Source organism: Gorilla gorilla, chromosome 14 (genome assembly GCF_029281585.2).
Source record: "Gorilla gorilla gorilla isolate KB3781 chromosome 14, NHGRI_mGorGor1-v2.1_pri, whole genome shotgun sequence".
NCBI classification, from domain to species: Eukaryota; Metazoa; Chordata; class Mammalia; order Primates; family Hominidae; genus Gorilla; species Gorilla gorilla.
Genome location: NC_073238.2, coordinates 90,208,030 through 90,322,049, shown reverse-complemented (window position 1 = coordinate 90,322,049; position 114,020 = coordinate 90,208,030). Strand labels below are relative to the sequence as shown.

The 114,020-nt window shown below is 37.9% G+C and overlaps 2 protein-coding genes and 1 long non-coding RNA gene across 7 annotated transcripts; 1 reads left to right on the top strand and 2 right to left on the bottom strand.

Annotated features, from left to right (window-relative positions):
* Positions 1–9,720: 9,720 nt before the first annotated feature.
* UCHL3 (ubiquitin C-terminal hydrolase L3) lies at positions 9,721–66,910 on the bottom strand. 4 transcript variants are annotated; one of them, XM_004054612.4, is made up of 9 exons: positions 66,577–66,696; positions 66,452–66,463; positions 55,575–55,703; positions 49,617–49,773; positions 49,156–49,241; positions 46,969–47,016; positions 21,422–21,497; positions 10,849–10,907; positions 9,721–9,936 (listed from the first exon to the last, which is right to left on the bottom strand). In XM_004054612.4, the coding sequence occupies exons 1-9, from the start codon at positions 66,616–66,618 to the stop codon at positions 9,853–9,855; spliced, it is 693 nt and encodes a 230-aa protein (XP_004054660.1). In that variant the 5' UTR covers positions 66,619–66,696; the 3' UTR covers positions 9,721–9,852. The 4 variants fall into 4 exon arrangements, with proteins under 4 accessions (XP_004054660.1, XP_055216511.1, XP_055216508.1 ...); XM_055360536.2 differs by lacking the exon at positions 66,452–66,463; XM_055360533.2 differs by lacking the exons at positions 9,721–9,936; positions 10,849–10,907; positions 21,422–21,497 and adding an exon at positions 26,097–26,468 and having other exon boundaries at positions 66,577–66,910.
* Positions 66,911–78,502: 11,592 nt separating this feature from the next.
* Positions 78,503–90,402, top strand: COMMD6 (COMM domain containing 6). 2 transcript variants are annotated; one of them, XM_019039928.2, is made up of 4 exons: positions 78,503–78,616; positions 78,705–78,716; positions 86,137–86,289; positions 89,744–90,402. In XM_019039928.2, exons 1-4 carry the CDS (start codon positions 78,575–78,577, stop codon positions 89,792–89,794), a joined length of 258 nt encoding a protein of 85 aa, XP_018895473.1. In that variant the 5' UTR covers positions 78,503–78,574; the 3' UTR covers positions 89,795–90,402. The 2 variants fall into 2 exon arrangements, with proteins under 2 accessions (XP_018895473.1, XP_055216468.2); XM_055360493.2 differs by lacking the exons at positions 78,503–78,616; positions 78,705–78,716 and adding an exon at positions 78,978–78,998.
* A 13,164-nt stretch (positions 90,403–103,566) lies between these two features.
* Positions 103,567–108,798, bottom strand: LOC134757078 (uncharacterized). Its single transcript, XR_010130682.1, has 2 exons — positions 108,705–108,798; positions 103,567–103,918 (listed from the first exon to the last, which is right to left on the bottom strand). It is a non-coding gene; the product is annotated as an uncharacterized lncRNA (long non-coding RNA).
* Positions 108,799–114,020: the final 5,222 nt, after the last annotated feature.

Sequence of the window (114,020 nt, the reverse complement as noted above, 5' to 3'; positions counted from 1 at the left end):
TAAAAAATAAGACCCAACAATCTGTTGCCTAAAAGAAACACACTTCACATATAAAGACACATATAGACTAAATATAAAGGGATGGAAAAAGATATTCCAGGCAAATAGAAACCAAGAAAGATCAGGAGTACCTATACTTATATCAGACAAAATAGCTTTCAAGACAGAAATGATAAAAAGAAACAAGGAGGTCATTATTTAACAGCAAAGGAGTCAATTTAGCAAGAGGATATAACAATTGTAAATATTTATGCATGCAACACTGGAGCACCCAGATTTACAAAGCAAATATTTAGACCCTAACACAACAATAGCCGGAGACCACAATACCCCTCTTTTAGCACTGAACAGATCATCCAGACAGAAAATCAACAAAGAAACATCAGATTTAATGGGCTCTGCAGACCAAATGAACTTAATAGATATTTACAGAATATTTCATCCAACAGCTATAGTATACACATTCTTCTCCTTAGCACATAGATCATTCTCAAGGATAGACCATATGTCTTAAAACATTTTAAAAAATGAAAAAATATCAAGTATCTTCTCTGACCACCATAAAATAAAACTAGAAATCAGTAACAAGAGGAATTTTGGAAATTATACAAACACATGGAAATTAAAGTGTGTTCTTGAATGACTAGTGGGTCAAAGAAGAAATTAAGAAGGAAACTGAAAAACTGAAACCAGTGATAATGGAAACACAACATACCAAAAGCAGTACTAAGAGGAAAGCTTATAGCTCTAAGTGCCTACATCAGAAAAGCAGAAGAACTTCAAATAAACAATCTAACAACTATTCTTAAAGAACTAGAAAAGCAAGGGCAAACTGAACCCAAAATTAGAAGAAATAATAAAGTTTGGAGCAGAAATAAATGTATCTGAAACAAATAAAAAAAGATGAATGATACACAAAATTGGTTTTTTGAAAAGATAAAATTGACAAACCTTTAGCCAGACTAGCATAAAAAAAAGAGAAGACTCAAATAAAGACAGATATGAAAAAGGAGATATTACAACCAATACCCCAGAAATTCAAAGGACCATTAAAGGTTACTATCAGCAACTATATGCCAATAAATTGGAAAACATAGAAGAAATTGGTAAATTCCTAGACACATACAACCTACTAAGATTGAACCATGAAGTAATCCAAAACCCAACCAGACCAATTACAAGTAATGAGATTAAATCTGTAATGAAATGTCTCCCACCAAAGAAATGCCCAGTACCTGGTGGCTTCATTGCTGAATTTTCCCAAATATTTAGAGAAAAACTAGTATCAATCCTATTCAAACTATTCCAACAATAAGAGGAGGTGGGAATACTTCCAAATTCTTTCTACCAGACCAGTAATACCCTGATACCAAAACCAGACAAAAAAAAAAAAAAAAGAAAGAAAGAAAACTACAGGCCAATATCCCCGATGAACATTCATGTAAAAATCTTGAACAAAATACTAGCAAATCACATTTGACAACACATTAAAAAGTTCTTTCATCATCACCAGGTGGGATTTATCCCAAAGATGCAAGGATGGTTCCACATATACAAATCAATCAATGTGATAAATCATATCAAAAGAATGAAGAAGAAAACATATGATTATTTCAATTGATGCTATAAAAGTATTTGATAAAATTCAACATCCTTTCATGATTAAAAAAATCTTTAAAAACTGAGTATAGAAGGAATGCACCTCAACATAATAAAAACCATATACAACAGGCCCACAGCTAGTATCATACTGGATGGAGAAAAACTGAAAGACTTTCCTCTAAGAACTGGAACATGACAAGGATGTCCACTTTCATCACTGTTATTCAATATAGTACTGAAAGTCCTAGCTACAGCAATCAGGTAAGATATAAATGGCATCCAAATTGGAAGGGAAGAAATCAAATTTTCCTTATTTGCAGATGATACAATCTTATATTTGGAAAAATCTAAAGATTCCACAACAATACTATTAGAACTGATAAATTCAGTAAAGTTGCAGGATACAAAATCAACACACAAAAATCAGTAGCATTTCTGTATGCCAACAGTGAACAATATAAAAAAGAAATAAAAAAGTAATCCCATTTACAATAGCTCCTAATAAAATTAAATACCTAGGAATTAACTTAAGCAAATAAAGATCTCTACAATGAAAATTAAATACTGATGAAAGGAATTGAAGAGGACACCAAACTATGGAAAAATATTCCATGTTCATGGATTGGATGAATCAATATTTTTAAAATGTTCATACTACCCAAGTCAGCCTGCAGGTTCAATGTAATCTCTATCAAGATAGGAATTACATTCTTCACAGAAATAGAAAAAAAAATACTAAAATGTATATGGAACCACAAAGGACCCAGAATAGCTATCCTGAGCAAAAAGAACAAAACTGGAGGAATCACAGTACCTGACTTCAAATTATACTACAGAGCTATAGAATCAAAATAGCAGAGTACTGTCATAAAAACAGATACATAGACCAATGGAACAGAATAGAGAACCCAGAAACAAATCCGCACATCTTCAGTGAACTCATTTTTGACAAAAGTGCCAAGAACATACATTGAGGAAAGGACAGTATCTTAAGTAAATGGTACTGGGAAAACTGGATATCCAAAGCAGAAGAATGAAACTAGACCCCTATCTCTCACTATATAGAAAATTCAAACAAAATGAATTAATGACTTAAATCTGGCTGGGTGTGGTGGCTCACATCTGTAATCCCAGCACCCTGGGAGGCCGAAGAGGGCAGATCACTCTAGGCCAGGAATTCAAGACCAGCCTGGCCAACATGGCAAAAAACCTGTCTCTACTAAACATACAAAAATTAGCCAGGCATGGCGGCGTGGACCTATAATCCCAGCTACTTGGGAGGCTGAGGTGGGAGGATCGCTTGAACCTGGGAGGCAGAGGTTTCAGTGAGCCAAGATAGCACCATTGCACTACAGCCTGGGCAGCAGATCAAGACTCTGTCTCAAAAAAAAAAAAAAGAGAGACAAATCTAAGACCCTAAACTATGAAACTACTACAAGAAAACACTGGGGAAACTCCAGGGCATTAGACTGGGCAAAGATTTATTGAGTAATAACCTCACAACTGCAGGCAACCAAAGCAAAAATGACCAAATGGAATCACATCAAGTTAAAAAGCTTCTGCATAGCAAAGGAACCAGCAACAAAGTGAAGAGACAACACATAGAATGGGGAAGTATCTGCAAACTGGCCATCTGACAAGGGATTAATCACCAGAATATATAAAGAGCTCAAACAATCAGAAAAAATATTTAACAATCTGATTTTAAATTGGGCAAAAGATCTAAACAGACATTTCTCAAAAGAAGACACACAAATGGCAAATATGAAAAGGTGTTCAACATCACTGATCATTAGAGAAATGGAGATCAAAACTACGAGGAGACATTATCTCACCCCAGTTAAAATGGCTTTTATCCAAAAGACAGGCAATAAAAATGAGGATGTAGAGAAAAAGGAACCCTCATACACTGCTGGTGGGAAAGTCAATTAGTACAAACACTATGGAGAAGAGTTTGGAGATTCATCAAAAAACTAAAAATAGGACTACCCTATAATTTAGCAATCCCATTGCTAAGTATACATACAAAAGAAAGAAAATCAGTATATTGAAGAGATTATCTGTACTCGCCTGTTTAGCGCAGCACTATCCATAACAGCCAAGATTTCAAAGCAACCTAAGTGTCCATCAATAGATGAATGGATAAAGAAAACATGGTACTGTACAGAAAGGAGTGTTATTCAGCCATAAAAAGAATGAGATCCTGTCATTTGCAACAACATGGATAGAACTGGCAGTCATTCTGTCAAGTGAAATAAGCCAGACACAAAGACAAAATTCTATGTTCCCACTTATTTGTGGGAGCTAAAAAATTAATTGAAACAATTAAACTCATGGAGATAGAGAACAGAATGGTGGTTACCTGAAGGTGGGAAGGGTAGTGAGGGAGTGGGGATGGTTAATGGGCACAAAAAAAAGTTAGAAAGTACGAATTAGTATTTGATACCACAACAGTGTGACTGTAGTCAATCATTTAATTGTACATAACTACGAGTATGTGTGGACTGTTGTAACACAAAGGATAAATGCTTCAGGTGACAGATACCCCATTTACCCTGATGTGATGATTCCAAATTGGATGCCTGTATCAAAATATCTCATGTACCCCATAAATATATACACCTACTATGTACCCGTAAAAACAAAAAGTTAAAGATTAAAAAAAAAAAGAAGTCACTTTCACTTGGCATTTCATGCACCATTTAAAAAAAAAAAAAAAAAACAGGAGATGCCTACTAGTCCTTCAAAAACTAAAAGCCTTCACTGGAATACTTGTAACAACTGACGTACATGCTTTGGTCTTCCAAAATGGGAAAAACGAGGTAAAAACTAAAACCATGAAGTAAATAGTTTGCTTTAAAGATTCTTCAAGTTTATATTGCCCATAAGCCATGTTTTCTAAAGTTCTTAAAATCAGTACTTTTGTGCTCTTATCTTGAATACTTCAATGTACCTGATTATAGTACCAGAATGTGGCTATAAGAACTAATGTCTCTATCATATTAATATAAAAAATATTTAAGGTATTTGCATTTTGTTTTAAAGTCAACTCTTCAGAAGAATACATCTTTTAAGTTATACCCTGACCATGAAATATCATGTTTTGGTCTTGATGGCAAAAAATATGCACAGAGAACATTCCCTGTCATACATTCCCTGCACACTAGGATAAAATGTATATTATTTCTGTAGTGGTGGAAGATGGGAGGAACTTCTGGTTTCAAATACTTAGTATTCAGAGAGAATAAAGAAAATAACCCTGTGGAAAAGTACTTTCTTGGCTTAGCCACACAGGAAAATTCAGATGCAATTTTTTTTTTTTTTGTCATCTTCTCCCACAGGTGAACTCTCAGTAAGCAATGCAACTTTTCATCAGACAGGTTTTACTACATTTTTTAAAGAACAGTCTAATTTACAACCTTTGCATGTGCTTCAAGTTTTTCATGTTTAAGATACAAATATAACCTCAAGCAATTTGTTTTCATCTTGTAGTCATAAAACATGTGCAGGACACAGAGATCCTTTAGCTCTTAAAGGTCACACTATTAAACATAACTTATTTATCTGAATATCAACTATGTTTACATGTTGATAAAGAGTATAGTTCTGAACCAAATAATTAAATTGTGCCATTCATATCACTTAGCTGATTCTTATTTTAAATAATTCAAGTTATATTCATATCTACCTTGTAGATTATAAGAGCTACATTATATATTTCTAAGCAATTTTAAATTAATTTTGCAAAGTAGTTTTCAGTATAGGTCATATACATTTAGTGTCCCTAAACCAGGGGTTTCCTGATCAATTAGACAATAAGGAATTGCTCGTAATATCCAGCCTTTGTCTTTATAACCTCCTATATAATATCTAGTTGTGGCCTCTGGAAAAATGTTGTACTGAGGACCCTCACCTATCAAGTAGGTAGAAGCAACAGACAGGTTCAGAACCACTACCCTAAACAAAGAAGTCAAGAGAAAGATTTAGAATAACTTTTATTCAGAAGGAAAACAAGTGAGAATATGCATGAAACTGAGGCATGTTAGGTTGGTCTGATCAACTGGCACCAGTGGCACAAGAAAATTAATGCCCTTCATCATGTGGAATCTTCTACAACACAATAGTTTATGTACTTTAAGGAGGTAAACTTTTGAAAATCAACAGAAGCAAAGGAAATGACAAAACATTTGCTGCTATCTGAAGAGTATATTCCACACTTGGTTTTTAGTAGCAATGTTGTTGAGAACACAAGGAAGCTCATTTTAAGATCTTACCAGGGAATCTGGTAACATTAACTAGTAAACTTTATGTATATATAAATCCCTCTAAATTAGTTCTAAAAACCTTATATAATGATTACAGTTTTTGTTTTGTTTTGTTTTGTTTTTTGAGACAGGGTCTTACTGTCACTGGGGCTGAAGTGCAATGGTGTGATCTTGGATCACTGCAGCCTCCACCTCCCAGACTCAAGCAATCAATCCTTCCACCTCAACCTCCCAAGTAGCTGGGACCACAGATGCACACCACCACACCCAGCTAATTTTTGTATTTTTAGTAGAGATGAGGTCTCACCATGTTGCCCAGACTGGTCTTGAACTCCTGGGCTCAAGCAATCCGCCCACCTCTGCCTCTCAAAGTGCTGGGACTACAGGTGTGCTGGGACTACAGGCATGAGCCACCATGCCCAGCTGATTACACACTTTTCAAAGTGGTTTTACTTAACTTCAGTCATGGATTTAAATAAGATAGAGGATTTAAACGAAGGTTATTTGCCTTTTCAAGGTATGCATATGTGAATGTGTGTACATATATATACATACACACATATATATACATATATATACCTACATAAGATTTACCTAAAAGAAATAAATTTCTATGAATAGGAAAGTTCTAAAAAAGTGATGGAAATATGCCTCTTTGCAATTCTTACCAGCACCAACGGAGGAATCATAAGCCCTATAATGCTTCTTTTGAAAGATACAGTAGTAGACAAACATTAATGTCTAAAAATACCTTTTAAGCTCTACTATTTTCATTAAATAAGCAGGTTGTATGTTATACACAGCCCAGTGATAAAGCTTACCAAATAAGGCTTGCACACAAATCAAAGATGGAATAAAATAAATTTAAATCAGATTCGTTCAAATATTTTTTATAAGGAATCAAAGATAGTTTTCATTTAAGATAGCTTAAACTTCGACTTGCCATAGAATACAGGTAACTTCTGCTTTACTCACAAATGAACATTGAAAATATTCAGGTTAAGTATTATGGGGCTCATAAAAGCTCATCTGTTTCAGTAATTTAAAGCAAACCATTATACCCAGTGAAAGATGATGTTCTCAAAAGTCCACCAAGCAAAAATATTTAGTTCTAGTTCTCATTTTAGTTCTATTTTCCCCGCTATCACGGTCATTAACAGCAGTATACAGAAATAACCCACAACTTATCAACCTTAGTGTCTCCACGAGTTTTCACACAAAGTAAACTATTAATCTTTTCTACAAGTGCCAAGTTTTAAGCAAGTGACTAAACAAAGTATTGTAGGGAATAGAGTTGAGAACTAAAAGTTTACACATAAACCTAAGAGAGAAGCAAGAAAAGTTTTCAAGCTGTCTGTTCCACAAGGGACTACCACCTTAAACTGTGTGCCAAAGAAGGCTAGCTCTAAGTGCTGCTCCCTAAAATGTTTAGAAAATGTTGTTCATAATACATGGAATATTTTTTGAAAAAACTGAGGCATTCTATAATTGCCCCCCTCCAAATATACCTGTAACTTTCAAAAAAATTGTTTAACCCAGTATTTTCAAGATACTTGACTTCAAACCTTTCTTACCCATTAAGAGTTCTGCAAAGTTAGTGTTTCTCACAGCATATTTTGAGAAACTATGTAAATTCTAGGTAATGTGCCATTGATTTAGGATCTATTAAGAAATCATATAATTAAGAGAAATCCAGCAAGGCAACAGGCAGAAAACTGCTTAGGAATGTTTAAAATATTTAAGATAACACACAAAAGATAATGTAACAAGAATAGAATATGTGGGTCATTATTATTGGTATGGTAAGCATCATCTGCATATACAGTCTATCAAATTGTTTCAGATTATTTTTTCATCCCTATTGCCAACATTTCACCCATGCCCTATTCACTGTAGAATGGTAAGCTTAAATATCTTCCGAAGTTATTTTCCTCGTTATAGTCTATTTTTCTAATCTAGTGCTTCCCAAACTTAATTTATTGCTTATGAATAAGAAGGGATCTTGTTAAAAATGCTTAACTAATCTAATCTAGTGCTTCCAGCTTAATTTATTGCTTATGAATAAGCAGGGATCTTGTTAAAAGGTTTTGGGGGTGGGGTCTGAAATTTCCCATTTCTAAGAAGCTCCCAGGTACTATGATGCAACCACACTTGAGTAACAAAGATCTAATTCATTCTAAAAGCCACGCCTTACTACTCTTAACTCAGTGAATTGTGCGTAAACATCTATATTCAATTACTGGTCAAAAACTTCACTCTAGACCAATCTGGTTTCTCTCCTAACTATTATACTCATTTCAACCCAACCCTGGTTTTTTTTTTTTTTAAGATAAAATGTATGTAAAGTACAGATTTTAAATGTACAATTCAGAGTTATGATAAATGCATATTCCAAGTAACCAACTACTACCTCCCCCTACTTTAGGTAAAATGCATATACAGTGAAGTACAGATTTTTAATGTACAAGTCAATGAGTTTTTATAAATGTATATACCCAAGTAATGGCTATTCCTCTCCCAAAAAGATATAGAACACTGTCATCACATCAACTCTGTGTTTTGGCCCAACTCTATAAATGCCCTTTCACTTTTCTACTGCCTTTCCACATATCCTTAAAGACTCAATTGAAACCCTTCCTTCTTCAAAGCACAACCAAAATTCACTCATGTACCACCATCTAAATTTATTTATTATTTTTGAGACAGGGTCTCCCTCCATCACCCAGTCTAGAGAGCAGTGATACAATCATGGCTCACTGCAGCCTCAAACTCCTGGGCTCAAGCAATCCTTCCCGCCTCAGCCTCCTGAGTAGCTAGGACTACAGGCATATGCCACCGTGTCCGGCTTTTTTTTTTTTTTCCTTGTAGAGATGGGGTCTCGCTTTGTTACCCAGGTTGGTCTCAAATTCCTGGCTGCATGCCTCAACATGTTGGCATTACAGGCATGAGCCGCTGCACCTGGCCTCTATCTAATCTACCATTTTTAAGGCCCAGCCATCATCATCCCACTGAACGACTACAGTGGGCACCTCACAGGTTTTTCTACCTCTATTCTTGCTCCCTTCCTCAATATATTATCCATAGAGTTGTCAGAGTGACCTTTTAAAATTATAAATCAAAGCAAGTTCCTGTCCTGCTTAAAATTCTCCAATGGCTTACCATCACATTTGCAATGAATCCAAATGCCTTTTCCTGTATCAAAAAGCCCCTACTTTTCTGACCTCATCTCTTGCTACTTTCCCTATTACTTTCTATGTTCTGGCCACTTGAACCTCCTTCCTGGTCCTACAATACAGCAAGATGTTCCTACTTTAGGGACTCCACATTCATTACTTCTTCTGCTCTTCCCCACCACCTTTATGACAGGCTTAGTCATTCAGATCTCAACTTTAAAGTCACCTCCTCACAGAAGCCTCCCTGACAACAAACTCTAAAGTAGCTGCTCGGTCATTCCCTAACACAAATCCTATTTTAATTCTCCACACAGCATCTATCATTGGTATTTATCTTGATGTGTTTGTTATTTATCTCTTCTCACAATAACATAAGCTCCATGACTATCACATTTTTCAACAGCGTTCTATGCTTTAACTTCTGAACCCAGAATGGCATCCATCTCGTTACATGTAGACGCTTCACAAATGTTTTCTAAATAAACATGTTAACATAGATAATATATATTCATGTTATGCAGATGGAAATTGTGCCTAGTATCCCAATACAAAATTTCCTGTAAAATCTAAAAAGAATAAGAAAGCTATTGCTAGTTTTCAAACAAGATAAATCCTTCACAAGAAAAGAGGAGGAAGGCATTGCACCTTTAACCTGGAGCAAAAATAACATAAAACACAGGTTAAGGCAAAGTTTAACTCACATAAAGTTTAATCATCAAGTTAATGAAAATATCAAAATTTTTGAGTTAGTGTATGGCAGAGAAAATTTAGTTGCAAATAATACAGTTTTTGGTGTTTCCATTATTGACAAGCTATGCTGCAGAAAGAGCAATCGCATTAAATCTTAGTTCATCAGGGTCACGCTCCATAAACTTCTTGCAAACTTCTATGGCATCCTATGGAGGAAAAAAAAAAAGTATGATTTTTCAGTGTAAAAGTGTTTTACTTACAAATGATAAACATTTCATATTTTTCTAATTCATACTAATTTTACACTGCAAACTTCCTTTTCCAAATGAGAAATAAAGAACACCAGAAAAGTGAACATGGGTGCCCTAATTTGCTTTGTACAAAAGTATAAGATACAGTAAGTTTTTGTTTGTTTGTTTGTTTGTTTGTTTGTTTTTTGAGACAGAGTCTTGCTCTGTCACCCAGGCTGGAGTGCAGTGGTGCAATCTCGGCCCACTGCAACCTCTGCCTTCCGGGTTCAAGCAATTCTCCTATCTCAGCCTCCCTAGTAGCTGGGACTACAGTCACATACCACCACGCCCAGCTAATTTCTATATTTTTAGTAGAGATGGGGTTTCACCATATTGGTCAGGCTGGTCTCGAACTCCTGACCTCAGGTGATCCACCCGCCTCGGCCTCCCAAAGTGATGGGATTATAGCTGTGAGCCACTACGCCTGGCCGTAAGTGTTCTTAAAATGCTATTAAGAAACTTTTCACCTAAAAATCACGTTTCATCGATTCTAAGCCACACAATTTATTCATGTTTTAAAATCTCTAAAATCAGGATCAAGATACAATTAATGGTATCCTGGATTTGATGAAATCTGGGATATAATGAGCAAGTCTTTCAATACTATTCTTGCCTTTTCAAATTTTACATTTGTTCATAGAGCTGTGAAAACCTCTTTATTTGTTGTAGATTTTTAGCACTAATATAAATTTTCTTTTTGGATTTTCTAGAGAGAACAAGGATAAAGAAGTATCCAAATACAAAGAAAATGTTATGCAAGTGACCTTTAGAGATGTTTTAAAGATGACAAAATATTGATGAAGATGGGCCAACAAGTGTTACTGTTACCTCTAATAAAGTTTCATCACTAGTTTCACCATGGTTAATTGGAAATGGTTTCCGCCCATCTGTGGAAAACAGACAAACAATTGAATGCTTAGCTGTTTTTACAGGATAATGTACTTTCACTTTCCATTTTCCTCTTCCCCCAGTGAGGCAAGAAAAGTTAAAAGCCATTTTAAATAATATATCCTAAAACAAATGTTTTAATGTGCTACCATGAATATTTTTTATTAAAGGTTATTAGTTAGAACTTTGCTTCCATATTTGAAAGCCTAAATTATCTTCATGAACAGAATTTATTACAACGCTGGCTTTCGTTTCCTGAAAATAATACGCAAAATTATTGTCAGTTTTTTAAAAATTATCACCCCAGCTTTTATCCCTGGAAATTAAAAAAATTTCTTTTTTCACTTTAAATAGGAAGATCTCAAGTAAGACAGACATGTTTAAAACAATGAAAGGGAGCCACACTGTCATGGCTTATACAATACTACTATTAACTGTGTACTACCAATGCAGTAATATAGAGGAATAATCCAAATAACCCAGGGTTATTTTACTGACCACCAAAATAACCAAATTCACAATCAACTTAAATAAACTTTTTTAAGTTTTTTAAGAAGTCCAGAATTATTTAAACTCATGCTAACCCAAAGTCAACTGACAATTATATATCCAAATCCATAATCTCAGATGTCTTGTAAGTGGCTCTTCATTAAGTTCAATCCATAAAACACAGCCCCTTCTACGATTCCATGGTTTCTAACTATAACAAAAATTTCTGAATATGCATCTAGTAATAGACTTGGTTGTTAGATTTTTTTAAAAAATAAATGAAAATCAACACATAAATTCATCTCCATAAAAAGTAATATTAATTTCTATAAATTATATCATCAGAATTTGTGATTCCTATTTTTGGACTAACATTGAGATAAATATTCAAAATCCTAAAGAAACTTATCCCTAAATTACAATGCCTGGGACATAATTCCTAAAGTTTCTAAGAACTTTTAGGAAACATTTTCCTGTAACTATATTACACATGAACACTTAATTATCCATATTTCTATGAACTTATACTATCTTTCTAAATTGTAATGTATATTTCTCAATAATATATCATAAAATGTCTTCTTAAAATATCCTTTTGTGGCAAATGCTTATTCTTCAATAGACTATTCTATGTTTATATGACTATCACATTCATTATGTGCCACCCCATTTTGTATTATTTTTTAATGTTTACATAAAGGCAAAAGTATAAGTAAACAATGTAGGCTGTTCCCTCCCTAACCAAATTATAAATTAATATATATTTTTTCCTTTTGTATTTTTCTTTCTTCTACTTAATTTAGAGACAGGGCCTCACTTATATTCCCCAGGCTGAACTTGACCTCCTGCGTTCAAGCAATCCTCCTGCTTCAGCTTCCCAAGTAGCTGGGACTGCAGGCACATGCAACAGCACCTGGCTTAATATATGAATTTCCTGGTTTCCATCACTTCTATGTGTGTGTCATTCATGAGACTAAAGAGCTAATAAACTCAGTTATGGCTGGGTGTGGTGGCTCACGCCTGTAATTTAAGAAGATTGCTTGAGGCCAGGAGTTCAACACCAGCCTGGGCAATACAGTGAGACCCCACCTTTACAAAGAATTAATAAATTAGCCAGGTATAGTGGCACAAGTCTGTAGTCCCAGCTGTTTGGGAGGCTGAGGCAGGAGGATCACTTGAGCCCAGGAGTTCAAGGATGCGGCAAGCTATGATCGTGCCACTGCACTCCAGCCTGGGTGACAAAGTGAGATTCTGTCTCTAAAAAAAAAAATAATAACATAATAAAATAAAAACAAAAAATGGCAGTGAGCAATCTTCCTTCGAATGCAGCTGTTTAAAGTAACATATAATTAATTTCAATTATTATAGACTAAGATTGTTAAACAACTGATCCTGAAATGTCAAAACTGTACAGTCTATTTTTATAATAGCAGTATAGAACAAAGATTAATTATGATTTTTACTGTTATTCTAATCCATGGGCCAAATCCAGCCCTCAGTGTATTTTTAATGCCTCCTTTAAGCTAAGACTGGTTTTTATGTTTTTAAAAGACAGTATGTAGCCCACAAAACCTAAAATATTTACTACTTGGTCCTTCACAGAAAAATTTTGCCAAAACAATAAAATGTAAAATTTGCTGTTGTTCCAAACACCACTACCACAAAACTGTCACTTGCCAACAACTTTGGGTGTAATTTCAGTAAATGCATACGCTGCAGAAGAATCCACGAGGCTCACAGACTGTCACACTTACAGGCCCCTTCTAAAAGAGGCAGGAAAAAGCTGCACCTTGTACATGGGTCACGTAACCTAAAAACCTCAGTCCAAATGGGCTGTGCCACTTCCAGGCTGGATGGGGAAGACAATAGTGGCCTGACTTTTTGGTAGTAACTAACCAATTCATTCAACTTGTTTTTCGCATAGTGTGATCACAAGCCCCCAGAGAAAGGTGACAACAGAGTTGTACAAGAGACAAGCGACATGACAAACATCACACAAGATGCTTTTTGGTGCAGGTAACTGAGTATCAGCTACTGTCAAATACCCAACAATGGCCAACGACATGAATGATGGAGCTTAAAAAACAGAGACTATACAGAAATAAAAACTGTTTTACTGGTTTTTGTTTTGTTTTTGTTTTTGTTTTTTTTTTGAGACAGAGTCTCGCTCTGTCGCCCAGGCTGGAGTACAGTGGCGCGATCTCAGCTCGCTGCAAGCTCTGCCTCCCGGGTTCACGCCATTCTCCTGCCTCAGCCTCCCGAGTAGCTGGGACTACAGGCACCCACCACCACACCCAGCTAATTTTTTGTATTTTTACTAGAGATGGGGTTTCACCATGTTAGCCAGGATGGTCTCGATCTCCTGACCTTGTGATCCACCCACCTCGGCCTCCCAAAGTGCTGGGATTACAGGCATGAGCTACCACACCCAGCCACAGAAATAAAAACTTTTTAAAAATGTACAGGCTTAAAAAAGAGAGACCATACAGAAATTAAAACTTCTAAAAAATGTACAGGCATGCCTGAGAGATACTGTGGGTTAGCTTCCAGAATACCACAATGAAGCAAGTATCACAATAAAATGAGTCACAAACTTTTTTGTTTGCTAGTGCATATAAAAGTTATGTTTATATTACTCTGTAGTCTATTAGGTATACATTAGCATTATGTCTAAGAAAACAATGTACATACCTTAATTAAAAAATACTTTATTCCTAAAAATGCTAATGATCATCTCAGCCTTCAGCAAGTTGCCATCTTTTTGCTGATGGAGGGGCTTGCTTTGATGTTGATATCTCCTGACTGATCAGGACGGCGGTTGCTGAAGGTTGGGGTGGCTGTGGAAATTTCCTAAAATAAGACAATAATGAAGTTTGCCACATTTGACTCTTTCTTTTATGAAAGATTTCTCTGTAGCATGTGATGCTGTTTGACAGCATTTTACCCACAGGAGAACTTCTTCCAAAAATGTTGTCAATCCTCTCAAATTCTGCTGCTGCTTTATCAACTACATTTATGTAATCTTCTAAATCCTTTATGGTCTGTGGTCATTTTAACACTGTTCATGACTTCTTTATTAGGAGTAGATTCCATCTCAAGAAATCAGTTTATTTGCTCATCTTTAAGAAGCAACTCCTTACTTGTTCAAGTTTTATCATGAGATTGCAGCAGTTCAGTCACATCTTCAGGCTCCCCTTCTAATTCTAGTTTTCTTGCTATTTTTACAATATCTGCAGTTACTTCCTCCAATGAAGTCTTAAACCCCTCAAAGTCATCCATGAGGATTGGAACCAACTTATTCCAAACTCCTGTTAATGTTGATATTTTGAGCTCTTCCCATAAATCATGAATGTTCTTAAGGGCATCTAGAATGGTGAATCCTTTCCAGGAAGTTTTCAATTTACTATTCTCAGATCCATCAAAGGAATCACTGTGGCAGCTATAGTCTCGCAAACTGTATTTCTTAAATAACAAGAAATGAAAGTCTAAATGATTCCTTGATCCATGGGCTGCAGAATGGATGCTGTGTTAGCAGAAATGAAAATATTAATCTCTTTGTAAATATATCTATATCGGACTTCTTGGATTACCAGGTGCATTGTCAATTAGCAGTAATATTTTCAAAGGAATCTTTTTCTGAGCAGTACGTCTCAACAGAGGGCTTAAGATATTCAGTAATCCAGGCTATAAATAGATATACTACCATCCCGGCTCTGTTGTTCCATTTATAGAGCATAGGCAGAGAAGATTTAGCATCATTCTTAAGGACCCTAAAATTTTCTGAATATCAAATGATCATTGGCTTCAACTGAAAGTCACCATCTGCATTAACAAGACAATCAGCCTGTCCTTTGAAGCTTTGAAGGCAGGTGTTGACATCTCTCTAGCTACAGAAGTCCTAGATGGCATCTTCTTCCCAAGAGAAGGCTAGTCATCTACGTGGAAAATCTGTTGTTTACGTAGCCACCTTCACGGAAGATCTGAGCTTGATCTTCTGGATAACTTGCAGCTTCTCCATCAGCACATGCTGCTTCACCATGCACTTTTATGTTATGGAGATGACTTCTTTCCTTAAACCTCATGAACCGACTGCTAGCTTCAGACTTTTCTTCTGTAGCTTCCTCACCTCTCTCAGCCTTAACAGAACTGAAAAGAGGTATGGCCTTGCTCCAGATTAGGCTTAAGAAAATGTTGTAGCTAGTTTGATCTTCTATCCAGACCACTCAAACTTTCTCCATATCAGCAATAATGCTGTTTTGCTTTCTCGTCATTCATGTGTTCACTGGAGTAGCACTTTCAATTTCCTTCAAGAACTTTTCCTTTGCATTCACAACTTGGCTTATTGTTTTGTACAAGAGGCCTAGCTATCAGACCATCCTGGCTTTCAATATGCCTTCCTCACCAAGCTTAATCATTTCTAGTTTTTGACTTAAAGTGAGAGATGTGTAACTTGAATGCTTAGAGGCCTTTGTAGGGTTATTATCTGGCCTCATTTCAATATTATTGTGTCTCAGGGAATAGAGAAGTTCAAAGAGAGGAAAACAGATGGGGAAATGGCTGGTTAATGGAGCAGTCGAACACATACATGAAATCAATTAAGTTTGCCAGCGTATATGGGTATAGTTTGTGGCATCCCAAAACAATTATGGTAGTAATATCAAAGATCACTGATCACAGATAACATAACAGATATAATAATAAAACGTTTTAAATGTTGGGAGAATTACCAAAGCGTGACACAGAAACACAAAGTGAGCATATGCTGTTGGAAAAAATGGTGCCAATAAGCTTGCTCAAAGCAAGATTGCCATAAACCTTCAATTTGTAAAAAATGAAATATATGTAAAGTACAGTCAAATGAGGTATTCCTGTATTATTACTATCCTTAAAATGAGGAAATTCTACATACATGAAAGAACAGAATGCCATATTTTCAAATGCTATGCAAACTCAGAGAACAGAAGAACTCTTAAAAATTAAAACTATGTTCTTGCGATAGTTTACTGAGAATGATGATTTCCAATTTCATCCATATCCCTACAAAGGACATGAATTCATCATTTTTTATGGCTGCATAGTATTCCATGGTGTATATGTGCCACATTTTCTTAATCCAGTCTATCATTGTTGGACATTTGGGTTGGTTCCAAGTCTTTGCTATTGTGAATAATGCCGCAATAAACATGTATGTGCATGTGTCTTTATAGCAGCATGATTTATAGTCCTTTGGGTATATACCCAGTAATGGGATGGCTGGGTCAAATGGTATTTCTAATTCTAGATCCCTGAGGAATCGCCACACTGACTTCCACAATGGTTGAACTAGTTTACAGTCCCACCAACAGTGTAAAAGTGTTCCTATTTCTCCACATCCTCTCCAGCACCTGTTGTTTCCTGACTTTTTAATGATTGCCATTCTAACTGGTGTGAGATGGTATCTCATTGTGGTTTTGATTTGCATTTCTCTGATGGCCAGTGATGATGAGCATTTTTTCATGTGTTTTTTGGCCAAACACCGCATATTCTCACTCATAGGTGGGAATTGAACAATGAGATCACATGGACACAGGAAGGGGAATATCACACTCTGGGGACTGTGGTGGGGTGGGAGGATGGGGGAGGGATAGCATTGGGAGATATACCTAATGCTAGATGACGAGTTAGTGGGTGCAGCGCACCAGCATGGCACATGTATACATATGTAACTAACCGGCACAATGTGCACATGTACCCTAAAACTTAAAGTATAATTAAAAAAAAAAATTAAGACTATGGCCTGTGTGCAGTGCCTCATGCCTGTAATCCCAGCACTTTGGAAGGCTAAAGCAGGAGGATCACTTGAGCCCAGGAGTTCAAGACCAGCCTGGGCAACATAGCTAGACCCCAATTTACAAGAAAAAAAAATAGCCAGGCATGGTGGCACAGGCCTACAGTCCCAGCTACTCAGGAGGCTGTGGCAAGGGGATTGCTTGAACCCAGGACATCAAGGCTGCAGTTTGAAGGGGTTCCTTTCAAAGGCCAAGTCTGCAGTAATTTGAGCATAAAAATACATGATATCATGGATTATAATCATTTAAGTAAAGTAGGAATCCATGAGTCCATTCTGATTATAAATGAATAAATGAGAGAAAAAGGAAAGCTTCTAATGTTGGGGGAATTTTTTTTTAATTGCCATTTGGCAATAGTCATAATGATAATCCAGTCAAGAATAATCAATGGATGCAAAATCTGGAGGATAAAAGCTTGATGAGCAACTGCATGACATACTTCTTAACTTTATTGTGAAGAAACTACCTAAAAGTCACTAAACATCACCAGTAATGGGGCAAATTGACATCATGTGCCTCTCGATATGATGCACTAAGAATAACGCAGCATTATTTCTGTAGTTATTCCTGCCAAAAATGCATAAATCATGAGGATAAATCAGACAGCCTAAATTGGAGGATAATCTCAAAGTAACTGCCCTATACTCTTAAAATAAATGTTACAGTCATGAAAGACAAGAAAGCATTCTGAGGTACTGTTCCAGATTAAAGGAGACAAAGAAACATGACAAATTCAACACATAATTCTGGATTGGCTCCTGAATAGAGGACATTATTGTGATAATCAGGAAAACTGTAATGGGGTCTGTGGATCAGATAATACTGGATCAATGTTATAATAATTTCCTGATTTTGATATTCATACTATAGTTATGTAGGAGAGTATCCACTTGTTTTGAGAAAATACACACAGAAGTTTTAAAGATAATGGGGCATCATGTCTTCAACTTATTTTCAAATGGTTCAGAAATACGAATTGAATCTGGGTAATCTGTGGGAGGATGTATGGGAGCTCTGTATACTATTTCTGTAACTTCTACAAACAAGTTATTTCAAAATAAAATTTCTAAAACTGTTTCAAAGTATTCCTGTTACTTCAGGTAGACAATAATTTATTAGTTAATGGTTTTTTAATCTGATTGTTCAGTCAGTTCCAAATCCACCTCTAAATCCCAATGCTCTACTCTGTATCCACAAGGAGTCGTTTTATCTATTTTAAAATATGTACTTCTTCCCCTTTACATATGCCAGAAACTATATGAGGCCCCAAGGAAAAGGGAGGGGTGATAACAAAAGAGAAATAACTCAGTCCTTTTCATTGGTTAACCTTACAATTTATTAGAGTAGGGAATTAATACATTAAAGACTACCACCATTCTCTGTTAAATATAGATATCCTATAGAAATTAACTTGCACAATGTCTACAGTCATACAGCCTTATTTTTAAAAACAAAGTTACAGTCATCTCTCCATATCTGTGGAGGACTGGTTCCAGGACACCAGCCCCATTTCATACCAAAATTTTGAGATGTTCAAGCCCCTTGACATACTCTACCTAAATGGTATAGTATTTGCATATAACCTACACAATTCCAAATACTTTAAATCATCTCTAGATTACTTATCATACATAATACAATATAAATGCTACGTAAATAGTTATGTTGTTTTCAAAATTTGTTTTTTATTGTTGTATTGGTATTTATTTTCTAATATTTTCAATCCACAGTTGGTTGAATCTACCAACGCAAGAACCCACAGAGAGCAAATTATACTTTGAAATGACTTCTTTCTTAAAAGTTATATAGTGTCTTCTTTTCTTTTTTTTTTTTTAAGAGATGATGTCTTGCCATGTCACCCAGGCAGAAGTGTAGTGGCTGTTCACAGGTGCAATCACAGCACACTGTAGCCTCAAACTCCTGGGCGCAGGCAATCGTGCTTCAGCTTCCCACTACAGAAAGTGGGACTACAGGAACACACCACTGTGCCCAGTGCTAATCTCTTAATCACTGTTTTCTACTCACTAACTCAATACTCTTCTTGCTCAACATTCCTTTTGAATTTATTAGATCTGCATCAGAGTTACTGCCAGTTTCCTTTGCAATGAATCAGCAACTGCCCATCTTTGTACTGTACCTATTATTGCTCTGACATCTCAAAGATTATGGCTATTCTTTACCACTCTGAAATTATTTAAACTCATTTAAAAAATCTAGTTTCCAATAGGCTTCTAATTTTCCCTCAGATCATTCTTCTTGATAAAGAATATCTAAACCAAACAAGACCTCAGTAGTTCTGCCTTTGTTTTATGAAGTTCTTACTTCAAACCAATTTTAAAATCCTTTTGTGTTGATTTTGGCATGCTCCAAAAGAGCATCATTCTTCATATATAGCTTACCCTTGATATATGTCCTTCCTTCTAACTGCCCTTTTAGCCTCTGAGCCAAGACAGCTATCTAACCAGTAAAACCGAGTTTTTTTTAAGACAACTCTTTCCTTCCCATTGAGATCATTAGAGAGGTTTTCTTTTAGTTTAAATATATTTTAGATGTTTTGTTTGCTCTGTAAGTCTCTCATTCTGAAAGTCACAATCAGATTTATAGTCTCTGGTTATGAATCCTACATATGTTTGCTCTGGCCAAATCTACTTTCTTGAAGTTAACAGAATGTGTTAAGTCCCAGCACTCTTTATTTCCTCTTCCACTAGTTATTAATTACTATTCACAATTCAGAGTAGAAAATCTGCTTCCAGCAACCACCCAGACATCTGAAGTCCCCAATCACTGTTATACTTTATCTCTGCAGATTTTGTAGACTGAATTAGCAAGGCACATCTTCCAAACTGTCCTGGAGGTCCATTATATACTACCAAAATAATGACTTCTTCTCATTTAAGTTTTATTACTCCTCAAATCACTCTAGTATTGTAGACAACGCTCAGGGTTGCACATTTTTATAAATACTATGTTCTTTCTTTTCCTTGTCCCCTTTGATAGGGCCATTTCTTTTTAATAAAGTATGCGATCTGTTGCTAATATTCCAAACACAAAATCCACCTAAATTTTATGGATCACATTTACAGTCACAATCTGTGTTCTTTCAAAATCTTCTATCTTTATACAACTTAAAATTAATGTGACAAGGTAATATATAGACAGCAAATGAGAGGTAATAGAACCAAAACTCACGGTATCTAGAATTACTGAAAAGAACTTCTCTTTTTTGTTGTTTATTTGGCTTTTTTAAAACTCGAGAAGGTCTTATGGAAAAGAATAAGAAGAAGTCATAATAAGTATTGTATACCAATTATGAAAAAATTACAAGAAGTTTATTCTGTCTGAGTAAATTATGTGATCTCCTCCAACATGCCATGAAATAGTCCACTGAAAGGTAAACTTAAAAAAAAAAAGTACAGGTATAAGCCAAAATACCAAGTAACTAATCATGGGTACTCTGACATATGCCTGAAGAAAACAAAGGCTCCTGTAAAGTCCTTAAAAAATCACAGGAACACTACAAAACCCTGAAAACTAGTGACACTCAGCCTAATCATTACAACTATTACGCTCTTTTTTTTTTTTTTTTTTTGAGATGGAGTTTCACTCTTGTTTCCCCGGCTGGAGTACAATGGCACAATCTCGGCTCACTGAAACCTCCACCTCCTGTGTTCAAGCGATTCTCCTGCCTCAGCCTCCCAAGTAGCTGGGATTACAGGCATGTGCCACCACGCTGGGCTAATTTTGCATTTTTAGTAGAGATAGGGTTTCTCCCTGTTGGTCAGGCTGATCTTGAACTCCTGAGCTCAGGTTATCCGCCTGCCTCAGCCTCCCAAATATTACACTATCTTTTAAAACTAAAGGTTGTACAGCCAGATATTGATGATAACCCACTCAATACTTTTGTAATGATTGCCAGAGAGATTTGAAGCAGTTCCCTGTAATGGTTTTTACTTTCTTGCTTTGCTAAAATGCGAAGATGGTATGCAAACATTTTTGAATTATAAGTTGCTTAAACATAAAATAACATTTTTCTAGTAAACTGTCTTAAAAGGAAAACTGTCACTATGTCAAATCAATTTTATAGGCAATCAGTTAATTTAAGTAAACACAATAAATATCATTAGTCCTGTTTATCATAAGTAGAGACTTTCCCATTTACCATTTCTCTCCCCAGGACAAATTAAAATAGTTCTTACCTAATTCATAGAGATGCCCATCTACATGAACTAATGCAATAAAATGAAGATCTACTTTCTCATCTATACTTGGTGCCTGGAATAGGAGGGAAAAATAGGTATTATATACATTAGTAGTCAAACAAATCAGTCATGTATACATAAACACATACAAATAACATCAAATTATATAAGAGAACATTTATCCAATATAATTCAAGGCTTAATGTTTGGTATAATGGACAAAGAGTGACCATGCCTGTGTTTGTGACAATGTGCTCAGTTATCGGCAAAGAAAACAGTGACTAAAAGCACAACTTTCTTAATCTCAACTATCTAAAGACCAAAAATTGTGTTCACCTTAGAAGCCTCAGCACTTAGCACAATGCCTGGTATACAGTATACGCACAATGCATACTTACTGAATGAAATAAATACATGAACTGATATGTATTGAGTTTTTAAAATTTGAAATAAGAAAGTTAAAATATTTTTACACCTAACAGCTTAAAGAAACTCTTTTCGAGTTAAATTTTAAGATGTCAAAAGAGATGTTCCCTTAAAGACTTGAACTTGATAATCTGATGTTTTAACAGTGCAGTGTAAACAGTCTTTGAGTAAAATAAGCATTTTAACCCACTCTGGATTTTAAAAGTTTAAAAATGAATACATGCAGGAAAATAGCCCAGGCGATTAAAAGGAAGGGAAAAAAGATAAGAACAAATTAAAGTACAATTCACAGTAGCCTATGATTTTTCTCTTGCTTTGATGCTTAACAAACAATTTGAAATTAAGACTAGATCTACATTTCTTTAGCTTACCAATCAATTTGCATGAGCAATATCTACATTTCTAAGGCATTCAAATAACATATGCAAGTTGATACATTGATTAACTGGCACTTTCTATGATATGTAGTAACTATACAGCTAATATTAATATGAGTTAGCTATACATCAAATCTAAATGGTTTGAAATGAAATACAATCACTGTTAAAAATGCAAATAGAGCATACATTTTAAAGGAAAAGTTTTCAAATGGCATAAATCAAATTATATCTCAGATTACTTAATATCCTTTCAGTAACACATAGTATCTTAAATAAAAAATTATATTCTTTTCATCAAGTAACTATATATTTTCAAGTAGTTGTAATATGAAGTTTTCTGATGCAGATATTGAAAGGTACAGAATAAACATTACTATCTTGGATATACAGAATGTTTCTAAAACATTTATATATAGTGTTTCACCTAATCTCACATTATTCTTCAGAGGTTATTTCCCTCAAATTATGAACGGAAGAAATTCAACATAAACTGATGTGGCAAGCCAGTTCTTCTAGCTTCACTCTAGAACTACAGAATTCCACAGGTGTTAGCAATCAGAGTTATCTAGTTTTATTGTTGCTCCAGTACTGCACTTCTCCATCCTGTGGTAGCCCCTCTAATGCCAGAGGCTCCTCCGCTAGGTTTTGAGGCAGTCCATTCCACTGTTAGACAGTTTTGTTAGAATTTTCCCTCATACTGAGGCTAAATATGTCTCCTTGTATTTTCCATCATCTTAGGAAAAAGTCTAATCCCTCCCGAACATATTTCTTTAAATATGTGAAGACAGTGATAATGAGTTCCCTTACTTTCCTGGTCAGAGAATCAAAAAATATTACTGGCCACTCAGTCTAATATCTCCATTTATCAATAATCAGAAGAGAATCCAATTTTTTAAGGCTAAACCTAGGCAATTATATAAACTGTAACTTTAATTCTACAATAAAAAAGGCTATAATGAATTATTCATTCACCTAGGAAAGAGTCTTGCTTTTACTCATTTTAAGACAATTTTCCAACAGGATATGAAATACTCTAAATCTTTTAAACTTTATGCTTTCATAAATTATTAGTTACCTTAACACCATCTCTTCTTAAGAATTACACATCTTATAGCTTCTATTTTTCATATTGTGCCAGTAAATACAACCATGCTAGAGGTAAAAGTAGTACAACTGGAGTCAGAGAACTGAATATGGACCCAATCCCTGTAAGCCTTGGGTTTCTTATCCACCTCGAGGTTTAAATGAGCTGCATGAAAGTACTTTGTAAACTGTTAAGTGTTATATAAACCTTATGTATTACTCCAATAACAATATTACATTATCGCAAATGTAAGCAATTACCAAATGTAGTGACTCAAAATTGTGCATCATTGCACCTTTAATCTAAAAGTGCATACTAAAAATACAAAATTCTAAAAAGGGTATGAAAAGCCTTCAAACTATTATAAAAGATAAGCAAAGCTCAAAACTTCTAAGCCTTCCACAAAACCTCAGAACCTGTGATAAGCCTTTTCCTTCAGTCAGCTTCAATTAGTCTCAGAGTCTAAAAATCTGTAATTATTTAATTGCTTAAAAGTTATTCCACTAAAAACAAGAAAAATAAACAAAAAGCAAATTTCAGCAAGTCTTGTTTCAAAAAATGACCAAGAAATAACTACGCAAAGGGCAAAAAAAAAAAAAAAAAGGCTATAGATGGGATCTTTTTTTCCTTCATATATATATATATATATATATATATATATATATATATATATATACGAAGGAAAAATTAAAATTCCACTTTACATCCAACCACCATTTTGGCTTTGAAGTTGCTGCCTGATATTGACACTTCATAGATATAGTATGACTATTCTTGTATGTCTCTATCTACTGACAAGGATCCTACTCTTTTAGTATAAATAGTACCATTGACTTCCAATCAATTAGTTTTGATATATATACCCCTAATTTAGAATGCAACACTTCTTAGTTAACTCAAAGAATTAAAAAGTGATAACAAACCAATTAGATATAAATTAAATACTAAATATAAATGTCACATTAAAATATACACTAAATTTAATGTATAATTGTATAGCACTTAATATATACCACCAGGCACTGTTCTAAATGTTTTATATGTATCAAATAATTAATCATCATACTGGTTGAGCATCCCAAATCCAAAAATCTGAAATCTGAAATGCTCCAAAACCTCCAACTTTTTTGAGCACCAACAGGATGTTCAAAGGAAATGCTAATTGCAGCATTGTGGATTTTAAATGTTCTGGCTTGAGATACTCAACCAGGTAAGTCTAATATAAATAATCCAACCAAAATCCAAAACACTTCTTATCCCAAGCATTTTGGATAAGAGATACTCAACCTGTATAAACCCAATAAGGTACGTAATATAATTATACCCATCTTACTCTTGAGAAAACTGAGGCACAAAAGCATTAAGTAACATGCTGTAGGTCATATAGCTAGTAAGTGGTAGAATCTGGATTCAAACCCAAGCAGTGTGCTTCTAGAATCCATGTTCTTTACTACTATGCTACAAAAATATTTAAAGCTATAAGGCAATGGAACTAATATGGAGCCAAGATCAACATTATATAAAAGCATATAAAACAGGAAATGCCAAATTTTATATGTTCATTTATATTTGGAACATTTTTAAGTAGAAAAGAAATAATTCACATTAGAACTGGATCAATTGTGCTCATGTCAGAATTTACACCTTTAGGATTCTACCCTGGTCATTTAATTCACCTTGTATCTCTCACTGTGTCAAATGGCATATGGCACAGTAGAGAAGCAACAAATATCAAATGGATGAACGAATAAAAATGAAGAATGTCGTGACCCAATGAGGATAATGAAATAGAAAGATATGTGAGTTTGTTGATACTCAGCAGAAATGGAAAAGTATTTGATGACCATACTGATATTTGGTGGAAGCAAATATTTAAGGAAAGATACCACTTCACAGTTTGAGTATAACACTAGAAGGGTAAATAAGGGGAAGGAAAGAATGCTTGCCATTGACTTTTAATTGTCCTTAAGCATTAAATGTACATGTAATCAGACTTCCTCCTCTGGCTTCAAAAGCCATCATGATTTATAGAAATGTCAAATTTCTTATAAATGTATGGCACACACCAAAGCTTTAAGATACTCCATTTCTAGGGAGGCTCTGCCAAACCACAGTCATTGCCTTTAATAGTCCAAAACATCAGAAAGACAAGAGCTGTAGTTGCTTAATTCTGTAGTGTATCTCAATTATGATAATTACTAGAATTGCATCATCAGTCTCAATATTTAAGATAATTAGCAAGATTATAAGAAAAATGTATTTTTAATAGTTTGCAGATATCATTAGCATATAAAAGAGAAATCATAAATTTGTGGGAAGCCTACATCAATACACAAGGAGAAAATCTTCATTTCCTACTTGGAAAAGATCTTTAGAAACTGAATAGGCAGGAAAGATCAGATCAAGATTAAACCAAGTACCTGAGCCACCTCAGGGAATAAAATAATAGCTTAGATGAAACACCCTACACCACGAAGGATTTAGATTGAGAATAGAGTAAGTAAAGTAACCCCAGAGCATGGCAAGAGACTAAAGTCATGCTCAGAAACATAAAAAATAATAATAATAAAGTAATAGATGGCAAAGAACTCAGAAGGTACACAGCATTTGTTGACCTGAGTCAACTAAATGAATTCAGAAAGCTGAAGGGTAACAGAACACATATTCACTTTAACAATTAACCAGACTTAAACATTATCATGAATGTGGATCAGTGCTCATCAAAAGGCAGGTGCCGTTATGCTGGCAGGATATGGAGTGGAAAGATGGATGTTCTGAGGCACTGGCAAAAGTCAAGCTAGAATGCAAAGCATAGAGATATGCTTGCAATCTTATTGGGGGAGAAAAAGCTAATGGTTGAGTGAACCAAGAGAAAAGCACTCTGAAGACTGAAGTTAAGAAAAAAAAAAAAAAAGACAGCCCTTGTCACTGGAAGAAGAGACGGAAGATTGACTAAACTTACAACAGAATGGAGACCCAAAGATGGTAGACGTAAGAAGGGTCGCCAGCGACGAAGACGGAGAGATGGACTGGTAGCCTTTGCAGGGCCTACATGGTTACGTTTGACCCAGGGCAGGGATGCATGGTGACACAATGATGAGGCCTTCGTTCTGCAGTGGCTAGAATGAGGCTGTGATGAGGATGGCGAGGAGGACTACATAATTAAAAAAGAGAATATTTTACTTAGACCACGTTACTGGGTGATCATTTATTCTTAAAAGCAACGTATGGTCATGCTTGTAATTCATATGGTCTACTATTTTTAATAACCATAATCTATCTAGCAAAGGATCATGTATGAATATTGGTTAAAAGCAGGTAAAGTGGAAATATATAACCAAATATCAGGTTATATGCCATAGTTCTATATGTGTACATTGAAAATATTCACATATCCTCATTTGCATAGCACAGACTCATGGAAATTAATGCGTAAAAGCCACTAAAATTATTACATCAAAATGTTTTTAAAAAGTAACACACACAAAAATCATGTAATGCATATAAAATGCACAAAGAATAACGGGTAGAAGAAAACTGTGTGGTGATAGGCATTGGTAAAAAAGAATTCCTTAAAAGGAATAAGCTCCAAGAAGAAAAAAAAAGCCAACTTTAAAATATAAACAAGAGTGAAATTAATTCCTCCAAAGCTGACGATCTGAATAAACTATCCTCCTACTTAGGCTGACAGGTTACATGGAAAATATCATGGCCTCTTAGCTATCTTTTAGGAAACAGTATCATTAAATAAAATACGCATGTTTTTTTATGCCAGGTGCTTTTTAAGGACTTGACATATATAGGTTCATTTAACCTTCCAGTAACCCACAGGCACAACTATTCCTGTTATGCAAATGAGGAATCAGAGCACAAATGGGTTAAGTAACATAACCAAGGTCACATTGCCAGTAGGTAACAGAACTGGGATTCAGACCCAGGAAATCAAGTTCTAGAGTCCAATGATCTTAATCACTGTGGTGTAAACCCAAAGTGACCAAGAAAAATATGTTAATGCTAACATGGGACACATACTGTTAAGGAGAGAAATAATTCTGACAAGGTTAGGTATTTTGGGAACACCTTTTCCAACACTATTGTACCACAAAAGGCAAATTTAGCCAAAAGTTTTCTACAAAGTATACAAGGGTATGATAACATAATAGTAGTAATCCAAATGACTTCATAATTGTCACATTGGATTAAGAACACCAGTATATAAAATAAAAAATTTGAGGCAGTATGACAAAATTACAATCACTACAATCATAGTGAGAAGAAATAAAAAGAATGGTAATATAAATCCTTGCTTGGTGATAATAGATTTTGCTAACCGTAACAACCATAATAGATTTCTCTTAAGGAAAATGAGTTTTACTTTCTGAATGATTTTTAAAACTCTTGTCAACTGTGAAAATTCTCTAATCCTACTTAGTACCTTCAATCTAAATATACAATATACTAACCTTTAAAAAAAGCTATCATTTTGATGCGGGGTTAAAAGATATGTTTGAACATTTTAGCTGCTCATAATAAGAATCAGTCAATCAAAAATACATAAATGAATCCTATACTTGATTCTATATGGGAACAAAAGTGTATATGATAATGTCTTCTCTCACAGATATAGTTTAATAAGAAATTTGTCACATTCAATCTGGTTATGTTCAAATAACAGGAAAGAGAAGGAAAGAATAGGGGAAGAAGAAAGAGGCAATGAATAAAAGGGGGAAAGAAATGATGTAAAGGAAGAGATAGAAGGAGAGGTGACTAATAAATAGTGGATAAAAAAATTTCTAAGAATCTAGAGAGGGAAATATTACTAAACCAGCATTGTATACTGAAAGAATACATAAAGTTGGGATGGGTGAAATGGGAAAATATTCTTGGCAAAGAATTCAGTGTGAGAAAAGAACAGAAATAGAAACAAGGAAGACATGTTTAGAAGAGTAATCTGTCAGATCTGAAATTTGAGTTTATTCTTTCAATTTAATAAGTTAGCCTCTTACTTTTTCATGGGTATTGGCAAAAGGCATGAGACGCCTGGGTCAGAGAAAAAAAAAATTATTACCTTTTGCACAGCAAGGAGCATGATCATCAATACATTTGTGCTAATTCACATGAGAGCAACAGACAGAGCTAGGGTGGATGGTTGCAAAAGAATAAGCTGTGTTACAAGAGAGGAACACTGAGCTGGGGGAAACCACTGGTTTACAGCAAGCAGTAAGCAAACAGGCTCTTTGTTCCAGAGGCAAAGACATTACCTCATCCCTTAAGGTTGCTTACTCCAAACACACCTGTGAGAAATGTGATTTCCAACTTCAGGTATGATGGCCCTCTTCTTTTGTCATTTTTGAAGAACCTTTTTGAAAACTTGTTTTTAAAAAAATAATTTCAAATTTACAGAGTTACAAAAACAAGCATAATACAGGAAACACCCAGATTTGACTATGACATTTTACCTCCATTTGCTTTATCATCTGCACTTATACTCTTTTCCTTTTTCTACATAACTTTTTTTCCTGAATCATTTGAAGATAAGTTACATACATCATGGCCCTTTAATCCTAAATTCTTCAGTATTTCCTAGGACTAAGGGAATTATCTTACATTAATATCAGTGCAGTTATCACCCTCAAAATTTTATATTGATATAATACTTTCTCCTAATCTCCCATATTTTAATTTTGCCAGTTATCTAGTTGTGTAATTTATAGCATTTCCCCCAGGATCTAATCTAAGCACAGATATTAAATTTATTCATCATGTCTCCTTAGTATCTTTTAACCTGGAACATTTCTAACAGTCTTTATCTTTTATATTTTAAACATCAAGCCCTTCTCCATTTTTTGATAAATCATTTTCTATTTAAAAAGTCATGCTCTCTGTGATTACAGACTGCTTTACTTCTTCCTTTTTAAACAATATTCCCTTTATTTCCTTTACTTGCCCTACTATATTGGCTAGGACCTCTACTACAGTAATGAATTTCATTGACTTCTGCTTTTACCTTTGTTATTTCTACCTTTTATGCATTTTGGATTTAATTTGCTCTTTTTTTTTTTTTTCGCTACCTTAAGGTAAAAACTTAGATCTCTGACTTGAAGCCATTTCCCTTTTCTACTATAAGCATGTAATACTATAGTTTCCCTCTAACCTCTGTTTGTTTTTTTCTACTATAAGCATTTAATGCTATAGATTTCTCTCCAACCCCTGCATTAGCTGTATCCTGTCAATTTTGGTATATTTCTTTTCAATCAATTCAAAATATTTTCTAATTTCTCTTGTGATTCCTCTTTGATCCATGAGTTATTTAGAAGTGTACTATTTAATATCTAAATATTTGGGGGATTTTCCAGATATTTTTCTATTGTTGATTTGTAGTTTAACTCCACTATGAATAGAAAACATTCTTTGTATAAATTAAATTTTTTAAAAAAATTTAAGGTTGATTTTTTAATCCAGAATATGGTCTATCCTGGTAACTATCCCATGTGCACTTGAGAAGACTGTATATTCAACTGTTGTATTCCAAATTTCTGAAGTGTTCCACAAATATCAAAAGGGTCAAGTTGTTTGACAATGTTGTTCAAATCTTCAATTTTTTAGTAACGTTCTGTATCTATTTGTTTTATTGATTCTGAGTGTTGACATCTCCAACTATAATTGTGAATTTGTCTATTTCTCTTTTCAGTTCTAACAGTGTTTGCCTCATACATTTAGAGGCTCTAATTGTTAGCTGCATACACATACTTTCTGTTACGTGTATGCTATGTCTTCTTGGTGAGATAACCTCTTTATCCTTATGTAATGTCCTTCTTCATCACTGGGAATATTCCTTGCTCTGAAGTCTACTTAACTTCATGTCAATATAACTACTCCAGCTTTCTTTTAATTAGTGTTTGTATAGTTCATCTTTTCCCATCCTTTTGATTGTTATCTTCTTACGTTTTTTAAAATGACTTTCTTGTAAACAGCATATAATTGTCTCTTGCTTTTTTACTAAACTGATCTTTCTTTCAGTTTGAGGGTTTATAGACATTTGAATCTTTATACTGACATTTCATTAACTTCATGTGATGTTTTATATGGCTGGATTTAAATCTACATTGTCAGTTCTTTATTTTTTCCAACTGCTCTGTTACTTTTCTGCTTTTTGCATTATTTTTATTATTCTATTTTATCTGTACTGTGGGCTTCTTGTTTATACTTTTTAAGCTTTTCAGTAATTGCCCGAGGATTTACAAGATATATCTTTAGTTACGGAGTACCTTCAAACAGTATTACACCACTACATATGTAGTATAAGAACCTCACAACAGTATTATCCCAATTTCTCCCTCCCTCCCTTTGTGCTATTGTCTTATTTTATTTTTATATGTGCTATAAATTTATAGTACATAGTTGCTATCTTTGATTTAGTAATCCTAATCATCTTTTACTGAAATGTAAAACAAGAATAAAATTTATTTTATATTTACCTTCATTTGTTCCATTTTCAATGCTTCCTAAATCTTTGTATAGCTCCAAGTTTCTGTCTGGCATTGTACTGTTTCAGCATAATGAAATTCCTTTACATTTCTTGTAGTGTAAGTAAGCTGGTATGAGCTCTCTCAGTTTTTGTCTGTCTCAAAGTTTTTATTTTTAAAAGATAATTTGTTCCACTGAACTCTTAGCTTTCTAAAAATATCATTCTATGTGTTCTGGCTTACATAACCTCTAGTAAGGAGTCTGCTGTAATTCTTATGAATTCTTAGTATCTACTCTGTCTTTTTCATGTGGCTGCCTTGAACATTTTCCATTTATCTTTGTTCTTCAGCAACATTTTCCATTTATCTTTGAATTTTAATGTATCTCAGTAGGTATATATGTGTGTGATTGTTTTTTGGAGGATAAGGGTATTCATCCTACCTAGTGTCTCTGAGATTCCTGAAGCTGTGGTTTGATGTCTGTAATTATTTTTGGAAAATAGTTGGCCATTACCCTTCAAATACTTTTTGTCTCAAGACCCCACCCCTCACTCACTCCCACCCCCATCATATCTTTCCATCTCTCTTCTCCTTCTGGGATTCCATTTTCACATATTACATCACTTGAAATTGTCCCACAGCTGTTGGATGCACTGTTTGTTTTGTGTGGTTTTTTCCCCCTCTTTTCCACTACTTTTTTCCCCTTTGTGGGTAAGTTTGGGTAATTTCCAGTGATTTATCTTCACATTCACCAATTCTTTTCTCAACTTTGTTGAGTCTACTGGTGAATCTGTTAATGGCATTCTTCATCTCTAGTACTGTATTTTTCATTACTGGCATTTCCATTTGATTCTTTCTTATGTTAATAGTTTCCAATTCTGCTGATATTACCCATGTGATAGAACATGTTTTCCATCTTTTCCACTTGAGCCTTTAATTATTTTAAATTCCCTGTCCGATAGTTTGACATCTAGATCATATATGAGTCTAGCTCTGCTGAATGCTTTTGGTTAAAAGCCAGACACCTTCTCTAGGAGTATAGAGACTGTGATAAATAATATGTATGCCTAAAAACGGGCGTGTCTCATCTTCTGCTACAACTTAGTGTATGGGGATAAGCCAACCTAGTCAAGAGTTTACTGTTTGGGCTTTATTGTTGCTATGATTACCTTGAGAATACCATTGGTTTAAAATTTATCTGGCATAACCTCGTGCTTAGAGTGGAAGTTGGGTTGTAGGATGTTTTCTTTTTCAATGCTCTTGTTCCACTCTCAGCTTTAGGCTTTTGCTCAGAGGCTATGCCTCAGAGAAGGTCTCTCTCCATATTATTGACCCATCCCCACACATTTGAGACCTGTTTCTTGGTGCTTGCTAGTCTAATGGTGGGCTTGTGGAGGCATTCTTTGTTGTTGTAGATCAGCCTCTGTCCCTGGATATCAAGGACAAGACTTTCTCAGGGGTCTTTTCCTCCAGTGGTAGAAGAACCTGCCCCTCCCGCAAAAGGGGTGGTTTTATCTCTTCCCTTCCCCAGGAAAGGTTTTCTGTCTCAAGGTCTTTAGGCTTTGTTCTACAGGAGAGAAGAATCCAGGCTTCATGCCTTTCCCACAGCAGCAACTGCTCTCCTCCCCTAGGCCTGCACTTAAAGATTCTCTCCCATCTTGTCCCCACTTAATCTCATGAGCACCCATTGAGGTCTGCAGAGAGTGGATACGAGCTCTCCCTTCACGGCTGTTTACAGGGATTTTATAGTCTTATGGTAGCCTACTTGTGACCTTAAGCAATTTGTTAAAATTTTTAGCTATTTTGTTTCATTACCCATAAATTTTGGGCTTCTATTCATCTCAGTAAGTATATCTCTACATCATTTTTCATGGCAACATATTATTCCTTAAATAGACATACCATAAATGTAATACTGCACCTTTAGTTTGTTTCTGGTTTTCTACAATTACGCTTTAGTGAAAATGTAAACACAAGTATCTATATACGCATCAGTCAACAGTAATAATATTGGTATCCAAAATGATGTTATAAAACAACAACCATAATAGCTAATATCAAGTGCTTACTATCTTTTACCAGATGTTCTAAACTATAGATGCTACAGATCTTCACAATAATCCTATAAGGTACATATTATGATTATTTCTATTTTAAAGACAAAGAATAATTTTCCCCAAATGTTATCACACTAGTAATTTTAGCCTTCTTTTTGAGCATCATGTTTTCTAATAAAAACTTATATAACAGAGGAAGGAATAAGAAAAGGATAATGAGTCTAAAAGTACACTCTGTTAAATGAGTCCCATACGTCAAAGCTTGTGGGTGTGTGTGTTTGTATGTGACTAATGTTTCACAACATTCAAAATAGGATAGCATATCAATATATTCTAAGTGTTTATTTTTAAACTACTTTGTAAGGCCTGGGGGCAGGCAAAGCTTTTGTCTACTACCTTACTGCTCCTATGATAGCATACTAAAGATTGTTTCTAACAAGTATGTCAAAATGTTAAAACATTAGAATCAATAATTCTAAATTTTTACTCTAGTCATACTTATTTTTACCTCCTCATGCTAAATGAACACACTATACAAATATCTCCAACTGCATAATTTCCAGAGATAATTCATAATATAAACATAACAGTGTACATCATATATATTTTCAATTTCAAAGAGTTGATCTAATTCAGAAAAAGACTTTCAAGCAATAACATTTCAAGAGATGGAAGGACTTTGAAATAAAGTGTGCTATTATGGAAACGTAAAATTCACAGGCTTTCCTCTTAGAATTACAAAGATTAAAGATACATACACCAACTTTTAAATCCTTATAATATTAACTGTTAATGCAATTGTTAAAGCAACCTAATTTTTAGCTCTGCTTTCAAATATGAAAATTTAAACTGTGAGCTGAATCTTGAGCTAGATGGCTAATTTTTCACATTGTCTTCCATACTAATTGGAAAAGATTAAATGTCTACAGTTTATTTTTGAATCTTTCATAAAAGTCTTAAAGAGAGTTCACTTTTTAGATAGTCTGAGTAAAGAACTCACTTCCTCAGTTTTTTCATTCTGGTGAAGAGTCCAAAATCACTAACAATTATTTATTTCATCAAAACTATTAACGACACCAATGTTTGCCAGGACATTAACAGTGAACCTGTGCCCTCACTGCTGACTGTGTGGGCACTGCAACAGTATAATGTGACTGTAGATACACCACTTTACATGAAATATAAACTCATCTCTTCATTATAGTTCAAAAAAACCTAGACTAGGCTTTTCAGAAACCTGAGGAATTTTAAAATGCAGATTAAATGTTTTACTCTTCAGGAAGAACGCTAAGATATTTAATAAGTAATTGTTGCATGAGATTTTTAAGCATTAATTCTGATTTAAACCCTCTGAGTTTAAACACACACACACACACACATTCACTTACACTGTACTGTGTGTACAGAGAAAGTGAGCTATGAGAATACAGACCATAAGCACGACAGTTTTGGTTTTTTCAGAAGCACAAGGACCTACTTGACTTGCCCAAAGCCACATAACTAGTGAGTGTGAAAGCCAGAGGCAGACTCATGACTCCCAGCTCCAATTTCAGTGTTTTCCATTGCAAGGTCACTCGCCCATCAACTGTCAACTAATTTGACTGATTCATAAGGGCACATCTATTACTATTTCTATCTGAATTCCTGAATATAATCCAAATCTACCTTCTGGTTGTCAAACTTAAAACCAGTTCAAAAAACAACAACAATCACCACCTACGTCCTCAAAGGCCAAATTACTTTTCCTTCACAGTTAGTGTGCATGCACTTTTTTATACGGCAAAAAATGAATAAATTACTCTTTAAACTTTTAAATAAAATAACCAACGTATTCAAAATGCTGTAAAGGCTAAAAAGAAATGATCCAGACTTAAAAAAAAAAAAAAAAATCTAACAAAGCAGAGGGTCTGCCTAAGAAGAAGTCAAGTGTTTTGTTAGTGGCTCACACCTGTAATCCCAATACTTTGGGAGGCCAGGGCAGAAAGATCACTTGAGCCCAGGAGTTCAAGACCAGCCTGGGTAACATAGGGAGACCCCATCCCTACTAAAAAAAAAAAAAAAAAAAATTAGCCAGGTGTGATGGTACATGCCCGTGGTCTCAGCTACTTGGGAGGCTGAGGTGGAAGGATGGTTTGAGCCCAGGAGATCAAGGCTGCAGGGAGCCAAGATCGACCCACTGCACTGCAGCCTGAGCAACAGAATGGGACCCTGTCTCAAAGAAAAAAAAAAAAAAGAAATCAAGTGTTTAGTTTGGTGGGTACTCCAAGTGCTTAAATCTAAATTATGTTAAAATTCTAAAATAAAGTAAGTGGGTTTTGGTTTACAGCCAAAGCATTTTCTCATTTAAATGGACATACTATTATTATGAAAAATATCCTTATAACCATGTAATTTCTTGAACATGAAGGGATCATTAGTGGGTAGATAGTTAAAATAATTACTGTTTTCTAAAATATACCTAACATGATTACCAAAAGACTGTGGCTGGTTTATGGGTAAGATTTCCGGTTAACAGGAAAAAAAAAATCTAGTGTACTGAATAAGAACTGACTTAGATGTTAACGGCAAAAAAGAACAAAGTATTCGGCACAACTCTGAATGACTATTTGTAACTTATTACATATTTGCCTTAAATTACTAGCTGTGAATAGCCTTGCTTTTAAGGCAAAAACAAAAATTCAAATTTTAAAAACCTCATTTTATTTAGTTTCAGCAATTTGAATTACCTACACGTTTTGTTGCCTTAAGAGCACAGGAGTACCCACTAGCTGTGTGACCTTGAATATATTAGCAGCTTCTTAGGTTTCCCATCTGCAAAATGGGGTAACAGCTATCTTACGGAGTTGAGAGGATCAAACTAGGGTAGATACAGCACTTAGTTAGCCTGCCCCATAACATGAATTCAGAAAATGGTAACCAACATTATAATAATATGGCAGACATACTTTCAAAAGGAGTAAGAATTAAGAAGGTGAGAATACTTGAAAGCTGGTGAGCACCTCGAACAATTTTGAGGAGAGGGAGAGGGAGAGGACAAGACCGCTGAGTCTAAAATATGGCACATGGAAAAGAAAATAATTGGGAACATCTCTAGAGCTGCCAAATGCTTTGAAAATTAGATTATAAATGTGTGTACACATATGTGTAAGGATATGTGTGTGCGCATGCATGAGAACACATACATGTATAACTTTATGAGTTTAAAATCAAAATTATAAATTAATTCTAAACGGATTTCTGTAGATTTTTTAGTAAATTTCAGTGTAATACATTGGATTACAGTAAATTTAAGGTCCAAATTTTAAAAAGGAAATTAAAGCCAGATCCATACAAAAAATGCAAAGTTTCCTACAGAGTATCCATGTTCGGTTGGCAAAGAAGTCACAAGTTAAATATGGGATAGATATCAAAATACACAAAATACCATTACATATTCCATGGAAAATCTGGATAATGGTAAGTTTCTTCATTTTGCTCACCTAATAAATCAAGATGCCCACAGACATCAAGATATTCTAAAAAGGCTTTTTTCCCCAACTGGTTTAACAATTATGTTTTCTCTCCCTTCAGTTTATAATTCTCCATGTTAGAAATATCTATTAATATAATACCTGTACATCTAAATGTTACATTAAACCTAAGCTTACCATTGTTAAACTTTTCAAACTAATTCCCAGAAATTATTTTCTTTACAGTTTGAGAGTAGCCCCAAATAAAGTTCTCCTTTATTACAAATCAAAAAAAATCTTATATCCTAACATTACCCTCTACTCTGAAAAGTTGTGATATAAAACAAAACTGACAGAAAACTTTCACCATCACCAAACACAATATCAATTCTATTTTTATTGCTGAAAGCATTCTTAGACGAGTTTCATCTAGTCAGATCTGGAAGTGTGAACTGGTAAGTTCGGTCTAAGAATTTTCCTTTAAAATAAGTAATAATTTAATATCTCCATTTCTAAAATTCTGAGATCAGCAAAGAAGAAAGAAGGGGGGAGGAAAGGAGAGAAATGGAGAGGAAAAAAAGAAGGGAAGACAGAGGGAGAGAGAGAAAAGGGGAAAGGGAAGGCCTCTATTCAAGGAATGTTCAGAAGAAACAAAAAAAGATAGAAGAGAGACAGAGGCAAGCTAGGGAGTCCCAGAGCATTTTTGGTTTTAAAAATAAAATAAAATAAAATCGCCTCCAAAAGATTAAGTCATGTTGAAATAAAGAAAATGAGGTATGAAAAGTAAAGAAAAACAAAGATCAGAAAGTTGCAGTTTCAGACTTTTGACAAAACTGGACTCTACATCTTGAACCGCATGATACATGTATTGTTTCCACCTGATTCTTACAAGATAATCAGCAACTTAAATTTTATATTATTTAAGAACTAAGCTTCTTCCTAATATCCTGAGATTCTTTCAAAGTGAAGGAAGAGGAAATAAATTCCAAAAGGAGGGAAATAAATATGTGAGCACCTCAATTTGTGTGTAAATCATTTTTGGCTTATTGGAATGATTTCTGTTATCTCTTTGTAATCCCAAAATAATAAAAATAACTAAAAACTATACTTCAGAGTAAAATGAAGCCATGCAACTATACATATACATCTAATGAAGATGAAAGTTTATACTATTTACTGCCACTGACAGTCTGTACTGGCTGGGCCAAAAAAGCCAAGTAGATTCTAAACAGAGGATTTTCTTAAATTAAAAATATACACACCCACACATACACACACATGTATCTTTAATTATGTATATATATTTATGATGACGTACTTGAAATCAGAAATTATGCACTGTTTACCCCAGTGGTCAAATAATCCCTCTTTTATAGGTCAACACTAACCAAAATAGATTACATATTAATATTTCATTGTAAATTAATTACATATTTTATGATTTAAATTAACTTCAAAAACTTTTACTAAAGATCTTTTAAGTATCATTAGCAATCAAACATGTTATTTCCCCCTATTAAACAAGCAAAAATTTAGAAATGGAATTCAATACTGGCAAGCGATTTTCAAAGCTGCAGTCACCACTGAAGTAAAAGATCTTTGAAGACACAAATTATGTCTCACTTATCTTTGTATGTACAATTATAAGCACAGTGCCTAGTACAGTAGGTGCTCAAACAGGTTATCTGATTGAACAAATGAAAGAAAGACAACTTCACATTATTTAACAAGAATCATAAAAATATTTATCCCTTTGAATCAGTAATCCCACCTACAAGAAACTACCTTAAAGAAAGAACCCAAAAGAATACTTAGATAACAGGGATATTCAATTAAGTTATATTTTTAACTTGAAAAACTAAAAATAATCTAAACATCAAAAGTTAAGGAAATGAAAAATTGTGGTTTACTCACATGATAGTATACAGTAGCAAAGGTTTTTTTAATGAGGAAATTTTGATGAAACAAAAAAATGTTCATGGTAATATGTTAAGAAAAAAGTCAAATAAAATTGCTTGATCTCAACTGTTCTTAAAATGTACTAAAAAAAGAATGATAGCAAATATACATAGATGCAAAAAGTGTCTTTTGCTATTTTTTCCATACTGGTATGTTTATTTAAAAACAGAAAACAATACTGCTGTTATTTTTCATTATTACTATTAATTTACATGGGGGGGGTTCTGGGCAGTACGACAAACTTAAAAAGTTAAACAATAAATCATAAGGTGATCTCTACCCATATCTGGGCTGGCTCCTCAATTAATATGGACAAATCACAAATTTTAGGAATTACTTTTTAGTTAAGTGTCAATGAAGTAAAAGTAGGGTCTGAAGGCAAATAAAATACCCTTTTGGATTTTTCTTTCTTGCCTTCACATTTGACTTGCAGACTGTTTCCACTATTACATCACTGATATTTCTTCACAATTTTAAAAACACTTATTAGAATCTTTTGTGACTAGAAAAGCCTTAAAATAAGGTGATCTTCTAATCTACTAGACACTTTAGTGGAAGCCCAAACCATATGAAATTGGAACTTCCTGCCAATCTTAATATTCTACAGTTATTCTGAAAGGTCTCAGTTGGAGTGAATACACAGTCATCCCTCGATATCCATGGACTATTGGTTTCAGGACCCCCCGAAGACACCAAAATCCACAGATGCTCACAAGCCTTATATAAAATAGTGTAGTATTTGCATATAACCTATGTACCTCCTCCTGTATACTTTAAATCATTTCTAGATTACTTGTAATACCTAATACAATGTAAATGCTATATAAATTGTTGTTATACTATATTGTTTAGATAATAATGACAAGAAAAAAGTCTGTATATATTCAGTACAGACACAACCATCTTTTTTTTCCAAATATTTTTTCTCTTTTTTGTCTGAGACAAGGTGTCTGTCACCCAGGCTGGAGTGCAGCAGCATGATCACAGCTCACTGCAGTCTTGACCTCCTGAGCTGAAGCCATCCTCCCATCTCAGCCTCCCATCTCAGCCTCCCAACTACAGAGTAGCTGGAACTACAGGTGCATGCCACCACATCTGGCTAATTTTTTTGTACATACAGGGTCTCACTATGTTGCCCAGGCTGGTCTCAAACTCCTGGCCTCAAGCAATCCTCCCTTCTTGGCCTCCCAAAGTGCTGGCATTACTGGCATGAGCTACCATGCCCAGCCTCAAATATTTTCATTAAGTGGTTGGTTGAATCCACAAGTAAGGAACCCACCATTACAGCGGGCCAACTGTATACATTCATTTTTAAATTTCTTAACTGGGCATGCATATATCAGGTTATATTAATTTTAAAATCAGTAACTATTTTTCTAGTAGAACATTCAACCGTATTTCGTTTAGGGCTACACATTACCATAACACACACAACCAACACATTAGTCAATTGAAAGCTTAGCTTTATATGTCTAGTATTAATTTTTGTAACACAGTGCTTCAAAACTCAATCATGAACCCACTTTAAAGAAATAAAATTCAGGGCCAAGAGCGGTGGCTCATGACTGTAATCCCAACACTTTGGGAGGCTGAGGCGGGTGGATCACGAGGTCAGGAGATCGAGACCATCCTTGCTAACACTGTGAAACCCTGTCTCTACTAAAAATACAAAAAATTAGCCGGGTGTGGTGGCACGCGCCTGTAGTCCCAGCTACTTGGGAGGCTGAGGCATGAGGTCAGGCGATTGAGACCATCCTGGCTAACACTGTGAAACCCCATCTCTACTAAAAATACAAAAAATTAGCCAGGTGTGGTGGCATGTGCCTGTAGTCCCAGCTACTTGAGAGGCTGAGGCAGGAGAATTGCTTGAACCTGGGAGGCAGAGGTTGCAGTGAGCAGAGATTGCGCCACTGCACTCCAGCCTGGGAGACAGAGCGAGACTTCGCATCAGAAAAATAATAGTAATAATAAAAAAGAAAAAAGAAATAAAATTCAGGAGTAACTGAAAAGCTATCAATTTACTATTTCTCACACAATCTGTTTCCTATCCCAAGCTAGGATATAAATAGTCACATTAAGCCTAATATAAAACACTGGTCTTAACAGAACTGCTACAAAATTAGCTGTCAAACTTTTATTGAAAGTGTTTGGCTGGGGCGGTGGCTCACACCTGTAATGCCAGCACTTTGGGAGGCCGAGGTAGTCAGATCACCTGAAGCCAGGAACTCAAGATCAGCCTAGCCAACATGGCAAAACCCCATCTCCACTAAAAATATAAAAATTAGCTGGGTGTGGTGGCACACACCTGTAGTCCCAGCTACTTGGGAGGCTGAGGCAGGGGAATCGCTTGAACCGGGGAGGCAGAGGTTGCAGTGAGCCGAGATCATGCCACTGCACTCCAGCCTGGGTGACAGAGCAAGACTACATCTCAAAAAACAAAAAAGAAAGAAAGTGTTTGTTTGAAGGTGGGGGTGACAGGAGGAGGACAGAGGAACTAGGACTAGATTCTGCAGCCAGACGGTTTCAGCTCAAATTCCAGCTCTACCACTTAGCAGATATGTGACCTTGGGGCAAGTAACTAAAACCTTCTGTGCCTCAATTGCCTCATCTATAGAAGGGGGATGAGGACAATGGTAATACCTCATAGGGCTGGTACTGGAATTAAATGACACATATCAAACTTCTGTAGCAACTCTAATAACACTATTTTATTCTATCTAGAATAAAGTACAAAATGGTGGTTGTAGCAAGTGGAAAATCAATGCAAAAAAAGAAAACACTCTCTGCCACTAATAATTTAATTTCCTCATTGTTTCCTCATATCCCATTCTTCTTTTATGTTTTTAATCTTAAGTGAAAGATGAAAGCAATACCTTTCAGTGTAAGTTAATGAAGCATAAGTGAGGTGGGGCTACTGTTCAGATTTCTGTATCAGCTGATCTACCAGACAATCACGGTGGGATGGAGAAAAGTAGGTAAACAATTACTCTAGAGCAGTATGCTATGGCCAATCTTCTGAAAAAGACTACTGTATTTTGGTGACTCAACTTACAGATTTTTCATTTAGTCTACAAATCTCAGCATGCAATAAGGCTCCTGCCTCCTCCATTCCCAAGAAAACGTTCTGATAGAGAGTACCAGTGATGCCAGTGATGATGCTACTTGTTATTACACCATATTATTATTGGCTCCTCTTCCTCTACCCACTCTTTCAACACCTACATGCCCCAAGGATTTATTGTTGGTCTACCACTATTCTCCCTCTGTAGAATTCTCAGGGTTCTAACTACTACCCAAATACCAAAGACTCCAGATATCTCGCCTGAGCTCTAGACTCCTACACATATGACCCAAAAAAACTCACCTTAAACTCAATAGGCTGAAAAGTAAATGTACCATCTTTGGTGGTTCTCCATCTATAAAATCCAAGCCCCCCAGATATGGCTTCACCCTATTACTTCAGCGTCATCTTCTGCCATTCAGATTTATTTTACTGGATGCCTAGTAAAATAAAATTACCGCCTAATATTTATTGAATGCCCATTAAATGCCAGGTACTATTCTAAGCAGTTTATATAATTAACTCATTAATCTTCACAACAATCCCATAAGGTAAAAGCCATTATTTCTATTTTGTGCTGAAGAAAGTATCCTGCCTAACCTAATAAGCAGTGGAGTCAGTATACAAACCTATATCCTGTGCTCTTACCTTCAAACTATGTAATTCTTATACATGCCTATATATGTCCAGTTTGTCTTGGAGATTCAAAGCGAACAAGACAAACAAGGCCTATTTCCTCATGGGACCTACATTCTAGTTAGCAGAATAAACAAATATACACAAGGAAGAAAAAACTTATTATTGACTATTTTAAAGTGCCAGGAAGAAAATAAACAGGATTTTATCATAAAAAAAATAATACAGAAGGACCTACTAAACAGTGATGAAAGAAGGCTTCTCTGAAAAGTGACTTTTTTTTTTTTTTGAGATGGAGTCTCGCTCTGTTGCCCAGGCTGGAGTACAGTGGCACAATCTCGGCTCACTGCAAGCTCCACCTCCCGGGTTCACGCCATTCTCCTGCCTCAGCCTCCCGAGTAGCTGGGACTACAGGCACCCGCCACCACACCCGGCTAGTTTTTTTGTATTTTTAGTAGATACGGGGTTTCACTGTGTTAGCCAGGATGGTCTCGATCTCTTGACCTTGTGATCTGCCCGCCTCGGCCTCCCAAAGTACTGGGATTACAGGCGTGAGCCACCGCGCCCAGCCTGAAAAGTGACTTTTAAGGTGAGACCTGAAAGATGAGAAGTCTCCAACTCTGCAAAGAGAAGCGGTATACCCGGAAGTGTACTGGGTTGTTAGAAAGCACAAAGATGGTGTTATGGACTGAATTGTGTCCCCCCTGCCAAATTCATACGTTGAAGCCCTAACCTTCAACGTGACTATATTTGAAAACAGGGCATTGAAGGAAGTAGTTAATGTTAACTAAGGTTATAAGAATGGGGCACTAATCCAATAGGACTGGTATCCTTGTAAGAACAGGAAGAGACATCAGATCAATTGATCTCTCTCTCCCCCTCTCTCTCCACATCCCCTCCATATGAATACATAGGACAGGCCAGGTAAGGCTACAGTGAGAAGGTGGTAGTCTACAAGCCAGGAAGGGACATCTCAGTAGAAGCCAACCCTGCTGACACTTTGCTGTTGGATTTCCAGCCCCAAGAACTGTGTGATAATAAATTTCCGTTGTTAAAGGCACCTGGTAATAATTTGTGATGAATGCCCAAGCAAACTAATACAGACAGCAAAGACCTACGTATTTTGTAGGAACTGACAAAAAAATCAGTAGGCTGGAATACAAACAGCAATGGAGATAATAATACGCCGAACACTCTTAAGCCCATAGATGAGAGATGAATCTTTTTTTTTTTTTTTCTGAGACAGAGTCTCGCTCTTGTTGCCCAGCCTGAAGTGCAGTGGTGGGATATCGGCTCACTGCAACCTCCGCCTCCTGAGTTCAAGCGATTCTCCTGTCTCAGCCTCCCAAATAGCTGGGATTACAGGCACATGCCACCACACCCAGCTGATTTTTGTATTTTTAGTAGAGACGGGGTTCACCATGTTGGCCAGGCTAGTCTTGAGCTCCTGAACTCAGGTGATCCACCTGCCTTGGCCTCCCAAAGTGCTGGGATTACAGGCATGAGCCCCCACGCCCGGCAGGGAGATGAATCTTAAATGAGATGATCAGAAAAATATTAAAAGTCCCTGACGCAGGGGTTTAAAGCCAGATGACAACTGGATTTTGAAACATACAGGTTTTTGTTCTCTCAGCGACTGGGAGACACTAACATATGGCAACTAGAGGTCAGTATATTCCACCCTGGAGTGCACAAAACAGTCCCGCACAAAAAAGAATTGAACCCTTTCCAAAATGTTAATGCTGTCCTATTTGGAAACAATGGCTAATGGATATGTTTTGTTTACTCAGGGGACTACAGAAAACTAAGATTTGCCACCCCTAACCCCCCACTTTTTTTTATTTCTTACACTACCAAGGATAGTTCTGAGCTAATTCTGGTTAATTAATACACATGTGTTGTACTTGTGTGTAAGGAACAGTATTGGATAATTTGGAACATGCACAAATGAATCAGATGCCAATGCTAGGCCTAAGAGCCACAGAAAGGGAGATAAGATACCATAGTTCATCACACTAAGGCGCCATTGGTTCCATGACACACCATTTTGTGAACCACTAAGATGGGAATAACGCCAAGTAAACTATGACATCAACTGTAAGATACATCCTAATTTTAGAGTTTTTAAAATGTGAAAAAAAAGTACATCTTAAAAAATGAAAGAGAATATGAAATAGCTAAAATGCAAATAGTTGGAGTAGTCATATAAAGAGTTCATATAAAGGATAAAATATAACCAGTTCTGATAATCAGGAACTGCTTCATGCTGAAGATCGTACTAAGCTGAGTCTTGAAGAATGGATAGAAGAAGCGCAAGAGATTGAGGGAAAGAATATTTTCAGAAAGAGAGTACTGCAAGAAGAATAGAAATAATAAAATAAGGAAATAAGGGATGGCTAAAAAGAAATAATTAAAGTTAGAAAGACAATTTAAAAAAAGGAAGGAAAGAAAGAAAGGAAGGAAGGAAGGAAGGAAGGAAGGAAGGAAGGAAGGAAGGAAGGAAGGAAAAGTAAAGACGGACGGGACGGGACGGGACGGGACGGGACGGGACAGGACAGGGTTAGGAAAACCTTGAATGCAGCTGGGTTAAAGAGCCTGAAACTGACTGCACAGGCTTGAGGAATTATTCTCAAACATCTTTTTTTTCACTCCAACACATTTTAGGGTTATAATATACATAAAAAATATTGCTCACTCCAGTAGTGTTTCTAAACTGTGGGAGATGGGAAAGGAGCAGAAAAGATTAATTCTTATGGGAGTACACAGCAGTGTAAAAAAGCCCTCCAGAAAATCCTAACTTCTATCTGCACTCCACATTGAGAATCACTGCTCTATGCACTAGGAAACCCCTAGAAAAATTTTAGCAGCCAACTGATTCAGGTACATTTCAGGAAAGGGAATCCAGCAGAAGTGTGTGCAAATGAATGAGAACTGGAATAAAAACTGAGAATCTGCATAAAAAGCAGATCTTCTAAACCAGAAGTTAACGAATTTGTACTAGATAGTTACAGTGGGAAAAAGTATGGTGGAACTATTGTAAGAAACAGAAACAATAAACGGAAGAAAAAGTTTAAGACATAGATAATAAGCTCAAACAAATAAAAAGGCATTCTAAAATACAGTGAGGTCATTCAGATGATGTCTAACAGGCATCCAAGACTGGAAAGAATGAAAGCGGTTAGGTCTGAAAAAAGAGACATGAAGATCATTTAAAAAGAAGTTTAAATGTAAATCCATAATTTGGATGAAACTCCAAAAACGGGGCAAGAGAAGTATGGCAAAAATAAATATTTTTTGTAGTGAATATGTATTAAAGCATTTAATTGCTTTATTACAAGTAACTGTCTTCATATCTTAACAATAAACTTACGCTGATCCTCATCATCACCAATTTTAACACTATAAATTTGCAAACAAAAAATCAAAGCATAGTGAAGATTATGAATATGTTCAGGATCATACAAAGCAATACAAAACAGCATTTCATTAATTTCCAATCTGGTGTTAAAAACATTTAGACGGGCCTCTTATGTGTCTGTGTATGGATAAACTTAGTCAAAAACAATAATCCACACCTTTGAAAGCAGCGCCTAGAGCAACCAATATATATATATATTTTATAGAGACAGGGTCTTGCTCTGTCCCCAATGCTGGAGTGTAATGGTGCAATCATAGGTCACTATAACCTCAAAGTCCTGAGCTCAAGTAATCCTCCCGCCTCAGCCTCCCTAGTAGCTAGTGCTACAGGTGCATGCACCACCACACCTGGCTAATTTTTATTACTTTTTGTAGAGACAGAGTCTTGCTATGTTGCCCAGGCTGGTCTCAAACTCCTGGCCTCAAGCGATCCTTCTGCTTTAACTTTCCAAAGCACTGGGACTGCACAGGTGTGAGTCAGCATGCTCAGCCAAAATCAATGATTTTTAAATCAAGTATTTTTTTCAAGTTTTTTTTAAGTATAAAGGCAATGTCATCTTTTACATGAAAAAGTGTGGTTTCGGCTAGGCAAGGTGGCTCACGCCTGTAATCCCAGCACTATGGGAGGCTGAGACAGGCGGATCACGAGGTCAGGAGATTGAGACCATCCTGGCTAACACAGGGAAACCCCGTCTCTACTAAAAATACAAAAAAATTAGCCAGGCATGGTGGCGGGCGCCTGTAGTTCCAGCTACTCGGGAGGCTGAGGCAGGAGAACGGAGTTACCTGGGAGGCGGAGCTTGCAGTAAGCCAAGATCAGCCACTGCACTCCAGCCCGGGCAACTGAGCAAGACTCTGTCTCAAAAAAAACAAAAAAAAGTGTGGTTTCAAGTCACATATGGGATAAGAAAGAAGAAAACCTCTAATTCTCTGGTATTAACCCTTAAATGTGCTATAAACATACCAAACAGCTTTAGTTAAATTCTTTTTGACTAAAATACCTTCTGACAAACTTCCTCTTAGAGTGATACAGTCAGGGCTGGGGGGAAGGAAAGAAAGAAAGAAAAGATGGAAGGAAAAATGAAAGAAACCAAAAAATGAAAAAAGAGGCAAGAGAAGGAAAGGAAACGCAACCCAGCTGAACTAGCTAACAGGGTAAAGATGGTAGAGATCATTACATTACCCTGAAACAAATTTATTGAGCAAAGAAAATGATGTGGTTTTCTGCTGGAAGCAGGACACAATAAAGACACAGGCTATTTAACTGTACAACAGTGCAGGTATTTTTCTCAAAATAGTTGGACCTCACAGGAATCTGATAGGGAAGACACAGGCCACCGAGCCGCACAAACAGCACACAATCTGCATTATCTCTAAATGATTAGATGAACTGAAACAGCAGACAGCAGCATCTTAACAGCTTGTCAAAACGTCCTTTTGCTACTTTATGACTGCTTTTGCTTAAGCAAATTCTCTCAAAGGAAAAAACAAAAAGCCAAGTAACTTTCTAAAAGTGTATGTCCTACAATAATACTATGGTTAAATTTACAGCAAGAAATTTATATGGTTAAATTTATAGCAAGAAAAATTTAGAAAAAATGTGAAATACCTCAGTCTGACCTTCATGGGCACTGGTCTCATGAGTAACTCGGATGGCCTGTAATAAGAATAAAGGTATTCATTGGAAAAAATGCCTATACTCAACTTTTTAAATGAAGACAACAAAGCTAAATTTTAACACCTAAAGTCTTCTAAAGAAACAACAAATTGAAGGAAATTTAAGAAAAGCTTAGTACTAGATATTTAAGAATGATGTCTGGGTAATCAAATGAATTGCTGTACTGTGTAACCCGTAAATCTCTGAAAACTTAGGAAATTGAATATCTGATTATTTGTAATTTCCAGGCTCTAAGTAGGGGCCATTTAACTTATTCAGTTGTTAGAACTAACACTTAACACTTTATTCAATTGAGACTAGAATAAAGTAAGCATTTCACAGATAGAGACTAAAGAAGCTTATCTCATCTGTTTCTCCAGGTTCCATGCTCCTCTGCAGCTCTGGCTGTATTTATGCTTAATCATGCAGTTTCAGTCAGCAATTGAGAAATGTGGAGCACAACTCATGCATTTATCAGAAGCTACAGAATTTAGTTTCCTGAACTAAAAAAAAAACCACTCTTACAGTACCCACTATTTGCAAACATCCAGAGAAATGGGTACAATAGTAAATTACAGGTGAAAGTACAATCTTTATAAATAGCAATTTGGCAATAAATAAATATCCAAGCCTTAAAAACATGCAAACTATTTTATCCAGCAATTTCTCTTCTAGGAGTTTATATATTTACATATAATTGTACATAATTATATATAATTAAGGATATTTACAAAGATTTAGCTACAATGATGTACCTTGCAGTATTTATTAAAATAGTGAAAAAGAAGGAAAACTATTAAATTTCTAACAATAATTTATTGGTGAAATACAATACTACATAATGGAAAGCTATGCAGCCATTAAATAATATCAAATATATACTTACTGGTATGTAATACGTTTGTGATAAGTGAAAAAAGCAAGTTATAAAACAGTATTACAGTATGATCAAATTCTTGTTTAAAAAATTGTGTATATATATACACTCCCTAAAAAATATTAATGTTTATCTACCTCTCATTAGTAAGAATACTGATTTTCATGTTTATTTTTATGTATAATAAAGATGTTTTATGAAGTCTCCAGTTTTTTTTAAAGAAAAAAACAATTTAAAATTCTCAAAGTATATTGGAATGCATAACAACATAATCAAACCAATTAATTTATCAGGCACAAATTCTACATAAGGCATTGTTCTAACCAAATAATTTGTAGATTATACGCCTAATTTCAAAGAACTTACAATCTATTTAATAATGTTATTAAAAGGTCAAAAGATTTCAAAAGAAAAATTGATTCCAAAAGTAATAAATTTTAAAAACCATTTCAGAACAGTTACATGAAGTGGTAAAATCACTATCATCTGAATTAAATATATATATATATAGCCTAGTTTATGTGGCCTTTATTACACTGATGAAATAGCTACAGTATGGTCTAATGTCTACCTTTAAACCTTTGCTTTATCCTTTCATCTTCAGCCGTGTTCCAAATTCCCAATAAAAGATACACAGGGTACTGGCAGGTATATATTTATTTTAGGGAGGGAATAGTAAGGAATAGTCAATCATAAGATATTTTATTAATTTGTAAATCAGGGCCAGGCACGGTGGCTCATGTCTGTAATCCCAGCACTTTGGGAGGCCGAGGTGGAGGGACTGCTTGAGGCCAGGAGTTCGAGACCAGCCTGACCAACATGGCAAAACCCTGTCTCTACTAAAAATACAAAAATTAGCCAGGTGTGGTGCCATGCACCTGAAATCCTAGCTGCTCGGGAGGCTGAGGCACAAGAATTGCTTGAACCCAGGAGGCAGAGGTTGCAGTGAGCAGAGATGGCATCACTGCACTCCAGCCTGGGCGGCAGAGCAAGACTCCATATCAAAAAAAAAAAAAAACAAAATTTGTAAATCAAACTGATTTTATCCATTCAGTCGGCTCTGAACATAGAAAAGAAATGGCAACTTATCAGCATTTGTGGATATTTCAAAGTTATCTGAAAAGTACAAAAGGCTTTTCTTAATGGATACAATAAAATCCATAATTGCTCAAAACTATGGTTTCAAGACAAAACCCCCAAACACATCTACAATCCCACAAAATTTTGCCCACATGAGATCAAAACGGAAAGAAGGTACCGACATCATAGTTCTCCAGGTATCTGGCTCGTTCTTCAGGGCTCATTGACACAGATTCCTCCAGGAATTTTTTCAAGGTTGATCCAGATTCTGAGAATATGAAAGAAGATAAAATTAAAAAGGCTTGATACAGCAGAGAGACCAATATATGAAAAATACTAGAAGTATGCTACTATTTTTCAGGTTAAATTCTTTCATTGGTAGGTTAGAAATGTAAGGATCATGTTATAAATGATAAGCCTTACATTATTAATATTTGTCCATTTGTTTAACCCCATTAGTCAACAATATAAAAGAATGAGAAGGATTAATATTTCTTCTAACAGTATATACATTCCCATCATCAAAGAAGCAGGGAATGCTTTATTTTATAGTTTGAAGAAAGAATTAGAGCACCACCTACTGCTCAATGAAATTAACTTGTATCTTAAGGGGGAAAAAATGCAGTAATGAAAAATCATTTACCAAAGTGCATCTTGTCTTTATTGTTTGCAATAGCATGAATCAGTCCAATTGTTCCACAGGCATTGCTGATTGTTTGCTTCATGAAATATACTGATGATGTAACATCTTGTCCCTGAGATTTTATTTTTTCTTCCTCTTCTGTTCTGAATACTTCATACTATTAAAAAAAAAAGTCAACAGTGTATTTGTGGAAAATAACATATTAAAAAACTCAGTCTGTAAAAGAAAAAATGCAAATGATAAAAGATATTTTTATGAAAGAAAGGGTTTTAAATAAAAGAATTAATTTATCACCTACCAGACTGACAAAAGATTGAAAAATGAATAGCAGTAGCCAGTGAAGGTGAAGGTATGGGGAAAAAGGCATTCTCCTATGCTGTTATTAAAAGTATGTATTTGTACGATCATGTTACAGGGCATATGGCAATATGTATTAACATTTTAAATTCTCATACACTCCAGTAAGCAATTTCCTTTGTAGGAGATTGGTCTAAGACATCAATGGAGATTTGGTTAACATATATTATGGCATATCATAATAGAATACTATAAAGCATAATAGATTTACATATTCTGATTTAGAACTTTGTCCACAACTAAGTGTGGTTACAGGTCAGTATATATTAATAACAATTCCCATTTATGTTTTTAAAATATGTATATACACATTGGAAAGTCTGAAAGGGTATGCAAAAACTTAATAGAGGTTATCTTTGGGCCAAGAGATTACTGGAGAACTTTTACTTGTTAATTGTTACATTTCTATATTGTTTATAATTGGCAAAAATATTTTTCCTTTTGGAAAATCATAGCATATTTATAAAATTCACATTATATAATCCGTAACTGACACTAACCATTATCTATAATAACTGGTTGTAAAAGCAATAGGGTATAATAATAAGCAACAAAAATGTGGGCTCTACAGCTGACTGCCTGGGCCCACATCCTGGCTCAGCTGTTATTAGCTGTGTGACTTTAGCAAATTATTTAATGTCTCTGTATCTCAGTTTCCTAATAGTAAGAAAGAGTAAAAAATAGCAAAAAGGTTAAAAAATCGGTGAGGTGGGGAAGAGAAAGATGATTTTATTGTTTTGTTTATAGTTTTTCCATAACTTTCTGCTTCCAATAGAGCGGGGTCAGCAAATGACAGCCTACAGGCCAAATCTGGCCCACTGCCTCTTTTCATAAGTAAAATTTCATTATGTATTGTCTATGGCTGTTTACAAGGCAAAGTCAAATAGTTGCAACAGAGACTTAAAGGCCTGCAAAGCTGAAAATATTTACTATCTAGTCCTTTACAGAAACATTTTCCTGATCCCCTGCAATAAAAGAAACAAACGATGTCTATAGAAAACCTACAAGTAGTTAAGAAACTGCTTCTTTTATCTCTTGCCTATGGGAGAAAAAAATAACAGACTGCTTCTAACAACAAATGTATCTGTGCTCAAAATATGAATTTTATTATTGTGCTTCTAAATTACATTTTAAGTAACACTATCAGAATAAATGGACATTATTCATGTAAGTGCGATTGATAAAAAACTGGAAAGGTTCAGTATGTTAAGGTCTTATGCTGAAAAGTTTACAGTTCTACAGCTTAGTCTGTTGTTAATGTTCCTGATGACAAAGCAAAATAAGATAATTTCAAGATGTAATGTGCAGGAAAAATTCCTAAAATGATACAAAGCAACTAAAGGAAAAAAAGAAATTATGGTAGATCAAAAAATTAAAAAAAATAAGGCCAAGAGACATAAATATCAGAGAGAAATAAAATTTATAGCCTCTTTGCCTATGATTTACTGGCTGGACTGCACTATTACAAAGAACACATTCAAACACTATCACTGGCCGGGCGCAGTAGCTCACACCTATAATCCCAGCACTTTGGGAGGCTGAAGGGTGTGGATTATCTGAGGTCAGGAGTTCAAGACCAGCCAGGCTAACATGGTGAAACCCCGTCTCTACTAAAGATACAAAAATTAGCCAGGTGTGGTGGCACATGCCTGTAATCCCAGCTACTCCAGAGACTGAGCCATGAGAATCGCTTGAACCCAGGAGGCAAAGGGTGCAGTGAGCTGAGATGGCACCACTGCACTACAGCCTGGGCAACAGAGCAAGACTCTGTCTCAAAACAAACGATAACAACAAAACACTATCATTGATGGTAATTATCAAAAAGAGATAATAAATAATGGTGAGGGTGTGGAGAAAAGGGAACCCAAGTGCACTGTTGGTGGGAATGCAGATTGGTACAGCCATTATGAAAAACAGTATGGAGATTTCTAAAGAAATTAACAATAGACTACCATATGACCCAGCAATTCATATCCAAAGGAGACGAATCACCTTGTAAAGGAGATGAATCTCTACCTTGTAAAGATATCTGCACTTTAGGCCAGGCGTAGTGGCTCACGCCTGTAATCCCAGCACTTTGGGAGGCCGAGGCGGGTGGATCACAAGGTCAGGAGATCGAGACCATCCCAGCTAACATGGTGAAACCCCGTCTCTACTAAAAATACAAAAAATAAGCCGGGCGCGGTGGCAGGCACCTGTAGTCCCAGCTACTCAGGAGGCTGAGGTGGGAGAATGGTGTGAACCCAGGAGGCGGAACTTGCAGTGAGCCAAGATCGCACCACTGCACTCCAGCCTGGGCAACAGAGCGAGACTCCATCTCAAAAAAAAAAAAAAGATATCTGCACTTTCATGTTCACTGCAGCATTACTCAGGATAGCCAAGATATGGAAACAAACCAAATGTCCATAGATGGCTAAATGGATAAAAACATGGTATAGTCTATGACCATAGTACCCTGAATGTACCCAATCCCATCTGATCTCAGAAGTTAAGCAGGACTGGACCTTGTTAGTACTTGGTTGGGAGAAAAGGTGGCATAGATATAGACACACATACATACACACACACACACATATATATACACACACACACACATACACAGAAATATTATTCAGCTTTAAAAAAGGGAGATCCTAACATTTGCTACATGGATGAACCTGAAGGACATTATACTAAGTGAAATAAGCCAGACACAGAAAGAAAAATATTGTATAATACCACTGATACATGGAAAAGCTCAAATACACAGAGAATGAAACAGAGGTTAGCAGGGATGTGATGTGATGTAGGTCAAAGGACACAAAATAGCAGATGTATAGGAAAAACAAGTAGAAGACTAAAGTTAATAAAATCATATTGCATTAGAGATTTTTGTTAAATAAGATTTTAGCTGCTCTTGTAACAAAAAAAGTAACTATGTGATGATAGATATATTAATCTGCTTCACTATTGTAACTATTTTACTATGTATATGAATCCAATATCATGTTGTAAACTTCAAATATACACAATAAAATTTATTTTTAAAAACCCACCGTGATTGACTTTAAAGGGTAATGAGTCACACCTATAATCCCAGCACTCTGGGAGGCCAAAGTGGGCAGATCATTCAAAATCAGGAGTTCAAGACCAGCCTGACCAACATGGTGAAACCCCATCTCTACTAAAAATACAAAAAATTAGCCAGGTATGGTGGCACACGCCTGAAATCCCAGCTACTCCAGAGACTGAGGCAGAAGAATCACTTGTACCTGGGAGGCATGGGTTGCAATGAACTGAGATCGCACCACTGCACTCCAGATTGGGCGACAGAGTGAGATGCTATCTCAAAAAATAAGTAAATATAAACATATATACATACATACATACATACATACATACATACATACATACATAAAGGGTAATGAGGTACCCATGACAGTTCCTTTGCTATTAGTATGCTTAAGTCATTCACAACTACGTATTCACTTTCTAAATTGGAACTTCAAAGACACACACTTTGCAGCTCCTAAAGAATGCACTAGATATCCTCTTAATAACTTTGCAATATATCACCTATAAGCTGAAATAGGGATCTACAAAACTGTAAGACATCTAAAAGTAGTACATGCTATTTATATTCTCTACTTACGTGTTATTATAGTTATATAAGTAAAGTATTTATGCTTACTTATATATTTACTTACATCATTTTCTACTTATGTAAGTACAAATTTACTTACGCAAATACTTTAGAACTGTGTTCTTCCTTTCAACAGGGACAAGTTTTTTAGCTCTGATAATCTACTAAATTAAATCCTATTAATAAGGATAATATACCTTTTTAATACTGATGACTCACTAAATGAAAGAGATCAAATCTAATTTATTTTTTTACAAAAAAAGTCATAAAAAATCAATGGTTTGGAAATTTCCAATTCAGACAAAAAAACTCCTATTTGTATCACATCAGCTAAGAAACCCTAAGCTTTAGGCAACTGATTTTTTTTTCAATTATTTACTGTTCATTACAATTGGGGTCCTGGAATAGTTATCTGCTGGCTTATTTTTGTAATCAAAAAAGGTAAAAGTAACATTGTATTAAAAGAGAGTAAACTTAAGTTTTTGTCTCAACTCTTCTACAAATGTCAGTAATCATAACCTTACCATTGTGTAGGGGTTTGGTCTAATACTAGACAATCAGTAAGAAATTCCTAACTCCAAATTTCTCTATTATGAATAGCAAATGCAAAGAAATATCATTTCTCTTATTGAATAATTTGTTTTGTAGAACCCTTAAGTAGAAGAGAAAAAATTTTCAATGTTATTTAATTTATCTTGAATTGAGGCTAATTTGTTATAGCATAAAGAAAATGATCCAGGAATTTCCAGGACTAAGCAAAGTCTTAAATCCTGTGGGATTTGGCTCCATTTAGTCCTGAAGAATAGGATGACCTGAGCACAAATATGACAAATCATCAACATATTTCTCTCACATCTTCCCATTTACTTCTTCATTTTTCATAACTACTGCAATCATCCTACTGTTTCTAATTTTAAAAATAAAAATCAGAAGGATATAGCCTCAAAATCTATTATAAAATGCACTTAAAAGTTCTGGCTCCACTATACATATATATGTGCATGTGTGTGTATATATGTATACATATATACGTATGTATATGTATGTATATGTATACATATATACGTATGTATATGTATGTATATGTATACATATATACACACACACAGAAACATACACACGTATCATTCTAGAAAAAAAGACTAAAATATGTAGACTTGAATTTAAATACAGAGCTCAAAGGACAGCTATTTATAATCCCCAACACACCCTAAAGCTGCCAGTTAAAATATATTTAAGCTTAGTGATTCCCATTCAAGTTTATTTTGAAAATAATGTAACCCACATTATCAGTTTCCCCTACCAACTTAAAATAAGCAAAGGAGATTCCTTTTATATATATATTGAAAAAACTGTATTTAAGTTTATTCTAGTACTTAAAATTTCTAAAACAGATAAATCAAAATGTGACATCAAAACACAGCTGAGGCAAACTAACCAAATTTTTATAAAAGAAGAAAATTTACCAAAGCTTAAAGCACTAACCTAGGACTTTACTGTCATCAAAACATAAATATCATCTCTTTAATAAAAAGTTTTAAGATTTCTTTACTGCCTAGATTGCCTAATTTTATGCAAGAAGGGGATCATTTGTTCTTAAAGATGGTATTTATCAAAAACTTTGTAAATTAAAAAAAGAAGAAAAAGAAATTGGGCTGGGAACAGTGGCTCATGCCTATAAGCCCAGCCCTTTGGGAGACCGATGCGGGAGGATCACTTGAGCCCGAGTTGGAGACCAGACCAGGCAACATGGTGAGGCCCTGTCTCCACAAAAATAAAATACAAGCATCAGCTAGGTGTGGTGGAACATGTCTGTGGTCCCAGCTACTCGAAAGGCTAAGGTGGGAGGATCGCTTGAGCCTGGGAGGTTGAGACTGCAGTAAGCCATGGCAACAGAGCGAGATACTGCCTCAAAAAATAAGACAGAATAAAACAAAAATTGTATTTACCAGAAACTTTCTATTTTACTTAACAATTACCTTTTCTGTAATAGGAAAGAGAAGTAAGACTGCGCAGACTGGTCTTGGTACCATGCTAAGGAGTTCAGGATCCATTCCATATACATCAACGAATTGCCAGTTAGGATGTAGACCTAATTGTTTAAGAAACTGGTAAAAGAAAGAAAGAAAAAAAAAACAATGGAACATTAGTTGGTCAAAGAAAACTAGTATACTATACATAGTGTTAAAAGGGAAATGATCAACAAATATGTACTCTGTATATAATACATATAAAGGGATAAAATACAAATGTAACTGACATTCAGTAGGAATGCAGTAAAGCAGCACATATCAAAACGTCACAATGCACACTCTAAATATGTGCAATTTTTGTCAATTATACTTCAGTAAAACTAGGGGGGAAGAATGGTAGTAAAGCAGATTTTCTATGAATAGGGTGAAAAGAGATAGCAATTTATTTATAGCACATAACAAACATTTAACATTCATAACATGTGAAATAAAACCTCTTTTTTCAAACTCCATTTCTTTGGAATTGAATTTTATAAGCCTGGACTTCATCAAATACATACAAGTTGGCTTGGTTGATATGTTAAACTCATTTCCAGCACTTGGTTTTTAAGGAGAGGCATTTAAGTTATAGTAAATAAATATTTTATCAGAAAATCAACATAGTTTATCCTATTTACCAAAAACGATGTCTGAGGTTTAAAGATAGATTGATAGCCACGAATTGTATCAATGAGCAAAGAGTAATATAAGCCAAAAATGCATCTAATGCATTGTATGAACAACAGAAAATGCTTGATATAGGAAGTAAACTACTGGCTTCCTGACCTCTACCACACAATGAAACCTACTTAACTTCATTGCCTCTCTTATATCTGGCAAAATAACTGTAACAAAAAATTAGTGCTTTTTTACAATTCTTAAGATGTCACAGGAAAATAAAATGTCAGACCTTAATCTATCACATAGAGAAAAAATGAGAATGTCATTTTCACAATTAATAACTTTATATCGAAAGAAGCTGATAACTTTTTAAAGTACATCATTACAAAATAAGTTTTAGATGATAGAAAAAAGGAATAGAGGAAACAAAAATCATATTAAAAATGCATCACTATATCTTACCTCAAGAACACATTATAGTATTTGCTGGTCTAACATCTGAAATTTTGAAATTAAAAACAAACAAAAAAGGTGCCATAGGCATTTCTCCCTGAAGAATGATCACATGTACTTAGATCATCAAATGAGGTCTTGCAAAACCAGTGGAAGCCATGACACGTATATAAACAGTGCTATTCATCTCACATGCATTTGAGTTTTGTAAGACAAGACCTTCCTGTTTAAAGGGCAACTGTCCTTATCCCTTCATTTCTCTGCTTGTAGAAGATAATCTACTTGCTAATGATATCATTGGTCAAGAATAAGGTTCTAGGTAAGTTTAATAAGAAACGTACTGATTTATAAAAACTTTCTTAGAAGAATGTGTTCAGCAAAGATTAGGTTCATTCTTGCAACAAGTCACATGCCCTGTAAGAGTCCGGGGCTGAGGGCCGGGTGCGGTGGCTCACGCCTGTAATCCCAGCACTTTGGGAGGCCGAGGCGGGCGGATCAGGATGGTCAGGAAATCGAGACCATCCTAGCTAACATGGTGAAACCCCGTCTCTACTAAAAACACAAAAAAATTAGCTGGGCGTGGTGGCAGGCGCCTGTAGTCCCAGCTACTCGGGAGGCTGAGGCAGGAGAATGGCATGAACCCGGGAGGCGGAGCTTGCAGTGAGCAGAGATTGCGCCACTGCACTCCAGCCTGGGCGACAGAGCCAGACTCCGTCTCAAAAAAATAAAAAATAAAAAAAAAAATAAGAGTCCGGGGCTGAGATCAATGGGCTCCTCTACATTATATCCATTCTTACTTGATTCTATTTATAGTTCACTAAAGCACTTCAAACTACTTCCTGCTCCTTTCTCCACTTCCTGCAAACTTCCTAGTCTATGCTTTTTCAGTATTCAATTCTATCTAAAAACCAAAAAGGATAAAAATTAACTGCCAAGTCAAGGGAAAAAACTGTGTCTTATTCAACGTTTTTAATCTCATTGCCTAGCACTGTACATGGCTGAATCACAGACACCCAAGGTATATTTCTAGAACTGACTAAAGATTACATCTCTACTTTAGTAGATAACCTAGCCATCTGTATGTCTATATACATCAGTGAAGCCTCTGTATAATGAGGAAAAGAAGTAGAAAAGATACCTTTGGCTCCTAATCTAAAACCCTAGCATTCATTAATCAAATCTGAAGACTACCTAAATTGCTTTTGAAGGAAAAGTATCATGAACCCTGATAAGAGAATTTAAATTTATTTGTTAATTTTATGTACCCACAAAGTCATCCTGTTATAAAGTTATAAAACACGATGGTACATATAACAGAGCAATTTTACATCTGTGCTGCAAACTAAAAGTCACAGTTAGAATATTTTAGTGAAAGGTCCGGACAAAATCAGCAAGTACTGTAAATCAGTTCACTGCAAATCTGCTCCATGTCAGCCAAAGCTAACAAGTACAAAAAGTACTAGGAACCAAACGCAGCCACTGTAGTGATACCAATTAGTATCAAACTGAGGACATAATGAATGATCCAATAGTAGATAAAATCATAACTTGATTAAATTTTAACCAGAATCATGCTTTTTAACTTTTTACTCATATCAACAATTAAATGAGATAGATATAAAGAAATTCAATGCAACTAATATCTACTGAATATATTGTTAGATCCTGACTCCAGATTGCCATGAGTCAGGCTCACCAGAAGCTATCTGAATACAAAGAATAAAAGCAGCTATAAAGACTACCTCTGGGAAATGGAGAAAGGGTAGAGAAGAGGGTCAACTTTTACCACTCACTTCTTCAAAAAAAAAAAAAAAATCATTAAAATGTCCTACTTTTACAATTAAAAAAAAAACCCTGTGTTTGAAATGATCATATGCAAATACAGAAAGATAGGAAGGAAATTTTCTAAAATGTCAGCAGTTAGCTTGGGTGGTGTGAATCCACCTTTCTATTTTCTAGTATTTTATAAAAGCATTAGTTTTACATTATATGTAGCTGTAAGTTACAAATCTATAGAACTGATACACATATGTATTCTATTTAAATTTACAAAACTGGGAGAAAACACAAAATGATGGTCTTAAAACTATACCAAAAATATTTTTCCAGACTGCTCACAAAGATAATTATCTATACATGCAATTGCAAAGCCATCTCTACAGTTAATTAGAAGCATCCCATTTACATCAAGCAGGATAAAAGGTTTCATAACCTCTATCACCAGTCTTCTGGCTTTTCAAACTTAAATATTGAGTAATAAAATAACCAAAAAAACCTCTGACTAACTCAACAAATTTTCACAATGCCTCTAAAATTTTGGCCAATTGAGAAAAATAATTAATAAATTATAATATTTGGCTGTTAAAAAATCTTCAGTCAACTTATTCTTTTTATTCTATGGTCCAATGACAAATTTTTCACTAGATAAAGAATATTTAAAATTATTTGTAAATATGTTTTGAGACCCTTGTATGTGAGGAGCTAGGAGCAGTACCCACTTCACCTCTATTGCCATGGCAAGGCAGGTTTCATTTTATCTTCCTTTTTTTTTTTCAGACAGGGTCTTGCTCCACTGCCCAGGCTGGAGTGCAGTGACAACAATCACAGCTCACTGCAACCTCTAACTCCTGAGCTGAAGGAATCCTCCTGCCTCAGCCTCCCAAGTAGCTGAGACTACAGGCATACATCATCACAGCCAGCTAAATCTTTTTATTTTTTAGTAGAGACGTCTCACTATGTTGCCCAAGCTGGTCTGAAATCCTACACTCAAGCAATCCTCTGGCCTCGGCCTCCCAAAGTGCTCACTAGCTGTGAACCACTGCATTCAACCCAGTGTATCCTTTTACCAGCCAATAAGAAAACTATGTCTGGGAGGTTAAGTGCTTTTTCAAGGCCACCTGCCAGAACTCACATGCAAGGATCTGAACACTATGGCACCTATTTACTTTTCCAGCTTCATTTCTCTCTGCCCAGAGTATCCTTTTGGTACTTTATTCTCTAACTTGGCCACAATGAACTCCTGAGAGTTTTCAAACTGTCTATAACCATCTCTTCCCTCCAGGTTTTTGCATACAAACTAGACTGAAAAACCTAGACATACAAACTAGTCTTAAAAACCTGTTCATTCCTGTCCCTAAATTATAACAAATTCTTCCTCATTCTTTAGGTGACAGTCAAATAACAAAAACTCTGATTTTATAAATTAAAAAAAATAGATAAAATTCACTTTTCTTTCAAATTTGTTCTTAAAGCCACTTCCTCTGGTCTTTAATGGTCTGTTCAGGGCAGCCAGAGATTCTGCCTTGTTACTAATTTATTAATGATTTGAATTATGATGTAAAATTATACTTACCTAGCAATTACTTGATATTACTGCCAGTAAACTAGTATTAACTGCTAAATGTAGAAGTAGGAGAATAACTATTAGTTAAATGAGAAAATGGCAGTGTAGAAACTAGCAAAAATAAATTTTAATGAGAGAATAATTATTAAAGTACATAATGAGGAAACACTGAAAACACTTTATGTGTGGATTAAGAAAAAATGAAGTTTACTTCACTGCAGGCTCAATATGGACTAACTACAAAATTGCCAACAAAGGTGATACAATGTTAGTTTGCTTTAAAAGAAGGATCATTTAAGATAATGTAATAGCCCACTGTACTCGACATAGATTACTCAGCAGAAAATATGCCTATAGAAGGCATATGACCAAGAAAAGAAAGCCCAAAGGCAGGTGACCAGTATGATAAGGTTCTGGAAGACATCACAGCTAAAGTTTCTAAGCATGTTCAGAGAGGACTTAAATTACTATGATCCCTGTCCCTGGATATTTTTAGTAATATCATAAAATAGCAATTGGGAGCCAGGTACAGTGGCACATGCCTGTAGTCCCAGCTACTCAGGAGGCTGAGGTGGCAGAATTGTTTGACCCCAGGAGCTGGAGGCCAGCCTGGGCAACATAGTGTGACCTCCATCTCAAAAAGAAATAAATTTTTTTAATTTAAAGAGTTTTTTAAAGAGCAATTAGATTTACTCTATGGTTTCAATGAGAATGATAGACAACTGGAGAAAGTTACGGGAAAGCAGATTTTGTTTCAATAAAAAATATAATTCTTCTACTTATATATTATTATTATTATAATAAAAAAATTAAACCACTTTAAGAGATAGAATGCTGCTCATTGAAATAGGCATAGGATTCATGACCACATTAAAGATAATGTTGGGAGATCTTCTGGAGCAGGAAAGCAGCTTTATAAGATCTATTCATTCTTCCATCTGACAACTACATATTTGTTGATGGCCCTGTGAGCCTGGCACCGTTCTCATACTTCAGACGCATCCCTGCTCTCACAGAACTTATATTCTAGTGGTAAGATACACATGATAAACAAGTATACACATAAACAAGATAATTTCACAAAGTGGGAAGTACTATGAAGAAAATAAAACAAGTGAGGATGACAGTACAGATTTGGGGGGCTAATTTAGCTGTGTCCTCAAAGACTCACTGATGAGATGACTTGAACTTGAGCCACAGATGACAAGAACCTACCATGAAACAACCAGGAGTGGATGACTCAAGCAAAGGATGAGCAAGTGCAAAGACTCTGAAGCAGGAACAGACTCCACATTCGAAGACTGCAGCACAGCATGAGCAGGTCAGAGATGGGCAGTACCTCCTCATTCAGCCATGATAAAAGCTTGAAATGGAGCTGGATGCCATTATCCTTAGCAAACAAACGCAAGAACAGAAAACCAAATACCGCATGTTCTCACTTATAAGTGAGAGCTAAATGATGAGAACACATGGATACAAAGACAGGAACAGACATTGGAGCCTACCTGAAGGTGAAGGCTGAGGAGAGGATCAGAAACAATAACTATTAGGTACTAGGTTTAGTACCTGGGTGATGAAATAATCTGTACAACAAATCCCTGTGACATGAGTTTACCTATATAACAAATCTATACATGTACCCCTGAAGCTAAAAGTTTAAAAAAACAAAAAAGTTTTAAGTATATTCTAAGGACAAGCATTGGAAGACCAGTAGAGTATGATAAGCAGGAAGTCATAAGATGTGATTCTCATTTATTTAAGGCCACTTTGGGTGCATATGGAAATTAGATTTTAGGGAAGCAAAAGGAGAAGCAGAAGAACTAGTTAGGAGCCTACTATAGTTGTCCAAGCTAAGGATGGTGGCTTGCACTGTGGCAGCTGAAATGGAATAGCCATATTTGGAATAGCCGTATTTGGAATAGCCTTTGCAAGAAGAGTCCATAAGAGTTGCAGATCAATTAGATCTGAGGAATGAGAAATAGAATATTAAAAATAGCCGACATTCATGGAGAGCATGCTTTGTTCAAGACATTGTTCTACATATTTTATATGTAGTAATTTGTTTGATCCTTATAGTGATCTTACAAGATTAGAAGAGATTATAAGAAATGAAGGAACTAGTTGTTTGAGGCCAGGCATTTGAGACCAGCCTGGGAAACAGAGTAAAACCATCTTGTCTCTACAAAAAATATAAAAATTAGCCAGGTGTGATGGTGCAAGCCTGTATCCTACCTACTTGGAAGGCTGAGGTGGGAGGAGTGTTTGAGCCCAGGAATTCCGAGGTTACAGTGAGCTATGATTGTCCCACTGTAATCCAGCCTGCCTGGGAGATAGAACAAGACCCTGTCTTTAAAAAAGGAAAAAAGAAAGAAAGAAATTAAGGAACTAAGACACAAAGAGGTTAGATAACTGCCCATGGTCTCAGAGCTGGTAGATAGCAAAGCAGAGATTACAATCCAAGAATCAAATCAAGATACTACGGCCTCTCTGGAATGGCAATCTGAAAGAAGAATCAACGGCATCAACTCATCACCTCAAACACTGCATGGATGGCTACGCCCTTGGAAGATGGCGAAGACAAGGGTTTAGAGCAGAGATGGGAAGATGAAAACCCATATTTCTTTTTTGGCCATATTAACTTTAAGGTATCTATAAGACATCCAGATGGAGATACCAAAGAGTTAGCTGAATATACAGGTTTCCAATTTGGTGGCAATGTTAGGGTTTCAAGGAACATGGGGTCATCCATGTGACAACTGATGGTATTAGAACTATACAACAGAAAACATTACTAGGGCAAGAAAACACATAGAAAAGATGAGCAGTCTAGGATTAAGTGGCTGAGGCGCTCCTTAGAAGTTGGAAGGGAGATGATCTAGCAACAGAGACTCTTCGAAGCAATTAGGAAAATAGAGGACAATCAGAATTCTCATAGAAGCCAAGAAAAGATAATGTTTCAATAAAGATGGAGTGAGCTATTCTACCAAATGCTGCTGAAAGGCCAAGAAATATGGTGACAGAAAAGTGATCACTGGATCTGGCAAAGTGGCAATCATTAGTAAACTTGACAAAAAAAGTTACTACGAAATGGTACACACAGAAGCAAGCTACGTAGGAATGAATAAGGAAAAGAATGTGAGATGAGGTAGCAGTTGCAGCAGCTATGAACAATTCTTTGTGGAAAGTTTACAAAGAAGGAAACCAGGTAAGGCAACAGCTCAAGGAGGACAGGATAACAAAGATTTTTTCCTAAAATGGTATCTACTAATTAGAGAATTCTTATGAGAAGTTATATGATTTATTTATTGTGATTATTTAAGGCAATAAGCCAGCAGATGACCTCTAATTCTTTTTCTAACTCTAAGCATACAGGCTAAATAGAATAGTTATGCTCAAGTAAATTTATTTCCCTTTCGATAGTATGCTAGAAAATATTTTGCCTCCTCAATAAAATCACGAGTAGGAATAATAATCCTTGGGGTGGAGAGGGGTCCATATAAACAAAAATCATTAGTTCTAAAGCACAACAATATGTAAAATATACATAATGTGGTTGTACTGTACTCAAATCACAAAAAATAATCACAATGAAGATTTAGTATGGTCATAAATAATAATAATTGCCTATATCACATTCTATAAACGTTGTAATTCTTGATGTTTAATTATCTGTAACTTTCTATCAGCTGCAAGCTGCATTTACCCCTTTAAATGCATAGGTAAATAGAGTTTAAAATGTTTAAATAATTTTTTTGATCACTTAACTCATTTTATTCTGATTAAGTCCTACCTGTAGCATAACACAGTATCCTTAAAAGGGATGACAGCATACTAACCAACAAGAGAAATCACTGTCTACCACATCTGCTGAGACACATGGTTACTAGCTAATGTCTAAAAATTAATACTCATCTGCATATAGTAGACATGTGATGGCCATTCTTATACAACACTAGGCATCATCAGAGCCTAAAGCAGTATTTGCTCACATTGATTATAATAACAACACATGCAATTACCAGATGGTAACAGAGTGAGTTCAAGATCCTACCATTCCATTAGGTTGAGGAAATAAAAAAGAGTGGGATGGATATTGCTGTTAGGGTTTATTCATTCTCCAAATTCTAAGTCAGTTAACTAAATTTCTATCCATCTTCTATTCTTGGTTCTGCCACTAAAACATAGAGAATAAAGAAACAACCACAAAATTTTTAGTTATAACCGTTTCTTACATACTTGCCCATTCTCCCACTAAAAGCACATTATTTCTTTAAAAAATAAATTTAAAACAAACTAAATCATGCCAAAGCATGCCAGATATAGTGTACAATCATATACTAAATAACATTGTTTGTCTGTTTATATCATCTCAGAAAGGTCTCCTGTCACTATTCCATGTATTACATTTTCCCTGATGGTCTCTATCAAAGCACTATGTTCTTTTTCTTATTGTACTTATAATAAATGCTAATGACTTGTTTGCTTGTTTACTGTCTTTCAACTGGATTGAAAAGCAGAAAACCATGAATATTTTAATCACCAAAGAATCACCAGCTCCTGTTCAGATTACTGGTATTAAAAAAGGTGCCCCTAAAATATTAATGTGTTTGATAGTTTTTCAAGACACCCTAGAAACAAGGTCCACTAGCAGCTGAATCACAGGACGTAAGTTCCTACTTTCACAAACTTAGTTTGTTAAAACAATTAACATCATCTAAAAAGTTTTGTTTTTTAGTCTATTGATATGGCTAATTACATTGATTTTTGAATGGTGAATCAGCTTTGCAACACCAGGATAAACTGCTCTTGGTCATATGTTACTTTTTATATATTTATTGCTGCATTCTATTCGCTAATATTTTGTAGAGGATTTCTTACATCCATGTTCATGAGGGATACTGATTTGCAGTTTTCTTAATATGAATTGTCTAGTTTGGTGTCAGGATAATGCTAGCATAAAATGAGTTAGGAAGTGTCTTTTTTTTTTTGAGACAGAGTCTTGCTCTGTCATCCAGGCTGGAGTGCAGTGGCACAATCTCGGCTCAATGCAATCTCCGCCTCCCGGGTTCAAGCGATTCTCCTGCCTCAGCCTCCCAAGTACCCGGGATTACATGAGTGTATCACCACGCCTGTCTAATTTTTGTATTTTTAGCAGAGACGGGGTTTCACCAGCCAGACTGGTCTCGAACTCCTGACCTCAGGTGATCCGCCCACCTCAGCCTCCCAGAGCGCCACTGCTAGGATTACAGGCGTGAACCACCGCGCCTGGCCGTCTCCCCTCTTTTATGTTTATGTAGAATTGGTATTATTTCTTCCTTAAATGATCATCTCAAGAGATGCAGAAAAATCATTTGCGAAAATTCAACATAGATTCATAAGAAAAACTCTCAGCAAACTAGGGGGAAAAGAGGAACTTCCTTAGCCTGATTTAAAAAACATTTACCAAAAACCTAAAGCTAACATATTTAATGGTGAAAGATCAAATGTTTCCTCCCTAAGATAGAGAGCAAGACAGAGGATGTCTCTTTGTCCAGGGAATTTGCTACAAGCTTTGAAAACCAAAAACCAATATTTTTAAGAACACGGTGAATTGTTCCTTGGTGATGAGAAGGAAGATAGTGGAGGTAAAGGGAGTATGATAAACTAGGAGAGCAGTAAAAAATAAATGAGCTGTTGAGAATGAAAAAAAAAAAACAGGGTAAAATAAGGCACACCTGAGCAGATCAAAAGTTTATACCTGGTAGCACTTACTCTTCTCAGTGGCTGGGAGATGTTCCCTCCTCCCTCCCCAACCCCCAACCTCCAACACCCAGAAGGAACTTAAATTGCTGTAGATTGCAAAGAATGGCGTGGGAACTATTAAACTGAGATTTCTTTGATACAACAGCAACTAAATGTCCAGCTTTAAAAGACTGGAAGATAAAGGGGGCGTGGCAGGGAAGAAAAGTGACTTGATGGGGCAAGAGATGATTGGAAGATGATTTCATAGTGCAGGCGGTGGATGAAATTACAAGGACTGGGTGGGCGAGTTTACAAAGCTTGGAGTCAGGAAGTATGGGCAAATTAGTCATCCAAAAGGTACACCGGTATGAAAATTATGGAATCGGCACTAACAGGAGGCAAAACGAAGAAGGAAGGGGAATAGGAATACAGGGTAAAAGTCCCTCCAAACCTCAGACCCGGAGTCCCCAAGATACGTGGTGACTGCGGAATGGGACCAGAGGAGTGGTGGGAGAATCTCCAGGAGCCAGGTGGCAGCGAGATGGCCCTTTCTGAAAGGGGCGGACCCGCGTAAAGCCGAACAAGAGGGGCCCTCAAGAAATTAAATCCCAGAATCCCTGGAAGCGTGGAGGTGGAGTCCAGCAGGGAAGCGGACCGAGCAGACAGAAAAGACTCCGAGGTCCCGAGCGACAGACACCTCACTCACCTGGTTGGTGACCTGAAAACGAAACAGAGAACACGCTTTAGAGACAAACCACCGTGGACTCGCGGCAGCAAGCCGGCTCCCTCTGCACCTGCCCACGGCCCAGGGCTGCCCCGAAGCGCGCCCACCTCGGGATTGGCCTCCAGCGGCAGCCAGCGTTGACCCTCCATGGCCGCGGTGCCCGGCCCTCCAGCTCTGACAGCCGCCGCCTTCGCCGCCGCCGCCGCTTCCGCCCACGCGCGCCTTGATCTGGGCCCTCCCAACACACCGCGCGGAGGAGGAGGGCCTAAACACCAAAAAGAGTTTGACGGGCCTCTCACCCTCTTAACCGCTCCCTGCAGGGCCGTAGGTCAAGTGTCATATTTTAAATTAAGATGCTGTCGAGGAGAAAAAAAATAAGCCAATTTCCTATTTCGGGAGAAAAACGGTATCTGAATCCACAGTCCTCTCCCCTCACGCTTGGACTCTTCCGAGCCGAGCCTTGCCGAGCGCTCGCGTTCTACGCATGCGCCTTGCGCCGGTCTGGGACGGCGTGGTCACCCGCACCCTGCCATTCTTGCAGTGTCAACCGACTGCGCTAGGAGGCGTGCCGCGGAGTCCTATTCTGAGACAGACGCTAGGTGGCTACCCATTGCCAGGCAGCAAGGCCGGAGGACGCCGTGCAGCACGGTGCTGTTTTTCCTTTGTCGGGGTGCAGGAGTGATGGATTGGCCTTGTCTGCTCTTGCGGGAGGCAGCGGGTATTTTTATATATCCGATTCCATTTGACAAAAAATGTCGAGTACTAGAAATCACTGTACTAAGTATTGAGGACACAAAGTTGAGTTCACTGTGGAGTAGAGGCAGTGGACAAGACAACGGAGAATCAGGATAAAAAGCGTGGTACCTATATGATAGTGATGGCATGAGGTGTGCTGGAATTACGGAGGAAGGGGGAAGAGAGTGTCCAGAAGTCTTCCTGAAAAAGTGGATTCCTGGACTGAACCCTTAAAAGATGGTAGACTTTACCTAGGCAGAGAGGAGGGTGCTGTGAAGAAGGGAAAACGCACTGTGGCTGCAGAGTAAAGGGTGCTGATTAGAGGTGATGCTGTAGAGGTAAACAGAGGCAACCCGGTCAAGACATCTGGGCTTCCTGAAAACAGCAAGGAACCACTGAAGGATCTTAAGCAGGATTTGTCATGTATCTTTTTCACCAAACTGCAAATTCCAGGAGCCCAGTAGCAGTGTCTCTTTTTTCTTCTTCACATTATTTATCCAGGGCCTAACCCAGTGCATGATACATAGAAAATGCTCAGTAAACATCTGAAGAATAAATGGGATGATCAGATATGCAGAAACATCACTTGTCAATAACGTGAAAAACGTGTGAGAAATAAATGCTGAAAAAATTAAGACAGTAGCCACGGAGAAAGGCACAGATTAAAGAGATTCTGTTTTAAGGGATGATGCCTTTGATGAGCAGAAGTTATCAATGATAACTCCATAAATTTGACCTGGGGAAGAGTGCATATTACTATTCTGCACCTAATAGAGGAAATTCAGGTAGAGAGCAGTTAGGGAGTCAGAAAAAGATAATATTATGCTGAGCTTATATTTCTTGGGAAACTTCCAACTCTCCCACCCACGTTCTTCTGGCCACTGTTCTTTGACTTCAGAGGTATTTCATTACCTTAACTCCTCTTCATCGTTATCTAATGGATTGCTGCTATACTCACCTAACACTTTGGCTTGGTAAAACTGGCAGTGTCCAGCTCGTGATGGGCTTAGTTGCATTATCACTAGAGTTACATTGCCAGATTCTTAGTCTCTACTGGGCCCAGTGCATGCCAGGGGCTGCTTTTCAAATTACTTACTATCAAAGGAATTGCCTTGTTCCGGATCCCTGAGGTTCTGCACTGTGATTCACCTGTTAGGGTTGCTTAAGACTTCACACAGCATCTTTATCTTCCAGGGACACTAGCAGCATTGGATCTGCTGAGACACAAGGCCGGACAGCAAGACAGTTTGCATCCCAGCAGGGACTTGCTGCAGAGCACTGTCTTGCTAGGGATCCACTCAAATTGGCAGCTTTCCATACCACCCAATAAATGTGTTGAAGCTGTATTCCCAAGTGTATATTCTATCTCCAAAAGCCAAAGAGGCCCAGTAGGTTCTCTGCCATTTTGCTGTGAATAGGAATTGCAAGATGCAATAACTTGTCTTTCACCTTACAGAGGTTGTCCTAGCACACCCTAAACCTTTAGACCCATAAAACCCTTACAAATGTAGGACTCTAATTGGTAGAGTTAAACTGTACATTTTAACTTCCACCGTCTGGTTTATATGGTTTATACAGTTTAACTTACACCGTCTGGTATGGATGTACCTATCATGGTATTGAGGGCAGCATGTCTCAGAGGTGCATAAAAACACCTGGGGAATATGAAACGCAGATTTTGATTCAATAGGTCTGAGACGGAGCCCAAGATTGGGCATCACTGGTTCTAATTTTTTAATCTTCCCTTTACCCACATCCTTTGCCATATGACTTTGAAGTTTTACAAAGTTCTGTCCATCCTCATTATTTATGGGTTTTGCATTTTGAACCTGCCTACTTGCTAAAATTTATTGGTAATTCCCAAATCTATACTCACAAAGTTGTCATGGTCACTCACAAATATTCACAGGATGACAAAAAATTTTAGTTCCCAGCCAAGGTTGAGCAAGGTGATACTCTGCCTTCTTCTTGCAGCTCTTATACTGGAAACAAGAGTCCTCTTGATGGTCTATTTAATGCTCATTTTCCCATTTTTGAGATTTTTGTCAGTGAATTCAATGTTTAAAATGGCCCCCAAGCATAGTGCTCAACTGCTATTTAGTAATCCCAAGCCCAAGGAGGCTTTCATGTGCCTTACAGAGAAAGTACACATATTAGATAAGGTTTGTTCAGGTTTTCACTTACAGTGCTGTTGGCTGTAGTTCAATGCTAATGAATCAACAATATATATTACATAAGGTGTTTTTAAACAGAAATACACATAAAACAAGGTTATGTATTGATTAGCTAATGAAAATATTGTGACCACAGGCTCACAGGAACCTAACCTGTATTTCCCCTAGAAGCAACGATTTAATATTTGCTAATTCAGTGTTCACGGCAATTTTATAGATCATCAACTAAAACATTGTACATCCCCTTCTTGTGAGTATGCACAGTATCATCACAGGAGAAGATTTTCTTAAATATTTTACAGTTTTCAATTAAATATAGTGGCATGCCTATGCACAGTGTCATAGTGTCTTGCCACTTATTTACATAAATCCATGCACTTTTAGTATCTTTAGCATTGACAGTATAATTTTGATGGTTGTCAAAGGGCATAACGGTTTATCGCTATTTCCTACTTGACTAAGCATATAGTTACATTTTGCAGCAACTGCTGAATCATACATCTTTGGAAATTTAATAGCTTCTATTCAAAGACAAGCAGGAAGTTTTTGACAAATTAATGTTTGATGCCTTAACAACAGTACTTGTGACTCAAAAAACTGTTCTCTCATCCTAATACATTTTTTTCTTATATTCTGAGGGATTTGGTGATTTCTCCAACCTTAAACTGAAATAAGCAACTTGAGTAACTTATCTACTCAAAGCTATCCACCTTTTTTAGGAGTTGTAAATTATTTGGTTGCTTTGCAAGAATACATGGAATTGTGGCTATTCCTCCAATAGTCCATATTTGCCTCACCAGTGCAAGTTTGCAACCTGTTGTTCTGTTTTCATGCTTATTTCCATACCCAGTAACTTTTTGTTATGCCAAATTACAGCATAGCCTTTTAAAAGACATTTTAAATGTCAATGTTTTAAAATTTTATTTTTCAATTTTTGGGGATACTTGGTAGGTATATATATTGAAATGGGTACATGAAATGCTTTGGTATAGGCATACAGAGTGAAATAAGTACATCATGGAGAATGGGGTATCCATCCCCTCAAGCATTTATCCTTTGAGTTACAAACACTCCAATTACACTCCTTAAGTTATTTTTAAAATGTACAATTATTATTGACTATAGTCACCCTATTGTGCTATAAATGGCAATTAACCATAGTAAATATAGAGCAAACAATACTCATAACTCTATAGAAGTGTAGAAGAGCTATGAAGAAGTTCATGCATGCACCTGCAAAAACAACTGAGTCACGACTGCTACCCTGGTTAACTGTCACTTTAAGAAGCCATCTGAGGCTGGGCTCGGTGGCTGACGCCTGTAATCCCAACATTTAGGGAGGCCGAGGCGGGCAGATCATGAGGTCAGGAGATCGAGACCATCCTGGCTAACATGGTGAAACCCGGTCTCTACTAAAAATACAGAAAATTAACCAGGCGTGGTGGTGGGCGTCTGTAGTCCCATTACTCGGGAGGCTGAGGCAGGAGAATGGTGTGAACCCAGGAGGCGGAGCTCGCAGTGAGCAGAGATAGCGCCACGGCACTCCAGCCTGGGTGACAGAGCAAGACTCCATCTCAAAAAAAAAAAAAAGAGAAAAAGAAAAAGAAACCATCTGATGTAATGGTCACTATAATTCCTGATGTAAATGTGAAAAAATACATGTCTAAGAATTGATGAAATTTGCTATTTGTACAACACCTGACTTAAGTTTGTCATCACAGTCGTAACCAGCCCAGGGAATCTTTCAGGTTCAGGCCCCACCTAACTGCCCCTAGGGCTATGGGGTTGTGGGGGTCAGTCTCTCTGTATACCTGTAACTCATTCATGGCACTTCACCTTGACTACTCACCATCTTATATTACTTATCTTAATAGCAGTATGTCCAGCTTCCTTCCTGCTGCATGGGTTTGTACCCGTCATCTGCCTTGAATGTATGTTGTATTGCCAAACTATCATTCCTAACGTGGCCTTTTGGCAGTGCTTGAAAACATACCAATGCCTTACGTAATTAGGCCTTGTCCTCAGAATGAACTCATTCTCCACACTTGATCAGAAATCATGATTATCTAGCTGTGTTTCTCTAAACCAGGCACTTTACCTACTTAAGTCTTGTTTTTTTTTTTTTTTTTTTGGAGACAGAGTCTTGCTTCGCCCAGGCTGGAGTGCAATGGAGCGATCTTGGCTCATGGCAACCTCTGCCTCCCATGTTCAAGCAATTCTAGTGCCTCAGCCTCCCAAACAGGCGTGCACCACCAAATTTTTTGTATTTTATTTTATTTCTGAGACAAAGTCTCATTCTGTTGCCTAGGGGTGCAGTAGCGCGATCTCTGCTCACTGCAACCTCTGCCTCCTGAGTTCAAGTGATTCTCCTGTCTCAGCCTCCAGATTAGCTGGGATCACAGGCGTGTGCCACCACACCCGGCTAATTTTTGTATTGTTAGTAGAGACAGGGTTTCACCATGTTGGCCAGGTTGGTCTCGAACTCCTGACCTCAAGTGATGCACCCACCTCAGCCTCCCAAAGTGCTGGGATTACACCACGTGAGCCACCATGCCTGGCTGGTCTCACTTTTTTTAACACTAGACTCTTCAACCTTTAAGCCGAAGGTTGAAAACTATGTCTTGAAGTTTTGAAATGTGTAAAGTAGACAGGAGAAATGAAAGAGTGATGTAAGGACTGTGACAACTGGAAGGCATAAAACTTTTCTAAGTGCATTCTCATTCGGAGTTTCTGATATAGATTTGTTTTGTTTTGTTTTGTTTTTCAATCATGTGAGTAGGCCAAATTTGGCCTAAAGGCTAAAAATTTTAAGTCCCACTTTAAACTCAAACTTCCATGATTATAGGATTAGTGATCATGCTTATTCCCGGTTCTGCATCTTACTGATGCTGCTTGATGATTACCCCACCTCCCCCCCACCCACCACCACCACAACACACACAGAATCACTCATCTTCTTGAATAACCTGGAGTACAAATAAAACAGTCAATTAGCAGAAAGTAGCTGAGGAGCATTTCAGCAGATACACTGGGAGTCAGGAATCTCTCCAGAGCTCTCTGAAATTAGATTACAAATTGTAAATTAATACCAGACTGCTTTAAGTTTTACTTATTAGCTAGGTGCTGTTGCTTACCATTCCTGAACTTCAGTTTTCTCACCTTTAAAATAGAGATAATGTATGATCTACATAACCTATAGGCTTCTTTGGAGTATTGAATATCGTGCTGATGACAATAGCATCTAGGATTTATCAGCACTTACTATGTTCAGAACCTTTGTTACATGCTTTACATACAAGATCTCATTTATCCCTTAATAAAAACCTTGTGGGACGAATATTGATAGCTCTATTTTTACAGCTAAGAAAGCTGATGCTCAGAAAAGCCAACTTGAATGATATCACACAGCTGAGTGGTAGAAGAGGGATTTAGATTCAGGCCTAGGTGACTGTCAAGATCGCAGCATTCATTGTTACGCTCTACTCTGTCAAATTCCTACTGCTGCTATAACAAATTACCATACATTTAGTGGCTTAAAACAACACAAATTTATATCTTATGGTCTGAAGTTCAAAAGTCTGAAATGGGGCTCACTGGGCTAAAATCACAGTGTTGACAGGGCTGTGTTCCTTCTGGAAACTATTTGGGAGATATAAGGGAGAGTCCATTTTCTTTCCTATTCCAGCTGTTTTTTTTCTTTCCAACTTATATTAGGTTAAGGGGATACATGTATAGGTTTGTTACATGGGTAAATTGTGTGTCAGGGGGGCTCAGCATACAGATTATTTCAACACCCAGGTAATGAGCATAGTACCAGATAGGTGATTTTTCAATCCTCGCCTTCCTCCCGCTCTCTACCCTCAAGTAGGCCCCAGTGTGTGTTCCTTTCTTTATGTTCATGTATACTCAGTGTTTAGCTCCCACTTATAAGTGAGAATATGTATTTGTTTTTCTGTTTCTGCATTAATTTGCTTAGGATAATGGCCTTCAGCCCCATCCATGTTGCTGCAAAGGACATGATTTTGTTCTCTTTTACGGCTGTGTAGTATACCATGGTGTATATGTACATTTTCTTTATCCAGGTACACCATTGATGGGCATCTAGGTTGATTCCATGTCTTTGCTAATGTGCCCATTCTAGCTTCTAGAAGCAGCCTTCCTTCTTTGGCTCTTGGCCTCCATCTGTCTTCAAAATCAGCAAAGGCTGGCTGAGTCTCTCACGTGGAATTTATCACTCTAACACTCTCTCTCTGACTCTAACTCCTCTGCCTCTACCTTTCATCTTTAAGGACCCTGTGAATACACTGGACTCATCTGAGTAATCCAAGAAACTCTCCTCCTTTTAAAGTCAGCTAATTAGCAAACTTAATTCCCCCTTTTTATGTAATTGTGAAAGTTGTAAGAATCATAATGGAGTCACTTGTGTTAAAAAGAAAAAAAAGGGCTGGGTGCAGTCACTCACGCCTGTAATCCCAGTACTTTGGGAGGCTAAGGTAGGTGGATCACCTGAGGTCAGGAGTTCGAGACCAGACTGACCAACATGGTGAAACCCTGTCTCTACTAAAAATACAAAATTAGCCGGGCGTGGTGGGGCATGCCTGTAATCCCAGCTACTTGAGAGGCTAAGGCAGGATAATCACTTAAACTCAGGAGGCAGAAGTTGCAGTAAGCCGAGACTGCACCATTGCACTCCAGCCTGGGCAACAAGAGTGAAACTCTGTATCAAAAAAAAAAAAAAAAGAAAGAAAGAAAAAGAAACCTTGACAAATAGAGCTGGGGAAGGCCGTGAGACAGCTTTCATGCATAAATGCCAGATAACAAAAACCATCACAAAAGACTCTGCCAATACCACAACCTTGCACAAAGGCCATTGCACCCTTACACAAAAAATACTTTTGCAAGGTCATCTGCCCAGCAACTGCCTGTCCAGCTAATGACTGGCATCACCCTTGTTATTAATACTTGTAGGCAAGGAAAATTATCACAAAACAATTATGTAATCATCCTCATTTTTCCATTAAAAACCCTTGTCTTCCTTTACCTCCTTGAATATGCACATAGTTTACTATGGCATATGTATTTCTGCTGCAATGCCCTATGCGCAAATAAATATTTTCTTTTAGAGAGACTCTGTCTGTTATTTAAACATGCACCATAACATATTCATAAATTCTGGGGATTAGAAAGTAACATATTTGGGGGTCCATTATTCTGCATACCATATCCATTGACTACACAGGATAGTGCATTGTAATACAGTATAGTAAATATGTTGAGTGCACATTTATTTTGTTTCCCTAGTATATTTGCACCCAAGCTTTGTTGCCTCATTCTCACCTCCATCTTCTGTAGAGCATGGCTTTTCACCCCTTTTACTTCCAGTGACTCTACCAATCACACAACTCTACGCCTTATAAACACAGCAGGCAGCATGGGCAAAAATAGTAACACATCACTCCAGACCCAGTATTGGTCCAAGCAGATCAACTAGAGTCCTTCTCTGAGAACTGAGATGAACGGGCAGCTTCCTCTTTCTCCTTGGATCATGAGTCATACGGCTGTGAACCCAGAGATGTTGGTGGTCATATGTCTATATATACACACTACTCTCCAACAACGTATGGAGAAGCTGAAGAGACCGAAGCCAGCAGACAAGCAGAAGGCCATACCACAACTGAGAAGTGGAGATGGGGCACTTTTGCTATTCACATCTCACAATTCTGTTGACCCTGAAGCTGGCTCCACCACTACATTTCAAAGGCTGCCTCTGTGAGACAATAATTTCTGCTACTTTGCTTAGGCTAGCTCAAGTTAGAATTTCAGTTGACCCTTGAACAACATGGGTTTGAACTGTGCTGGTGAGATTTTTTTTAAAACCAACCACAGATCAAAGCTGCTATACTCCCAGGATGCTAAACCGACAAATAGGGAGGCAGAATTTTCCTATACTCAAGTTCAGCAGGACAGACTGTAGGACTTGAGTATATGCAGATTTTGGTACATTGTCATCTCCCTTAATTGGTCCTGGAACCAATCTCCTAAGTACACTGAGGGACAACTGCATAGCTCTTGGCACAAAAAAAGTCTTAAAATAAATACTTAAATTGAAGCATTGCCTGCTTCATGAGTATCAATTTCGTTTTTTACATTACACCATAATGCTCATGAGATCAGAGTTTATGCCATAGTTCTATGGATTTCTTCCTATGCATGTGATAGTACTAGGCTTACTGTAAGAGCTCCAAAAATATTTTCTGACATATGTTCTACTTATATGTCATTATGTAAAAATAAAACAAAATTATACTCATGCATTTTTAATATTAGCATTTTTTGACTCTATTGATAACATCTGTATTTTCCAACTGCGAAGTTTGTGTAAGTGATCTCTTGTAGGATGGAGGTCTGAAACATAAACAGTTTATCACATGTGTTGCTGGAGTAACAATTGGCAGAGATTGCCCTAAACTCTAATGACATTTTACTCTCCCCAAATCAGATCGATAGGTTTTTGAAGTGCACTCATGTTGAATTAGAACAATAATAAACAGTTTTTAAAGAAATGCATGAAAAATACAAAGAAATAACAAAAAATACCTTTTAAAATACATATCTTTTCACCTTTTTGAAGCATTTTTACAAAGTTAAGGGGTGTGTGTGTGTGTGTGTGTGGGTATTTACCACCCCCTCACCATGATGACAACAAGAACTCAAGAAAAAGATTTCCTGGGGCCGGGCATGGTGACTCACGCCTGTAATCCCAGCACTTTGGGAGGCTGAGGCGGGCAGATTGCCTGAGCTCAGGAGTTCGAGACCAGCCTGGGCAACACGTTGAAACCCCATCTCTACTAAAATACAAAAAAATAGCTGGGCGTGGTGGCGTGCGCCTGTAATCCCAGCTACTTGGGAGGCTGAGGCAGAAGGAGCGCTTGAACCTGGGAGTTGGAGGTTGCAGTGAGGTGAGATCACGCCACTGCACTCCAGCCTGGGCAACAGAGTGAGACTCTGTCTCAAAAAAAAAAAAAAAAAAAAAAAAAGATTTCCTTGCAAAAAGAACCGATGCACTGACCAGCTGGATGCACAGCAGTGTTCTGTCTTTTCATCTGACTTCCTTAGAGAAGAAATCGTCTGATTCATTCAGGGACTATCCTCCCAAGCTAATTAGTACATTTAATCACGTCCAATAACCTTGAGTCAGTGGGGGTTTTTTTTGTTTGTTTTTTGGTTTTTTGGCCTAGTTTCCGAGTGCTACATGCCAGGGACATTTTTAGGTGCTTAACATGCATTAACTAATGTAATTCTCCAACAACCCTATGAGGGTATTTAAGGTAAGCATTATTCTAAAAATGCCCTCCTCCAAAGATTTCCATCCTGATTACTCATTGAAACACTAATTTAGGTACTGATCTGAAGGGACTTTACAAATATAATTAAAATTTATATACCTTAAGATAGAAAGAGGCCAGGCACAGTGGCTCACGTCTGTAATCCCAGCACTTTGGGAGGCCAAGGCCCGAGGTTGGTGGATTATGTGAGGACAGGAGTTCCAGATCAACCTGCCCAACATGGAGATAACCCATCTCTACTAAAACTACGAAAATTAGCCAGGCATGGTGATGCATGTCTGCAATCTCAGCTACTCAAAAAGGCTGAGGCAGGAGAATTGTTTGAACCTGGGAGGCAGAGGTTGCAATGAGCTTAGATTGCACCACTGCACTCCAGTCTGGGTGACAGAGTGAGACTCTGTCTCAAAAAAAAAAAAAAGTTATTCTTAATTGTTTGGTTATATTTGATCTAATAATTTTTTCGGCCCCTAGAAACAGAGAATTTTTTCAGGCTAGAGTCAGAGAGATGTGGCAAAAGAAGGAACAGAAACAGGAGAGATCATACAGAAAGGGAGATCAGAGAGATTTAAAGTGTGAGGAGGACTTGACCTGCCCTTTCTGGCTTTGAAGGTGGAGGAAGGAGCCACAAGCCAAGGAATGCAGATGGCCTCTAGGAGCTGGGAGTCCCCATCTAAAAGCCAGCAAGGAAACTGCACAGAACTGAGCTCTGCCAACAACCTGAATTGAGGCTGAAAGCAGATCCCGCCCTTGTCCCCCACCCAAACCCCATCACCCCGGAACCTTCATTGAGGAACACAGTCCTGCTGACCCTTTACCGGTGCAGTTCTAGATTAGAGGAGACTAAAGAGACATGATCACCGAATTCAAGGCTGCCCTTGATTAGATTCTAGTTGTGGATGGGGTAGGGAATAACTTTAAAGAATATTGTTGAAACAAGTGGGGAAATTTTAATTTGACTTATTTATTAGAGAATAGTATTTTATCAATATTAAACTTCCTGAATGTGATAGTTGAATTGTGGTTATTTAGAAGAATGCCCTAGTTCTTAGGAGACAACATGCTTAAGCATTTAGGAGTGAAGTATCATCCTTAATACAAGCCGAGATAAAGCAAATATGTACAATGCGAACAGTTGGTGAATCTAGATGAAGGGTATATAGGTGTTCATTGAATTATTTTTTGCAATTTTTCTGAAAAAAATAAATTTTTCAAAATACAAAGTTGGCGGGGAAAAAAACATCACTGTGGATACTTTGTGTAGGATGGATTTGAGGTCAATAGGAAAGAGGTGGGAAGACAAGATGGGAAGGTATTCCGCAGCCAGACTGAGGGCTGGGATTCAAGAGGAACAGCAGGGATAATGGAAAGCATGCCCCGCCCACAGCTAGGCCAGCGAAGCAGCTCATCCTATAACTGTGGTTCCCACAGCCTTCCCTTGCAGGACAAACTCCCACGTGCCGGGGGTGCGGTCGCCCAGCACCTTCCGAATTTGGTTGGGATTGAGGAGCGGCGCAGCGGGATGCTGTGCCCCGCCCCGCTCCAGACTGGAAGAGCCCACGTGTCACTGTTAGATGGGGGAAGCGGCATCCTAAATTTAATTAGCGCTTCTCTTCTCAAAGTATCTCCCAAATCTTTGGCCTTTTTCCATAAAATAATTTTCTTTTAGCTCAATGTCTCCTAAAATATGTGTTTAATTAAGAAAAAATATGAGTCACATAAAGATGCTTTTTTCAGTTTCCCCTGCTACGTCCGCCCCATGCGCCAGGCCGCTAGGGGCAGGACGTGGAAGCGGAAGCGCTGGGTCGGGGGGCGTTCTCTCGAGTCCGGGCCGCAAGTCCCAGACGCTGCCCATGGAGGCGTCCAGCGATCCGCCGCTGGATGCTAAGTCCGATGTGAGTTCCAGCCTGGAAGGAGAGTGGGCAGCGAGGCTCTGGAGCAAGAAAGATGTTTCTCTAAATTGTGTTTCTGCTTCCGTTTCAGGTCACCAACCAGGTGAGTGAGTGGCCGCCCCGCCCTGTCCTCCGCCAGCCTGCCTTCCACGGCCGCGAGGCCGTGCCACCCTGAGCCTTCCCCAGGTCTCCCCTAGTCCTGTGTCCGCGAACCGGTGACCTTCAGCCGTCCCTCTTGCATTGCTCCTTCTTCTTTGCACCTGAGCCGGTAGCCGTTGCCATTGTGATGAAAGCTCCTCTTCCCCACCCTGCACTAGCCCAAAGAATGCAGATCAAGGATTGTTGGGCTTTGATTAGGCGACATTTATTCGAAGCTAGGAACACGGTATTTTAAAGTGTGATGGATAAAGAAGTTACGAAAATTTGCAGAGATAGCACCGCAAACATTTTCTTAGTCTCTAAGTTATTTTTGAAGATGGAGTATAGCATTTTAGCCTTTTAGAGTATGCATTTATAATGCTAGGAATATGAATTTGACTTTTAAAGTATATCTTAGCCCCATTTCTGTTTCAAGTGCTGCTGTGCTGTTGTGCTGTTGTAGCTAATAAACTATTTGTAGGCAAATAATTTATAACACACTTCCCAGAATAGGAGTACTAAAACTAGAGTATTTTTAGGCCAGGAGTTACCCAAGTCCATACAAAATGTAAGAAAGGGATGAGGCAAGAAATAATTAGAATACAGGGGCTGAAAGAGGTGTCCACTGACTGCTCTCTGTCATTTTTCTCTAACTGATCTTGCTTTCGAGGATTCCTGGGAAGTAGGGGAAGTCAGAGAGCTGTCAACCGTCTACCTGGCTTTGCTTAGTTATATGACTTAGTGCATTTCGAGTCAATCCTTCATAAGTCATTTTATCCATTCTCTTGCGTTAAGTTTTGTATTTAAGATATTCTGAAACAGAATTATACTAATTATGGGGTTTTTAAAGTTGAACTCTTTTTGGCTTAAACACAAATTTATTATCTTATAGTTCTGGAGGTCAGAAGTCCTAAACTAGTCTTACGGGGCTAAAAAGCAAGGTGTCTGCAGGGCTGTGTTCCTTCTGAGGCGGTAGGGGAGAATGTTTCCTCCTTAGCTTGTGGCCTCTGCTTCCATCTTCAAAGCACATCATTCCAGCCTCTGCTTCCGTTGTCACATTGTCTTCTCTGACTCTGACCCTTTTTCCTCCCTCTTATAAGGACCCTTTCAATTACATTAGGCCCACCTGGATAATCCAGGAAAATCTCCACATCTCCAAGTCCTTAATTTTGTCACATCTACCAATACTGTTTTGTTGCCTAAGGTAACGTATTCATAGATTTTGAGGATTAGCATGTGGACATATTTGGGAGGGCCATTATTCAGCCTACTGCACATCCTTCTATGCTGTCATTCACAGATTATATGATTGTTTGCATAGGAAAAGCCAAGATCATTTACAAACATTATTAGAATTAATGTGAGAGTCAGCAAGGTGATTCCATTGTTGAACGTTCTTTAGTTCAGACATAAAGAGTTGGAAAATATAATTTTAAAGATGTCATTTATAACATGAAGAAATTACAGGCCAGCCATGGTGGCTCATGACTGTAAGCTCAGGGCTTTGGGAGGATTGCTTGAGGCCAGCAGTTTGAGACCAGCGTGGGCAACATAGCAAGACCTTATCTCTATAAAAATAAAAAAATTAATCAGGTGTGGAGGCACAGACCTGTAGTACTAGCTACTCAGGAGGCTGAGAAGATCTCTTGAGCCCAGGAGTTTGAGGCAGCAGTGAGCTGTGATTACACCACAGCAGTCCAGCCTGAGTGACAGAGTGAGACTCCATCTCTTAAAAAAAAAAAAATTAAAGAGTACCTTGCAAGAAATCTAACAAAAGATATTTAAAAGTTTTATGAAGAAAATTACAAAAAGCGGTAGACTTTTACTTTGTGATCCAGCGCGTGAGGAGCTTGGAAGTCACCACCCTGTGCTAGCAACAAGGAAAAACTGAACAAACTGAAAAATCAACAACTCCTCTTGGATCTATCAGAGAAGCGAGGTCACAGGGCAAATTGCTGTCCCCCAAATTGGTGAGACAGACTGCGAATGCAGAGATCCACAACTTAGAGCAGAAGCTCCACAGAAACCAGTGCCTAAACTGAAATCGACAAATTACTGGAGGCTCCCAACTCTCCCTCACACCTGACATACAATCAGATCAGCATATTGTTTTCTCTCACTCTAAATTCACCTCCTCTTGCTGCCACCTGGGTCCAAGCCTCCATTCTCTTTCCTGGAATACCGCAGTAGCCTTGTAACAGGGTCTCCCAACTTCCTTAAACTTTGTGCCTCACCTGGCGGTCTGGATGAGCCTTTTGCAATGTAAGTTAGACCAGGTATCTCTGCTACTCAGAGCTTTTTAAGAGATTCTTGTCACACTGCAAAAAAGTCGTAGGTGTTTACTGTGGCCTACAGGGCCCTTCGAAGATGGATTCCTCATCTCTTACCACTCTTCCTAGTTCATGCCCCTCCAGCCACCTGGGCCTCATTGTTCCCTGAACACACCAAGCATGCTTCTCCCTCAGTCCAGAATGCTCTTTTCTCCAGATCCTGTGGCTTTTTCTTCATTTTATTCGAGTCTCTTTCTGTTCAAAAGCTGCATGAAAGAGGTCTTCCCAGGTTCTATCTAAATAGCCTTTCTTGTCACCCTGTCACCTTACCCTGCATTTCGTCACACTATAATACTACCATTTCATTATATTTTTGTTTATTGTCTGCCTTCCCCACTAGAATTCTGAAGGTCAGGAACTATTTTTTACATCCCTAATTCCTAGAATATAGTATTGCTTAGTATATACTGAATAGTGAGGCCTCCCTCCCTTACTCAAAACACATAGGAATTACCAGTTTTATCTATATAGACAGTTTTTATAGTCATGTTTTTATATTACTAGTAACTTCAGCCTCCACATCAATTTTTAGTGTGACTACAGCTAATTTGTTTGTTTACCTTTTTATATATTTACTTTCTGATTATTCTTTGTATTCATTTTACTTCTGGATGTTTTTATATTTCCTTTTTTATTGCTAGCTTTTTGTTTCTTTGTATGTTTTCCCTTTTTAATACTTCATCATACAATGATTTTGGGGCTACCGCACATTGTTTCATCCTTAACATTCTGCATAGTGGTAAGTGCTCTCTGTTCGGATTTTTTCTTTTATATTCTTTTATTTTTAAAATCTGTGCAGTTCACTCCTGCTTAAGGCGAAACCACAATTATTAGAAGGTTTGCTTTCAGTTTGCATTTAAATGTTGAGGTTAGAATTTTGGAAATTCTCATCTCATAAACCTAGTCTTAGCTTTCTTTCAATTGTGAAGACTGACTTTGCACAGTGTCTTGATGGCAGCTCTCCCTGTTTCCTCACCTGACAATTTCACTGTTTTAATAGTGAGTGGAACTTAGCATTGCACGCCTTCATTGCTTTTCTGCTTGAAATCTTCTAGTTTTATTTCAGATTCTGAGAAACAAATAGGCAACCCTTTACTCTGCCACTTTAATGTTGATGGTAAAAGTGGAACTTCTTCCATCAAGGAGTTGTACAGGCTAAATACTGTTAAGAATAAGAGATTGCTTACTTATTTCTTACTCAAACATTTAGGGGAGGGAAGCCCAGGTAGAAGAATCGCTTGAGCCCAGGAGGTCTAGGCTGCAGTGAATCATATTCATGCCACTGCACTCCAGCCTGAGCAACAGACTGAGATCCTGTCTGGAAAAAAAAAAAAAAAAAAAGGAAAATGAATTCTGGTTCAATTTTTGGACATCACTATTGAACTGGAATTAAAACTCTCTCTACTCATGAACTCTCCTGAATTCTGTTCTTGGATTTTTAGCCACTTTCTGAACATTCCTATAGAGATAACCCTCGTATCATCTCTTAATGATACTTTTGGACTGGATACCTCAGCATTCTCCCAGTTATCCAAGCTCAATTTTTTATAATTTTCTATAAACAACCATAGTTGTATCTTGTAGGCAATCATCAAGACCTAGCAATGCATCCTTCATATGATCAGTTTAGTCCTGCTTGTCACCAACTTAGTTCAGGCACTTAACATAACTTCAGACTTGGATTATTGTGTTCTGCTGCCACCAGATGAATCTCTCTCTCTCTCTCTCTTTTTTTTTTTTTTTTTTTTTCCAGATTTGGGGTCTCACTCTGTTGCCCAGGCTGGAGTGCAGTGGCATGCTCACAGCTCACTGCAGCCTTGACCTCCTGGGCTTAGGCGATCCTCCCACTTCATCCTCCCAAGTAGCTGGGACTTATAGGCATGCCCTACCATGCCTGGCTACTTTTTGTACTTTTGTATTTTTTGTAGAGACAGGGCTGTTGCCCAGGCTGGTCTGGAACCCCTGCACTCAAGTGATCCACCTGCCTTGGCCTCCCAAAGTGCTGGGATTACAGGTGTGAGCCACCGTGCCCAGCCTGAATATCTATTAATCAATATTTTGATATCATTCTCTCTATTGAAAAACTTTTGGCCGGGCACGGTGGCTCCCGCCTGTAATCCCAGCACTTTGGGAGGCTGAGGCGGGCAGATCACAAGGTCAGGAGATTGAGACCACCCTGGCTAACATGGTGAAACCCTGTCTCTACTAAAAATACAAAAAAATTAGCCCGTCATGGTGGTGGGCGCCTGTAGTCCCAGCTACTCAGGTGGCTGAGGCAGGAGAATGGCGTGAACCCGGGAGGCAGAGCTTGCAGTAAGCCAAGATCGTGCCACTGCACTCCAGCCTGAGCAACAGAGCGAGACTCCGTCTCCAAAAAAAAAAAAAAAAAACAAAGAAAAACTTTCAGTGAGTCCCCAATGCCTACAGGGAAAGTTTAAGTGACGTAATGTGGTAAGTTCTCCATAGTAAGATAAAGGATATAAAAGTACTGTGAAAACCTCTGAAAGCTCAATTTGCAAGGAATTACTGGCTTTTTGATCACTTGTCAACTTTATTTTTCATATTTGCTTACAAAAGCCATCTACTTTAAGACAGATAAATTAAGACTGCAGGTGCGTGCCACCACGCCCGGCTAATTTTTTTGTATTTTTAGTAGAGATGGGGTTTCACTGTGTTAGCCAGGATGGTTTTGATCTCCTGACCTCGTGATCCGCCCACCTCGGCCTCCCAAAGTGCTGGGATTACAGGCGTGAGCCACCACACCCGGCAAGACAGATAAAATGTTCTATCCCTAAACCAAATTTTGACTCTTTTCATCTGTAATTGGTTCCGCCCAATATTTATTAAGCATTTATTCTTTGCTAGGTGTGCATTTATGGTATGTATAAATAAAACACGTTTTCCTCAATTCCTGTTCTGTTTATTCTTCAAAATGGAGCTTAAAGCCTTCTGTAAAGCTTTCCCTTAACTCCCTAGGCTACAATAAACTCTTCCTTTCAACCAGAAATGTAGTCACTGACTTATATTGCTCTCTCTGGACCATATATGCAAAAAGTGCACAAAATATGGACAGTTAATGAATTATCTAAAAGCGAACACTCGTGTAACCACAAGCAAAAGTCATTAAATGGAGTGTTACCAGTCCCCCAGAAGCCCACCAGATGCTCCTCTCCAATCAATGCCCACTTCTCTCCACCCCAAAAGGATAGGCATATTCTTCTCTTTATAGTTTTACCACCTGTTTCTCAAGTTTAAGTGAACCGAATCATAACTTTTGGACTTGTTTTAAATATTTTTGGTTTTACGTGTAACTGAAGTTCATTTTCATTGTTGTATAGCATTTCATTTATCCATTTTATCTCTGTTGAACATTTGGGTTTTCAGTTTAGGGCTATTATGAATAAAGCTGCTAGGGACATTTTCATATATGTATCCTGTGTACATATTCAAAAAGTTTTTCTAAGTTCTATCCCTAGTAGAATTTGGATCACAGTATGCAGAGCTTCAGTTTTACTAGCTAAATCAGCTCTTTGATAGATTGGCCCAGTTTACACTTTCACCAACAGCATGTGACACTTCCCATTGCCTCACATCCTTCCTTGCCAATACTTGGAATTTTCAGACTTAAATTTTTGCCATTTTGGTAGCTGTGTAGTGGTATCTAATTGTGGCTTTTAATTCCTTGTTTCTTAAGGTGAGCACATTTTCATATGTTTATTAGAAATTTGTAGTTATTTTGTGATTTGCCTTTCTCTATTTTTATATGGAGAACTTTTCTTTAAAATGAATTTATTCAATCTTTTTACTTATAAAAGATGTTAACCTTTTGTCAGCACCAGCTTGGACTTAATGCTGTAGGAGATTGGTGCAAAGCAAGTCTGAGATAGGAGGAATTTTTGGTCCCCCTTTTATAAAAACGGGAGATTTACAAATGCCTTCCCCTATTCCATACCCCAAAAGTCCTAAAATAGAAAATGGGTTATATAACTTTTATGGTTGATTGAGGCACACTTGGGAACCATTCTATTTCTTTTCCTCACCATAGTCCTCAAGCTCAAATATTTCATTAGTGTAAATAGTGATAAGGTGGTTTGGATTTCATCAGTGTTCATGATGGATATGTGGTAGGATACGTGGTGGGATTTACAAAAATCCTAACTTTTCCAAGAAGAAATGTATTAACAAGTGAAGTTTTTTGCCCAGTGAGCGTTAGTTTTGTAGAAAAAGGTATCAGTCAGTGAGCAAGTACTTTTTGAGTGGCTGCTATGTACCAGGCTATGCTTTGGAAACAAGACAGACAGTATTTACCCCTGTGTTTTATGTTTTAGAGTCATGTTTTTGAGGCAGTGTTAACAGCTGCATGTTTTATGCCATGGCATCATTTAACAATCATTGACAGGAATTAGATTAAAAGTATTAAGACAACCAGTAGTCACTAAGCATGTAATCTTTGGAGTCAAACAGACTTTGGTTTCAGTTCTGATTCCAGAAATGTGTGACCTTATGCACATTACCTAAGCTCTCTGAAGTTGGCTTTTGTCATCCGCAAAGTGGAAACAATAACCTATAATGTTATGTTGATTCAGTGAGGTATGTAATACATGTAAACTGCATAGCACATCACCCAGGGTATGTATCTGTCATGAACAATGATGAAATCCAAAACCACCTTATCACTATACATGCTAATGTAAGGCTTGAGCATGGAACAGCAAAGTGAACTAAAAGATACTCCAAGCCTGTTAAAGGAAACCAATACTGCCACATCTTCCTTCCACTTCCATTATACATTGGAGGGGAGATTTTTTTTTTCACTTTTTGTTTTTTCCATTTTAAACTATGATGGTGTTTTTTAACTGTGTTTATATCCCTTATAACCTCTCCATTTTTTCATTTGATTATTTTTCCTCTAGCAGTATTAAAATGAAGATACTTTATTTAAATATGACCAGCGTTGAAACTAAAAGTTGAGTGTAACTGCAGTAAAATTGAATAAATATCTGCATTCCAGGTAATGTTACTACTAATGTATTATTTTGTCCTGTCTTATTAAAGCTTGTAGATTTTCAGTGGAAACTGGGTATGGCTGTGAGCTCAGACACTTGCAGATCTCTTAAGTATCCTTATGTTGCAGTGATGCTAAAAGTGGCAGATCATTCAGGCCAAGTAAAGACCAAGTGCTTTGAAATGACGATTCCACAGTTTCAGGTTTGTGATTTAACTCATCCAGTTTTAGCTCAGCTTTTCTGTAATCGTTGCATAAAAAGATGTATAAAATCTTTCTATGGGAAAACTTTAATGGTTTGTATTTGTAGATTGATATGCTTTATGTTTACTAGTATATGCAAGAGACAGGAATTTGTCTTCTTTGGGAATCTGATAAATTATTTTCAGTATAATGTGCTGAAGTTGTGTACTGCGCCATTTGATTGCTTGAACAGTACTCCTCTCTGAGTATATTTAGGAAAGTTTTATCTTCAATGGCAGGATATTTACTTTGCATTTAAATGTTTTATTCTTATTCCTTTGGGCTTAATATTCAAGAATGTTAAGCTAAATGAATCTTTGAATAGTGTTGACCCTGAATTTTCTGACTAATAATGTTTACAAAAGACAGGTCAGAGCAAGTGTACTTCTTGGCTGGCTTTATCAGCTAGGGACTTAAGTAACTCAGTAGTTTAGAGTGATGTTACCATATTATCATTCTACCTCTTTTCTGTAACCAAGGAGGAATAAAAAGGTGGGGGGGAGGTGGGAATAAGTCAGGTTTTCTTTTTTTTTTTTTTTTTTTGAGACAGAGTCTCGCTCTGTCGCCCAGGCTGGAGTGCAGTGGCACGATCTCGGCTCACTGCAAGCTCTGCCTCCCGGGTTCACGCCATTCTCCTGCCTCAGCCTCCTGAGTAGCTGGGACTACAGGCGCCCGCCACCATGCCTGGCTAATTTATTTGTATTTTTAGTAGAGATGGGGTTTCACCATGTTAGCCAGGATGATCTCGATCTCCTGACCTCATGATCCACCCACCTTGGCCTCCCAAAGTGCCAGGATTACAGGCCTGAGCCACCGGGCCCGGCCAGGTTTTCTTTTAAATGTACATACTGGAGATGTTTTGTCATTAATTTAACTGTCCTGTACAGTTTTGTTTTTGTTTGGTTTGTTCCTTTTGGTATGAATAGGTAGGAATCTATTCTTAGCACTTACACTAGTACGAAGTTAGTACTTACACTTAGTACTTAAACAGCAGTTAGTACTCTAAAAGTCAGAGAAAGCAACCATCGTGAATGAAATGGAAATAAAAAGTGATTCTTTGTAAAACTAACTAAAATTATATGGGTCCTAGGCTTCCTTTTAAAGAAAACCCTTTCATATACCACTTTATGATACTTTTGATTTCTGCTTTTATAAACTACATTTTAAATAATTTGTTTCCCTTTCATTTCTTTTTTTTTCTTTTTTTTTGGGGGACACAGTTTCACTCTTGTTGGCCAGGCTGGATGCAATTGGAGTGCAATGGCATGATCTAGGCTCACTGCAACCTCCGCCTCCTGGGTTCAAGCGATTCTCCTGCCTCAGCTTCCTGAGTAGCTGGGATTACAGGCACGCAGCACCACGCCCGGCTAATTTTTGTATTTTTAGTAGAGATGAGGTTTCACCATGTTGGCCAGGCTGGTCTGAAACTCCTGACCTCAGTTGATCCATCCACTTCTGAAACTCCTGACCTCAGCTGATCCGTCCACTTTAGCCTCCCAAAGTGCTGGAGCGTGAGCCACCATGCTCAGCCTGATTTCTTTATTTAAAATAGATATCCCTGCTTTGAAACAAAAATAATGTTCACAAATTTAACATTATTAATATTGATTAGTGTCTTGGAACTGAGACTTAGTGAAAAGGAAATAAATGTATATTATGATATGGGAATAACATTCAACTAAATATGAGGACTCAGTCAATTTTGAAAGAGAATACACGTTTTGGTCTTTTTTGTAATTCACAGTGCTGGCCTAATTGTTATTATTCTGTGCAGCATTTGTGCTGTCCTAATTCCACCTCTAGAAATTTTTTCCTATAGGAAAAAAAAAATCACAACTGGATTAACTTTTTTTCCCCAGCTTTATTGAGGTACAGTTGACAAAATTGTGTATTTTGAAGGTTTCACAATGTGATGATATGATAAAAGATATACATTGTTTAAAGATTACCACAGTCGCTCTAATTAACACATCCACCCCCACACATAGTTACCTTTTTTTTTTTTTGGAGAGAGTGTGCGCGTGTGTGTGTGTGTGTGTGTGTGTGTGTGCTGAGGGCATGTAAAATTTTTTTAGCAAATTTCAAGTAAACAATAACAATATTATTAACTGTAGTCACCATATTGTACATTAGATCTCAGACTTACTCATTTTATAACCAAAAGTTTGCACCTTTTTACTAACATTTCCCCGTTGACCCCCAGCCTCAGCTCCTGGCAACCTCCAGTCTCCTTTCTGCTTCTGTGAGTTTGACTTTTTTAGATTCCACATATAAGTGAGATCACGCAGTATTAGCCTTTCTGTGTCTGGCTTATTTCACTTTGCACAATGTCCTCCAGGTTCATCCATGTTGTTGCAAATGGCAGGATTTCCTTCTTTTTTTATGGCTGTGTGATATTCCATTGTGTGTGTATGTATACACATACATAGTATATACATATAGACATACATTATAAACATATTAAATATAAATATACACAAAAACATTTTCATTAGAGGCAACTCTTTTAAAGAGAGTTTTTACATGGCTTAAAACTAACCACAAGATAGCCTGTTAATCACATTACATGACTGAGAGCTAAGGAACATTCTTTGAGCTTTTAATTTATATCTTTTTGATAACTAAAATTTTGAACATCAGTACATATTTTTAAAGAAATAGTTACACTTTGCTTCATTCTGTGACAAATTTGCATATAAATTAAAACAATACAAATCCTCTTAAGTAGCAAAGTAGAAAATTAAGACCAAATAAGAAGGAAAATGCAGATGTGTAAATCATTAGAAGGTACCCTGATTGCCAAGGTTAAGTTTCAAATTTGTCTTCTAGCTTCCTGGTAGGTACAGGAGAAGACAGAAGAACAATTTGCTTGATTCCTTTCTTACCTGAGATTTAAAAGAAGATGACTTCTATAGGAGAACCGTTATACCAGCTTAATTTTTAAATGACAGAGAAATAAACTTCTACCATATAAACCATAGTTAATGTTGGATCTCTCTTCTAGTAATTGAACCCATAATCTTAAATGAGACAGCCCTTACCACACTGAAATGCAGTCCTTTACTAGATTGAAAGTGTTTTGAGGCCTGGAACCAACTTGTTATTTTTGTTTTTATTTTCAGTGTCTAGGACAGTGCTGAATATTTAATAAATCTAGTGTGATCTTAAAAGGACTTTCTCATGTGCTTTTTGAAAAGTTTAGTCATAAGATAATTATCCAACCCCACAGTAGTATTTTTGCTTGCAGTACCAAATTGCACCTATTTCTTACAGCAACCTTCAGTAATTGAGAATGTAACACTAAAATGCAAACTTAATATGTTATATAGTCTCTGGTAGTCAGATATAATTAAAATAACTACTTAAATATCTTCTAAAAGCAAAATTAATATTATTTTCCCCCTTTCTCTCCAGAATTTCTACAGACAGTTCAAGGAAATTGCTGCAGTTATTGAAACGGTGTGAAGACGGATTCTTTGGTTGATAAATTGCTATCATTCTAAAGTCATGGACTTCACTTTCTGCAACAAAACCAAATAAGGATGGAACATTTATTGAATGAAAAATGCACTTTTGTTTTTCCATTTTTTTAAATAATAAAAATCAGACAAACAGGAATTGGGTAGTGGTGATCAATGCACAACTTTGTGAATGTGCTTTATAAAAGTGATAATTAGACACTTTAAAGGATGTACTTGGTGATAATGTGAATGATGTAATCAGACTAACAATTGAATCATTGCTGTTGGAGGCAGCACAAATTTATGTGTTACAACAGTAGTTTAAAAACTTGTACTGGATGGAACCCATTTTGTAAACAATCTTATTTGGAGTCATGTATATAAAAATATATATAAATTAGAAAAGTAGTATTTGATTAGGATAACTTTACAAATTCAATTGTATAGCCATCACTTATTATAATGGCAATCAGAAGAGTGAGGCTTCTTTTTTCAAATTTTGTAATCAGATTAAGATTGACCATTGCTCCTTCACACAGTATTAGTCTGGCATTCAATTATTTCTGTTATTAATGGTTGTAGAAAGTTCAAATACATACGCAGAGTTGGAAAGACGAGTTTTAGTCTGAGTTCTGTACGACGGAGTTAACCCGTTAGCACAAGTTATTGCATTAGATGATCGCTGTTGAATTTAAATATATAAACCTGTTGTTAAACTCTTTTATACTATAAAGCCACCACATTGTATGGCATTTGTTTAGAAGTAAGCAAATAGACCACCGGAATAGAATAGATGGCCTAGAAATAGATCAAGACATTCTGGTCCACCATATTAGAAATTTAAACCCTCTTCACACTCTGTCTGCATTTCTGCAGGTCTGTGTGAGTCCACTTTCTTTTTTGTTCCCTGATAGGTAGCACACTGCTGTGAGGAGCCCAGGACTGCTGCCTGCCGCAGCCCACCTGTGCGCTCAGATTCCTGCCAGCTTGATGAGTTAGCTGATGGGCCATTTGTGCATACCAACTACCCACAGACATTTCTATTACCCACCCTCTGGATGCCAGCGCATTGATGATTCTAGAATTAGGAGAAACCAAAGATCCCTTCTCTGTCCCTCCCTCAATTGTGTGGGGTACCAGTGTCGTTGTGTTCCTAGAAATAAGAGTAGAAACCCCTCTATCTGGGTTAAAACAGCAAACCTGCCTTCTGTAACTGTGCATGAGGTTCCTCTGTCTCCCACTTACTTCGGATTAACACCTTCCTCTTTCCCCTTCCCTATTTGCAGGGTAGCATTTCTAGGTTTAAGGCAATATGCAAAAAGACCCAAAGTTAGGCCCTGGCTCAAACACTGTGGGTAGCAGATTTGAAATAAATTTAAATTGCATGTTTAAGTTTGTCTTTTGAATTTAAAAAGCAAGTTTTAACCTTGCACAGTGGCTCCCTTCTGTAATCCCAGCATTTTGGGAGGTTGAGGTGGGCAGATCACTTGAGGCCAGGAATTCAAGACCAGCTTGGCCAACATGGCAAAACCCCATCTTTACAAAAAATACAAAAATTAGCCAGGTATGATGGCACATACCTATAATCCCAGCTACTCGGGAGGCTGAGGCAAGAGAATTGTTTGAACCCGGGAGGCAGAGGTCACAGTAAGCCAAGATTGCATCATTGCACTCCACCCTGGGTGATAGAGTGATACTGTCCCCCACCAAAAAAAAAATAAAAAGCAAGATTTTTTCATACTGTAGTTTTACACGATTTTTATTACAAATGTCTAGTTTTGCTTTATTAAGCACTTAATCAGCTTTACTGGGCTGGCCTGGGAATTAACCATTGTTAATAACATTTCTGTGGAAAAGGGTGTTTCAAGTTTCAAACAGTTGACTTAAATGCAAACTTTTAGAAAACAACTCATTCTCAAATTGGAAACTATTAATACGCTTTTAGTTTTCAAAAGGAAATAGATTGCCCCCACCCTGAATTTATCAAGCAAAACCCAAGTCTTTTCATGTATTCCACTACCAAGACATGTTGACATAAGTATCAGATTTATATAGAAAGAAGGCAAAATTCACAAAGTACTTAAGCAGAATTGTCTTTTCAAACAATTTCTTTTTTTTTTTTTTTTTTTCACACGGAGTCTCCCTCTGTCTCCCGATCTGGAGTGCAGTGGTGTGATCTCAGCTCACTGCAACCTCTGCCTCCCGGGTTCAAGCTATGCTGCAGCCTCAGCCTCCCGAGTAGCTGGGATTACAGTGTGCGCCACAGCGTTCGGCTAATTTTTGTATTTTTAGTAGAGGCGGGGTTTCACCATATTGGCCAGGCTGATCTCAAACTCCTGACCTCAGGTGATCCGCCCATCTTGGCCTCCCAAAGTGCTGGGATTACAGGCGTGAGCCACTGCACCGGGCCTTTCCAAACAAATTTTTAAAAATCTTTTGTACCTTATGTTTTTTACAACTTCATAAAAGTTTTAAATTTACAGAAAAATTGTGGAAATAGTAGAGCTCCCATATTCTCCATGTCCAGTTTCCCCTATTAACATATTAGTATGGTACATTTGTTATAATTAACAAGCCAATATTGATATATTAGGTTTCTTTAGTTTTTGCCTAATGTCCTTTTTCTGATCTAGGATCCCATCCAGGATACCCCATTACATTTAGTTGTTATGTCTCCTTAAGCTCATCTTGGTTATGACAGTTTCTCAGACTTTCCTTGTTTTTGATGACCTTGAGAGTTTTGAGGAGTACTAGTCAGGTATAATTTAGGGTGCTCCTCAATTGGGTATTGTCTGATGTGTTTCTGGAATTGAATTGTGGGTTTTTGGGAGGAAGATCACAGAGGTAAAGTGCCATTTTCTACATGTCATACCAAGAGTACATATAGCAAAGTGATTTATAGTGGTTTATGTTGACCTTGATAATTGACTGAAGTAGTGTTTGTCAAGTTACTCTTTTTCCCTCTTCTTTCCATACTTTATTTACTCTTTGAAAGGAAGGCACTATCTGCTGCCCATACTGAAGGAGTGGGAAGTTATACCCCTCTCTTTTACAGTGGAGCACCTACGTATTTTATTTGAAATTCTTCTGTGAGCAAGGTTTGTCTCTTCTCCCCCATTTATTAATTTATTCAATCATTTATATCAGTATGTACCCATGGATATTTATTTTATACTTGGGGTTATAACTGAGTTTTTTTGTTGCTCAAATTATTCCACCTTTTCCATTGTAGCTCTTTGGGTTGGCTCCTGCGCCCCTTTGACACACTTTTATCAATGTGTGTGTGAGAACACTTTCTTACTTTCTGACACTACAAGACACTTCATCTTGTATATTTCCTGCCACAGTCCTAGAATCCCATTACTTTCAGGAACTCTGGTTGTTTTAATTGAACTATGGTTTTAGAAACCAAGATATGGATGCTAGGTTTGCTCTATATTTTGTATTTTGAGAGCATTAAAACATAGAAGTCACCTGGGTGCAGTAGCTCATGCCTGTAATCTCAATTCTTTGGGAGGCTGAGGTAGGAGGATCGCTAAGCATTTGAGTTTACAGTGAGCTATGATTGTCCAGCCTGGGTGACACGACAAGACCAAGATACGTTAGACCACAAAGCCAAGCCCTTGTTTGAGGATTGGTAAGAATGATGACCTGGACTCAGTAAATGCTCTCACTTTAGTTTATGATGGAATCACCTAATAAACAGGACAATATTTTGTATATGCCCTGTTTGTATGTATAAGATCAAAGATGCAAGAAAGTGGATATATCTACTTGGTAAGGTAGGCCAGAAGGTTGACAGTTTTACTAACTCATGAGGAGGCAGATATCGTCTAAGTTTGAGGAGCCCAGAATTTTGGGCTTGCTGTCTTTCATACTGTTTTGAGCTGGGTGGGACGGATGGGGAGAGGACCCAGTCTTACCAGGACATTTTTGAAAATAAAAGTGGACATCATTAATATGCTACAATACAGATACAAATTGGGACTGCCCTGAACAAACCAGGATATATGGTCACCCAATTCTCATCATACAAAGAAATTGTTACTTAGCCACAACATCTATGCTCTATTTCCCTTTGCATCGTCAAGCCTGTTGGAGCATTCAATATAGTGCCCTTAAAGTAGACCAAGTGTTGGCCAGTCACAGCTCATATTAGACTTACTGGTCATGTCCTAAGGAAAAAAAAATTTTACATTTGAAAGACACCTATTGTATATAAAGTATTCATCATTTAATGTTGTATTGGTCCATTCTTGCACTGCTATAAAGAAATACCTGAGACTGTGTAATTTATGAAGAAAAGAGGTTTAAGTGGCTCACAGTTCTGCAGGCTATGTAGGAAGCATGGCAGCTTCTCCTCGGCTTCTGGGGAGGCCTCAGGAAACTTACAATTATAGTGAGAGGCAAAGAGGAAGCGAGCACTTCACATGGCCGAGAGCAGGAAAAGGAGAGAGAGGTGGTGGAAGGTGCCACACACTTTTAAACAGCCAGATTTCATGAAAACTCACCATCATGAGAACAGCACCAAGAAGGGAAATCTGCCTCCTTGATCCAATCACCTCCCACCAGGCCCCATCTCCAACACTAGGGATTACAATTCAATGTGAGATTTGGGTGGGGATACAGATCCAAACCATATCATTCTGCTACAATCCCTCCCAAATCTCATGTCCTTCTCATATTCCAAAATACAATCATGTCTTCCTGATAGTTCCTCAAAATCTTAATAACTCATTCCAGCATTAACTCAAAAGTACAGAGTCCAGTGTCTCAGCTGAGACAAGGATAGTCCCTTTCCCGTATCAGCCTGTAAAATCAAAAAGAAGTTGGTTACTTCCAAGATGCAATGGAGATATGGGCATTGGGTAAACATTCCTATTCCCAAATGGAAAAATTGGCCAAAAGAAAGAGGCTACAGGTCCCATGCAAGTCCAAAACCCATCAGGACAGTCATTAAATCTTAGAGCTCCAAAATAATCTCTTTTGACTCTATGTCTCACATCTAGGGCACACTGATGCAAGAGGTGGGCTCCCAAATCCTTGGGCAGCTCCACCCTGTGACTTTGCAGGGTTTAGCCCCTGTGGCTGCTCTCACGGCCTGACATTGAGTGTCTGTATCTTTTCCAGGTGCAGGGTGCAAACTGCTGGTGGATCTACCATTCTGGGGTCTGGAGGATGGTGGCCTTCATCTCACTCCACTAGGCAGTGCCCCAGTGAGAATTCTGTGTGGTAGCTCCAGCCCCACATTTCCCCTCCACACTACCCTAGTGGAGGTTCTCCATGAGGGCTCTGCCCCTGCAGTAGACTTCTGCCTGTACATCTAGGCTATTCCATACATTCTCTGAAATCTAGGTAGAGGCTCCCAAGCCTCAGCTCTCATAATCTGGGCACCCACAGGCTTAACATGACATGGAAGCTGCCTAGGCTTATGGCTTACACCTTCTGAAGCAGTGGCCTGAACTGTACCTGGGCCCCTTCAACCCACAGCTGGAGCTGAAGACTGGAATGCAAAAAGCAGTGTTTTAAGGCCACACACTACCGGGCTCTGGGCCTAGCCCGGGAAACCATTTTTCCCTCCTAGGTCTTTAGGCCTGTGATGGGAGAGGCTGCCACAAAGTTCTCTGAAATGCCTTCAAAGTGTTTTCCCCCTTGTCTTGGCCATCAGCATTTGTGTTCCTTTTAGTTATGCAAATTTCTCCAGGCTGATTGAATTCCTCCCCTGAATATGGGATTTTCTTTTCCACCACATGGCTTGGCTGCAAATTTTCCAAACTTTTATGCTCTGCTTCCCTTTAAATATAAGTTCCAGTTTCATATCATTTCTTTGCTCACACATATGAACATAGGTATCAGAAGCAGTCAGGCTACTTCTTGAACACTTTGCTGCTTAGAAATTTATTCTGCCAGGTAAGCTAAATCATTCTCAAGTTCAAAATTTCACAGATCCCTAGGGCAGGGGCACAATGCAGCCAGGTGCTTTGCTAATGCATAACAAAACTGACCTTTGCTCCAGTTTCCAGTAAGTTCCTCATCTCATCCAAGACCTCCTCAACCTGGACTTCATTGTCCATATTACTATCACCATTTTGGTCACAACATTTTAACAAATCTCTAGGAAGTTCCAAATTTTCCCTCATCTTCCTGTCTTCTTCTGAGCCCAGCACACTCTTCCAGCTTCTGTCCAGTTCCAAAGCCACTTCCACGTTTTCAGGTATCTTTATAGCAATGCCTCACTTCTACCAATTTTTTGTATTAGTCCATTCTCACACTACTATAAAGAACTGAGACTTGGTAATTTATAAAGAAGAGGTTTGATTGGTTCATTGTTCCACAGGCTGTACAGAAAGGGTTGCATCATCTCCTCAGTTTCTGGGGATGCCTCAGGAAACTTACAATCATGGTGGAAGGCAAAAGGGAAGATGGCACTTCACATAGCCAGGTGCAAGAGGAAGAGAGAGAGGTGGGAAGTGCCACACACTTTTAAACAACCTGATCTTGTGAGAATCCTATCAGGAGAAAAGCACCAAAGGGGAAACTCCGCTCTCATGATCCAGTCACCTCCCGCCAGGCCCCATCTCCAACCCTGAGGATTACAATTCGATATGAGATTTGGGCAGGGACACAGATCCAAACCATATCAAATGTCATGGTACAAATTCATGTAATCAGTAATTTATATCTGAGGATTAACTTTTTTAAAAAAAATTGTAATAGACTATTTTTTTAGAGCAGTTTTAGGTTCATCACAAAATTGAGTATAAAGTTCCCATGTATTTGCCCTCCTACAACACACACACACGCACAACCCCCCATTACCAATATCCCCTACTGTTTCCAGAATTGGTGGGTTCTTGGTCTGGCTGACTTCAAGAATGAAGCTGTGGTCCCCCATTCCGAGTGTTACAGTTCTTAAAGGTGGCACGTCTGGAGTTGTTTGTTCCTTCCCATGGGTTTGTTGTCTTGCTGGCTTCAGGAGTGAAGCTACAGACCTTCGTGGTGAGTGTTACAGCTCATAAAGGCCACATGGACTGAAAGAGTGAGCAGCAACAACATTTATGGCAAAGAGCAAAAGAACAAAGCTTCCACAGCATGGAAGAAAACCCAAGCAGGTTGGCATCGCTAGCTCAGGCAGCCTGCTTTTTTTATTCCCTTATCTGGCCCTACCCACATCCTGCTGATTGGTCCATTTTACAGAGTGCTGATTGGTGTGTTTACAATCCCTGAGCTAGACACAGAGTGTTAATTGGTGCATTTACAATCCTCTAGCTAGACATAAAAGTTCTCCAAGTCCCCACCAGATTAGCTAGATATAGAGTTCTGATTGGTGCATCCACAAACCCTGAGCTAGACACAGAGTGCTGATTAGTACGTATACAATCCTCCAGCTAGACATAAAATTCTCCAAGTCCCCACCCCACTCAGGAGCCCAGCTGGCTTCTCCTAGTGGACCCCTCCCCGGGCCGTGCCCCGTGAGTCCCGCACCGCGTGCCTGCACTCTTCAGCCCTTGGGTAGTCAATGGGACCAGGTGCCAGGAGCAGGGGGTGGTGCCCGTTGGGGAGGCTGGGGCTGTCGGGGAGCCCACCGGGGATAGGGGGGGCTTGGGAATGGCAGGCTGCAGGTCAGGAGCCCTGCCCTGCGGGGAGGCGGCTGAGGCCCGGCAAGAATTCTAGCATGGCGCGGGCGGGCCAGCAGTGCTGGGGGACCCAGCGCACCCTCCGCAGCTGCTGGCCCGGGTGCTAAACCCCTCACTGCCTGGGGCTGGTGGTGTCGCCCAGCCGCTCCGAGTGTGGGCCGGCGGAGCCCGGGCCCACCTGGAACTTGCGCTAGCCCGCAAGCACCACGTGCAGCCCCGGTTCCCGCCCGCATCTCTCCACACCTGCTGGCAAACAGAGGGAGCTGGCTCTGGCCTTGGCCAGCCCAGACAGGGGCTCCCACAGTGCAGCGGCGGGCTAAAGGGCTCCTCAAGTGGGGCCAGAGCAGACATGGAGGCCAAGCAGGCGCAGAGAGTGAGTGAGGGCTGCTAGCACGTTGTCACCTCTCACTACCAAAGTGGTACATTCATTACAATTGGTGAACCTACATTGACAAATTATTGTCATGCAGAGTCCATAGCTCACATTAGGATTCACTCTTTGTGTTGTATATTCTATGGTTTGAATAAGTATGTAATGACATGTATCCAACATTAAAGTACACAGAGTAGACTCACTGTCCTAAGAATCCTCTGTGCTCTGCCTAGTCATCACTGGGAGGGCCATAAGCCCCTGGCAACCACTGATCTTTTTCCGGTCTCCATAGTTTCTCATTTTCCAGAATATCATATAGTTGGAATTATACAGCATGCAGCCTTTCCAGATTGGCTTCTTTCACTTAGTAGTATGTATTTAAGTTTCCTCCATGTCTTTTCATGGCTTGATAGCTTATTTCTTTTTACTGTTGAATAATATTCCACTATCTGGCTCCGAATTTATTTTTGCTTTCTCAGATCAAGAAAGATGTTTAAAATACCCAACACTGTCCTAGATATTGAAAATAAAAACAAAAATGGCAGGTCTCCAGGCCTCAAACCACTTTAAATCTACTCAAAGATTATAAATCAGGGTGGTAAGTATTCTATTATTTAGCATATGGGTTCAATTTATGTAAGAGAGATCTGACATTGATAAGGTTTATACAGTAAGTTTATTTCTCTCTCTTTTGAGACAGGATCTTGCTCTGTTGCCCAGGCTTGAGTGCAGTGATGTGATCTCGGCTCACGGCAACCTCTGCCTCCCAGACTCAAGTGATTTCCCCATTTCAGCCTCCTAAGAAGTTGGGACTACAGGTCTGAACTACCACACCTGGCTTGTTATTATTATCATTATCTGTAGAGATGGGGTTTTGCCATGTTGCCTAGGCTGGTCTCAAACTCCTGAGTTCAAGTGATCCACCCGCCTCGGCCTCCCAACGTCCTGGGATTACAGGCATGAGCCACTGCGCCTGGCTAGTTTATTTCTCTTTCACTGAAGTATCTAAGCTGACATGGTGGCTCTCCTTTGCAAGTCATTGAGGGCTCCCATCCAGTTTCTACATCCAGCCAACCTAATTTTCCAAGCTGTATTCTGTCCACCTCTATAAAATTAGCCTGGGTGTCTTAGTCCATTTTGTGTTGCTATTACAGATTATTTGAGATGAGATAATTACAGATTATTTGAGATGAGGTAGTTGTCAAAGAGCAGAGATGTATTTCTTTTTTCTTTTTTTTTTTCTGATGGAGTCTTGCTCTGTCACCCAGGCTGGAGTGCAGTGGTGCGATCGCAGGTCAGCTAATTATTTTTTGTATTTTTAGTAGAGATAGGGTTTCGTAGTCTTGATCTCCTGACCTCGTGATCTGCCCGCCTCAGCCTCTGAAAGTGCTGGGATTACAGGCATGAGCCACCGCGCCTGGCCGCAAAGGTGTATTTCTTACAGTTCTGGAAGCTGGAAAGTCCAAGGTTGAGGGGCCTGTATTTGGTGAGGGTCTTCTTGATGCATTATCCCATGGTGGCAGAAGGTGGAAGGGTAACAAAACATGTGCAAAATTGTGCAGGGTGGGGGAGGGGGAGAGAGAGAGAGATTGAACTCATCCTTCATCCGATTCCCACTCTCACAATAACTAACCCACTCCCACAATAACAGTATTAGTTCATTCATGAAAGCAGAGCCCTTGGGTCCTAATCACCTTTTATAGGTCCTGCCTCTAGACACTATTGCATTGGGGATTAAGTTTCCAACACATGAACTTTGGGGGACACATTCAAACCATAGCGCTGAGTTTCTCTTTCTTGTAGGACCTTGGCAAAAGTGGGAAGAAGCACACCGATGTTCTGACATTTTTTTCTAGCTACTTTTTTCTAATGCAGTAATTCTTACCTAGGGTCAGCTCTTAAAAGGGACATTAGGAAGAACATGGGGATGTTTTTGGTTGTTGTATTGACTGAGGATTACTACCAGCATTTCATGGGTTAGGAGCAAAAATGCTGAACATCCTAAAATGCCCGGGGCATTCTTGAACCACAGAAAATTGTTTTACCCAAAATGCCAATATGACACATATTTAGAAACACTGCCATAGAGCTATAGGCTCTACATACATGTGGTCTAAATTTTAAGGCATCATATGGTAACGGTTTCACCAAATGTTGGGCCAAGCATAAGAGTCGCCAGTGTTAGTTTACGATATGCTCATCACCTGTTGCCTGAGTGCCAATGCCTCTTGTTATAGGTTTTATTACAGTATCATCTTACTTTTAGGTACAAATTATGTATTAGGATATCAGTCCTGCTGCTGTAGTAGTAAACCCAAAATGGTTTAAATAAGACAAATTTATTTCTTTATGTCCAGGCTGGCTGCTCCACTTGAAGACATCAGGGGCCTAGTCTTCTGTCTTGTAACTCTACTATTCTCAATGTACAGCTTCCTTAATAGATTCAGGATGATTGCTCCAACTCCTGGCTTCATATTCAACTTCTAGTAGAAGTGATGTTCTAGGGCCATTAACCCAGAAGTTTCCCCCATCACTTCTGCTCACATACCATTGTCCAGACCTAGTAACATGGCCATAGCTACCTGCAAGGAAAGCTGGCAGTTTTACCTTAGCAACTCTGTGCCTAAATAAAACTTCCATAATCATAAGAAGGAAAGAACAGATATTGGAGGTGATATGATTTGGCTGTGTCCCCACCCAAATCCCATCTTGAATTCCATAATTCCCATGTGTTGTGGAAGGACCTGGTGGGGATAATTGAATCACGGGGACAGTTTCCCGCATGCTGTTCTCATAGCAGCAAATAAGTCTCATGAGATCTGTTGGTTTTATAAGGGGTTTCCCTTTTCTCATTTTCTCTCTTTCCTGCCATGTAAGATGTGCCTTTCACCTTCTGCCATAATTGTGAGGCCTCCCCAGCCATGTGGAACTGAGTCCATTAAACCTCTTTTTCTTTATAAATTACCCAGTCTCAGGTATGTCTTTGTCAGCAGTGTGAAAATGGACTAACACAGGAGGGCAAATAGTTTCTGCTGTAAGTGTTAAGACAAAGGTATGTACAGAGTATTGTATGAGTGTGGAAGAGACTAGTGGGTGGCTAAAGGCTCCCTAGAGGTTCTAGTCCACCCTAAGAAAGAAAAAAAATTAGAAAAAGAAGAAATTATATAATAATAAGATTCTTCTAACTGTATCAATGTTAATCATTTTTAAATGATGTTACATATATTCAAATAGGAATGTAAAATTCATTATTACAAGCCCAAAATAAAAATTGTTTGGCATTACAGTCTTCTTTTTTTCTTTTCTTTTTTTTTTTTTTGGTCATTCTAAAATTATGTGATAAATATACTCAAAAAGATATTTTGGCATTTCCATAGAGAATTGGCATTGTCAGGCAAATCAAAATATAATTTAAGGGAAAACAAGAAGTTAGATAATACCAATGGTACCTTGTATATTGCTGCAGGGAGTATACATTGGTATAACCACTTGGGAAAATTATTTGGTTTATTTTATAAAGTTGAATTATCTATGTCCTATGACTCACCAATTCCACTGCTTGAAGCTCTTCCCATTTATCTTCAAGAATGTTCATAGCTTCCTGTTCACAACTGCAAAAAACTGACAACAGCCCAAAAGACCATACACAGGAAAACTAAGAAATCGTGGTTTTCACAGTGGAGCACTGTACTGAAGGGAAAATCAGTGAGATAGAAATACAACACCATGAGTGAATCTTAGTAATACAATGTATGCAATATATGTGTATGTGAAAACTTACTGAAAAATAAATTAAGGGACTGAAAAACAAAATGGAGAATAGTGGTTGCCTCCAAGCTACAAGATGGGAAGAAGTTAGGGGCAGGACAGAAGACGAGCCCATAGTAGATGTCAATTCCTGGTAATGTGCAAGCCATCAGGTTGGGTCATAAACTTGTGGTGTTATTCATATCATTAAATAAATCCATAAAATAAAAAGGGGCATAGACCAATTATGGTTAGATGAAAGATGAAAGTGTGTAGCAAGCCAAGGAACATGATTAGATGATTAATCCAGGGTGCAATTCTGTGCTTCTGAAGTTAAAACAAGCAAATAAACATACAACAAAACCTATGAATGTATGCATTTTGCTGATGTAGGTATTACTGAAAAGAACACAGGGCATCAACTAGTCCAATATCTAGAGCTTAACTTTGTAAGTCAAAAAACTCAGTCAGGCTAGCGATCCTGCCTCCAGAGAAATGATTCATCCTGAGCAAATTCAGTGAAGACTGATATATCACTCAAAATTCCTGTTTTCTAATTTACACTGAAAAATTTAATGGCCAAGTGGACTATAATGGTTATGTTATTCATTCATTCAACAAATATTTATTGAACACATCCTATGTGCCAGACACTTGGCTAATCACTTGGGATGCAGCAGTGAATAAGAAAATTTTCACAAGGCTTGTAATCTATTTAGAAAGCCAGACATTTAATAACATAATAATAAAAATCAGCTCATCAGCCTACTAACTTGCTTTACATAATGTAGAGGAGTGGAAAGTGTATCCATTTTGAAGACTGAACAAATTGACTTAGCTATGTGACCTTGGACAGAAGGTCTTCGCCATGCCTGCTTTGCAGCATTTCAACACTGCTGTGGACCAGGACTGCTGAGGTCCCCATTAGTCTCTTTCCAAATGGGACTCTTACTTGTGTTATCTTTACTTTGTCCCTGATCCATCAGTGTATATTGGTGTGTTAAAATAAAAACTTTAGACAAATTTAACAGTATTTAATGGAGCAAAGAACCATTTGCAAATCGGGCAGTTCACCTAAACCAGAATAGATACAGAGCGACCCTGGCACTGCCGTGTGGTTGGAGAGGATTCATGGACAGAAAAAGGAAAGTGACTTACAGAAAACAGAAGTGAGGTACAGAAAACAGAAGTGAGGTACAGAAACAGCTGGACTGCTTACAGCTTGGCGTTTGCCTCGTTGGAACATGGTTTGAACAGTTGGTTGCCTTTCATTGGCCAAAACATGGTGATTGGTATAAGAGTGGCTTACAGTCTGTTTACACATCCAGTTTGGTTACCATTCACTATATACAGAGAAACCTTTAGGCTGAACTTAAAATATGTTAAGGAGGTAGCTCTAGGCTACACTTAAATTACAGGTGTGTAATGGGTGGCTAGATATGTTGACCTTTGGTTCCTAGATTGCTGTAGTATGTGGATCTATATTTGAATATGATGGTGGCAATGAGCATCAAATGGAGATCCTTCACTTAGATAAAGATGTGGTGTTTTCTATGTGTGGAAAGAGAAGTGTTGTGGATATTTGGAGGCCAGAGTGGCAGCTCCTGGCAGAAATGGCTAGCTATGGCCAGGTGCGGTGGCTCATACCTGTAATCCCAGCACTTCGGGATGCTGAGATGGGAATACTGCTTGAGCCCCAGAGTTTGAGACCATCCTGGGTAACATAGTGAAACTCTGTCTCTACAGAAATTTTTAAAAAATTATCTGGACATGGTGGTATGTGCCTGTAGTCCCCAGCTACTTGGGAGGCTGAGGTGAGAGGATCATTTGAGTCTGGGAAGTCAAAGCTCCAGTAAGCCCTGATCGTGCCACTGTACTTGGGTGACAGAGTGAGACCTTGTCTCAAAAAAAAAAAAAAAAAAAAAAAAGGACATAGCCAGCTATTTTTTCTCAGCTGTAAAAATAGGGAAAACAACTCCTAGGATTGCTGTAAAATTAAATACCATATGTAACATAGTAAACACTGAAAACATGTTAATATTCTTTGAGGAATGCGAATCTGAAGGATGCTCAATGAAGATGAAATCAGAGAATAGGGAATGATGCAAGCCAGATGCAGCCGTCTTCACCAGAAAAATGTATCTGTCCAGCAGGCCTAAGTACATCTGACAGCTGGTCAGTCTAGTCTCTTCCCTTGTAGTGCTTAGTGACACATTGACTAATTCTCAGTCTTTGGCTTTCACTTTTCAATACTAAGTACTTGAATCCCCTCTTTTCCCACACACTTTTTTTAGGCGTGTTACAGTTTCGATGCCCTCATTTTCTTCCTCTTTGTCTTCCTATGTGGCTCATCTGAGAAGTTTTGATGTGTCTGAGAAAATACACACAGTGGAAAGAGTTAGAAAAGCATTGTAGAAATCAGAACACTTTAAAAATATTAGAAGGAAATAGTAATCCAGGGTAAGTTCAGTGCAGAGAATATGCGTGTATTGGACACCATCATGTATGGTGGTTCAGGTTGGATTGCAAATTGGACTATGAATTTTCTAATGTTAACAACAACAAAACAACAACCTCTGCCACCCATTAGAGACACTGTAAGGTAAAATCACACATTTAGTTCAAGATGAAGCCTAATTTATTCAAGGAAAGAGATCTAAATTTTACCCACGTGTCCTGCCTAACAGAGAAGGTACTGTACCATGGGACAGATGTCATCGTGGACAACATCCTGACATCAGTTAGAAGAGAGTTTCTTATCAATGGCTCATAACATGGGCTACAATGTTGTGTCCAAAATAATAACAAATTGTAGTTACAATCAATTATTATAGACTCTTGAATTATAGCCAGGCATGCTGGCCCATGCCTTTCACAGCTACTTAAGTGGCTGAGACAGGAGGATCACTAAAACTCTAAAAATGCCACCCAGAGAGGGAAAAAACTTGCTTTCTAGCACAGACATTCAATCATTTATCAATCATATGCTTAGTGCCTATGCTGTACTACATATTAAGTTGGTGCAAAAGTTATTGCAGTTTTTGCCATTACTTTTAATTAAAAGTAATTTGCCATTATTTGCACCAACCTAATATATGTCAAGAGACAAGGTTACTGAAATGAAGACCATGCCCCTGAGGATCTACCATTTTGTGGTAGTGGCTTTCAAAACTTAGGGCGAGCACAAGTCATCTGGGGAGCAGTATTCCTTATCAGTGAGTACTGGATAAGTGTTTGTAGGTAGGAGTGTGCCAAGCACTGCTTAAGTGCTTTATAAATATTCATTCATTCATTTTATCCTTATAATAATCCTATGAGGTAGGCACTGTTATCTTCATTTTTACAAGTGTGAAAACCAAGGTGCAAAAATGCTAAGTAATGCACCTATGGTCAGAGTTGGATGCTTACCCAGACAGTCTGACTTCAGAAACAGAGATCTTATCTACTAAACTATGTTTATACAAAAGTATATGTCTTAACAACTGAGGAAATATAAAATGCAATCACATGATAAACCTCAGTAGGTGCCAGAGACATCTGTGAGCATACGGAGAAATTAATGTATCTGTTACTTAAATCCATGAATTTGAGATCCATGACCCGCCAAACCAACCCTCTTTTAAATCTTAAAGCCCGTGACCCAGCAACTATTAAATAGCATTTAAAAAATAGGGTTCATTCAATCCAGTAGGGGGCTTGAAAACAACTCAAACAGTGTCCACACCAAAAACATTTGTAATTAATTGGGGCAGAAATTGTTTTTCATACTGAGTTGGCAAGCACAGTTAAGTGAGATAGTAACAATCTTCCTCAGGTGGATATACATTTTTCCACTCCAGAGGGTTTTGAGGTAAGTATAGAAATAGTTAAGAGAATTGAAACCATAGTACTAACACTTTTATGTTAAAAGGAAAATGTACATATTTGATATTTAAAGTAGTTTTATAAAATAATTTGTCCTAGTAGAGGGACAGCCTTCTAACTTCAATCTAGGATATGGAATTGAGTAATTGATTGAGACTTGAGAGTCTAAGGTGATAACTTCCTCAACTTATGTATGGTGATGGAACATTTAAGAAAATTTTAGTTTCAGCTTATTTGTATACTTAACCTCTTATGTATATTGAAGTTATTTAAACCCATGGAAGATTTTGTTTGTTAATTCAGATTAAACAAATGAAGTACAGAAAAATAAAATTAGAAAAATTAATTTTAGAAAATTTTAAAATTGTTGAAGCTACTTAACTTTGAAAAAGGAGCTGAATATCATTCAAAGGCTGCTTAGAAATGTCTGACTTACAAATATTTGTAAACTGACCTTAAAAGCTGACAGAGTGGGGTTTTGAAGTAACTTTTATATGTTAAGTACCAATTATTAAAACAAAAATAAACGTTGTAATATCTGTGTACAAAAGTTAGCTTCAAGAGAACAAAAAAGCTCATATCAAAATGATACTAGAACTGCAAAGGAACCAACAGAGTGGAAAGGCAACCTGTGAAATGGGAGAAAATAGTTGTAGATCATATATCTGATAAGTGGTTAATATTCAAAATACATAAGGAGCTTCTTCAAACCAAATTAAAAATGGGGATCAGACACGGTAGTGCATGCCTGTAGTCTCAGCTACTCGGGAGGCTGAGGCAGGAGGGTCCCTTGAGCCCAGGTGTTTGAGGCTGCAGTGAGCTGTGATCACACCACTGCACTCCAGCCTGAGTCACAGAGTGAGACTCCATCTCTTAAAAAAAAAAGGCAAAGAAGTTCAACAGACACTTCTCCAAAGAAGACATACAAATGGCCAACAGCTCTCAGAAATGATGCTCAACATCACTAATCATCAGGGAAATGCAAGTCAGAACCACAATGAGATATCACCTCTCACCTGTTAGGATGGCTAATGTCAAAATAACAAAAGGTAACAAGTATTGGAGAGGATGTGAAAAAATTGGAAGCCTTGTACACTGTGAGTAGGAATGCAAAATAGTGCAGTTGCTATGAAAAAACAGTAAGGATGCTCCTCAAAAACTAAAAATAGAAATACCATCTGATTCAGCAATCCCACTTCTGGATATTTAACTAAAATAATTTAAAGTATTAAATGATTATCTCAAAGAGATATTTGCACTATCATGCTTATTGTAGCATTATTCACAATAGCCAAGATGTAGAAACAACCTATATGTCCATTGATGGATGATTGGATTAAAAAAACATGGTCTATATATACAATAAAATATAATCCAGCCTTTAAAAAAGAAGGAAACCCTGCCATGTGTGACAACATGAATGAATTTTGAGGACATTATGCCAACTGAAATAAGCTAGTCTCAGAGGGACAAAGACTTCATGATTCTGCTTATATGAAGTATCTAAAATGGTCAAATGCACAGAAGCAGAAAGCACAATGGTGGTTGTCAGGGGCTGGAGGGAGATACAAATGGGGAGTTACTATTAATTAATTGTTATTATTATTAATGGGTATAATATTTCAATTGTGCAAAATGATTAAGTTCTAGAGATCTTCTGTACAACATTGTGCCTATAGTTCACAATACTGTATTGTACACTTAAAATTTTAACAGCAGAAATCTCATGTTAAGTGTTCTTACCACAATTTTTTTTTTTTGAGACAGGGCCCCACTCTGTCACCCAGGTTAGAGTGCAGTGGTGCGATCTTGGCTCACTGCAGCCTCGACCTCCCAGGCTCAAGGGATCCTTCTGTCCCAGCATGCTGAGGCTAGGACTATGGGCACGTGCCATCATGCCTGGCTAATTTTTTAATTTTTTTATAGAGACAGGGTCTCTTTGTGTTGCCCAGGCTGGGAGGATTGCATGAACCCAGGAAGCAGAAGTTACAGTAAGCAGAGATCAGGCCATTGCACTCTAGCCTGTGCAACAGAGTGAGACTCTAAAATAAATAAATAAATACATAAATAAATAAATAAATAAATAAATAAAGTATTCTTGTACCCTCTTCACACTTTCATTTTCCCCCTTAAATACTGCAGTGTATATTTTCTAAGAACAAGGAACACCTCAACTAACCACAGAATCAATATTGAAATCAGAAAATTAACACTGATATCACCTAATCTTCAATTCTTATTCAGTTTTTGCCAGTGTCCCAATGATGGCAGCAGCAGCTGTCTGGAGTGGCCACTGCAAAGATGCTGGCTGCAGCGTGGGAGGTGCAGCTGGGGTCGCACCTCTGTAGGGGGCAGGAGCCCTACCCCTACCAAGTTGGCAAGACTGGAGGCCTGTGCTCCTGGGTGCAGCTGTAGCCGCCTGGCCATGGCTCTGGACCCAGGCATTCCTGTGCTCTCAAGGGCCTGGGAAGCCCCTGCCCCTGCAGGCTGGGAAGTGCCTGCTCCCACTGTTTGGCCTCTCCCTGCTCCCGGCACCCACTCTGGTGCAGAGCAAAGTTGTGGCCAAGTCTGGGTGCTGTTGCTACCTGGCTGGTTGTGCATGCACTCAGGGCTGTGCTAACATGCCAGCCCCCTGCCACCTCCAGACTTTGGATGCCAATGAGTGCAAGAGGGAAGCCAGAAGGGGAGCTGAGGGCAACTCAGCACAGGCTTGCAGGCACCCTTTGGCATGAACAGCTTGGGCACCTTGGATGGCATGTTGATGGCAGGAGGCAGACAGGTTATTGGTGGGTCCCCAGTGAAACCCCACTTTCAAGCCAGGGATGGCCTGAAGCCTGGGGGACCAGGCTACTAGTTCAGGGTGGAGTCTGCAGCCCAGAGTGAGAACTTATGGTGCTTTTCCCAGCCTGCCCATGGCCGCCCATGAGCCAATCAGTATGCACTTCCTGTCTTCGGAACCCATAAAAACCCCAGACTCAGCCAGACTCACACAGACATCAGGACTACCAACTGCCAGAAGGAACTACCCACTTTAGGTCTCCTGGGAGCTGTTCTATTGCTCAATGAAGCTCCTCTCCACCTTGCTCACCCTACAGCTGTCCCCATACCTCATTCTTCCTGGACTTGGGAACAGAACTCGGGACTCACTGAACAGTGGGACTGAAAGAGTTATAACACAAACAGGGCTGAAACACACCCCCCAGCCCCCGCCGCTTGCCACATTGTGGGTGATGAGAAGGAGACAAGGAGACAAGAGCTGTGGCCCTTCCGGGATCCCAGACCTAGGGGCTCACCAAACCAGAGCTGTGACACCCTCTTTGGGTCTCTGCAGTCCCTGCTGTCTCCAAGCTTCTGGGTGCCACCACATCCCCCTTGTCCAGATGCGGGTGCCCACAGCAGAAACTGCGTGCAGTATATCTGGCCCAACTGCAGCCTTGCTTGGAGCCAGCACCTGTGCCAGCATCTGGAGCTGCCTACCCCAACACAGCAGCTGGCATGCCTGGCTGTGTGCAGTGGCTGGACCCTGCGTTTGCTCACCCACACACCCCTTGCTGCTCCACGCCTGGCTCACCCTGGGCAGGTGTGGGATCCAAGCCAGAAGTGTGAGCCAATCATAGCCTGCTGGGCTGAGTGGGTGGAACGGGCCCAGCGGGTGCAAGTAATACTCAGGCAAGAGGCACTGCCAGCCAAAGAAGTTTCCAGCTGGTGAAGTGACACCCCAAGGATTTTGTGACACCAATAATGTGCTTTATTGTAAAAGAAAATCTAAGATGATGTGTTACATTCAGTTGGCATGTGTCTTTAACCTTGTTTAATCTGGAACAGTTCCTCCATCTTTCTTTGTCTCTTATAGTACTGGTATTTTTAAAAGAGTTCAGGTCAGTTATTATGTAGAACATATCTCAGTTTAGGTTTGTCTGATATTTCCTCATGGTTAGGTACAGTTATATGTCTTTGGCAGGAATACCACAGAGGTGAGATTGTGTGTTTCTTAGGGCTTTGTATCAGAGAGCCCATAAGGACTTATTTTTTAAAAAGGCATTATTTATTTATTTTGAAAGGAGGACCAGAAATATGAATCTTTCTGTTGCTCTAGGTAACTATGCATTCAAAAAATATTTGCTTTTTGTTTTAAAAAAGTGTTTACAGTGCCTCTTCATCTTTATTTCATCGCAGGTAACTGTTAGAGAGTTACTTGAATTACTTGGAGAGTTGTCATGCTAATATTCCATTTGCTCAGAAAGTCTTTGAACTAGAGTGAGAATTGTTTTTGCAGTATGGCCACAAATCCACTCAAAAGGATTTTCTTTTTTAAGAAGAAAAGAGACTTCATTCCAGCAAACAGTTTGTAAATGGGGAGACACAGCCTTCTGTACAAAACCAAGGTTTCTTCTGAGGGAACAAAGAGAGGAGTTGCCTTTTATAGAAAAAAGAGAAAGTTCCCACCTAGGTTCCCAGTCTGATCTGCTATGCAAATAAGGGATGCAAACTTGTTCAGTTCTGATAGGTTGATGCTTATTTAGTTCTGATTGGTCAGCGCAAGTTACAGCCTATTGGTTAATTTCAGAAGACAACATAGGATTTTTCCAGCAGCTGTTGATTCAGTTGAAGTAAAGAGGAACAGATAGCTATGAAAGTCTCAAAGTTATGTGAGCATGTGAGTTTTCTGAGAAAGCAGAGTGTGAATGTGACCTCTAGTCAGCAAATGGCCACTTTGCTCTATTTTGAATTTAGGCCCAGTTACCTATTCAGGATCCATATCAAAGGATTGCCACTTTCAGGGTTCACAAATAGAAACATTATGAATCATGATTTTCTTACTCTTCTCAAATATTACAGTGGTTTAGAAGACTATTTTCAAGACAAGTCACCTTTGCTTCCATTTAAAAACGTAAAATAGCATATAACTTTTGAGTGGAAAAATATTTTGTTCAAAATATTTCATCATAAATTGAATAATTAAGGCACTGATCTTGACCTCAAGACAGAAATCATTCATATTTCAAATATTTTTAAGGATATGGAAATATCAGCATTTTAAGGATATCTCTTGGGCTGGTTGCTCTGTCAGCTGTGAGCCGTGTGCATTTATTCAGCTGTCCTCTATTAGCCAGTTCACACAGGTTACGTTGCAGTTACCAACAACCTCTTTGTTGTTGTGCTTACAACAACAAAACCTTCAAATTCCAGTTAAATGTCTCTTGCAGGTTAACTCGGGTTCTGCTCCAGTTGTCTTCATTTCAGGACCAGCTGCTATCATGGAATTGTAAGTCTTGTGGCATATGGAAAGGAGAAGTGGTAAATCCACTCAGTGGCTCTTAAAATTTTTGGGGAAGTGAAGACATCACTTCCACTCACATTCCATCAGACAGGAAGTTATATTGCTAAGCTGAACAATAATGGGACAGGAAAATATACAACTCCTGCAGAGAGAAGAAAATATTTTTTAACAATAATACAGTTTACTCCAAATTGCCTCTACCCACAGCAACTTCCGAGTTTCAGTATATTGGGCATCGTTGCTAGTTCTGTAACTTCCAAGTCTCATTCTTGGTGTTTCAGAACTTGTGAGCTACCCAATAACTATAAATTTCTCTTTTGCCTAAATTGGTCAGAGTTTGTTTCTGTTGCTTGCAACTCAGAACCCTGTCTGATACAGAAAGTGAGGCCTGGGCCAGGTGCAGTGACTCATACCTGTAAACCCAGCCTTTCTCAGGCCAAGGAAGAAGGAGGATCACTTGAGCACAGGATTTCAAGATCAGCCTGGGCAACACAGCGAGATTCTTGTCTCTAAAAAAAAGAAAAAAAAGAGAGAAGGAGGCCGGGCACGGTGGCTCATGCCTGTAATCCCAGCACTTTGGGAGGCCGAGGTGGGCAGATCACGAGGTCAGGAGATAGAGACCATCCTGGCTAACACGGTGAAACCCGTCTCTACTAAAAATACCAAAAACAAAATTAGCCGGGTGTGGTGGCGGGCGCCTATAGTCCCAGCTACTCATGAGGCTGAGGTGGGAGAATGGCGTGAATCCGGGAGGTGGAGCTTGCAGTGAGCTTAGATAGAGCCACTGCACTCCAGCCTGGGCAACAGAGCGAGACTCCGCCTCACAAAAAAAAAAAAGAAAAGAAAAAAGTGAGTTGAGGCCTGTTGTCTCTTGTTCGTAATTAATGGAACATGAACAATATTCTGAGAATGAGAGGAGGAGCGAGGTTGAATTGAGAGCTTGTAGAAAGTGGTAAATGTTTTGAATAGCTGCTTAGGAAAAATGGGAAAGGTAATTAACAGGTGGGTGCAAAAGGAAGGACAGCATTATTAAGGGCCCTGCTGAAGCTAACAACCATAGATTTGATGAGGAAAGTGGCTGATTATGCATCCCCTAGAAAACTGTGATGTTATTTATTTTGACAAAGAGAGTCAGTTGTTTAAAAGGAAATTCCAGAAGTTAAAAACTTGGATGTATCAGCAGAGTGAAATCAGCATCTATAAAATCAATGACTTTGGCAATAGTCGTAAGAGTGAATGAGATAGGAGAATTATTTAATGCCTCAGGTTGCTTTTCTGGGGTGGATATGATGAAAGCTAGGTTTTAATAAAATTGTTCCAAACTTAACTTTTTTTTTTTTTGAGATGGAGTCTCGCTTTGTCACCCAGGCTGGGGTGCAGCGGCACAATCTCATCTCACTGCAAACTCCGCCTCCCGGGTCCAAGTGATTCTCCTGCCTCAGCCTCCCAAGTAGCTGGGATTACAGGTGCACGCCATTATGCCCAGCTAATTTTTGTATTTTTAGTAGAGACGGGGTTTCTCCATGTTGGCCAGGCTGGTCTTGAACTCCTGACTTCGCGATCCATCCACCTCGGGCTCCCAAAGTTCTGGGATTACAGGCGTGAGCCACCGCGCCTGACCTAAACTTAACCTCTTAAATATGAAAAGCTTGTCAGCCCAACAGAACTTGCAAGTTGCATTGCCATCTTACATTGAAACAACTTTATTTCAGAGGTGATTTGATGGTATGATTATGCAAGGGAAAATTTATAGATCTGCAGGCATGGTTCAGTATTTGGTGATCACTGAGAACATTGACACATTAGTAGAAATTACTTTAACATTTGCTCCAATATTTCTCAGTTAACTCTTTCTGGATAGATATCTGAAATCAGCAGTAATTCTGTATTACTCAGATTTTATATTGTGGGCAAGAGATGGCACTATATACCTTGAAGTGGAGGTACAACATCTATTAATTTCCATAGATGCAGATATTTCAGACAGAGCAAAATTAAAATCTCTTTGAGACTTCTAATTTCTCCATATGATCAGAATAATGAGCTTTCTACAATGGGACAGGGTGCCAATGGGTCAGCACAGAATTACTGGGATATAATGCACTAGAATGCTATTAGGAATCATCACATAAATTTGAACATATCATAACTAAAATCGTAGCCCCTCTCATATAACTTTATACGCTAAAACCCTATTGTAAGTTATTTGGAGAAATGGTTGATTCTAGGGCTAGGGCAGGCAAAATACAAGATGAACCTAGAACATCTCATAATGCCAAAAAGCAAGGTAATGCTAAAAAGAAGAGAAAGAAAGTGGGGCATGTGAAAGGACACAGGAGTCAACTCGAAGGACCTCCTGATTGCCAAAGCTGAAACAATTTGAACAACAAAATAAGTAACACGGTATTGGGTTACAACCCAAGTATAAAATAAATATTTATTAACCCACATGATATAAATAAATGATTGAATAAAGAAATCATTTGGGGAGAAGGGGCAAATCTTCCTTACAGAATATTTCCAAATATTACATATATATATACTCTTCCTCCACCTGGAGGTAGGGAGAGCTTATTCCCCATCCTCCACCTCTGAGTGTGGGCTAGACTTAGTGATTCAATTCCAAGGAATAAAGCATAAAAAAGGAAAAAAATAGTAACTTTAGAGCAGAGAAACCTAGCAAACACTATTTTAACCAGGTGGTCAAGTTTGGTATCATAGGTGATAAATCATGTTAGTATCATAAATCCCCTGATATGATGTGATGAAAAGAAACCAGGACTCTGGAGAAATGATGGATTCAGAGTCTAGGGTAGGAAACGTAAAGAAGAATATACTGTGAAATCCATTATCATGGAAGAAATCGAACTGCCCAAAGGTGGGATAATTTGAACACCAGTGATATGGTTTGGCTGTGTCCCCACCCAAATCTCACCTTGAACTGTAGCTCCCATGATCCCCTTGTGTCATGGAGGGACCTGGTGGGAGGTAACAAATCATGGGGGTGGTTCTTTCCCACGCTGTTCTCAAAATAGTGAATAAGTCTCAGGAGATCTGATGGTTTTATAAAGGGTAGTTCCCCTACACAAGCTCTCTTCCCTGCTGCCATGTAAGACATCCCTTTGCACTTCCTTCATCTTCTGCCATGATTGTGAGGCCTCTCCAGCCATGTGGAACTCTGAGTTCATTAAACTTGTTTCCTTTATAAGTTATCCAGTCTTGGGTATGTCCTTATTAGCAGCACGGGAATGGACTAATATAGCCAGTAAGGATAACAACTTCAATAAATTGAAATATATCAAATATATTTAAATCTGGAATTTGTAAT

Bases quoted from the DNA above. Each gene is read 5' to 3' on its own strand.
- UCHL3 (XM_055360533.2), bottom strand. From the start codon at position 66,618: ATGGAGGGTCAACGCTGGCTGCCGCTGGAGGCCAATCCCGAG. The intron at 49,774-55,574 runs GTAATTGTTAAG...TTTTTTTAATAG, and splicing joins TCTTTCCTATTACAGAAAAG to TATGAAGTATTCAGAACAGA. The intron at 26,469-46,968 runs GTATTTCACATT...TTAATTATGTAG, and splicing joins CCCATGAAGGTCAGACTGAG to TCCTCCTCGCCATCCTCATC.
- COMMD6 (XM_019039928.2), top strand. From the start codon at position 78,575: ATGGAGGCGTCCAGCGATCCGCCGCTGGATGCTAAGTCCGAT. The intron at 86,290-89,743 runs GTTTGTGATTTA...CTTTCTCTCCAG, and splicing joins TGACGATTCCACAGTTTCAG to AATTTCTACAGACAGTTCAA.